This window comes from Corythoichthys intestinalis, unplaced genomic scaffold (genome assembly GCF_030265065.1).
Source record: "Corythoichthys intestinalis isolate RoL2023-P3 unplaced genomic scaffold, ASM3026506v1 HiC_scaffold_23, whole genome shotgun sequence".
Lineage (NCBI taxonomy): Eukaryota > Metazoa > Chordata > Actinopteri > Syngnathiformes > Syngnathidae > Corythoichthys > Corythoichthys intestinalis.
The window spans coordinates 11,104,894-11,218,479 of record NW_026651592.1 but is presented as its reverse complement, the minus strand read 5'-3'; the positions used below and the strand labels follow the sequence as shown (position 1 = coordinate 11,218,479).

The window sequence follows — 113,586 nt, the reverse complement described above, 5'->3', positions numbered from 1 at the left end:
TTAAAAAATCTTAAAATCTTAAATAGCATTATTATTGGAATTAAAATCATATTTTGAGACGACTCGACTATATACAACAATTTGGCAAAGCGCAGATGATTTCATTATAGCGCTCTGGCGCACTGGAGTAGAAATTTCAGCAGATTTAGAATTGAGCCCAATTGAGGAGGAAGTTTCAGAACGAGAAAAAGGCGACGGAGAGCAGACTGCAAAATGTCATCATATATGTTATCCCTCTACTCCATTATTTTTATTGGATATTCTTTGTATCTATGTATTTTTTCCCCAATTGCTAAATATATTGTATGGTCATGGCAAATAACAGTCTTGTGCTAAATTGAATATAAAATATTAAAAATGCAACTATTCAGTACGACAGGTCTAAATTACTGCATTATGGTCAAAACTGCTGACTTCTTAAACCTCCTGAACGGTATTTTATGCCACCGGACTTAGTTCGGCTCTTGTGCGGGAATTCGGAGACTAAGAGCTAGGCTACATGCTAACCCGAACCAAGCGGCTCTTCCAAGTCTCTTCCTCGCCTTTTCAACACGAAAAATAACACACAACTACCCAAACTCATGTTACACACGGCAGCGGGGGCGATTGCCTTCACCGATCGGCCAGCCCCCGGCGGCGAACAAGTTTTGGCTCGTAGTTCCCCTACTGTGGCCCCGGCAGGAATGCTCATTGCCGGGATGCAGCAGGCGAATAAACGCCGAAAATGGCGCATTCTCTGTGGACAAACTGGCCGACGTCGAAGCGCATAGCTGCCCGACCCCAAGCCGAGGATAGCGCTCTCTCGGTCGGCACGCGAAGAGGGCCAAGGGGGGTGGAAGTGTCGACACAATCGGGAACTGTAAGCGAAAGTGTCGGCCGAGGGAGGCGGCCACTCCCGCCTTCTCGGTGGACAGGGAGCACTGTCACCCACAAAATGCAAGCCGCCTCCTTAGTAAAATGGGTGCTATGATCCCAGTATTTCACATAATTTCCCATTCTTTGCGGTGAACAGGATCTTTTTTAAACCCAAAAAGGCTCACAGGCCTCTCTGTGGTGCAGCAACAAAAGCCTGAAGCACATTGGGCTGGTGTGATGCGAAAAATTAACAAATTAATCCTCAAAATCGGCTAAATCCACAGTACTTCTGCAAAGATAAGGACGTCACATTCAACTTCTTTCTCAGTCCAGACTTTGGCCGGAAGTCACTCATTTTCATGGTTGGGGTACATACATATTTTTAATGTTTATATGTGATCATTTTTACTGTACATGTAGTATATAGTTGCGACTAGAATAAATATTTTATTTCAATCCTGTACATTTTTGTTTCTATTATTTATTTTCTCACTAAAGTGACTCATTCCAGCAGATCAACTAGATTGATTTCCTTCATTTCACTAGCTTAGCACATATTTTAAATTATTTCCATTTCAAAAATATCTCTGAATTGTTTACTATTTCAAATACTAATATTTCTGTATATTTTTTACATTTTCTACATCACTCGCTCAATTATTTTAATCCAAATCCTTTTGAATGTCCCTGTTTTAAACCTAGTGTAGTGTAAGGGTTAAATTAGTGCGAGTTAAAGTTACAGTGGATAATTTTGGTCAATGATTGACATCTTGCGAAGAAAACATCCTTCCGTTTGTGTCTTTTTTGCTGTCACTCATTCTTTGGCGACTTGCAGCTCTTGAAATGTTGGCCCGCTGCGTCACGCTGGCAGCGTTCTTGGCTGCGACAACCTCTCCCAGGATTGCGGGTCGCCCAGACGTCCCAGTGTTGGACGCTGACCCACAGACAGAGGTGATTATCAGGTGCGCTGATGGACTTCTTCCACCAGGAGGCGAGGCGATGTCCTGGCACACTCCCTTCGGACCCCTAACCTCAACCGGTATCGAGACGCAACTGGCTCCAGTCCACATGGAATATGATGGCAATCTGGTGCTCCACAATGTGAGCGACCTCCACCTGGGTTTGTACTACTGCCTCCTGCGGCGCCATGGCGGGGGGTCCACCATGTTCCCCTATCATCTAAGCATGCGCGCAGAACATGGTGAACGTGACGGTCCGAGAGAGTTGGACAAACAGGAAGCTATTTCAAACCAGCTCTTCACAGGAGCCGTCACGGCAGCAGTGCTGCTCACTTTCGTGTTCGGGTTCGGTGCTGGAGCTCTGAGCAGCCCCAAAATTCTCAGGTGATAAACCTATTGGAAGCTGCATATCACATTCTTATCATTAGCATTAAATCTTTGTCCCCATAGATGTTTGAGGGCAATCACTGAGAGGCTATCGTCAGCAAGGCGAAGCCAACCTGACATCACCATGACGACGCTGACTGACTGGCCTTCATCATCATCCTTGTGTCCGCCAGCCAAACCGCAGAGAAGTTTCCGGGAAAAACTCAGTGTGAATCAAGAGGAGGAAAATAATATGTCCACCGCCTACCTGGAGGCCTGTGACCATGTGGACAAGGGGACAAGAAGTAAGAATGAGGAGGAAGTGCAGGAAGATGAAGATGGGAAGATACAGGAAGATGAAAGAGGAGAAGTGGATGACAGAAAGAACAGAAATGACGATAAAGGTGCAATTAGTCCGTCTTCCCGATCAGGTGATGAAGACAAAAACCAGGTAGCACAATCGCCAGCTTCATCCCGTCCACGTCGCATCATCCGCATCTACCAGTACGACCAAGATGGCCGCCTTTACGACCACATCACCGAGCCAGGCCCCGCCTCAGCGCATAACCAGCGTGCCGCCTCCATTAGCCACCTCAACGCCATTATGGCCGCTGCCTCAGTGGGACCCATGGACGCTGCCCCACAAAAAGACTCTCTCTGATATAACGCTTTGATGCCTGCCACACTGCTCACTTTACTAGAACAGCTAGCGCTGACTTGTGATTGTCTGACAATCCGTATGTATTGCATTCTCTACTTTTTAGATTTTCGTTAATCACTAGTAATTTCTGATCCACATTCATCACGCATTTGGTCCACTGATGATTCAGTTGTAATCCACTTGTGATTTGCCTATGCTCCACATATGTAGCACTTATTGTTATAGTATGTTCCGCTAATGATCCATTTGGAGTACCCATTTGTTATTCATTTGTATTCTACTTGTGACTTACTTATTATCTGAAAATATTAGGGCTGTCAAAATTAGCACGTTAATGGGCGGTAATTATTTTTTTAAATTAATCACGTTAAAATATTTGACGCAATTAACGCACATGCCCCGCTCAGACAGATTTAAATGACAGTACAGAGAAATGCCCACATGTTAATTGTGTTTTATGGAGTTTTGCCACCTTCTGCTGGCGCTTGGGTGCAACTGATTTTATAGGCCTCAGCACCAATGAGCATTGTGTAAGTAATTATTGACATCAACAATGGCGGGCTACTAGTTCATTTTTTGAGTGAAATTTTTACAAATTTTATCAAAACGAAAACATTAAGAGGGGTTTTAATATAAAATTTCTATAACTTGTACTAACATTTATCTTTTAAGAACTACAAGTCTTTCTATCCATGGATCGCTTTAACAGAATGTTAATAATCTTAATACAATCTTGTTGATTTATTGTTATAATAAACAAATACGGTCCCTATGTACTGTATGTTGAATGTATATATCCATCTTGTGTCTTATCTTTCCATTCCAACAATAATTTACAGAAAAATATGGCATATTTTATAGATGGTTTGAATTGCGATTAATTACGATTAATTAATTTTTAAGCTGTAATTAACTCGATTAAAAATTTTAATCGTTTGACAGCCCTAGAAAATATTCCACTTCTTCTCCACTAATGATCTTTTTAAAGTCCACTTGTTTTCATTTGTAGTCCACTTATGATCTAATTTTGATTCATCTTTTCTCCACGTGTATTCTGAAATTTTGCTCTTCACCTCTACACACTTACAATCCATTTGTCATCTCCTTGTGAAACACAAATGATGCACATCTATGACTTTTAGCTCACTTATTACCTGCATTTATTCCACTTTCAGTCCACTTTGGATGTATCTCTATTCCACTTGTGATTCCCTACTTTTCCACATTATTATTCAATGACCGATTGTGGAATTGTAGCCTTCTTGAATGATTTTTTAATATACCACATGAAATCCCTTAATTTGTGCCCACTTTAGTCAACTTGTTTTCTACTTTTTGTCCTCGTATATTCCATTTGAGACTGTGCTTATAAAAGTCCTAAATGATATTTGTCGGAATACCGATGCAGGCAAATCATCCGTTCTGCTACTATTCGATCTCAGCGCAGCATTCAACACGGTTAATCACAACATACTACTCAGCAGATTGGAACAGTGGGTAGGGCTTACTGACACTGTTCTTCAGTGGTTCACATCTTTTTTACATGATAGGGATTTCTTTGTGTCAAATGGAAACCATCAGTTAGAACGAATCAAATTCACGTGTGGAGTCCCTCAAGGGTCAATTCTTGGACCACTCTTATTTAACATCTATGTGCTTCCCCTAGCTCAGATTGTGGAACAGAATGACATCTCCTATCACACCTATGCTGATGACACACAACTCTACATTTCTGTGTCCCCACATGATTATAATACCTTAGTCTCCCTGAGTAGATGCATTCATCAAATCAATGAATGCATGCGCCAGAATTTTCTCCAGCTAAATGTAAAGAAGACAGAAGTGATCATTTTTGGTAGATACAGTAGATAAGCAGGCAGAAATCTTGGCGTAATTATTGACTCAGACCTAAAATAGCCATCTCAAGTCCCTCACCAAATCTGCATGTTACCACCTAAAAAATATAGCCACAATTAAGGGGCTTCTGACTAAACAAGACATGGAAAAACTTATGTATGCATTCATTTTCAGCAGATTGGACTATTGCAACAGGATATTTACAGATCTTGATAAAAAATAAGTCAGGAAGCTGCAGCTAGTACAGAATGCTGCAGCCAGAGTCCTCTCAAATTCAAGGAAACTGGACCACATTACACTGGTTTTGAAATCGTTACACTGGCTTGAAGCGAGTCCAAGGATAGACTATAAATACCACTGCTCGTCTACAAAACACTTAATGGCCATGGCCTAAAATACATGCTTGATTTGTTAGATTCCTATGAAACATATAGACCCCTAAGGTCGTAAGGAACCGGTCTCCTGTATGTTCCAAGAACAAGAACCAAGCAAGGTGAGGCAGCATTTAGTTATTATGCTCCTCACCTCTGAAACAAGTTACATGAAGGTCTGAAGTATGCTCAAACTGTTCAAACTCCTTTAAATCAGGGCTAAAAATGCTTTTATTAACACAACATATCCATAACTGCCTATATATTTAAAGCTATTTGCTTTCTATTCTTCTTGTGCTTTATCCCCATTGCTGATCTCAATTATTAATATTATTATTAGTAGTAATATTTTAAAAAATTTTTTTTTTCTATTCGTGATTAAATGCGATTGTTACGTATAATTTTATTTCCTGTTTTGATTGTCTTTGTTTTTACGTTCTATTGATCGAATGTGATTTTTATGTTCTCAATGTGATGTGAAGCACTTTGAATTGCCTTGTGTTGAATTGTGCTATATAAATAAATTTGCCTTGCTTTGCCTTGCCTTGCGGTGTACTTGAAGACTATCTGTAGGTGTACATTCCACTTGTGCTCAACATCTATTCATAACTTAATTTATCCCGCTTGCAGCTTATTGCCATTTTCTGATTCTTTTTGTAGACCACATGTATAGTCAACTTTCAGTGCATTTACTGTATATTCCACTTAGGACAACTGATTTTAGACCTTTAAAGCAATACTTGATAACTTTTCAGTTTTGGTCGATTTTAGCGACGCCGCTGGACAAAAGCGGTAGGGTTTTGCCTTAAGGAAGACTGCGTTTCCCATGAGGACCAGCGCACGCCCGCACAATGTCGTAAAATCATCAGCAAATCTAAAATCAATCTCCCGGTCGCCAGCAGATGGATTAAACAACATTTCTGTTTCCAGCGGCTGTGTGAAGGATGAATATTAATAAGGTGATTAATCCAGTTGTAGCTAAAAAATAGCATATGACAGTTAACAACTGGGTGGCTAACCCCACACAAACCTGTCAGCGCTGACGAGTTCGGTTGAGGAGGGGAGTAATGCCAGCGAGAGAAAGCCAGGCCAGTGTTTATTCTGTATGTCCTGGGAGCCTCCCTTTATTTCCCCCTTGCAAAAGCTTTTGCATCGACTTCCATCTTTACCGTGGTATGCAAAAACCTTTTGGAATTTCTCACATTTCTGCATAAAATTACCATCAAATGTGATCTGATCTTTGTCAAAATCAAACAGATATAAAAACACTGTCTGCTTTAACTAAAACCACCCAAACATTCATAGATTTTCATATTTTAATGAGGATAGCATCCAAACAATGACAGAAGGGGGAGGAATAATAAGTGAACCCTCTGCCTAAGGAAGACTTAAAGAGTAATTGAAAACAATTTTTACCAAACAATTTAAGTCAGGTGTGCGCCCAATCCCTGACGAGTGGTTTAAAGCTGCCCTGCAAACTATAAAACACACACTTGGCAAGAATTGTCTTGATGAGAAGCATTATCTGATGTGGATCGTGGCTCGGTCAAAAGAGGAAACAAGGATTGTTGATTTGTATAAAGCTGAAAAAGGATACAAAACCATCTCTAAAAGTCTGGATGTTCATTAATCGACAATCAGAGAAGTTGTCTACAAATGGAGAGAGTTTAGCACTTTTGCTTCTCTCCGAAAGAGTGGCTGTCCACCCTAGATGACGCCAAGAGTTGAGCGCAGAATACTCAGAGAGGTGAAAAAAAAACCTAGAGTGTCTGCTAAAGACTTACAGAAATCACTGACACAGTCCAATATCTCTGTGCACACATCAACTATATGTAAAACTATGGCAAAGAATGGTGTTCATGGGATGAAGCCACTGCTGTCTAAAAAAAATGTTGATAGTTTAATGTTTGCAAAAAGGCACTTGGACACACCACAGAAGTTTTGGCAAAATATTTTGCGGACTGATGAAACCAAAGTTGAAGTGTTTGGGAGCAACTCAGAACGTCATGTGTGGAGAAAAAATGGAACAGCTCACAAACATCAACACCTCATCCCCACCGTTTGGGGCTATTTTGCTTCCTCAGGGCCTGGACAACTTGCAATCATTAACGGAAGAATGAATTCAAATGTTTATCAGGATGTTTTCCAGGAAAACCTGAGGCCATCTGTCGGACAGTTAAAGCTAAAAAGAGGATGGCTGCTGCAACAAGACAATAATCCAAAACACAGAATAAATTAACTTCAGAATGGTATCAGAAGAACAAAATACGCGTTCTGGAGTGGCCAAATCAAAGTCCAGACTTGAACCCCATTGAGATGCTGTGGCATGACCTAAAGACAAAGATTCATGATAGACATGCCAGGAATCTGTGATAGTTCTCTTACTTATTTTTCCCCCTTCCGTCATTGTTTGCATACTATCCTCACTAAAATATGAAAACCAATAAATGTTTTGTTGGTTTTAGTTACTGTTTTTTCATCTGTGTGATTTTGACAAAGATCACATTTGATGGGGATTTTATGCAGAAATGTGAGAAAGTCCCAAAGGTTCAAATACTTTTTCATAACACTGTATAATGAATGAAGAAAGGGGGAAGTGACGTATGCCGTAAAACAGTCAGCACATTTGTAGTTTTTTTGTGTGTGGCAGGGTTCTCGCCATCCTCCTCATCGTTAATTAATGTCGGTGATACAGAACCCCTCAAGATATAAAAGAGGTGTCATTCAACTAGTTGTCATTCGACATATTATCACGAATTTAATGAAAATATTTTAGAAAGGTTGAAAAGTTACCTAGTGTTGCTTTAATCCACTTGCGATCCAGTCATTGTTAATCACGGTTAACATGCTGTAAAATGAAATGTTCTGCATTCTTAAAAAAAATACAACAACAAAAAAAAACAATATGTAAGTGTAGAACCAGAGAAATGTGGAATAAACCAAACTGGAATTAGACTCTTCTTTGCTTTGATGTCACTTTGATGAAAAAACAAAACAAAAACAACCTTTTCCATTTAAAATCTTACATCATACTACAAATATTTAACATTTTATTACTGTTGTGAAAGAGTAAATGAGTTTAAAAGCAACAGACAATTTAAATACAACAACAATAGTTAAACCAGCTTGTGTGTGTTTGTGTATAATCCACATGTGTGTGTCTGATTACACCCCCTGTAATGTTGCAGTGTTCCAGTAACATGGGTCAGTGGCAGTGAATGAGTTGCTCACATGACGCCTTTATAGCGAGGAGGAAGAATTCAGACGCTCTTTAAACTCATACACGCACACATAATTGACAATTGACATGATGCCTTTTCAGGCAGCAGGAGAACAAGGACCGGCTGGAGATCAGGTAGTCACTGAGAAATCCTCATCTGAAGATGAAGAATAGAAGAATTTATCCTTCCTGTGTTGGATTTAAACATTTTTTTGTCATCGTTTGATTAACGCATCATGCACGGTGAGAAGATCTCAAAATTTAATACATGCATGCTGTGGCTACAATTTTACTAACTCTTTCATTAATTATTTCAAACATAAATTTGTAAAGCATAATTTGTCTGTCGCCATCAGTGGTACTAACAGTAATTTGTGATCATAACAAACTGGGGTGCGTGTGTGTGTGGAGGGGTTCATGTGACGTAATCCGAAATGGTCAACATGTTGACTTTGAAAAAGTCCTTCACCGACCCACAAAGTTCCCATCATGCATTGGAGCCACCGATGATGGAGATACCCTCAGGCCACCCGGTGACTGGATAGGGTTAGTTCTGGTGTGTAGACAGGAAGTCAGTGCGACAGGAAAGTGGGTCAGATGGTGACCTGGCTCATGTTATAAACTCAAAATGAACAGGTTTTCTTCCAGTAATAATCCACATGTGATCAGTTTGTATTGCATTTTAAGTCACTTTGCTGAAAAATACAAGAGAAAAGCTTAAAATACTAAAATTCAGATAAAAACTGACACATTCCACTTGTTTTCTTTAGGTTCACTTTTAGTCCACTTACAATCCACTTGTGGAAAACGTCAAGTCAACTTCTAAATTCTTATCCACTTTAAATTTACTTTTTGTCATGCCAAAAAATGCAATAGAAAAGTTTTCGAGACTAAAAAACAAAAAACTAAATTAGCACTAAGAATGTCTGCTTTTTGATCTACTTTTGGTCATCTTTGACTATTAGTCTGATTATTAAACTTTTAATCACTAATCTGATAAATACAATAGAAATGACTGAAAAACTCAAATTAAAGATACCAATATGTAATTTGTGCTTAAATCCTTCTTCCTTTCTCATGTCTACTCCACTTATGAACAACTTGTGTTCCACTTGTGATCTGCTCACAATCCATTTGTATTCCGCATTTTTAGAGAACAAAATAAAGCTAAAATGACGCTCACTTTTATAGTCCAAATGCTGTCACTTCTAGTCTGGTTGTAGTCCACTTCTGATCCATTTGGGAGTCACTTGTCGTGATGAATGAAAATTGACAATGTAAATCCTCTTCTTCAGTCCTTAACTTGTGATCCACATGCACTCATCTAGTATTACATTTAAAATCCAACTTTAGTCCACTTGTAATCCAGTTCTATTCCACTTCAGTCATTATGAAATAAAAGTTTACAGGAAGACATTCTCGTTGTTCCTTTTTGTTTAATTGTGATCCACTTTTGACTCCACTTAAAATCAACTTGCGGCAAATTATAGTCCACTTCAATTTTATTCCACTTAACATCCACTTCTATTCCAGTTGTCTTCCATTTTAAAGTATCAAAGTGACAGCTCATAACTGCAGCATGAATTATACACACATGGGTGTAACAGTAAGCGTGTCCTAGCTGAATAATACATGTAGAATACACACCACAATACAAAGCGCAAATAGACATACAGTAATTATCTTCATTAGGTGGAAGCTCCTCTTACAGTTATGAGTTATTCCAGGATTAAAGGACATTTTTGTTAGAAAATTCTCGGCTAACAAACCTTTACTTTTTTTGTTTTCTTCTACATATTCATGAAAATGGGTGGTAACTGACAAAGGCTCATCTTGCAGCTCAATGGTCAAAATTTTAGACCACCCAATGGGAGGGCGCAAGGTCTCACTTGCTTTGTTCTTCTTTTTGTTGAGGACATGAACTAAAATGGCTACTCCTCCGTTACTTGTGAACGCATCAGAATAAAATTTGATAGGTACAGTGGGGCAAATAAGTATTTAGTCAACCACTAATTGTGCAAGTTCTCCCACTTGAAAATATTAGAGGCCTGTAATTGTCAACATGGGTAAACCTCAACCACGAGAGACAGAATGTGGAAAAAACAGCCAGAAAATCACATTGTTTGATTTTTAAAGAATTTATTTGCAAATCATAGTGGAAAATAAGTATTTAGTCAATACCAAAAGTTCATCTCAATACTTTGTTAAGTACCCTTTGTTGGCAATAACGGAGGCCAAATGTTTTCTGTAACTCTTCACAAGCTTTTCACACACTGTTGCTGGTATTTTGGCCCATTCGTCCATGCAGATCTCCTCTGAAGCAATGATGTTTTGGGGCTGTCGTTGGGCAACACAGACTTTCAACTCCCTCCACAGATTTTCTATGAGGTTGAGATCTGGAGACTGGCTAGGCCACTCCAGGACCTTGAAATGCTTCTTACGAAGCCACTCCTTTGTTGCCCTGGCTGTGTGTTAGGGATCATTGTCATGCTGAAAGACCCAGCCACATCTCATCTTCAATGCCCTTGCTGATGGAAGGAGATTTTCACTCAAAATCTCTTGATACATGGCCCCATTCATTCTTTCCTTTACACAGATCAGTCGTCCTGGTCCCTTTGCAGAAATACAGCCCCAAAGCTTGATGTTTCCACCCCGATGCTTCACAGTGGGTATGGTGTTCTTCGGATGCAATTCAATATTCTTTCTCCTCCAAACACGAGAACCTGTGTTTCTACCAAAAAGTTCTATTTTGGTTTCATCTGACCATAACACATTCTCCCAGTCCTCTTCTGAATCATCCAAATGCTCTCTAGCGAACCGCAGACGGACCTGGATGTGTACTGGCTTCAGCAGGGGGACACGTCTGGCAGTGCAGGATTTGAGTCTCCGGCGGCGCATTGTGTTACTGATAGTAGCGTTTGTTACTGTGGTCCCAGCTCTCTGTAGGTCATTCGCAAGGTACCCCCGTGTGGTTCTGGAATTATTGCTCACTGTTCTTGTTATCATTTTGACACCACGGGGTGAGATATTGCATGGAGCCCCGGATCGAGGGAGATTATCAGTGGTCTTGTATGTCTTCCATTTTCTAATAATTGCTGGCACAGTTGATTTCTTTACACCAAGTGCTTTACCTATTTCAGATTCAGCCTTCCCATCCTGGTGCAGGTCGACAATTTTGTTTCTGGTTTTCCTTCGACAGCTCTTAGGTTTTGGCCACAGTGGAGTTTGGAGTGTGACTGACTGAGGTTGTGGACAGGTGTCTTTTATACCGATAATGAGTTAAAACAGGTGCCATAAATACAGCTAACGAGTGGAGCCTTGTTTGACCTTGTTAGATGAAGTTAGACCTCTTTGACAGCCAGAAATCTTGCTTGTTTGTAGGTGACCAAATACTTATTTTCCACTCTAATTTGGAAATAAATTCTTTAAAAATCAAACAATGTGATTTTCTGTTTTTTTCCACATTCTGTCTCTCATGGTTGAGGTTTACCCATGATGACAATTACAGGCCTCTGTAATCTTTTCAATTAGGAGAACTTGCACAATTGGTGGTTGACTAAATACTTATTTGCCCCACTGTATATTATTGGGATGTACAGTATATGCATCAATCCTTGGAGGGGATTTTTAAACCATTGGTTACCACTGACGGAGATAGACCTCCAATGCATTTAGAATGGAAGGCTGGCAATGACTAAACGGTCGGTGGGATGTAAAATGTCCTTCATTTCTGGAACGACCTTTATCCAAAATGTAAAGATTTGACTGCCTGTTACATCCTACCATGTATGTTTCATTAGGACCTGAACTGCACTGCTGATGTCCCTGGATAACAAGAACCAGAAGAAGAATCATGGTCATCTTGCAGCAGGTTAACACACACGCACAGACTTGTTTTTAAGTCGTTGGTTGCCATTGACGGCAATAGAGGTCCAATTCATTTGATCTGGGGGAGGCTGGCAGCGATCGTTCGTTCGATAGATTGGACGTCTAATGCTGTCAACGGCACTGAAATATGATTACCGGCCCTCATTAGTGAACAAACATTCATTAGGGCTGCACTGTATCCTCTTTGTGTTTCCTTCTTCAATTCCAACTATGTTCGTGTGTGTTGCATGCCTCTCTTCAAGAGTCAGTGAATGCGTTAATGAACTCATCAGTCTTTCTGACAGCCTAATTTGCTGGGACAGCGGCCCCCTTTGATTGGGTGGGCGCTTAAGTAGGGCGAGCCTATAAAATCAGGCAACACACACGCACTCAACGCACACGGATCAACTGATAACGGAGCGGGACTGCAAGTGTTTAGTTGCTTGGCGCTAATGCCATAACCATGGCGACCAAAAGAAGGGGATCCAATTGGCCCCTGGAGGGCTGGGACCCCAACGTGAGGCGTTTGAGCTACAAGTTTGCGGCCGTCATCAAGGTAAACGCACGGTTATCCGTCAAGCCATGACCCGTGTCCGACGTGTCTATCTATATGCAAATGAGCAATTGGGTCACGTGACCAAATGAGGTCTGCGCGCGTCACTGAACAATTTCACATGTAGGGGGCGCTAGAATGCTTTATGTTGGTGTGCGTAGTATGTTAACTTCATGTTTTTGTGTGGAATGTGAACTTTCTTGGCAAATTTTTGTGCTTTTTACTTATAGATGAAATGAAAAATAAGAAAATGTGGACTCAAAATACTTAAATTTGAATATACTCTATCAGAAATATATATATATTTTTTAAATTCTAGAATGTTGTGTATTGTAAATTTACCAAACACTTAAAGCAACACAAGGTAACTTTTCAACCTTTATAAAATATTTTCATAACATTTGTGATGTTGACTGACATCTAGTGGACTGACACCTTTAGAAGCCTAAATAATGTTTAGTCAATTATTCAGGTTAATTGTGAATCATTTATTCTTGGTTGTATAAACAATGTGTTATTTGTTTGTTTGGTTTCGTGGAACGGGCTTGTGACATCATGTCATAGGATATAAGTGCGCAGCGAGAGCTGTTTGGGGAGTGAGTTGGCGTGAAGGCAGAAGTACGCATAAGTCATAGATAAGAGCCAAAACAGCTTTTGACGTCCCCGTTTCGCTATCTCTTTATCTATCTCTCAGTTGCTCCTTTGTTATATTTTGGATCAAAAGCGTTTAGATTATTTTTGGGGGGATTAAAGTAACGAAATCAAGAGAGTGGCGTGAGAGTTTTTCTTGGCCGTTGGCCAGTGGAGCGAGGAGAACGTCGGGCTGAGGGCTTTTTTGCGTTGTGGATCCTACAACACCTCTTTTATATCTTGAGGGGGTCTGTATTACTTTCACTAGCACTAATTAACTTCGAGGAGGGTGGCAGGTACCCTGCCACAGAAAAAAAACTACAAATGTGCTGACTGCTTTATGGCATAAGTCACTTCCCCCTTTGCTCACTCATTATAAAGAAAGAAGTCGATGTGAACACTTACGGGCAAATTCAGCAAAGATGGCAGAGTAACAAAAGAGACAAAAAGTTTTGTCTGAGGAGGGAAAAAAAGGGAGGTTACCAGGATATACAGAATAAACTTTGGCCCAGCTTTCACTCGCTGGCGTGGACCCCCTCCCCCCCAACCGACGGGTGGCGTGGGGGTGGGAGGGTGAGCCACACAGTTGCTAATTGTCATATGCTATTGTTTAGCCACAACTGGATTAATTACCTTTATTACTATTCATCCTTCACACAGCCGCTGGAAACAGAAATGCTGTTTAATCCATCTGCAGGCGGCCGGGAGATTGATTTTTGATTGATTGATGATTATACAACACTGTGCGGGTGTGCGCAGGTCCTGATATGGAACGCAGTGCTGGTCGTCACGGGAAACGCAGTCTTCAGGCTAAACATGACCGCTTTTGTACACCGGCATCGTTAAAGTTGACTAAAACTCAAAAGTTACCAAGTGTTGCGTTAAAAAAAAAAAAAAAGCATAAAATAATACTGTATATAAATGTTTTACCATTCATTATATTATTCATGATTAATTTGAGTATTATGGAATCATTTAACAAAATAAAATTTGCTAAATTGTTTTAATTGTATTTTGATTTTTAACAATTTTTAAAACTGTTTTTTTCTACTTTAATCCCAATTTTTCTCAAAAAAAAAAAAAAAAAAAAATTACATACAAGTAGTTACTTGTCTTATTGGTAGCTAATGCAAATTGGGTAAGCAGTTTATACATTATTCTATTTTTGTAATATTTTTGTATTTTTGGAATATTTAATTTCTTTAATAAATTTAATTGTAATTCAATAGTGCAACAAACATACTTTTACGTTTTACGTTTATTCTATTTTTTAAATACTCTAATACATTTGATCCACCCTGACGTATTACTAGTAAACGAACACCGGCTTGAATAATTAATTAGTTGAAATTGATGCGCGAAAAACAGTAAGTGTAAATTTGTCATGTAATAAACAAGGTTAGATAAAAAAGGTAAAGGTAAAAAAAAATGGTTCATTTTTTATTTTTGGATGTTGGATACCATGTACACAGTGTGTGTCGTCATGGAGACGAGAAGACGCAACAAGTAGAGCCACTTTAATAATGAATGCAGAGCACCCGATCGCCAATGTAAACAAACACGTGTTGATCTTTGACAATGCACATGTACACATTTTGAACTTTTAGAGGCGAGATTAACTCTTTCAGCGTCAGTGTTCACACTAGCGGACGTCTATTCAAAAGTTATCATTAGCTTAACTCATTCACTGGTGGCCCAGGTCACAGATTATGTGTTGTTCAAGTTGGTAACAGAGGGAAATTGACATTAAAAACATTCAATTTTGGAGTTTGAATATTCATTTCTAACATGAATTTTCAGCATCGAAAATCAGGTGTAAAAATTTTTTTTTTTTTTTTTTTTTAAACCTGTCCTGTTCAGCTGTTTGACACGGAGAATGGAAGTCTAAGTGTCGGGTTGGTCTGAACAGTTTTAATGTTTCATATTGAGACCATGACATACTCCCATTGTGACAATTTAAAATACCTCGTTTATCATGACAAAGCAGCGAACAGGAAGGGGTTATGGGGGAACAGAACAAAAGAAAAGAAACACATGAAAAGAAAGAAAAGAAACACAAACAACAAAAAGAAATACATTGAACGCCTACACTAACTATTAATATGTTGGTGCTATCGTCAGCTAAATGTATTTCTGGTTGACACATTGTGGGGGGCCTGTTGACCAGGGAAAGAAGGGGAGGGGGCGGGGGAGTCTATAAGATACAGTGGGGCAAATAAGTATTTAGTCAACCACCAATTGTGCAAGTTCTCCCACTTGAAAGGATTAGAGAGGCCTGTAATTGTCAACATGGGTAAACCTCAACAATGAAAGACAGATTGTGGAAAAAAAAACAGAAAATCACATTGTTTGATTTTTAAAGAATTTATTTCCAAATTAGAATGATATATAAGTATTTGGTCTTCTTCTCACTTCTTCTCACGAGGTCTAACGAGGCTCCATTCGTTACCTGTATTATTGGCACTTGTTTTAACTCATAACCGGTATAAAAGACACCTGTCCACAAACTCAGTCAGTCACACTCCAAACTTCCCTATGGCCAAGACAAAACAGCTGTCAAACGACACCAGAGACAAAATTGTAGACCTGCACCAGGCTGGGAAGACTGAGTCTGCAATAGGTAAAACGCTTGGTGTAAAGAAATCAACTGTGGGAGCAATTATTGGAAAATGGAAGACATACAAGACCAGTGATAATCTCCCTCGATCTGGGGCTCCATGCAAGATCTCACCCCGTGGCATCAAAATGATAACAAGAACGGTGAGCAAAAATCCCAGAACCACACAAGGGGACCTAGTGAATGACCTACAGAGAGCTGGGACCACCGTAACAAAGGCCGCTATCAGTAACACAATGCGCCGCCAGGGACTCAAATCCTGCACTGCCACTCGTGTCCCCCTGCTGTAGAAAGTACACGTTCAGGCCCGTCTGCGGTTCGCTAGAGATCATTTGGATAATCCAGAAGAGGACTGGGAGAATGTGTTATGGTCAGATGAAACCAAAATAGAACTTTTTGGTAGAAACACAGGTTCTCGTGTTTGGAGGAGAAAGAATACTGAATTGCATCCGAAGAAGACCATACCCACTGTGAAGCATGGGGGTGGAAACATCATGCTCTGGGGCTGTTTTTCTGCAAAGGAACCAGGACGACTGATCTGTATAAAGGAAAGAATGAAGGGGGCCATGTATCAAGAGATTTTGAGTGAAAATCTCCTTCCATCAGCAAGGGCATTGAAAATGACACGTGGCTGGGTCTCTCAGCATGACAATCATCCTAAACACACAGCCAGGGCAACAAAGGAGTGGCTTCATAAGAAGCATTTCAAGGTCCTGGTGTGGCCTAGCCAGTCTCCAGATCTCAACCCCATAGAAAATCTGTGGACGGAGTTGAAAGTCCGTGTTGCCCATTGACAGCCCCAAAACATCACTACTCTAGAGGAGATCTGCATGGAGGAATGGGCCAAAATACCAGCAACGTTGTGTGAAAATCTTGTGAAGAGTTACAGAAAACCTTTGGCCTCCGTTATTGCCAACAAAGGGTACATAACAAAGTATTGAGATGAACTTTTGGTGTTGACCAAATACTTATTTTCCACGATGATTTGCAAATAAATTCTTTAAAAATCAAACAATGTGATTTTCTTTTTTTTTCCCACATTCTGTCTCTCATGGTTGAGGTTTACCAATTTTGACAATTACAGTCCTCTCTAATATGTTCAAGTGGGAGAACTTGCACAATTAGTGGATGACTAAATACTTATTTGCCCAACTGTAAGTGATTGGGAGGGGTGGAGTGTACAAAAATCAGCTCTGTGATCCAGAAACCAGTAATTGTGCGAATCCCTTGTAAGTGTAAACCCGTCGGCAACCGACCCTACGCTGCCCCATCGCCATCCCAGGGCCATGGCCCCCACCCAGTCAGCCCAGAAAATGAGCCATCATCACCCCCCCAGGATCCAGGGTGGTCCCCCGGGCCACCTGCACCGCCATCAACCGGCCTCCAGGGATGGGAAGAGGGGACGTACCACCAACCCCATGCCCACCTCCACCCCCGTCCGCCCACCCGGCCCACAAGCCACAAGCCCAAACGGCATGGTACGGCACGTGACCCCAACGGCCCACCAAGCCCAGAGCAGGGCAGGGTCCCCCGCACCGGCGTCCAGCCAGCGACCCGCCACAGATCGCAGGGCGGATACCCAGGCAGAGAAGAGAGGCGAAGACAGAAGCAGGAGAAGGCCAAGGAGTCGCCGCGAAATTCAGGTGTAAAAATTCAGTTGCAAAACTTCAGTCGTAAAAGATTTTTGCAAAAATTTACAACCGCTGGGCGATGACTGAAAGTTTTTTGGCAACTGAATTTTGTTTTTTGCAACTGAATATTTATGACAGAATCTTTGGTGACTGAATTTCTACAACTGATTTTTTTTGCAACTGAATTGTGATCCTGAAAAAATTGTGATGCTGAAAAAGTTTTAGGCATTCATATTCAAATTCCTTTAGTACCAACTTTAATAGGTTTAAAATTTGACATGATATGTGGCTTTTGAGTTAGGTTTAGAGTTGGGTCAAAGATTGAAAGTTTTAAATCGGGTTTACGCTTGATGCCTGCAAGAAGATGTTCACAAAGAGTTAACAGATGGTCACTCAGTATGCAGTGGTGTAATGTTCACAGAGCTCTATTTGCTTGCCAGATGGAGCGTTTGCTTCATTAAAACATCCATTACAATGAAAAGGCACGTTATACATGAGACTTTATATAATGGTTAGCTCTTTAATGAGTATGAAAGTCAATTATCTAAAAAAAAAAAAAAAAAAGTTGTCATAGTAGTTTCATTATTGTGTTATATTCAATTTTTAATCCTTGCTTTTTATTGGGAATTTAATGGGAAATGCAAAAAGTGGCACATTAATTGCACAATAATTCAACTTCTATGTTCTGGAAATAGTTAAACTGGTGTAATCATGAGTCATAGCATCCTACCAGGATGAGCCTTCAGTGTCTTTTATCCAGAAATCCAACACCTGCTTGACACACCTAAAAGGAGGAAGCGGCTTCTTGTTGCCGTGGACGACTGAGGCGAACTTGTCGGAGTCAGACTAAACATTCACAAACGGACGAATATATTGATGGAAGTGAGCACGAGGCGGGACTTTTGCAGCAGGTTTCCTCTAAACTTTATCAAGACAGGAGAGAAAACCAGGATGGGTCCTCAGATTAAGACTTTTTAATGGGAATAAATCCGGATTGGATTAGATGCACCCTTTTTTTGTTTAAATCACTGAGCGAGATCCTGTGAGATTATGTACAAACGTCGGGACCATGTGGATCTTTACGAGAAGGATCAGGCTAAATGGGCTTTACTCCGAAACGTCAACACTGTTGTGAAACAAAGCACGTTGCTACCGGTACGATGCAGCCATGGTACTCAGTCATTGTAAAGTGCATATGAACCATGTTTATATGGATTAAATATCATTTCAGGTTATTTTGTCACTACACGTTGAAATTTTGTTGTTTAAAAAAACTGCCATTTCCAGGGCGACTACGTGTGGTTGGACCTGAAGAGCGGTAGAGAGTTTGAAGTTCCGATCGGCGCAGTGGTCAAACTTTGTGACTCGGGACAGATCCAGGTGGTGGATGATGAAGGAAATGTGAGTTATGACTTATATCACCTTTCAAAAGAAAACTGGTTCCGAGGCTAGCTAATCATGAAATTAATGTCAATTTGTTGGTGGAACAAATGGTTCTAGATAAGGGTTTAGTGTCCTGTGTTATAAAGGATGTTGAAGGTCAAAGAGTTTCTCTAGAACCATAAAGAAAATGAGACTCTAAGGGTCGGATGTTCCTGGGTTCATCCATAAATACTACTCCTGTTCAGGATCATATTTCAGGCACAAAACGATTCCTAGGTAGTACCTCTTGTTGACCCTGAGAACCTAAGGGACCAAGGTTCATGGATCTTCTGCTTATTGTACCAACAAAAAGGTCTCAAACCAAATTTGTGAAGTACCTACCATATTCTGTAAAGCTTTCTAGAGCTGAATCATATCGCCTTTCAAAAGAAAATTATTTCATAGGCTGCCCAAAATTAATGTCAAATTGTGTCAGGATTAAATGTAACTTTTAAACATTTTTTCCTGGACGAAAAGCTTCTATTCGTGGGTTAAGTTTCCTGTGTTTTAAATGATAATAAAGATCAGACATTTTCTTTTTAACTATAAAGAAAACGAAACCCAAAAAGAGAAGTGTTCCTGGAAACCCAAAAAGAGAAATGTTCCTGGGCTTAATACATAAGTACTACTCCTGTGTAGGGTCTACTTTAGGCCCAAAACGATTCCCTGGTACTTACGTTCTCATGGTCCTTAGGATAATTTGAGAACCTAAGGGACAAAGGATAATCGATCTACTGCTTAAGTACCACCACACTAGCAGTAACTAAAACAATTCTCGGAAACTACATTTTGGTACCAACCTGTTGGAGGCAGTCTTTCAGGTCCTCCGCGTGTTCGTTTTCAATTCAGGTGAGACGGCTAGACTGGTCTGCAAAGTAAAAGACTGGAGGCAAGGGATCATTACTGCGCAGTTTTAATTTCAGAAATTTCTGGGTGCATTCAATGACAGAACAAAGCTGTGTAGAGAAATGCACACCGAACAGTGAACTCGGCGTTGCTTATACGCTGTACTTAAAAAGGAGGTGTGTCTGTTTGGTTATTAATTGATCATGCAAAATAGGTCATGAGCCTTGCTGGTTGGCAGTTAAAAGTCCATGATTATTGTTAGCAGTTAAAGTCCATGATTACCTGAGGCAAAACTAACTATCAGCAGTTTCAGTGAAAAACAACTGGTCATGCTTGCAAGCATATCAGAAGATTGCATTAGGCGAGATGTATACAGACTTCAAACCATATAAATATTTCTAGATCTGGAGTAAAGTTGCTTGAGTTTACCCTAAACTGTCCTAACCCTCCATGTGCAGGAGCACTGGATCTCCCCTCAGAACGCCACTAACATCAAGCCCATGCATCCCACCTCCATCCATGGCGTGGAGGACATGATCCGCCTGGGAGACCTGAACGAGGCCGGAATCCTACGCAATTTGCTCATCAGATACAGCGAGAAGCTAATTTATGTGAGTTACGCACTACTTTCCTGGCCTGGTTCTGGTAGTCTAATCAATCTACTCATACCTGACAGCCTATCTAGACTTCTAATTTATCATACAACTTTCTCATGCATTTCCAGCTCTTCACCTTTTGATTCTTTTCTATCTTCCTTTTCCTGTTTCCTCCAAAGACAAACTGTGGTGGGAGGGTAAGTTTGCACTTGTATGAGGCTTCACATACTGTTTGTGGCATGTTTAAGATGTTGACTGAAAGTGAGGTGGATAAATGGTAGCTTGATAAACGAACCTCTCAGTTAAACAAGTGCCTAGCGGTAAGCGGCTCGGGTATGCGTGCACAGACGTTTTCCAACATGGCCAGCTCGTCTTTCGTGGCTGACACGCGTCCACCTGAGACGCTGGACGCATGTTACATCATCCGCTGATATGCCCCTCTTTGAACACAGCTTGGTAGGATTGCCATCCAAAATAAGAGTCCCTGCTTGGCTGCATGAATCTCCTACTGATAGCTTTGGGAATATTCCAGAAAACCAGCTATCTCATTCTAGGTATGCAGTGGGCAAATAAGTATTTAGTCAACCACTAATTGTGCAAGTTCTCCCACTTGAAAATATTACAGAGGCCTGTAATTGTCAAGATGGGTAAACCTCAACCATGAGAAACAGAATGTGGAAAAAAAAAAAAAACTGAAAATCACATTGTTTGATTTTTATAGAATTTATTTGCAAATCATGGTGGAAAAAAAGTATTTGGTCAATACCAAAAGTTCATCTCAATACTTTGTTATGTACCCTTTGTTGGCAATAACGGAGGCCAAACGTTTTCTGTAACCCTTCACAAGCTTTTCACACACTGTTGCTGGTATTTTGGCCCATTCCTCCATGCAGATCTCCTCTAAAGCAGTGATGTTTTGGGGCTGTTGTTGGGCAACACGGACTTTCAACTCCCTCCATACATTTTCTATGGGATTGAGGATCTGGAGACTGGCTAGGCCACTCCAGGACCTTGAAATGCTTCTTATGAAGCCACTCCTTTGTTGCCCTGGCTGCTGTTTGGGATCATTGTCATGATGAAAGACCCAGCCACGTCTCATCTTCAATGCCCTTGCTAGATCAGCGTCCTGGTCCCTTTGCAGAAAAACAGCCCCAAAGCATGATGTTTCCACCCCCATGCTTCACAGTGGGTATGGTGTTCTTTGGATGCAATTCAATATTCTTTCTCCTCCAAACACGAGAACCTGTGTTTCTACCAAAAAGTTCTATTATGGTTTCATCTGACGATAACACATTCTCCCAGTTCTCTTCTGTATCATCCAAATGCTCTCTAGCGAACCGCAGACGGGCCTGGAGGTGTACTTTCTTCAGCAGGGGGACACGTCTGGCAGTGCAGCATTTGAGTCCCTGGCGGCGCATTGTGTTCCTGATAGTGGCCTTTGTTACTGTGGTCCGAGCTCTCTGTAGGTCATTCACTAGGTCCCCCCGTGTGGTTCTGGGATTTTTGCTCACCGTTCTTGTTATCATTTTGACGCCACGGGGTGAGATCTTGCATAGAGCCCCAGATCAAGGGAGATTATAAGTTGTCTTGTATGTCTTCCATTTTCTAACAATTGCTCCCACAGTTGATTTCTTTACACCAAGCATTTTACCTATTGAAGATTCAGTCTTCCCAGCCTGGTGCTGGTCTACAATTTTGTCTCTGGTGTCCTTCGACAGCTCTTTGGTCTTGGCCATTGTGGAGTGTGGAGTGTGACTGACTGAGATTGTGGACAGGTGTCCTTTATACCGATAATGAGTTAAAACAGGTGCCTTTGATACAGGTAACGAGTGGAGCCTCGTTAGATCTTGTTAGAAGAAGTTAGACCTCTTTGACAGCGAGAAATCTTGCTTGTTTGTAGGTGACCAAATACTTATTTACCTCTCTAATTTGGAAATAAATTCTTTAAAAATCAAAGGTTGAGGTTTACCCGTGTTGACAATTACAGGCCTCACTAATCTTTTCAAGCAGGAGAACTTGCACAATTGGTGGTTGACTAAATACTTATTTGCCCCACTGTACATAGTGTCTTGGCTTTTCCAGGTCAGCTTTGAGACATTGTCTCTCAGGGTTATCTTCTGGCTAGCTGGACATGCAGATATCTCTGGCCAAGTTGAGTTATGCAAAGGGGTCTCCAATGTCCACAAATCTTGATATTTGCATCTCTGTACGCCACAGGTGTCAAACCGATTCCAGAAAGGGCCTAGTGGGTGCAGGTTTGCTTTCCAACCAATGAAGAGGACACCTTTTCACCAATTATATCTTTTACATGCGTAATCAGTTAAACTTTGTCAGGTGCTGCTTGTTTGAGCAGGAAGTTCATTGGTTAAACTCTGCGCATTATCGGTTGGAACAAAATCCAGCATCAACTAGGACCTTTCTGGAATCGGTTTGACACCTGTGCTCTATGCCTTTTCAATCACTACCCTTGGCTTGTTACTAAAACACAAGGTAGAAAATCCCAGCAGCTAAAATGAATTTCCTCTGCAAGAGACTCGATGTGTTATAGCATGCCTGGGAACATCTGTGAAAAAGAAGTTTGTGTTTCCTTACAAAGAATGTGATGAATGAATGAACCTTTAGTGGCAGACAAGACAAAAGTGTGGATGGAAGGGACTGGAATAAGTAGTTTTGTCTTGAGGGTGCAGTCAGCAAGTAGCACTCAACCCAGGCTAAGGCCTTCTTAGTTTGCATGTTCTCCCCTGTATTAGAGCCAGTTTTTACTCTGGCTTCCATTTAAATGTCCAAAGAAAAGCAAACACCCAGATGAATGAATGAGTCACCCGTCGTGGCTAATTATAGCCTTCCCTTCGGCCTTTTCCTTTCAGACATACACAGGATCGATCCTGGTAGCAATCAACCCATATCAGCTGCTTCCTATCTATACGCCAGACCAGATCCGCCTGTATACCAACAAGAAAATTGGCGAGATGCCTCCTCACATCTTTGCCATTGCAGACAACTGTTACTTCAACATGCAGAGAAACAATCGCGACCAGTGTTGCATCATCAGGTATGTACCAAGACTTGCGTTAGTTATCCGTGACTTTGAAGCTCTCCTCTGTATCCCGACCCAATTAGTGGAGAGTCTGGAGCGGGAAAGACCGAAAGCACCAAACTGATCTTGCAGTTCCTGGCAGCGATCAGCGGTCAACACTCATGGATTGAGCAGCAGGTTCTGGAGGCCAACCCCATTCTGGAAGGTCAGTCTGTAGGGAGTGAGAACTGAGTAATACGTCAATCTAGCTTACTTGTTTTCCCCGCAGCCTTTGGAAATGCAAAGACCATCCGCAACGACAACTCGTCCCGCTTCGGCAAATACATCGACATCCACTTCAACAAGAGAGGAGCCATCGAGGGGGCTAAGATTGAACAATACCTGCTGGAGAAGTCGCGAGTCTGTCGACAGGTACGTAACTCAAACACTGACACATAAATCTAGATATGATCATTCAAATTGTGTTTTTGTGTGCAGGCTCAGGATGAGAGGAACTACCACATTTTTTACTGTATGTTAAAGGGCATGACGGCAGAAGACAAGAAGAAGCTGGGCCTCAGCAAGGCAACAGACTACACATACCTCACCATCGTCAGTCCATCTGTTATATCAGCCTCATTATGATTTGATTTGATTGATATTACACTGATCAGTACAAATGCGTGTACAGGGAAAGTGTACCGTTTGTGACGGGCGTGACGACATGAAGGAATACTCCAACATACGCTCCGCCATGAAGGTAACATAGGATTACACCTGACTCCCCTTCCGTTTCCCTTACAATCTAACTTCTTTTTTGCCAATGTTTCTTCAGGTTCTGATGTTCACTGATAAAGAGAACTGGGAGATTTCCAAACTGTTGGCATCCATTTTACACATGGGCAATCTGCGCTATGAAGGTCTTTACAGGCTCTGTTCTATCAAAGCATATTTGAACACTTTTTAAAAAAGTTTTTTCTCTTCATATGGAAAATTTATGGACCTGCAGCACGAACATATGACAACTTGGATGCCTGTGAGGTCGTACGCAGCCCGCATCTTTCTACCACGTCAACGCTGCTAGAGGTCAGAACTAGGGGTGTGACAAAATATGGAAATGGTGATATATCGTGAGACTTTGTATTAGGGTTGTCCAGGTTTTTGTACTTCCGATCCGATACCGATATTGTTTTGCACTTCCGATCCGATACCGATACTGGCCGATACCAGCCTATCTGAGCATGTGTTAAAGTTATTTAGCCTCCTTACTTAGTTGTCAGACTCATGTTGAAAAGAGTTTTAGAACTCTTAATAACAACTAGCCAGCTGAATTAGGTGAGTTTGAATAACACACAACGGTTGGTAACAAGAAACTGACCTGTTTATTCAGTGACAAACACAAAACATTATAAATAACAAACAGAAATGGCATAGTCAGTCAGTAAAACGTGCAAATAATATTGTAAACTGTCTTTAAAAAGCAAAACACACAAACAACCTCAGTGGAAAATCCACCCCCCCAAGCTATTAGATGATTTTAATGTTTCGTGCATTAGTTACAATAACTGTATAAAAAGCCTCTCAGGTTTAAATAAACGACTATTTCAGTATCAAGTTAACATTTTAAAACGGTAAATAAAATACTCAAGTCCCCATTCTGTATCAGCAGCTTTAAACTACATTCAATTAATTTAATTTTGCGAATCAACTGTTAAAGTTGTTAAAATTGCTCCCGTTATTCCATAAATTCCCCTCTGTCTACTTTTAACATGTGAAAGTTTTAAAACTGCTTTGAAGATAGATTCAAGTCAAGATTTTGCCGATTTAGGAGTATTTTAGATAAAAAGCTAATTAGGTTCGCTTGGAAGGTTCACAACAGCCTACTAGGAAAGTCTCCTGCTTTAAGATGGCGGCCGTTTACTAACGCATGTAGTTTTCCATACTTCAATGTTGCCAACGCCGTCGAGTCTATCATTTTGCATCTAGTTCTATATACATATGATATCTATTATCTACAGTAAAACGATGTTGACGTAGTTTATAGCGGCTATCAGCAGCAGTCAGGTATTCTTGTGTTTTTTATCCAGCGGCATGAGTTGAGCTAAAGCCGTGAGTTGAGCATTGGCATTACCCGGGTCTATGACAAGCATGATGTTTACTCTCGGGACACAATGCGGTCCGTTTCTCATTGCGTCCCGAAGACCGCGCTGTGTATTAGTTCCGCTTTACTCCACATATTTCAATAATCGGAATTTGGATGTTTGTGAATAATTCTCGAATCTTCTACGGCCGAATCGCTCAAGGATGTAATGACGGCTGGGCATGGTGTACCGTGGTTCTAAGTGTTGGATGGTGCGTCTTTACTCACAAGAGATAATGGCTCGTCATCCAGAATGAATTCTTCGGCAATGACTCTTGTTATTCCCTGGGCTTTGGGACTGTCGAGTGCCAGTTTGTCACGCATAGCAAAAGATTCTGCTAGTGTTAGTTGCGGAGGACCTTTCTTTTTGTCTTCGGTTTTCTTAACATACGCCTTACATTGTTTGTGGTGGTATTTCGCTAAATGCTTGATTAAGTTGGTTGTATTAAAACTTCTTACAGCTTTACCACCACGCTTGACTTTATTGTGGCATATGTTGCACTCTGCCTCTTTGTCTTTGTCGTCCTTTAAGGTGAAATGATCCCACACAGCTGACATTTTTACCGATAAAGTCTCTCGGTAAATTGGGAGACGATAATGTAATGTGTTGAAGGTGTGCCGTAAAATACGGACCGGATTTTAGGGAAACCGAAGCAAAAACTGGAATGGATTATGTAAATACCGGACTTTTAAAAAAACTGGATCGGAAGTCTGGATCGGAATTTTTCCGTGTCGGCAGATCCGATACGCATTTTTTTGCCCATATTGGCGTCCGATCCGATCCAAATATCGGATCGGGACATTTCTACTTTGTATCCCAAAAGGTTATCGATAGGCCCCTGTCAAGAATCGAGATATCGTTTTAAAAAGGTGTCAAATAAAAAACAAAAACAAAAAAAAAGGCTGCCATTGACAGTACTCAACGCCCAATCCATTTAGACTGGGAACGTTCGTTTATTCAAAACCAGAGCATTCACAGTCATTCGGTTCGATTTTCGGGGCATTTACAGGTCCTGTTGAGTTTGAGTCATTGCCTATTCCAGGGGTTCCCAACCTATTCCACTAAGGCACACTGTGGGTGCAGGATTTCATTCTTACCAAACAAGATGACAACACTTTTTCCCCAATCTGGTGTTTTACAAGTGCAATCAGTTGATTGCAGTCAGGTGTGGCTTGTTTTAGCAGAAGCCTCATTGGTTCAACTGTCTCTGCTGGATCGGCTGGAACAAAAACCAGGACCCACAGTGTGCCTTGAGGACTGGGTTGAAAACCCCTGGCCTATTCATTTGGGTGAATTCCCAGGTCACTTCCTGCTTTGTAACGCAAAATAAACAGCAAGTGACTCATAAAATACCCCAAAATCAACAGGAAGTAACTGAAAATCAACAGGTAAATGACCTTAAATGGCCCAAAATTACTCTTTGCCTGGCATTGGCTGCCACTGACGGCCATAGACGTTCAATCCGTTTGAACTGGGAGGGATGTTCAAATGGATTGGACGTCTACTAGTGATAAATTCATTCCAATTCACAGCAGAAGCTTGTTTTCGGTTTATTAGTTTTTTTGTGGAATATCCTGGAATGATTTCCTGACCAATGTATCGAAAATCGTTGTATCGCAAAATCGTCAGATCATTGTTATCGTGAGCTTTGTATCGCAAATCGTATCGTATCGTATCGTGAGGTACCAAGAGGTTCCCACTCCTAGTCAGAACATAGTCAGTCACCTTAATCCAGCGGTGTCCGAACTTTTTTCTTTGAGGGCCGCTTGGGGAAAAAAATCAGATTATTTTCATTAGTTTTTAAGGTATTAACATTCTTAAAGGGATCCATGGATAGAAAGACTTGTGTTCTTAAAAGATAAATGTTATTATGAGTTACAATAAATTGATATGGAAACATCTCATGATGTTTTCGTTTTTATACAATTTGTAAAGTTTGCTTAACTAATAGGTCACCAATGTTGTTGACGTCGTAGGGCGGTGACATCACATGGATACGCTGCTAGGCTTCCACAGTATGACTCTAGCATAGACTTCATGATGTATTGACGGGACACGGGGCGCGGGGCCGATAAACAGGGGGCCTGCATTGTTGGCGAGGCCGTCAAAGCTGACCAAGTGGAATCACAGACAAAGAGCTTTTTTCGTTGAAAGTTCTTGTGAATAAATTCTTAAATTCCTGAATTCTTTACAGATATGGACATAGGCGGAGTTTGACTTTTGGGGCAGGGGGGGCACAACATGTTGATGACCTTGAAACGTGGTGTCAGCAATAAAATTAACTAACAAGAATATTTATAATAATAAGTTGACAATGAGCGATTTTTTCCATCATTCTTCAGGGGAATTCTAAATCAGGCTGCTTAGGCAATACTTTTCGCCTAGATCGTCATCCATTGAATATGGTACGCCCGCCGGTGTCGTGCCAATTTAGTTACCCCAGTCAAAAATTGTATCCCCTGGGCGGAGCCATATGGAGGTAGATTTGTGTCTTTATTATTCAATCAAAAAAAAAAAGTTGCTTAAAAAAAAAATAAAAAAGTTGCTTCAATCAAAATATATATTTTCAACCAAAAAAATGTCGCCTCAATTTAAAAAAAAAAGTGTTTGAATGCAGAAATAAATTTGAAACTATAAAAAAATGCATGTGAAAGCTTTTTTTTATTTTTTTATCTATTGATTGATTTATTATTATTATTATTTTTAATTGAAGCAACTTTTTTGATTGAAGTAATGTTGATTCGTTTTTGGGCCACATTTTGGCTAGGGCATTTTTGTCTTTATTAGTCAATCAAAAAATAAATAAAAATATAGATTTTATATTTCCAAAAAACAAAATCAAAAAAAGAAAAATTTCAATCATAGAAAAAGTTTTTGAATGCGAAAAAATATTTGAGATTGAAAAATTTGCATTTGAACACTTAATTTTTCATTGAAAAAGTTTTTTTTGATTGAAGCAATCCTTTTTGTGTTTGGGCCATGTTATGATTAGGACATTTATGTCTAAATCTTTCAATCACTAAAAAAAGTTGCTTCAATCAAAAAAAAAAATTTCGATCAAAGAAAAAAAAATCATTTTTTAAAATATTTTTTTTCCAACTTTTTTTTTGTTGAAAATTATATGCATAGCAAATGACCGTCTAGGGCAGGGGTTTTCAACCCAGTCCTCAAGGCACACTGTGGGTCCTGGTTTTTGTTCCAGCCGATCCAGCAGAGACAGTTGAACCAATGAGGCTTCTGCTAAAACAAGCCACACCTGACTGCAATCAACTGATTGCACTTGTAAAACACCAGATTGGGGAAAAAGTGTTGTCATCTTGTTTGGTAAGAATGAAATCCTGCACCCACAGTGTGCCTTAGTGGAATAGGTTGGGGACCCCTGGTCTAGGGTGCTCGAAAAATAATTTTGAACCATTATAAGAATTTTTTTTTTTGTTCATGTCATTCATTTTTGTTGCAGTTTTATTGCTTTTCAACTTTTATGTATATCTATCGGAAAGTCAATCACATGCTATGAAACTTTTCGGACACATAAAATCCGCTTATGGATATGGACGTAAAACAGTCTCGATTCTTGGTTAAAAGCAAAAAAAAAAAACGTGCAGTTAGCATTTATTTTACGTAAATATATCGAAGTACAATGCTAGTCTGTTAGTAAATGCAGTTAGCGTCGTCTTACGTAAACAGAGCTTTTCCGGTGAAAATTCTTGTGAATAAATGCTTAAATCCCCAAATTCTTTATAGATATTGACTTAAAACCGATTGTTGATTCAAATTCAAATTAAATTAAATTAAAATTAATTTAAAATAAATTAATTTAATTTAATGATAAAATTAATTAAATTAAAATTAATTAAAATTAAGATTGTTGGTTAAAAGCAAAAAAAAACCAAAAAAAAAACCGTTCAGTTAGCATTTATTGTACGTAAATGTTGCGAACTATGATGCCAATGCAGTAGCGGCGAATTTTTCACAACGTTGGCAGGTCATGGCTTAATGGTTTTTTGCACAACGTTTCAAAATGTATACATGGTACAAAAAATATAATAATTACCTTGAATCCTCGAACAAATCACTTCTGAGACAATCCTTCCTGTTTGTATGCGGTACAGCTGTCGTACTTTTTCAGCAGAAATCTGGCGTTAGATTGCTGTGTGCATGTGTTTGTCAACAGCTCTTCTTGATGTGGGCGGCCCCCTATTTGAATGCAAGGCGCAGTGCATGACCGATCTGTCCCAATCAATACCATTATGAAGTCTATTTCTCTACTGACATAAACATGACGTCTGTTCAATCCTGTCAATGTGAACCTTAGAGGAACATTATGAGCAGCTAGAGCAAAACGAACAGGAAAGACGGGATGAAAAGAGACGAGAGTAGGGGGAAAAAAACGGTGTCCGGCTAAAATGTACGACACCTTCAAAATGTACTACAAGTGGCGATTTTGACACCCAAGAAGTTTTGATTTTCTGTCTTGATTGATTAATCAATTGGAGACTTGTTAGACATAACGTTGCACGGATCACAAAATGTTAGCTTTTAGTTGGCAAGTAATAATTTGTGTTTACGCGTGTGCGCGCAGGTGGACGGCAAAGACTTGATGAACTGTCTAACGAGCAGAACGTTGATCACAAGAGGAGAAACCGTTTCCACGCCACTCAGCATGGAACAAGCGCTTGACGTCCGCGACGCCTTCGTCAAGGTTGAACGCCGCACCAAAGCACAAGCCTTCCATACTTAAGTGACTGAAGCTTTTTGTGTGCGTGCGTAGGGTATTTACGGCCGTCTGTTCGTTTGGATCGTCGAGAAGATCAATGCTGCCATCTACAAGCCTACATCCTCACACAGCAAAGTTGTCAGACGCTCAATAGGACTGCTGGACATCTTTGGCTTTGAGAACTTCACAGTCAACAGGTAAAACACACAAACAATACAGCCACGCATGTGACGGCATTAAGTGCCCTTGTTTGTGCCGGCAGTTTTGAGCAATTGTGCATCAATTTCGCAAACGAGAACCTGCAGCAGTTCTTTGTGCGTCACGTGTTCAAACTTGAGCAAGAGGAGTACAACCTAGAGAACATCAACTGGCAGCACATTGAGTTCACCGACAACCAAGACGCCCTCGATATGATTGCCATCAAGCCCATGAACATCATCTCGCTCATCGACGAGGAGAGTCGATTCCCCAAGGTACGCGATGACACCCAACTTCGCCTGACCAATGTGTTAATGTGACAAGGAAAACCATTAGGGGACATTAACCCTTTCAGGGACAGCCCAGGTGACAGCCTGAGTGGTGGTAGTCAGTAGAGAAGGAAATTGATATTGAAAACACTGACTGACGGCAATGAACGTCGATTTCAACTTGGAGGGGCTAGAAGCATTCATTTGATTGCTTCCAACCCCTTCCAGTTAAAATGGATTGGACGATTATTGCCATCAATGGCAGCCAAAGAGTTAAGGTATGTGAGTTCATTTAAAAAAAAAAAAAATATATATATATATATATACATATACATATGGCGGAAAACACTCAGGTGACTTGAAGTTCCGCTCTGAGAGCCCCAATTTGGCCAAATTTCAAAATTGTCCGATATGCATGTGTGATACATCATTGGAAAGCTTAAAATCTCAATTTTCTGGGGGAAGAAAAATTTTGAGCAGGAGGGGATTTTTTTAAAAAAAATTTTTTTTAAACAACAAAACCCTATCTGGAAGGTGAGAGCACGTGAGAGCAGAATTACAGACGCCATGACTTCACGAGATATTATCCCGGACTTATCTTGTTTCGATCCAAAAACTCCATGTCGCATGTATCACCGAGTGTCAAGACACAGCTGTAAATGGCCACAGCTGGATTTTTGGGGGGATTTTATGGGTGAAACATGGTCATATAACAAGGGTCGTGATGCAGAAATCACAGACATCAAGGAGTGGTCGAGATGTTCTTTTTTATACTATATTCAGAACTGGCTTTAGCTACTATTCTCCTCTTAAATGGAACGAATTGCAAACTACTCTTAAACTGCAGTACAGTCATTCATTCATCTTGGTGATTTTAAATCTCTTTTGTCTGATGTTTTTACTGATTATTGTAACATTTTCCGTTAGTGTATTTTGTGTTGTTTGATATTTGTGAATGTTTCTCTGTGCACAGGCCTCTCTTGTAAAAGAGATATTAATCTCAATGAGACTGCCTGATAAAATAAAGATAAAATTAAATTTAAAAAAAGTTACAGACACTATTTTCTTCATCGTGACGTAATTTGTTTAAAAGTTTAAAATATGAGAGTGAATAATTTTTTAAAGTCGTTTTTTTTTTTTTTTTTTTTAACTAACTGTTCTGCCCAAATGCATGATGGGAAGTGAGGAAACCATGACTGTGTGTAGTGGCTGCAAATACTATATCGTCTCTGTGTTGTGTACAATGCAGGGTATTAAGAATAAGATTAACTCCTGTCGTGCTTCCCCACGTTGCTTGCCTCAATAGTTATAATTGTTGTGGAAGACATATCAAAGCTTTAGGCAATAAAAGCACGGTCCAAATGAATGCCTGTATCCACTCCACTCACTTGTCACTGCCTCTTAGCTCTGTATATGCGTAGAACGGCGCCATTTTAGTCTGTTTGCAGCAATGTGTGAGTGGGTCGTTCCGTGCATGCGTTAAATATTTAAACATGATTATTAAAAATAAATGATTACCACCCGTTAACGCGATAAATTTGACAGCCCTAGTTGTGCCTTATGTTGGCTCAACATGTGTGCTTTGTGTTAAAAGAACACAATTGCTAAATACTGAAGGAAAGCAATTTAATTAGGTGCAAATTATGTATTTCTTTAATGTCGGTTCAACATGTATTTTGGGGTGAACATGAGTGCCTTATGTTGGCTCAACAAGACTGTGTTATGTTCGCGCAACATGAGTGGCTAATGTTGGCTAGACATGTGTGCTTTATGTTAAAAGGACACATTTGCTAAATGCTGAAGGAAAGCAATATTATCAGGTGCAAATTCTTTCCATAATTTTTTTATGTCAGTTCAACACCCCATTTTTTGAGTGCAGCTCTTTAAAATACTGCAATTTATTTATTTAATTTGTAATTGAAAAAAATCAGTGATGGACTGAGGGCGCGAAGTTTGAAGCGCAAAGTACCAAGGCATCACTGTATTACAATTGGATCTCAAATAAGCTAAGCTGCTAAGCTGCAGTCATTCTAGTCGTTCTTCACAAAGGATCAAGAGTATACCCTTTGAATATTGCTGGATTGCCTGCATTCCATTGTTAGTCTTTAAATATCTACTTCTTGAAATGTTATCAAACTGCCACTCCAATGCAATTCAAAACCCCACCAGTAGGGTTTTCCTAAATCAAAGCTACGTATGTTCCAGGGCACAGACAGCACCATGCTGAACAAACTCAACTTCCAACACAAAGTGAACAGCAACTACATTCCGCCCAAGAACAACCACGAGACTCAGTTCGGCATCCAACACTTTGCCGGGGTAGTCTACTATGAAACAAGAGGTAGCAACCCACTACGCACACACTACAACATACAGTACAACATAACTCTGTAATTACATGGAGGTGTCTCCCAGGCTTCCTGGAGAAGAATCGGGACACGTTATATGGCGACATCATCCAGCTGGTTCACTCCTCCAAGAACAAGTTTGTCAAGCAGATTTTCCAGGCTGATGTTGCTATGGTAACACATAAAATAAGTGATTAGGCTAATAAGAAAACGTGAATCTTATGTAACTTTCACCTCTCCTGCATGTGTACCTGTGTGTGTGCATGATGTTTTTGGGGTTTCCTTACAGTTTCTGTGTGGTTTTGCTCCTATTCTACATCTTCCATCCAGTCCTCTCCCAAAGGTAAAAAGTTCAAAACATGAGCTCCGACTGCATGTAACAGTTCTTCAACTAAATCTACACATAAACAATCAGTTTTTCATAACCAACAAAATCACCCTGACTCTTCCTATTCCTGGACTTATCTGACTGGACAACTTTTTTTTTTTTTTTTTTTTTTTTTAAACTTTGCCACAAAGAGGAAGAAGCGCAGGAAGGACAAAAACGACTAACTTTGTGTGTGTATGTGTATGTGTTTGTAGGGGGCAGAGACCAGGAAGCGTTCTCCCACTCTCAGCAGTCAGTTCAAAAAATCTCTGGAGTTGCTCATGAGAACGTTGAGCGTCTGTCAACCTTTTTTTGTACGCTGCATCAAACCCAATGAGTACAAGAAACCCATGGTGAGTCCCTAGTCTCCTTATGTGATTTTTGTTCTTTTTAAACAACGTATGTTCTACTAGCTAGCTACAGTGGTATGAAAAAGTATCTGAACCTTTTGGAATTTCTCACATTTCTGCATAAAATGACCATCAAATGTGATCTGATCTTTGTCAAAATCACACAGATGCAAAAACAGTGTCTGCTTTAACCCTTTAACACCGAACGTGTCGGCAGCAACTCGTTTACGCATATCGTCTTTGAAGCTTTGTCACGCTGTAATTACGTCACCCACGTCCCGCTGGTTGGGCTCGTTTGAAAGTGCGGAAGTTGATGTCCACACCGGTTTTTATTTGAAGTCAATCGGCCAAGAAAAACGGGTGATAAAGTCATTTGAGTTTTATTGCACTCATAAATATGCATTCAAACGCTGCACGGACCATGTATCCATCTCCATATTTCCATAATTTCTTGTCCTTTTTAAAATCCGAAAGCAGCACAAAAGACTACATATCCCAAGAGCCATTGTAATGTCAAGAAGGACTAACCGAATGTGATCATTTTTAATAAATTTCCGAGCGAGGCGCCAACTATTGAAAGGCAGGTATACAAAGCAAGCAACGGCCGGTTGATTTGAGCGAGCGACTTTGAAACGTGCAGAATGAATCTAAAACTACATTTAGCGCAAGCTAATGCATTATTTCATTAACTCAAGGAAGAAGATGAGCCGTATTTGTCGTTGTTTTCTTGGGATGAGTCGGCGTCTCGGCGAGTAGAAGTGACAGCAGCGCGCAAACGGCGAAAGAGTAGGCTGTGTGACGTTGTGTGAGACGCAGCTCAGTGACCTGTTCAAGAAGAAGCTTTATTGAGTGCGCAAAAAAACCTTATTCAGTCGCATGCCTGAAAAATTTGAATTGAACTGAAGTACTTGTCAATATTTTTTAAAATACTTTTTTTCAATGTTATATATATTTTTTCTTCACTATAATCGTTTCAATTTTATTTAGATGTGTGTTCAAGAAGCTTGATTGCATGTACGTATATACTTTTGATAAGGTGATGGGTACAACAGCTAATTTAAAAAAAAAACAACTTCCAAACCCTTTGTGTGTTAGATGATATATTTAATCTTTTTCTCACTATTTTGCACTGTATATAACCTGTTTTGACCATTGTATGTGTAAAGGCCAAAAACGCCTATGACCATACCTGCTGTTTCTGTTGTATTGTCAAATATAAAACTATTCAATCTTATTTTTTTATTGAATGTTTATCCTAACAAGTTGAATAAATATTATCAAGCTTCAAAACGGTTGGTCAAGCATGTTTGGTTGTCAATGGGACATCAACATTACAAATTTTGAAAAAAAAAATATTTTGGGATTTTTTTTGTCTCTTTGGGTCCAAAATGTGGATTATAATTAGTCAGTGAAGAAAACAACAGTTTAGACATGAAGTTCAAGGTGTCCTGAAAAAAGGGACCCAACTTGGCCATTGTAAACATTTTTTTCTTTGAAATATAAAGGCAACATCAAATGCATGCAAATTCGGCCAAAATAGGCTTAGGTGTTAAAAGGTTAACTAAAACCACCCAAATATTCATAGGTTTTCATATTTTAATATAGCATGCAAACAGTGACAGAAGTGGGGGAAAAAAGTAAGTGAAACCTCTGCCTAAGGAGACTTAAACAGCAATTGAAACCAATTTCTGCGTGCCCAATCACGGATGAGTGGTTTAAAGCTGCTCTGCCCACTATAAACAACACACCTGGTCAGATCCGTATTGATGAAAAGCATTGTCTGATGTGCATCATGGCTCGGTCAAAAGAGCTGTCTGAAGACCTGCGATATAGGATTGTCAATTTGTATAAAGCTGGGAAAGGATACAAAACCATCTCTAAAACTCTGAATGGAAGTCTGGATCGACAGTCAAAGAATTTGTTTACAATTGGAGAGAGTTTGGCACTGTTGCTTCTCTACCAAGAAGTGGCCGTCCACCAAAGATGACGCTAAGAGTTCAGCGCAGAATAATCAGAAAGGTAAAAAAAGAACCCTTGAGTGTCTGCTAAAGACTTACAGAAATAACTGGCACAGTCCAATATCTATGTGCACATATCAACTATATGTAAAACTATAGCCAAGAATGGTGTTCATGGGAGGACTCCACGGAGGAAGCCACTGCTGTCTAAAAAAAACCATTGTTGGTCGTTGGATGTTCGCAAAAAGGCACTTGGACATTGCAGGGAGGTTTTGGCAAAATATTTTGTGGACTGATGAAACCAAAGTTGAATTGTGGGAGTAACACACGAGGTCATGTGTGGAGGAAAAATGGAACAGCTCACCAACATCAACACCTCATCCCCACCGTGAAGCATGTTGGAGGGAGCATCATGATTTGGGGCTGTTTTGCTGCCTCAGAGCCTGGACAACTTGCAATAATTAATGGAAGAAGGAATTCTAAAGTTTATCAGGATGTTTTGCAGGAAAACCTTAGGCCGTCTGTCAGACAGTTGAAGCTAAAAAGAGGATGGATGCTGGAACAAGACAATGCAATCCAAAACACAGATGTAAATCAACTTCAGCATTGTTTCAGAAGAACAAAATACACGTTGTGGAGTGGCCAAGTCAAAGTCCAGACTTGAACCCCATTGAGATTTTTTCATTTGTGTGATTTTGACAAAGATCAGATCACCTTTGATGGTGATTTAATGCAGAAATGTGACTAATTTCAAAAGGTTCAGATACTTTTTCATTCCACTGTAGCTGTAATCTCTGATTATTCACGTAGCAACTAACTTGTTCATGTAAGAAGTAACAGTTACAAGTAATTAATATACAGTATGTTGCCCTCGTGTCATTCTTTTTTGGATGACATGATATTTGTGTTTGATGTAGCTGTTTGACCGGGATCTGTGCGTGCGCCAGCTGAGGTACTCTGGAATGATGGAGACCATTCGCATCCGTCGCGCAGGCTATCCTATCCGTTACACCTTTGTGGAGTTTGTGGACCGCTACCGTGTGCTCATGCCTGGAGTCAAACCCGCCTACAAGCAGGTAGCATACTGAGAAGTGACGGAGAAATTGTCAGTTCATATGGATCGGATGCAAGATACAGTAGAGCAACTGCACGAGAAACAGCAGATAAGCAAAAAAGTCGCTGGAGAAAATTCATTTTCACTGATACTGATCAATTGATCTACTGATACCTGAAACTGAAAAAAATACTTAGTTACTTGTCACTAAAGCCCTTTTCACAGACATCCCGGTAAATTCCCTTGTAAAGTGATGCAGGATTTACTCGCATCGTTGCTTTCACGCATGTAGATGTAACCGGTTTGAAACGCGCCGCGCCCTGACGCGATCCGCTCCCAACTCTCTGACCAGGCTGGGACGCACTGCGCCATAAAGGGTCGAGCCATATGTCATTTTTGGTCGGCATTGACTGTCATAATGTTTGTCAAATCGTGTTTTGTTACAGAGCTGGTTGTGAGAGCATTCCCGACGTCGTACCTGCAGCCAATTCAAGGTCATCAAAACTGTATTTAAACCCAGGCAATCCAAGAGAAGGGTGCCGAGATATTAACTTGCTGGGCGCCATTTCACACCTCGTACTCTCGAATTACGTGCATTTGCTAGCTTGTTCATCTGCCGGCCTTGTTTTAAAATCCCCTACGTTGTGCTGGTAGTTGAGTGTATTTGTTTTGTTATCTAATCAGCTCTCTGCCTACCTTAGGTTAGTACTAGTATTATTGATCCCCGTCAACCTACTGTTTAATAAACCATTGAATAGATCCCTCCGTTGTTTTCTGCTTTGAGGTACAACCTTGTTTCCGCAATTGCAGACCCTAACATCAGCAACAAAATAAACCGCACATTTACAAAGATGGACGATGGGCTGTCTTCCTCAGCTCTACGATCCAGTAGCAATTTGATTTCATTATGTTTTCGGTTTAATTTAGCTACTTCCAGGTTGCTATGTTGATATGTGTGATGTTTGTTTACCGCTTTTCGTCTTACTACGAAGAAATAGGAAGTGACGATCGCCGCGCCGTGATATTTCTGTCATCAGCCATCGTGCTGTGACCCGGGAATTTAACGCTTGATTTCACATACGCCTTGTCCCGGGAAAGTCCCGGACATTACACTAAAACGCGACCCGTGAAATGTCCGTGTAATCTCCGTGTCAGTCGACCTGGGATATTGCTTTCACATACAAGGGCTGCTCGTTTAATTCCTGGGACGTATACAGTGTTTAGGCGTATGCATAGGCGGATCTACTATTCAAGAGAAGTAGACGATCGCCTAGGCGTATGCATAGGCGGATCTACTATTCAGGCGAAGTAGACGATCGCCTTAGGCCCCCAACCAATAGAGGGCCCCCAACCAGCTGCCCTTGCCCCAGCGAGCAACGGCTTCGGCCACCGGAGCCAGCACCACCCCCAACTATTCGTCATGTATAATTATGTCAGCATACCAAACAAACAACTAACAAAACAAAAAAAATACAGCCATTTGAATGCTGCATTTATATTATCTCTCCCCCCACACACGCACTACAATGGACTGTTCCACGACAAAGGACTGAGTATCAGTCGCTTAGCTTCATTTAGCGCGGTTTAGCATTGCTTAGCTGTTCGTTAGCTTCACTTAGCCCCTCCGCTGTTTTCACACCAGTAAGCTCGCTATTTTTACAGCTCACTTGCTACTTTGCATGTCGGCTATCGTTTATTTCGAACACATGAGCGAACGTGCTTTCCATGAGAGCCAAAGAGCAGTGAGGGAGAAGTTGAGAACAGGCCTCTAATGCCTCTTTTAACTTTCTTCTTCTTCACACCGAACATAAAATACATGACAGCACACCGTGTGGCGAAACAATGTAGTACAGTTCCAATCAGTCATACAATAACACTCAACAGCTGGTTAACAGCAAAAGCATGTCATGTTCTTCATATAGATAATGATTTCTGGAGTTAATCCCACATACTTCAGAATTAATATTATAATATGTTTAATAAATACTACATAATACAGATTCTACACTAAGAATAGCTTTCAAATGACACTCTTCATGACAAATATGATTGGCAATGAATAATTATTATAATTATTATACTACTATTATATATAGTAGTATACTATAATAATATTGCTAGAAATGTTTTTAAGAATTGTTTTGAATAATGTTGGAAAGACAAAGTCAGTGTTCTGAATCTGTTTACTTTCCATTCTTTTGCACTAGTAAATGCTATCAGCATTTAACCTCATTGTTTATTTGTGATTAATTATTGTTATTTACATGATTGTTTGTACTTTAATAAAGAATTTAAGTGTTCCAAAATAGTTTTGTGAATTAATAAGCGTCAACAAAAATTTATAAAATTAGTGAAAAAAAGAAAATGATTAGATTAGTCGATTAATCGTAAAACTAGTCGGCTGACCAATCAGGAGAAAATTTGTAGTTTAGGACAGCCCTAGTGTACCACAACACATTACCTCCACACCCTTCTCACCTTTTTAACCCCTGACCCATGAAGAGGGCCCCTGGATATGTTCGCCTTAGGCCCCAATATTGCCAAGTCCGCCACTGGGCGTATGTGAAAGGGGCTTTTGATATGTGGAGATCATTCTCGCATATTTGTGTACACGTGTTCCAGGAGGATCTCAGAGGAACCTGTCAGAGAATCGCTGAAGCCGTGCTGGGCCGAGACGACGACTGGCAGATGGGAAAAACCAAAATTTTCCTCAAGGTAACGTGGAACGATCACGCATTCTAACATTAACAATCTTCATTTCAACCATTGCGAGGACTATCGGATAAAACCAATCACTGAAGTTTTTAAATAAGCTATCTGGACAAAATTATCAGGTTGCCTGTGTAATGACTAGTAACTGTGTAATGAGAATTACCCAGCTCGACTGAAATTTCCAGTCATTTGTTTCTGACAGGAAGTAGTGTGCGCTGGTGTTCCTCATATTTGTGTGTTTGGGGTTCATATTTTTGTATTTTGATGTGTTTTATCAGATGAGCACAGAGTTATGACACTTTGCTGATAGTTTCCATTTAGGTCAACATCTGACAGATTTAGTAAAAGTTACTTTTGGTTTTTCTACACAAGTCCGTGGACCGTTGTAGCTTTCAAGCTGTCGTTCAGGAAGCCTGACAGGAAGTAGAAAGTGCAGGAAGGAGCATCGCGCACTCTTTCCTGACAGGAAGGCAGCAGAAGAAAAGAAAAAAAAAACGCAGTAAGAGGGACCAAGAAGAATAGATAAGAGAATCAGTAACTTCAAAAGTGGTCTCAGACTGCCTGTCAAGCATTTATGAAGAATGTTGAGGGACCAAGAAGAGTAGATAAGAGAATCAGTAACTTCAAAAGTGGTCTCAGACTGCCTGTCAAGCATTTATGAAGAATCTTGAAATCATACATGGCATTGATCTGGAAAGTGGAAAATATCAGTCTGAAAGTCCACACTTTATATACCAAACTTTATCAATGGGATATGTTTGGACTAAGGTTGTTGATGAAGGTCTCAAATATTGTTGAAAGAGCTACTAATTAAAGATGTGATCAGGTCCGATCACGTCATTTTCAAACTATCGGAATCGGCAAAAAAATATCGGACATGCCTTTTTTTAACATATATATTTCTTTAATTTAAATCATTTTCTAACTGTATTTAATGTCACAGACAAAATGTCTTCCACTCATCCAGAGTAGTTTTGGCTTAAAGTAGGGCTATCAAATTTATTGCGTTAACGGCGGTAATTAATTGTTTTTAATTAATCATGTTAAATAAATAACGCATGCGCTGCACAACCCACTTATGTATTGTCGCGTTCAATCTATTAAGGCACCGTTTTACCTATATATAGAGCTAAAAGGCAGCGTATAATGAGTAAAGAGAATTTTGACAGCCTTTGGAGCCTTTTTTTATTTGGCTATAGCCTTACAATCCCTCTCTCAGCAATTAAATATATCGTGGGAGGCAATGTGGGGAGGAAAGATAGTAATTGATCATTTTCTTAACACCCTAAGTTCTTTCCCAACGCAGAGAAGATATATCAATTGGTGCCCCTACGCACAGTCATGGTTGCACTTCCCATCATGCATTTGGGCAGAACAGTTAAATGGCTGCAGTATCATTTACTGAAAGCTCAACAAATACACTAGATGGCAATATTTAGTCACAATATACAATGTCACATTTATCCTTTAAGAATTACAAGTCTTTCTATCCGTGGATCCCTCTCACATAACGGATGTTAATAATATAAATGCCATCTTGAGGATTTATTGTCATAACAAACAAATACAGTACCTATGTACTGTATATTGAATGTATATATTCGTCCGAGTTTTATTAATGTTTTTTCTTAATGCATTGCCAAAATGTATATGAACGGGAAAAATTATCGTGAATGATTGGAATTGAATCGGGAGCAAAAAAAAAAAAAAGCAATCGGATCGGGAAATATCGGGATCGGCAGATACTCAAACTAAAACGATCGGGATCGGATCGGGAGCAAAAAAACATGATAGGAACAACCCTACAACTAAGGATGTATTGGTTTGTCAGGATCATCACGACATGCTGCTGGAGATTGAGAGGGACAAAGCCATCACGGACAAGGTCATCCTTATCCAGAAAGTAGTGCGAGGTTTCAAGGACAGGTGGGTAGTCAAATTGGATTTCCATGATTTCTGTGACACAAGAATAAAAAGTCTTTCAACCCATCCATTTTTAGCCTGTGAAAAGCTGGATGCAGGCTGTTCCAGCTGATTTCGGAATAGATAATGATGATTGTGTTTAAAACTGATGATCTCCAAATCGATACAATTGCCATTTCAAAGCATGCCTCTGCCAGTAATTGAACCCGTTTGAAATAAATCAACTAATCCATTTACAGATCAACCTTCCTGAGGATGAGGAAGTCGGCCATGCTGATTCAGAAGACATGGCGAGGATATCAATGCAGGAAGAACTATGGCGCTGTGAGGATCATCACCCACATTGCAACAAGAAATATTGCGATCTAGTCCCGATGTCACCCTGAAATTCTGGTTCTTGTTTCAGATGCGGGCGGGCTTCTCTCGCCTCCAGGCTATAGTGCGCTCCAGGAAGTTGTGCGCGTCCTACCACGTGGCTCGGCAGCGCATAAGCGGTTTCCAGGGTCGGTGCCGAGGCTTCCTAGTGCGCCGCGCCTTCAGACATCGACTGTGGGCCTTGATCACTATCCAGGCGTACACCAGGGGAATGATTGCTCGCAGGCTTTACCGCAGGCTCAGAGGCGAGGTAGACATTGCTCAGTGTTTAGAAACAACATGTGGGGGTACTCCACACATCAAAAATCTACTGTAGTCTCTCAGTACTCTGAGCTGAAATTGAATTTACTTGGGCTATTATCTGACTCGTATTAGTACCGAAGGAGACTGGAGGCTGAGAAAATGCGTCTGGCCGAGGAAACCAAGCTGAGGAACCAAATGTCGGCCAAAAGAGCCAAGGCTGAAGCGGAACGCAAACATCAAGTGAGCTATTCCATGGTGTCTTCACACTTACATGAAACATGTCCAAAATATTCCTTCGACATCTTATGATGCCTCATTGCTGTTATTCTTGTCCTCCGCAGGAACGTCTGGTGCAGTTGGCCAAAGAAGATGCTGAACGTGAAAAAAAGGAAAAGGAGGAAGCGAGAAGGAAGAAAGAGCTGGTAGAGCAAACGGAGAGGGCTCGTTTGGAGCCCGTCAACGACTCAGATATGGTGGACAAGATGTTCGGCTTTCTGGGGACCACCAGCTCTTTTCCTGGCCAGGAGGGGCAAGCCCCAGCCGGCTTTGAGGTAAGTGTACTACTCTTTAAATGTTAAATTGTTCATGCTCATTTTTATTTAGTTGGTCGCTCCTCATCTGCAGGATTTGGAGCGGACCCACCGTGAGCTTGAGGAGGAAGACCTGGACGAGGCTCTTCCTCTGCCAGAGGATGACGAGGAGGAGGATCTATCGGAGTACAAGTTTGCCAAATTTGCCGCCACCTACTTCCAGGGAACAACAACGCACACATACGTGCGCCGACCACTCAAGCAGCCACTGCTTTTCCATGAGGATGAAGGAGACCAGCTGGTGGGCCGAAGACCTCATATCCAATCATCATATCAGGCCTTGACATGATGATAACATGTTCCCGGTCCCCATTTTAGGCGGCTCTGGCTGTGTGGATTACTGTGTTGCGGTTCATGGGAGATCTACCTGAACCAAAGTACCACACGGCCATCAGCGATGGGAGTGAGAAGATTCCGGTCATGACCAAAATCTATGAGACACTTGGGAAGAAGACATACAAGCGGGAGCTTCAAGCCCTCCAGGGGGAGGCAGAGGTTAAGTGGGGGAGGATCATAATGGGGACAATGTGCTTTTGATAAAACTTATTATAAAACAACTAATATACGGATATTTCAATGAATGTACCTGGTCTAGAAACCATCAAAGACCGACCATCTGTTGGAGCAACTGAGCATTCTTGTTTGTTATCCGTGTTTTGGTTGCTTCTCCAGACTCCTCAACCTGAGAGTAATCGCAAGAACAGCATTCGACACAAGCTGGTGTCTCTCACCCTGAAGAAGAAATCCAAGATCACAGAAGAGGTAATTTATTTCCTAGGGCGCCTTCTTGCATAGTTTCTGAACGAGGGACAACTTTCAGGTCACAAAGCGTCTTAACGATGGTGAACACGGTCTCCATGGCAACAGCATGTTGGAAGACCGGCCAACATCAAACTTGGAAAAACTTCACTTTATCATTGGTAATGGCATCCTGAGGCCAGCGCTGAGGTGACAAAAACAAAACCGTGCTCAACAACTACTTTCCACTTATCTGACCTGGGCTTAATGATTTTGGTAGGTTGCAACAATTCCCTGTTTTTTTATCTTAGGGATGAGATCTACTGTCAAATCTGCAAACAGCTGAGTCAGAACCCATCCAAGAGCTCACACGCTCGAGGTTGGATCCTCATCAGTTTGTGTGTGGGCTGCTTTGCGCCGTCAGACAAGTTCCTAAAGGTTAGAACTGTTTTAAAGGGGAAATTCTTAGCTTTCTCCAAATCACATAATTTTGTTTTTTCTAGTGTTATTTAGTGTATGTAAGAATAACCTGTCACCCTCCATTAAATATCTTGCACACTTGTTAAAGAGAAGCTGATTTGACTTGCCCTTGCGGCAGGAGTTCCCAAGACAATCAGTCAATTCGTCAGCGTGGCCAAACTTTATTTACTAGCTGGTGTGACATCATCAAAGGGAGACAGTGTATACACACATACACCAACACATACAACACTTTGGAGAGCCATTCGGCGGACAACTCGTTGTTCTTCAGCGATTCAGACATTGAATCAAATGTAAATGTTTTTGCTTTCGCCGAGGATGGTTTTGAGCACGATATATATGACTAAAATATATTATTGGTCAGCACATGTATGAGCCGGAGGCAAAACCTCTAGCAGATAACTAGATACGTGGGGAGAACAAGTATTTGATACACTGCCGATTTTGCTGGTTTTCCCACTTGCAAAGCATGTAGAGGTCTGTAATTTGTATCATAAGTTCTCTTCAACTGCGCGGAACGGAATCTAATACAAAAAAAACAGAAAATCACGGTGTATGATTGTTAAATAATAAATTTGCACTTAATTGCATGAAATAAGTATTTGATACATCACAAAAATCAAACTTAATATTTGGTAGAGAAACCTTAGTTTGCTATTACTGATACTAAACGTTTCCTGTAGTCCTTGACAAAGTTTGCACACACTGCAGCAGGGATTTTGGCCCACTACTCTATGCAGATCTTCTCCAGAGCCTTCAGGTTTCGGGGCTGCTGCCGGGCGACACGGACTTTCAGCTCCCTCCATAGATTTTCTATCAGGTTCAGATCTGGTGACTGGCCAGGCCACTCCAGGGCCTTAAGATGCTTCTTACGGAGCCACTCTTTAGTTGCCTTGGCTGTGTGCTTTGGGTCGTGGTCATGCTGGAAGACCCAGCCACGACCCATCTTCGGGGCTCTCACTGAAGGAAGGAGGTTGTCAGCCAAGATCTGGCGATACATAGCCCCATCCATCCATAGCCCCAAAAAATGATGTTTCCTCCTCCATATTTCACAGTTGGGATGGTGTTCTTGGGGTTGTACTCATCCTTCTTTTTCCTCCAAACACGACGAGCCGAGTTTAGACCAAAAAGTTCAATTTTGGTCTCATCCGACCACATGACCTTCTCCCATTGCTCCTCTGGATCATCCGGATGGTCAGTGGCAAACTTCAGACATGTCTGGACATGCACTGGCTTCAGCAGCGGGACCTTGCGTGCGCTGTAGGATTTTAATCCATGACGGCGTATTGTGTTTCCGATGGTTTTCTTCGAGACTGTGGTTCCAGCTCTCTTCAGGTCATTGACCAGGTCCTGCCGTGTAGTTCTGGGATGATCGCTCACCTTCCTCATGATCAGTGATGCCCCACGAGGTGAGATCTTGCATGGAGCCCCAGAACGAGGCAGATTGACCGTCAACTTGAACTTCTTCCATTTTCTAATAATCGCTCCAACAGTTACCTTCTCACCAAGCTGCTTGCTTATTTTACTGTAGCCCATCCCAGCCTTGTGCAGGTCTATTATTTTATCCCTGATGTCCTTACACAGCTCTTTGGTCTTGGCCATTGTGGAGAGGTTGGAGTTTGTTTGTTTGAGCATGTGAACAGGTGTCTTTTATAAAGGTAACAAGTTCAAACAGGTGCAGTTACTTCCGGTAATGAGTGGAGAACAGGAGAGGTTCTTAAAAAAGAACTAAGAGCCGAAATATTTACTAGTTGGTAATGTATCAAATACTTCTTCATGCAGTTAAATACAAATTTATTATTTAAAAATTATACAATGTGATTTTCTGGATTTTTGTATTAGATTCCGTCCCTCACAGTTGAAGAGAACTTATGATACAAATTACAGCCACTACATGGCTTGCAAGTGGGAAAACCAGCAAAATTGGCAGTGTATCAAATACTTGTTCTCCCCACTGTAGCCACCGGTGATGAGAAGTTGATTCCTTCAACATCAACATTCTTGAAAATTGGTCAGTTTTGCCTAAAAATTCTTAATTTTCAAGCAATATTCAAGATATGGTCAAGGATGAGAGAAATTCTTTGTCCCCTTGCCTGCCTCCTGGCCTAGCATCACCATAGCCCATTTGGGGCCAAACTAGACCTGCTATTCAACAATGGAAGCAGAGAAACCAACGTACCTATTACAGAATTCTGTGTCCTGTCTACTTCCTAGGATAGCAGCGCAAGGGATTTCAAAGCACACATCTTTGAAATGTCACAAACACACGACAGTCCTCAGTCCAGGTCCACGAAAATCACACCGGGACTGCTGCACAAATCTCACCCATGCTCGTCTAAGTGCATCTTTTTTTGGAAATCCATATGTTGAAATTAGGGCTGTCAAAATTCGTTTTTTAAATTAATCACATTAAAATATTTGACGCAATTAACGCACATGCCCCACTCAAACATTAAAATGACAGCACAGTGAAATGTGTACTTGTTTTTTTTTTTCCGGACCCTAACCCTAACCCTAACCCATGAACATTGTGTAAGTAATTATTGGCATCAACAATGGCGGGCTACTACTTTATTTTTTGATTGAAAATTTTACACATTTTATTAAAACGAAAACATTAAGACGGGTTTTAATATAAAATTTCTATAACTTGTACTAACATTTATCTTTTAAGAACTACAAGTCTTTCTATCCATGGATCGCTTTAACAGAATGTTAATAATGGTAATGCCATCTTGTTGATTTATTGTTATAATAAACAAATACAGTACTTATGTACGGTATGTTGAATGTATGTATCCATTTTGTGTCTCATCTTTCCATTCCAACAATAATTTACAGAAAAATATGGCATATGTTATAAATGGTTTGAATTGCGATTAATTGCGATTAATTACGATTAATCAATTTTCAAGCTGTAATTAACTCGATTAAAAATTTTAATCGTTTGACACCCCTAGTTGAAATAAAATGTTTGTTTCCAAAACTCTTCTATAGTTAAATAGTTAAATAGTTCGGCATTCGGTGGTGGACAGTTCACACAGTGATGCACATACTAAATGGCAGGCTTTCGACATTCGTCTCCCTTGAATGACGTCAACACCAAAAGTGACCAAGATTCGCCAATTGATTTTTCATTTGTCGCTGACGACCTGAAAGACTAATTTAAAACATGCCTATAAAAAGCTGCTTCTGTATCATTTCAAAACAGGTTTGGATGATGGAAGATTTTATTGTATACATTTCATATCCGGGTGTCGTTTTGCTATAAAATTTCTCTTTTAAGAACAGTTAGTATGGAGGGTAACCAGACAGAATGGTGTTGTGCATTCACCCGCAGTACCTAAGGAACTTTATTAGCAGTGGGCCACCAGGTTACGCGCCATACTGCGAAGAACGACTCCGAAGAACATTCGTTAATGGCACTAGAACACAACCTCCATCGTGGCTGGAGCTCCAGGTATGTGGACTTTTACAGACCCAACTTGCAGTCATCTTCTAATTAAGTTCAGCTGCAAAAACCTGAAATTCCACCCTTAAGCTTAATAGCCTCCATTTTGTGTTCACAAAACTAATACAAATCCAGTCAAATAACACCTGTTAAATGCAAATTCAGGCAACCAAATCCAAGAAACCCATCATGCTGCCTGTGACATTTATGGATGGGACCACTAAAACATTGCTGACAGACTCGGCGACCACCGCCAAGGAGCTCTGCAACACACTGGCCGACAAGATCAGCCTACAAGACCGATTCGGGTTCTCGCTCTACATCGCACTCTTTGACAAGGTTGTCTGAGACACTGCATTAACACTATTTTATGTTCAAATTTTCTTCCTAATAGAGTTCTTCATTGTTATGATCTGAACTGATGATGTTGCACAGGTGTCATCTTTGGGCAGCGGAAACGACCACGTGATGGATGCTGTGTCACAGTGCGAGCAGTACGCCAAGGAGCAGGGAGCCCAGGAAAGGAACGCACCCTGGCGACTGTTTTTCAGGAAGGAAATCTTCACTCCATGGCACTGCGCTACGGATGACACAGTCGCCACCAACCTTATCTACCAGCAAACTGTCCGGGGCGTCAAGTTTGGAGAGTACCGATGTGAGCGGGTGAGTGTTTCTATGTTGAATACTTTCTTTTCTACTCATGATCTTTCCTTCGGTAGATATGCACTTTCTATTCTTAACTCTTAACTCTGACTCACAATATTTTCTTATCCTTTTGACCTAGGATGACCTAGCAGAACTAGCATCTCAGCAATACTACGTAGACTATGGAGCAGAAGTCCTGCTGGAACGCCTGCTGAGCCTCATCCCATCCTACATCCCTGACAGAGAGATCAACTCCTCCAGGACGGTGGAGAAGTGGGCTCATTTCATCATGGCTGCCCACAAAAAGGTATTCCTCAAAAGAGGATCTAGTTATTTCATGAATAGAGGATCGGAACTTTGGTGTCTCTTTCTTGTTCAGGGCATCTATGCCCAGAAGAGGTTTGACCCCCAGAAGGTTAAAGAGGAAGTGGTAGACTTTGCTCGCCACAAGTGGCCTTTGCTCTTCTCTCGATTCTATGAAGCCTTCAAGCTGTCCGGTGAGAATCACTTACTAGTTTCACAAAGTATTGAGCTTACATTTCCTGGTGATTTGGTTTCTCTGCTTGTAAGGTCCAAGTCTGCCTAAAAATGACCTCATTGTCGCCGTCAACTGGACCGGCGTTTACTTTGTGGACGAGCAGGAGCAGGTCCTGCTAGAACTCTCCTTCCCAGAAATCACTGCAGTTTCCAGCAGCAGGTAGGCATTGCGAGAGCTACAATTCCTCTTGTACTTTAACAAACAAAGCCTCTTTCATAGGGGAAGTAACCAGGTTTTACCTGAAAAGTAATCAGACCAAAATACTGTACAATTGCTAACCTTCCTGACTATGAGAAACAAAACCTACAAATTTATACAGTAGTTCACCCCTATTCAAAATTGCAGTTAGTCCAGGTCTACATTAAAAGGTGGTGGACCCCTATGTCGCTCCATAGGGGCGGAAAGCTACAGAGTCAGAGCTTCACACTGGCGACCATCAAAGGAGACGAGTACACTTTCACCTCCAATAATGCTGAGGATATCCGAGACCTAGTGGTGACCTTCCTGGAAGGACTGAGGAACAGGTCCAAGTTTGTTGTGGCACTGCAGGACAGTCCCAACCAGAGTATGTTTTCACTCTACCAGACTTTGACTAGACTGTGACTAGACACTAGACTTCCTACGACTGTACAAGGAAGTCACAAGTTGTCTGTTTGGCAGATGGTGAACCGTCAACATTCCTGAGCTTCCAGAAGGGAGACCTGATCCTGTTGGACCAGGACACAGGCGAGCAAGTTCTGAACTCAGGTTGGGCGCACGGTGTTAATGAGAGGACCAATCAGAGAGGAGACTTCCCGGCAGACTCTGTCTATGTCCTTCCTAGCATGACGCGACCGCAGCAGGAGATTGTGGTGAGATCAGATAACCTCTAACAGTTTTAATCAGGCAAAAGAAGACGTAATGATGGTGATGTGATCTAACCAATCAGGCGCTGGTTACCATGACTCCAGATCAAAGGCAGCAGTCAGTGAGGGTGTCACAGCTGGTCCTGCCCGACAGTGAAGACTCTGTCAAACCTTACACGCTGGAGGACTTCTCCTATGACTACTTTAGGTACACACACACACAGACACACAAAGGCTTGAAATCCTAACTCTGGCTGAAGACCAGTGGCGGACTTGGCAATTTTGGGGCCTAAGGTGAACATATCCAGGGGCCCTCTTCATGGGACAGGGGTTAAAAAGGTGAGAAGGGTGTGGAGGAAATATGTTCCGGTACACTAGGGTTGTCCTAAACAACAAATTTTCTCCTGATCAGTCAGCCGACTAGTTTTACGATTAGTCGACTAATCTAATAATTTTCTTTTTTTTTTTTTTTTTCTTTTTTAACTAATTTAGCAATGAAATTTTTGTTGACGCTTATTAATTCAAAAAAACATTTCGGAAAACTTACATTTTTTATTAAAGTACAAATAATCATGTAAATAACAATAATTAATCACAGATAAACAATGAGGTTAAATGCTGATAGCATTTACTAGTGCAAAAGAATGGAAAGTAAACAGATTCAGAACACCGACTTTGCCTTTCCCACATTATTCAAAACAATTCTAGCATTATTATTATTATTATTATTATTATAGTATACTACTATATATAATAGTAGTATAATAATTATAACAATTTTTCATTGCCAATCATATTTGTCATAAAGAGTGTCATTTGAAAGCTATTCTTAGTGCAGAATCTGTATTCTGTAGTATTTACTCTACATATTATAATATTAATTCTGAGGTATGTGGGATTCCAGAAATCGTTATTTATATGACGAACATGACATGCTTTTATTTTGAAATGTTCACCGGAGGTACGTTCGCTAAACCACTAACCAAAAGCTTTACACTTCGTAAAAAAAAACATTCTTCGTCATTGCTTGTGGTGTCACTAATAGTTTTTGTTTTTTTGTTTTTGTTAGCAAATGCTGTTAACCAGCTGTTGAGTGTTATTGCATGACTGATTGGAACTGTACTGCATTGTTTCGCCACAGGGTGTGCTGTTGTGTATTTTATGTTCGATGTGAAGACGAAAGTCAAAAGAGGCATTAGCGGCCTGTTCTCGACTTCTCCTTCGGTCACTGCACTTTGGCTCTCATGGAGGGCACGTTCGCTCATGTGTTCGAAATAAACGATAGCCGACGTGAAAAGTTGCAAGTATGCTGTAAAAATAGCGAACTTAGTGCCGTGAAAAAAGCGGGAGAGCTAAGTGAGGCTAACGAACAGCTAAGCGGAGCTAAGCGATGCTAAACGGAGCTGAGCGAAGCTAAACAGCGCTAAATGAAACTAAGCGACTGATACTCAGTCCGTCGTCGTGGAACAGTCCATTGTAGTGCGTGTGTGTCTGTGGGGGGGTGGGGACATACAGTGCCTTGCAAAAGTATTCGGCCCCCTTGAATTTTGCAACCTTTCGCCACATTTCAGGCTTCAAACATAAAGATATGAAATTTAATTTTTTTGTCAAGAATCAACAACAAGTGGGACACAATCGTGAAGTGGAACAACATTTATTGGATAATCTAAACTTTTTTAACAAATAAAAAACTGAAAAGTGGGGCATGCAATATTATTTGGCCCCTTTACTTTCAGTGCAGCAAACTCACTCCAGAAGTTCAGTGAGGATCTCTGAATGATCCAATGTTGTCCTAAATGACCGATGATGATAAATAGAATCCACCTGTGTGTAATCAAGTCTCCGTATAAATGCACCTGCTCTGTGATAGTCTCAGGGTTCTGTTTAAAGTGCAGAGAGCATTATGAAAACCAAGCAACACACCAGGCAGGCCCGAGGTACTGTTGTGGAGAAGTTTAAAGCCGGATTTGGATACAAAAAGATTGCCCAAGCTTTAAACATCTCAAGGAGCACTGTGCAAGCCATCATATTGAAATGGAAGATGCATCAGACCACTGCAAATCTACCAAGACCCGACCGTCCTTCCAAACTTTCTTCTCAGACAAGGAGAAAACTGATCAGAGATGCAGCCAAGAGGCCCATGATCACTCTGGATGAACTGCAGAGATCTACAGCTGAGGTGGGAGAGTCTGTCCATAGGACAACAATCAGTCGTACACTGCACAAATCTGGCCTTTATGGAAGAGTGGCAAGAAGAAAGCCATTTCTCAAAGATATCCATAAAAAGTCTCGTTTAAAGTTTGCCACAAGCCACCTGGGAGACACACCAAACATGTGGAAGAAGGTGCTCTGGTCAGATGAAACCAAAATGGAACTTTTTGGCCACAATGCAAAACGATACGTTTGGCGTAAAAGCAACACAGCTCATCACCCTGAACACACCATCCCCACTGTCAAACATGGCGGTGGCAGCATCATGGTTTGGGCCTGCTTTTCTTCAGCAGGGACAGGGAAGATGGTTAAAATTGACGGGAAGATGGATGCAACCAAATACAGGAACATTCTGGAAGAAAACCTGTTGGTATCTGCACAAGACCTGAGACTGGGACGGAGATTTATCTTCCAACAGGACAATGATCCAAAACATAAAGCCAAATCTACAATGGAATGGTTGAAAAATAAACGTATCCAGGTGTTAGAATGGCCAAGTCAAAGTCCAGACCTGAATCCAATCGAGAATCTGTGGAAAGAGCTGAAGACTGCTGTTCACAAACATTCTCCATCAAACCTCACTGAGCTCGAGCTGTTTTGCAAGGAAGAATGGGCAAGAATGTCAGTCTCTCGATTTGCAAAACTGATAGAAACATACCCCAAGCGACTTGCAGCTGTAATTGGAGCAAAAGGTGGCGCTACAAAGTATTAACGCAAGGGGGCCGAATAATATTGCACGCCCCACTTTTCAGTTTTTTATTTGTTAAAAAAGTTTAAATTATCCAATAAATTTTGTTCCACTTCACGATTGTGTCCCATTTGTTGTTGATTCTTGGCAAAAAATTAAAATTTTATATCTTTATGTTTGAAGCCTGAAATGTGGCGAAAGGTTGCAAGGTTCAAGGGGGCCGAATACTTTTGCAAGGCACTGTAAATGCAGCATTCAAATGGATTTCTTTTTTGTTTTTTTATTTGTTTGTTTGGTATGCTGACATAATTATACATGACGAATAGTTGGGGGTGCTGCTGGCTCCAGTGGCCCAAGCCCTTGCTCCTTGGGGCAAGGGCAGCTAGTTGGGGGCCCTCTACTGGTTGGGGGCCTAAGGCGATCGGCTACTTCGCCTAAATAGTAGATCCGCCTATGCTTACGACCAAACTAAAGAGTTGTCACTTTTCTTGGTGCAGGCCACCCCCCAAACATACTCTGAGCAGGGTGATGGTCACCAAGAATCGAGGAAAGGACAAACTATGGAGCTGCACCAGGGAGCCTCTCAAACAGCCTTTGCTCAAGAAGGTGGTTCAACATGAAGAGCTCGCTCAGGAGGCCTGCATGGCCTTTATTGATATCCTTAACATATTATCTACTGTCATTACCGTCTTTAGCATTATACTCATGTTATTAAAATAATAAAATATCTTACATTTCTACCAAGTTTTTATATAATATGTTGTTGATAGAATGTTGTTCCCATGATATTACATCATTACCAGATTGTTATCACAGTTTTGTTACAATGTTATTAGCATGTTTTGTACCCAGAATCAATTATGAGGTCCGACTCATTTTAATATTATACATATTACTGTATCATGTTGGCACAAAGTTCCCATGTCATTACATCATCACCAGATTGTTATTACCAAGTTGTTACAATGTTATTGCCAGGTTTTTGTAGCCAGAGCCAATGAAAAAATACAACATTCTTTAGCGTAAGTCTTACCTGTGATGAAGTACATGGGTGACTACCCATCCAAGCGCATTCGTTCAGTCAACGAATTAACAGACCAGATCTTTGAGGGTGCACTGAAGGCCGAACCCCTAAAGGATGAGGTCTTCTGCCAAATCATCAAGCAGCTCACAGACAACCACGTCAAGTGCGTACTACCTTTGACGTACAGTGGGGCAAATAAGTATTTAGTCATGCACTAATTGTGCTAGTTCTCCCTCTTGAAAATATTAGAGAGGCCTGTAATTGTCAACATGGTTAAACCTCAACCATGAGAGACAGAATGTGGAAAAAAAAACAGAAAATCACATTGTTTGATTTTTAAAGAAATGTATTTGCAAATCATGGTGGAAAATAAGTATTTGGTCAATACCAAAACTTCATCTCAATACTTTGTTATGTACCCTTTGTTGGCAATAACGGAGGCCAAACGTTTTCTGTAAGTCTTCACAAGCTTTTCACACCCTGTTGCGGGTATTTTGGCTCATTCCTCCATGTAGATCTCCTCTAGAGCAGTGATGTTTTGGGGCTGTCGTTAGGCAACACGGACTTTCAACTCCCTCCGCAGATTTTCTATGGGGTTGAGACCTGGAGACTGGCTCGGCCACTCCAGGACCTTGAAATGCTTCTTACGAAGCCACTCCTTTGTTGCCCTAGCTGTGTGTTTGGGATCATTGTCATGCTGAAAGACCCAACCACGTCTCATCTTCAATGCCCTTGCTGATGGAAGGAGATTTTCACTCAAAATCTCTCGATACATGGCCCCATTCATTCTTTACTTTACACAGGTCAGTCGTCCTGGTCCCTTTGCAGAAAACAGTTCCAAAACATGATGTTTCCACCCCCATGCTTTACAATGGGTATGGTGCAATTCAGTATTCTTTTTCCTCCAAACAAGAGAACCTGTGTTTCTTCCAAAAAGTTCTATTTTGGTTTCATCTGACCATAACACATTTTTCCAGTCCTCTTCTGGATCATCCAAATGCTCTCTAGCGAACCGCAGACGGGCCTGGACGTGTACTTTCTTCAGCAGGGGGACACGTCTGGCAGTGCAGGATTTGAGTCCCTGGCGGCGCATTGTGTTTCTGATAGTAGCCTTTGTTACTGTGGTCCCAGCTCTCTGTAGGTCATTCACAAGGTCCCCCAGTGTCGTTCTGGGATTTTTGCTCCCCGTTCTTGTTATCATTTTGACGCCACGGGATGAGGAGGGAGTTGAAAGTCCATGTTGCCCAACGACAGCCCCAAAACATCACATCTCTAGAGGATATCTGCATGGAGGAATGGGCCAAAATACCAGCAACAGTGTGTGAAAAGCTTGTGAAGAGTTACAGAAAACGTTTGGCCTCCGTTATTGCCAACAAAGGGTACATAATAAAGTATTGAGATGAACTTTTGGTATTGGCCAAATACAGTACTTATTTTCCACCATGATTTGCAAATAAATTCTTTAAAAATCAAACAATGCGATTTTCTGGTTTTTTTTCCCCCCACATTCTCTCTCTCGTGGTTGAGGTTTACCCGTGTTGACAATTACAGGCCTCTCTAATATTTTCTATTTGCACAATTAGTGGTTGACTAAATACTTATTTGCCCCACTGCAGATGTGGCGGAAGTAGAAGTTGAACTTCTTCAATGGTTTTCTGCAGGTTTGCCTCTGGGCTGCTAAGTATGCTGCTAAAGCGAAGTGTGCATGTGCTGACAGGTACAGTGAGGAGAAAGGCTGGGAGCTTCTGTGGTTGTGCACGGGTCTCTTTCCTCCCAGCAACGTGCTGCTGCCGCATGTCCAACGCTTCCTGCAGTCCAAAAGGCAACACCCGCTCTCGGTTGACTGCGTACACAGGCTGCACAAAGCATTACGGTGAGCTCACTTCATGGAGAACTGAGAGTGACAAACAACAGTTAAGTCTTTAGATGTGACTTGAAAACAAAGTCTTCCATGTGGACCAACTGTAACAGAAACGGGTCCAGGAAATACCCTCCCCATCTGGTGGAAGTGGAGGCCATCCAGCACAAGACCACGCAGATCTTCCACAAGGTTTACTTCCCTGACGATACGGACGAGGTACAATGCACACAGACGATTTTGTGTATTTCTAATGTTAATATTTTAAATGGCAATTTTTGGAATTTGGCAGGCATTTGAGGTAGAGTCCAGCACCAAAGCTAGGGACTTCTGTCAGAACATCTCCAGTAGACTGCTTCTCAAATCCTCAGAAGGCTTCAGTCTCTTTGTTAAAATCTCTGACAAGGTGATTTTTAATTATCCATCCGAACAAAATCCCTCTAACTTTGTGACAGGAATTTATCTAGATGTTTGTGTGTCAGGTGATCAGTGTTCCAGAAGGAGACTTTTTCTTTGACTTTGTCCGACATTTGACAGACTGGATCAAGAAGTCACGGCCAGTCAAAGATGGTATATATGTACAGGTTTTCAAAGCCAGTTTGGCTAGAATGTCATTTAGAACACAAGAGAAATTAAATGTTCCATTTACTTTGCAGGAGTGGTTCCATCTTTGACCTACCAGGTGTTCTTCATGAAGAAGTTGTGGACCAGCACCGTTCCAGGAAAGGATTCTTTCGCCGACTCCATCTTCCATTACTACCAAGTGAGTCCTGCTTCACAGAGAACATCTAATGAAGAGATAGAAAATGTTTTCATTTGTGACGACACCTCTGACCAGGAGCTGCCCAAATATCTGCGTGGCTACCACAAGTGTTCGCGGGATGAAGTCTTCCAGCTGGCGGCTCTCATCTATCGAGTCAAGTTCGAGGATGACAAGTCCCACTTTCCCACTATTCCCAAGATGTTGCGAGAGCTGGTCCCTCAGGATCTCATTCGCCAGATGTCGCCAGATGACTGGAAGAGGGTAAACCTAACAAACATCTTGTGTATTTAAACTGTTTTTTAGCTCATGGATATCTTAAAATTCTGATCCAAGGAACTGTTTGACTGACTAACATGAAGTTTGGTAGGCATGTCTATCGTTTGTAGACAAGCGGGAAAAAAAAGGCTCAAGAGCCCTACCTGAAAAGATACAGAAATTGTACAATTTTGATCCAAAGTAGATATCTTACTGTGAACATAGGCAAATTCCCTTGACTCTTTCAAAAATTCAGCCTGCAACAATTGTTTTACTTAACAACATGAAATTTGGTCGTCATGTTTATCATGAACAGACACGCAAAAAAGTCAAGAGGCCCTACCTGAAAAGATACAGAAACTTCTGTTCTGATTTGAAGCAGGTATTTTATGACAATTACATTGCTGGCCAAAAGTATTGGCACTACTGCAATTCTGTCAGATAATGCTCAATTTCTCCCAGAAAATGATTGCAATTACAAATGCTTTGATAGTGATATCTTCATTTATTTTTAATTGCAATGAAAAAAACACAAAAGAGAATGAAAAAAACATACAGTGGGGCAAATAAGTATTTCGTCAACCACTAATTGTGCAAGTTCTCCCACTTGAAAATGTTAGAGAGGTCTGTAATTGTCAACATGGGTAAACCTGAACCATGAGTGACAGAATGTGGGAAAAAAAAACAGGAAATGACAATGTTCGATTTTTTTAAAAAGAATTTATTTGCAAATCATGGTGCAAAATAAGTACAGTGGTACCTCGACATACGATCGCTTCGACACACGATCTTTTCGACATCCGACGTAAAATTTGACTTGCCATTTGTTTCTACATCCGACGAAAAACTCGAAATACGACGACATGGCAGCACCGCAGACGAATGCACGGCGGATTTTCTTGTGTGACAAATCGACACAGGTTTCAAAAAAAGGTTGCTACAGGTGGTGAAACAAGGAAAAAGTTGACGCTTACCTTCTAAATGAAAATGCAAATTATAGAAAAATATGAGCGTGGGCTGGGCATCCGTGAAATGGCTAAACAATAAATCTCCACAGTCCTCCTCCGACCATCGTTTGCCAGTCTTTATAAATTAAGCTGACAATTCTTATTGTTGTAACATCTCCATATAAATTGCCAGATTCGCCACGTTTTTATCATTTATTTCACAACTTATTCAAGACAAAACACCTACTGTGTGCTGCAATTGATGGTGTTCTCAAGAAAACATTAAAAGTGAAAGTGAAACTCTCAAGCTCACCGCTCTCTGTCTCTGGCACGTCAGCCCCGCGGTGCGTTCAGGTAGCACATAAAACGTCCGCCACATTATAACCCGATTCATTACATTAATACGGGAATTATTTTTATTATTTTTATTATATTATTCCGATTTTTATTTATAATTTATTTGTTTTGCTATGTGTAATTGCAATTTGTAATAGTAACAGCAGTATTTATTAGGGATTTAGGGGGTTTTTGAGCTGTGGAACGAATTAATGGAATTATGATGTATTCCTATTGGAAAATCCTGCTCGACATACGACCATTTCGACTTACAAACAAGGTCCTGGAACGGATTAACTTCGTATGTAGAGGTACCACTGTATTTGGTCAATACCAAAAGTTCATCTCAATATTTTGTTCTGTACCCTTTGTTGGCAATAACAGAGGCCAAACGTTTTTTTGTAACTCTTCACAAGCTTTTCACACACCGTTGCTGGTATTTTGGCCCATTCCTCCATGCAGATCTCCTCTAGAGCAGGGGTTCCCAACCTATTCCACTAAGGCACACTGTGGGTGCAGGATTTCATTCTTACCAAACAAGATGACAACACTTTTTCCCCAATCTGGTGTTTTACAAGTGCAATCAGTTGATTGCAGTCAGGTGTGGCTTGTTTTAGCAGAAGCCTCATTGGTTCAACTGTCTCTGCTGGATCGGCTGGAACAAAAACCAGGACCCACAGTGTGCCTTGAGGACTGGGTTGAAAACCCCTGCTCTAGAGCAGTGATGATTTGGGGCTGTCGTTGGGCAACACGGACTTTCAATTCCCTCCACAGATTTTCTATGTTGCAGGGACGCGGGCAGGCAGGCAGGTTGTGTGGACCCAATTGCAGGGAAACAAAAGCGGCAAGGCAGGTGAACTCAAAAAACGTTTAATGATATCTAACAAAAACACAAAGTACAACTGAAAGCACTGAGGATCAAAAGGGCAAGATTCAAACAAAACTTACTTAAATCGGAGGGACTGGTACACGAGGGTTTGGACCGGACTTGAAATTGACATAGACATAGACATAGACAATGACGCAACAAGGAGTGAACAGAAAATGGGAGCTTATATACACACACGCAAACAAGGGTTAACGAGACAACAAGGAACAGGTGAGCACAGGAGGATAGGCTAGGAGAAGGCACATCAGGTGAAATCAATGGGCAATCACAGGGACAAGTTACACTAGGAGAAAACAAATACAAAACCTAACACTATGGGGTTGAGATCTGGAGACTGGCCAGGCCACTCCAGGACCTTGAAATGCTTCTTACAAGCCACTCCTTTGTTGCCCTGGCTGTGTGTTTGGGATCATTGTCATGCTGAAAGACCCAGCCACGTCTCATCTTCAATGCCCTTGCTGATGGAAGGAGATTTTCACTCAAAATCTCTCGATACATGGCCCCATTCATTCTTTCCTTTACAAAGATCAGTCGTCATGATCCCTTTGCAGAAAAACAGCCCCAAAGCATGATGTTTCCACCCCCGTGCTTCACAGTGGGTATGGTGTTCTTCAGATGCAATTCATTTCTCCTCCAAACACGAGAACCTGTGTTTCTACCAAAAAGTTCTATTTTGGTTTCATCTGACCATAACACATTCTCCCAGTCCTCTTCTGGATCTTCCGAATGCTCTCTAGCGAACCACAGACGGGGCTGGACGTGTACTGGCTTCAGCAAGGGAACACGTCTGGCAGTGCAGGATTTGAGTCCCTGGTGGCGCATTGTGTTACCGATAGTAGCCTTTGTTACTGTGGTCCTAGCTCTCTGTAGGTCATTCACTAGGTCCCCCTGTGTGGTTCTGGGATTTTGGCTCCCCGTTCTTGTTATCATTTTGACGCCACGGGGTGAGATCTTGCATGGAGCCCCAGATTGAGGGAGATTATCAGTGGTCTTGTATGTCTTCCATTTTCTAATAATTGCTCTCACAGTTGATTTCACCAAACGTTTTACCTATTGCAGATTCAGTCTTCCCAGCCCATGTTGACAATTACAGGCCTCTCTAATATTTTCAAGTGGGAGAACTTGCACAATTAGTGGTTGACTAAATACTTATTTTCCCCACTGTAAATCAATATCATTTTATACAAAACTCCAAAAATGGGCCGGACAAAAGCATTGGCACCCTCAGCCTAGTACTTTGTAGCACAACCTTCAGACAAAATAACTGCGAACAACCGCTTCCAATATCCATTAATGAGTTTCTTACAATGCTCTGCTGGAATGTTAGACCATTATTCTTTGGCCAACTGCTCCAGGTGTCTGAGATTTGAAGGGTGCCTTCTCCAAACTGTCATTTTCAGATCTCTCCACAGGTGTTCCATAGGATTCAGGTCTGGACTCATTGCTGGCCACTTTAGAAGTCTCCAGTGCTTTCTCTCAAACCATTTTCTAGTGCTTTTTGAAGTGTGTGTTTGGGTCATTGTCCTGCTGGAAGAACCATGACCTCTGAGGGAGACCCAGCTTTCTCACACTGGGCCTTACATTATGCTGCAAGTTTTTTGGTAGTCTTCAGACTTCATAATGCCATGCACACGGACAAATAGTCCAGTGCCAGAGGAAGCAAAGCAACCCTAAAACATCAGGGAACCTCTGCAATGTTTGACTTTTTTTTTTTTCCTGTAAACTCTATGTTGATGCCTTTTCCCAAAAAGCTTTACTTTTGTCTCATCTGACCAGAGAACATTCTTTCAAAACTAATGGGTTTTCTAAGATAACCTCAGGTTAATTGTCTCTGAGTCAGAAGTGGGTTGTTCCTAGGTATCCTACCAGAGAGTCCCTTTTCATTCAGACGCCAATGGATAGTACGGGTTGACACTGTTGTGTCCTCGGACTGCAGGACAGCTTCAACTTGTTTGGATGTTAGTCGAGGTTCTTTATCCACCATCCGCACAATCTTTCGTTGAGATCTGTCATCAATTTTCTTTTCCATCCACATCTAGGGAGGTTAGCCACAGTGCCATGGGCTTTACACTTATTGATGACACTGCGCACGGTAGACACAGGAACATTCAGGTCTTTGGAGATGGACTTGTCGCCTTGACATTGCCCATGCTTCCTCACAATTTTGCTTCTGAAGTACTCAGACAGTTCTTTGGTCTTCGTTTTCTCCATGCTCAATGTGGTACACACAAGGACACAGGACAGAGGTTGAGTCAGATTTAATCCATTTTACCTGGCTGCAAGTGTGATTTAGTAACGCATTAGTTAGTAACGCATTACTGTAATCTGATTACTTTCTTTCAGTAACGAGTAATCAAACGCGTTCATTTTTCTACACCAGTAATCTGATTAAAGTTTGTTTCCTTTGTGTTTCTGCGTTACTATTTTTTCATTGCCTCATAATGTATGTCGAATGAAGACTATATTAGTCATGTACGAAGAGCGTTTTGAATAGAAAATGCTAAAATAAAAGGTTCCCATTACGTGTTTCCATGACAACCTCTCAGCTACTTCCTGGTTTGGTCTCGCATCACGTGTTGTGGGACTGAGAAAGGCATGGGCCAGGCGGGTGGACATTCGAGCCGAGTGTTGTTACGTTGTGAGGGAATGTTGATCTGTGGATATCCATGAAAGAAGGGTGAGTGTTTTTCCTTCATTCTGGAGGGTATCAGCAAAAGGTTGGACCCACGACGTGCGCGGTCGTTTCGTAGCTTTGCCGTAGCAACGACGGGTAGTCATCGCTCCAAGTTGGCAAGCTTTATTTACATCATATGCGTATTGCACATTATTGCCATGAAGTGATGTGTTCGGTTAGCATCTGTGGGATGTGTTTTAAATCCGATTGATTGTAAAGTGCTTAGTTGCCGCCACGTTTTGTGGCCAAATTGACCGCGTGTGTTGAGAGGAGTACTTCCGGGTTGCGCACGCGATCGCGTCCGCCGCCACCTTTGTGTTTATTGCACGGTACAATCCACTTGTGTGTTGTTGATGATTGTACAGTCAGTTTGCATTGTTTTATATTAGTACTGATATGCTGTTAACCATAACCCGAAATTCAGAAGTTTTGACATTAGGCTTAATCTTAGAGTTAGCGGGGTTTAATTGGTTGTTGGAGCTGATTTCAACAAATTGCAAGGAGTTTGTCAGATATTTGTTAGTATCAGGGCTCCTGAAACTGGCCAAGCTAGCACGAGTCAACGGGGCTTATGTGAAAAATGCTGATATTCCCCTTTAAGTTCAATCATCGGAAAGTCAGTTACATGTGATGACATTTTTCTGTTGTCATTCTTGTGTTGAGGCAGCAAAGGGAGAAAAATGGGTAAAAAGTAACTGATAGATTACTTTTAAAGTAACTTAGTTACTTTGATAATGAAGTAATTTATAAAGTAACTACATTACTTTTTTTGAGGCATAATCAGTAATTAAATTACTTTTTCAAGTAATCTGTGACACTGGTTATTGCCACCAGCTGTTATGTGCCACAGGTGAGTAACAGGTGCTGTTAATTACACAAATTAGAGAAGCATCACATGATTTTTCAAAGGGTGCCAATACTTTTGTGAGTTTTATGTAAAATAATAATGATTTATTTTATTCCCATTCTTTGTGTTTTTTCATTGCAAGCAAACTCAATGAAGATTAGTACCAAAGCAATTTGTAATTGCAATCATTTTCTGGGAGAAATTGAGCATTATGTGACAGAATTGCAGGTGTGCCAATACTTTTTGGCCAGCACTGTATATGTATTGCCACTGTTCACTCAAATCTTTTGACAATTAAGCCCCAACATCAGTTTGACTTAGAAACATAAAAATTTGTTGACATGTCACTTGTCCGTCATGAGTAGACACACAAAAATGCTTGGGCTTAAAAAAAAAAAAAAAATGTCAGGAATACGCAGGCAGGCAGGTGGACCCAAATGCAAGGTAAAGGGAAGCGAGGCAGATGAATGGTGCAAAAATGATTTAGTTAAATCCAACAAAAAACAAAGTACAAAACAAAGGCTGAGGAGATCCCAAGAAAGCACAGAGGCAAACAAAATTGTCACTAAAAAAAAGACTGGTTTTCAAAAAAACTTACTTGGAACACGAGGGCTTGGATAGACATAGACTTTGAGACTGACATAGAAATTGACGATGACTCAACAAGGAGTGAAAAGAAAATGGGAGCTTATATACACACACACACGCAGACAAGGGGTAACGAGACAACGAGGAACAGGTGAGCACAGGAGGATGCAGATTGGCGGATACACTAGGGGCCGGTGCAACAGGTGAAATCAATGGGCAATCACAAGGACAAGTCACGCAATTGGGAAAACAAACACAAAACCTAACAAAAAAAAACCACCACCAACAACAACAACAAAGGAAGCTAGCCAGTTTGGTTCAAAGAGGCTATTTTAGAACCAATTTTTTTTTTTTTTGCATTCAAAGCGTGCTTCAAAATAGTAATGCAGATTAAAGTTGTTCGGAAACCGTGTGTGTCACAGTCCGTGGTGGCGTTCTTCAACAAGCAAGCCGGTAAATCCAGAGAAGAAGCCAAGCTGATGTTTCTCAAAATCATCTACAAATGGCCGACATTTGGCTCCGCCTTCTTTGAAGTCAAGGTATACACTGAAGCACCTGCTAATGCTCTTTCCTTTTGAAGCTAATTGCTGCCCAGTTTGAACATGTTATTTTTTTTCCTTAGCAAACCACAGAGCCCAACTATCCAGAGATCCTGTTAATTGCCATCAACAAACACGGAGTCAGTCTTATTGACCCCAAAATAAAGGTTTGGTTTTGTGTACATACAAACAAAAAATAAACACTGGGGCTGACTGTTGGTGTCATTTTTGTGTGTTGAGCAGGATGTTCTGATTACCCATCCCTTTACCAAGATCTCAAATTGGAGCAGTGGGAACACATATTTCCACATCACCATCGGAAACCTTGTCAGGGGAAGTAAACTCCTCTGTGAGACCTCCCTGGTGGGTCACCAAATTTTCATAACACGCAACTCTCAAGAAATGTGGTCAGTCAGACTATTTATTTGATTTATGGATACAAACATTGCCTAGCAACAAGCAGAAAACAGGAAAATAAATTTTTTCAACTTGCAATATCTGATCTTCTAGGCACAATTGTTTTTGTTTAATTGCTCATTAACAACTTCTGCCCTTGCAACAGGGAGAAACTAATTTCAATTTAAGAATTTTTTTACCGTGATCATAGGGACAATTTCTTTCTAGCGATAGTCACACAGACTTGGGGGAAAGATAACTCGATTCGTTCTTAAATTTTCACTTCCTTTCTGAAACAGGCACCTCGCTTGTTTCTGGCTCCATTGGTTAAACTTGAGTTGTCCGAGAACAACTTACTTGATTCAATGCAATGTTATATGTAGTGAGTTCATAATTCATCGTTTTTCTATCATTTAGTGTTCCTTTAATTTTTGAACCATGAATGCAAATGTTCTGCTCAGTTGGCATGTGCCGGTACAGTGGTATGAAAAAGTATCGGAACCTTTGGGAAATTCTCACATTTCTGCATAAAATCACCATCAAATGTGATCTGATATTTGTCAAAATTACACAGATGAAAAACCAGTGTCTGCTTTAACTAAAACCACCCAAACATTTATAGGTTTTCACATTTTAATAAGGATCGTATGCAAACAATGACAGAAGGGGGGAAAATAAGTGAACCATCACATTTAATATTTTGTGGCTCCCCCTTTGGCAGCACTAACTTCAACCAGACGCTTCCTGTAGCTGCAGATCAATCTGGCACAGCAATCAGGACTAATATTGGCCCATTCTTCTCTACAAAATTGCTGTAGTTCAGTCAGATTCCTGGAATGTCTGGCATGAATCTCTGTCTTTAAGCCATGCCACAGCATCTCAATGGGTTTCAAGTCTAGACTTGTACTTGGCCATTTCAGAACGGGTATTTTGTTCTTCTGAAACTATTCTGAAGTTGATTTACTTTTGTGTTCTGGATCATTGTCTTGTTGCAGCATCCATCCTCTTTTCAGCTTCAACTGTCTGACAGACGGCCTCAGGTTTTCCTGCAAAACATCCTGATAAACCTTTGAGTTCATTCTTCCATTAATGATTGCAAGTATCCAGGCCCTGAGGTAGCTAAACAGCCCCAAATCATGATGCTCCCTCCACCATGGTTCACAGCGGGAATGAGATGTTGATGTTGGTGAGCTGTTCAATTTTTCCTCCACACATGACGTTGTGTGTTACTCCCAAACAATGCAACTTTGGTTTCATCAGTCCACAAAATATTTAGCCAAAACGTCTGTGGAGTGGCCAAGTACCTTTTTGCAAACATTAAATTAGCAACATCTTTTTTAGATGACAGTGGCTTTCTCCTTGGAGTCCTCCCTATGAACGCCATTCTTGACCATAGTTTTACATACAGTTTATGTGTACAAATAGATCCATCGGCAGAGGTTTCAATTATTTTTTTCCCGTTCTGTCATTGTTTGCATGCTATCCTCATTAAAATATGAAAACTAGGGCCGTCAAACGATTAAAATTTTTAATCGAGTTAATCACAGCTTAAAAATTAATTAATCGTAATTAGGGCTGTCAAACGATTAAAATTTTTAATCGAGTTAATTACAGCTTAAAAATTAATTAATCATAATTAATCGCAATTAATCGCAATTCAAACCATCTATAAAATATGCCATATTTTTCTGTAAATTATATATATATTCTGTAAAATAATTTGTTGGAATGGAAAGATAAGACACAAGATGGATATATACATTCAACATACGGTACATAAGGACTGTAGTGGGCATTTCACTCTACTGTCATTTAAATCTGTCTATGCTGTCCTCACTCCGAAGCGTCTACTTTTTCCAAAGCTAGACAGCTAGTGAACGACGCCTTAATAATCAGACTTCTTCCTTTTTCATCTGATTTATTAATAAAATGGCCTCAAACCACTGTCCTCTTTAGACCGTAGTGAAACTACAAAAAAAAGTACACAAGCATTGCATTAGCAACAACGTTAGGTTAGCACGCTATACAGGTTCACTAAACATAAAGAAAAAGCGTCTCATACAAAAAATATAACATTTCCTTTACTAACATAATATGTACATTCTTTACAACAACCATACATACGGACAAATCTTGTCCAAGGATCATATAAGCACAACATTACAACGTAGGCGTCAGCCCGAGACGTCGTGCAGCCATATTGAACTGGCAAGAAAGCAATAAACCATGTCGCAAAGCGACCACAAGAGTTCGCTGTTAGACAGCACAAAAAATCTTGCTGTAAAACTTACCAAAAGGCAGAATACCGTCTGAGCAGGACATGTGCGTTAATTGCGTCAAATATTTTAACGTGATTAATTTAAAAAATTAATTACCGCGCGTTAACGCGATAATTTTGACAGCCCTAATCGTAATTAATCGCAATTAATCGCAATTCAAACCATCTCTAAAATATGCCATATTTTTCTGTAAATTATTGTTGGAATGGAAAGATAAGACGTGACGGATATATACATTTAACATACTGTACATAAGTACCTTATTTGTTTATTATAACAGTAAATCCACAAGACGGCATTGACATTAACATTCTTTCTGTGAAAGGGATTCACAGATAGAAAGACTTGTAATTCCTAAAAGATAAACGTGAGTACAAGTTATAGTAATTCTGATAGTTTATATATTGTGACTAAATATTGCCATCTAGTGTATTTGTTGAGCTAAACTTAATGTTTGAATAGAAAATAGCTATTTTGATTGGGAATGCCAGATCTCTTTGCATTGAGCGCTTTTCTTTTTGTGAACATTATTTTATTTTTGAGAGATCAGAATATTATTTTTGTTGTGCTTTCACTAAATGATACTGTAGCGACTTAAATGTTCTTAACTGCCCAATGCATGATGGGAATTCGAGCAACCATGAGTCACAGCGGTTGCTGCAAATGGTATATCTTCTCTCCGTTGAGTACAACACATGGTGTTAAGAAAAAGATCATCTCCAGTTGTTCTTCCCCATGTCGCTTGACACAATAGTTATAACAGTTGTGGGAGAGATGCCACCACTTATTCCATTAAATAGCGCGGCTCCAATAAATGCCTGCTTTAAAAAGTCGCCCTTCTTGGTAACTGGCGGTGCTATGGACCGGCGATTCATGTTGGCTCGTTGTCGTCGGTTAGCTCGGTTCATCCGATTTCCTCCTGAGGAGTACGGCGGCATACATATAAACATTGAGAGGCGGTGGATGACTTTTTGTGGGTACTTTTATTAACAAAACAAAAGCATGTGGGGGACGCAGCACTTGAGCCTGCGCTGACTGCGCACTTTCTCTACTCTCTCGCTCGACCACTTTCTTCCTCACTGCTCAATCTGACAATGCCGGTCACATTGAAAATAACAGCGGCCCCCTTGGCGGGTGCCGGTAACACCTGCGTCCACTCCACTTGCTTGTCTCTGTCCTTAGCTCTCAATATACTTCAAACGGCGCCATTGTAGTCTGTTCGCGGCAATGCTTGAGTGAGTCGTTCCGCGCATGCGTTAAATATTTTAACGTGATTAATTTCAAAAATTAATTACCGCCCGTTAGCGCGTTAATTTTGACATAAATGTTTGGGTGGTTGTAGTTGAAGCAGACACTATATTTACGTACATCTGTGAGAATTTGACAAAGATCAGATCACATTTGATGCTAATTTAATGCAGAAATGTAAGCAATTCCAAAAGGTTGAGATACTTTTTCATACCACTGTATGAGGTTCTGACGCTATTATAACCTTAAGCTAAAATATGACGGTTTCATGGTATTGCAATTACAGCTCTTAAATATGTTACCTTCAGATATCTGGGTAAAAAAAAAATTCCACTGAACCGGATTTTTATTCTTCAAACTATATTAGAAAATTCGAACATACGTATAATGTTAAGTTAAAATAATTAAAAATAACAAAATATTATTTCGGTGAGCCTAAACCCACAGCCACAGCTCAACATTATTACTGTCAGAACAAAAATCTAACAAAAAAGCAAGTGTGTATGACTCGTATCATGTTTACAGTATACACACACTTTCTTTTTCAACACAGACTGTTGCCAGAGAAAAAAGCACGTTTTACCACCACTAGACACACTAAACATGCTGGTGTTAACTCTCGTAGCTGGTGGGAAACTTTCTTGATAGTGTTTACTAACCTTTAGTTGTGTGTAAATGCGTAATCATATTGGAGGTATTGCCTTTGCGGCAGCCACCCTCCGCCAACATATTTTAACATGTCTGTTTGCCCTCCCCCTCTAAGCCGCGGCCGTCTGTAAATTTTCTGTAGCCAAAGTATTCCCATACCAGCAATTTCATTTTCTTCGATGGGGGAAAAAGTTCAGGAGTTTAACCTCCTCCAGCAATCGTGTAGCACAGCTAACAACCGGTGGGGGAGGGTTGAGCCTTGCAGCTGAAAGCGAGGGATTTCTCCATGCATTTTGGGACATAAAAAATAGCTGATACCTTAGGGATGGTATGACGGTTTTGGGAAACCTTGACGTTTTCCTACCACAGTATACCTTGAAACCGGCAATCGGCACATGTCTACTGATCACAGAACAAATCCCAAGCATGGGCGACATCTATAAGCATAAGCCCTGTGTTAAGCTGTGACCAGCCCTTGTACAAAGGAAGAAGGCTTCTACATTCACCTTGAGGCAACATTCATATCGGCCCAAAACCGACAATGAATTCAGATGTCGATATTATCCAATATCCGTAGACTTCATAATATATTGACGGGACACGGGGCCGATTCATCGGGGGCCTATCTCCGTCAAAGCTGACCGAGGGGAAACACAGACAAAGAGCTTTTTATGTTGAAAATTTTTGTGAATAAAGGCTTGAATCCCTGAATTGTTTTTATAGATATGAATGTAAAACAGTCTTGATTCTTGGTTAAAAGCAAAAAAAAAAAAAAAAAAAAAAAAACGGGCAGTTAGCATTTATTTTACGTAAATATGTCGAATGTGATGCCAGTCTTTTAGCCAATGTGGCGCCGCCTTATCACAACAAAGAGCTTTTTACAATGAAAATTCTTGAAATGAAATGAAAATGCTTAAAGCCCTGAATTCGATATAGATTAGGGTTGGGAATCTCTGGTATGAAGCCGATTCGATATGTATCTAGAAACACAGGTTACGATTCGATTCAAAAATGATACATTTTTAAGGCAGAGCGATTCGATACGATTCGATACAGTTTAAGAACGATACGGTTCGATACAGTGTGAAAACGATACGATAGTGAACGTTTGGTGTTTGTTCTTACAGTATTTTAAACGGATAAAAAAGACCAAATTTCTACAAGTAAAATTAAACAACAAAAGTTCATACCAATGTATGTTTATTTTTGAGACGAGAAAAAAAAAATAAGGCCAACTAGATGACCATCATTTTGTTGGTTGGGATTGATAATAAAATAAAACTCCAGTGACAGACAACAATAAAGTGCAGTAATTCAATCTCTGTATTTCCTGGTGTTTTAAACACAAGAGGTAGGTAATTAAGCACAACCTTTCAACGTAAACATCTTACAAACTAAAATTATATGCAGGAGCTATAGAAGAAAAGAATTATAGCCATTGTAGTAGGTTTATTTTTCAGGGTTAAAAACTCACGATCTCTGTCCCATGCAAATCTGGCTGCCGTCTTCACTTCAAAGTCCGACGTGCGTTGAAAATCAATCGCTGTCATTCGTAACTTCCGCATGTCAAGCTGGCGTCAGCGCTCGTGTTGTTTGTCCATTATTTTAGCATGTGCGTCTGTGGTTTCGTTTGCTCTGGCGTAGTTATGACACACAAGTCACGATTGAAATGCATGGTGGGAAGTCACGATTGAAATGCATGGTGGGAGGTTGAGGCAACCACGATTGTGAGTAGTGGCTGTTCATGTTATGTGATGTGTAATGTCTCACTTAAAGTACGGCGATCCTTGGGGTCGAGCAGTGGGGAAGGCACTGCGCAGCATTATTGAAGTGCAAGCTAATTATGAGTCATTCATATACGCATAGCTTTGTACATACAACTAGCAAAGCAACGGTATGAACGCTGAAACCCAGTTTTTGTGCTCGCGCTAGCAGAGTCCAAATTGTACTATCATACATCTATGATTTACTGGCAATTTACTGTGGAATAATTAGTTTGCTATCGATACAGCTGAATTGCTCGCCTGTAAAACCGGATATCCGGTCGTATTGGTTTATCGTTCTCAAGCTTAGTATAGATATGAACGTAAAACAGTCTCAAATCAAACGGGCAATTAGCATTTATTTTACGTAAATATTGCGAAGTAGGACACCAATGCCGTAGCGGCTAATTTTCTCCCACTGATTTTTTTCACGTTTCAAAATGCATGCATGGTACGAAAAATAATTACTTTGAATCCTCGAACAAATCACTCCTGAGACAATCCTTCCTGTTTGTATGCGGTAAAGCTTTCGTAGTTTTTCCACCTAAATCCGGCATTAGATCGTTGCGTGCGTGTTTGAGAATAACTCCTCTTGATATTAGGTGTAGGCAGGCCCCCTACCCGAAGGTGTGGCACAGTGTCAGCGCCCCATGTCCTGTCAATATATTACAAAGTCTATGCCAATATCATTTTAAAGTGCTTTCATTGGCCAATAATATCGGCTACCCGATAATATCGGAGAGCTCTAGTAAAAACAAATGGCTAATTCGTGCTCTAATTCCAACTTTGTGCTGCGCATTTCTCTCAGGGATACAAGATGGACGACCTGCTGACGTCGTACATCAGCCAGATGCTGACCGCCATGAACAGGCAGAGGTCCGAGCGCGCTCACACCAAGTGAACGTCTTACTGGCAGGAGGCCGCCGAGCTCGCCCGCCTGCTGCGTCCCATTGGCCAGCGCTGTACTTGGGGGCGGACCTTCAGCCACCAGCTGTGGTGGATGAGTCGTCGACCTTCTGTCAGCTCGGACCTCTGGAGCCTCCCCGAGGAGAGTTCGATCGGAAGCCAAAGCGACGACGACGACCCCGGCGAAGGTCCGAGCAACCACGGCATCGTGCGTTATCGTGACGATGAGGACTCAAAGTCCAGTGAGGATGATTACCTTTGAAAAGAACAATAACTGGGCTTTCAGGCACAAATTCTGCTTCGTGACAAGCACGTCATGACCGGGAAATATATTTTTTGTATTTATTTCAAATCCTAAGGCTTATTCTGCCTAGTAACAAAGCGTAAGCATGTCACATGACCAAGACATGCTTTGTTTTTTGGTAAATATTTTTGCACCTTAGTTTTTAAACACTAATGTTAGCATATTTTGTTTGTTCATGTTTAAAATTCTAATGACTCAATTTTATTTACCTCTCGAACAAAAAAAACTCACCGTGCCAAACTCTCCTTGATTAACTTTTTTGTGTTTGTTGTTTCTGTGTGAAATGTAACTTTAATATAACTTGACGTGTACAATACCAATGGCTGCCAGTGATGGCGATACACGTCCAAAATATTTGCACTGGACATTTTTTGCCGTAAATGGCAGCCAACAAGTTACAGTAGGGCTACCACGATTACTTCGATAGTCTGTTAATCGCGTTATCTCATTTCGATTCATTACTGAGAAGCCATTTGCAGCCACAGAGGAAGACAGAAATCATAGACTATTTACTGTTAAAAAAAAAAAAGAGTAAAATATAAAAATTCATGAAAATTAAAACATTTTTGGTATTTTTATTTTCCTTTTTAGATTAAAAAAAAAAAAGGTATTAACATATAAGAAAATTTTGGACAGCTAAGAAGCTTAAGAGAATTTGGACAATTTTGAGGTCAACAACATCTACAAACGATTAATCGTCCATCAAAATAGCCATTGATTACTGTATTTTTCAGACTATAAGTCACAGTTGTTGTTTTTTTTGTTTGTCTGGGAGTGTGACTTACGTGTGAAAATATTAACATGTTATTGCATCATTTCACATGTTATTTTCACAGTAAACCACAAGAGGGCACTCAAAGGCCTGGGATTCAACATTGACGGTAACTTAAATAAAAACAACTGAGACGGGCTGAACAAAATGGCACTGAAAAGAAAATCATATTCTGCAGATTACAAGCTGCAATTAGTGAAATATGTACTGTATGTCATGTTTGCATACCGTACACTTATTAAGCGTGTTGTTTTCTATATCTATTTTAAATTGCCTTTCAAGATGATGTGTCTGTTATTGGTGCTGGATTTTATCAAATAAATTTTCCCCAAAAATGTGACTTATACTCTACTGCAATTTATAGTCTGAAAAATACAGTTATAAAAAAAATAGAGTTATATGAACGGTAAGTTGTGATTTAGTCTAATAATCGTGACAGCGCAAGTGTAAAGTAGGTCATTTATATTTATGAGTTACATTGGTGAGTTTTATACTAGTTCAATAATTACATTGCAGTGTTTTTCTCCAGTAAACAATGTCAGTCAAATAAACAAACCTCAAACTCAACTTCACATTGCTTGTATTTTTACTAATCAATAGAAAGTGACATTGTGAGAACATTTTAACTTAACGCATAGACTCCATAATGTATTGACGGGACACGTGGCGCGGGGCCGATAAATAGGGGGCTTGTATTGAGTGGAATCAGAGACAAAGAGCTTTTTTCGTTCTTGTGAATAAATGCTTAAATCCTCGAATTCTTTATAGATATGGACCTAAATTCTTGGTTAAAAGCAAAAAAACAAAACAAAAAACGTGCAGTTAGCATTGTTATTACGTAAATTTGTAGAAGTACAAAGCTCGAAGTACAATGTTAGTCTATTAGTGAATGTAGCTAGCGGCCGCCTGATGTTAACAGAGCCTTTCCGGTGAAAGTTCATGTGAATAAATGCTTAAATCCCCCAATTCTTTATCGATATGGACGTAAAACAATCTCGATTCTTGGTTAAAAAAAAAAATAAAAAACGTGCAATTAGCATTTATACTACATAAATATGTCGGAATACAGTGCTAGTCTGTTAATGTATGTAGCAAGCTGCCGCCTGATGTAAACAAAGCTTTTCCAGTGAAAATTATTTTGAATAAATGCTTAAATCCGCGAATTCTTTATAGATATGGACGTAAAACAATCTAGATTATTTGTTGAAAACAAAAACAAAAAACGTAGAGTTAGCATTTATTTTACGTAAATATGTTGAAGTTAGTGAATGTAGCTAGCGGCCGCCTGATGTTAACAGAGCCTTTCCGGTGAAAGTTCTTTTGAATAAATGCTTAAATCCCCCAATTCTTTATCAATATGGACGTAAAACATTCTCGATTCTTGGTTAAAAACAAAAAAACGTGCAATTAGCATTTATACTACATAAATATGTCGAAGTACAATGCTAGTCTGTTAATGAATGTAGCTAGCTGCCGCCTGACGTAAACAAAGCTTTTCTGGTGAAAATTCTTGTGAATAAATTCATAAATCCGCGAATTCTTTATAGATATGGACGTAAAACAATCTAGAGTATTATTTGAAAGCAAAAAAAAAAAAAAAAAAACGTACAGTTAAAATTCTTGTGAATAAATGCATAAATCCCCAAATTCTTTATAGATATGGACGTAAAGCAGTCTCAATTCTTGGGTAAAAGCACGAAAAAAATTTGCAGTTAACTTTTATTTTATGTAAATATTGCGAACTATGGCGACATTTTTTTTTCACGTTTCAAAATGCATGCGTGGTACAAAAAAATACAATAATTACCTTGAATCCTCGAACAAATCACTCCTGAGACAATCCTTTCTTTTTGTATGCAGTACAGCTTTCGTAATTTTTCAACAAAAATCCGGCGCTAGATCGCTGCATGCATGTTTGTGAATAGCTCCTCTTGATGTGGGTGGCCCCCTACTTGCATGCGAGGCGCAGAGCATGACCGATCTGACCCGTCAATACATTATGAAGTCTATGCTTAACGATCCACTTTTAGACCACAGAAATTAAAGTGCACACAGCCCCCCCCCCCCCCCCCAAAAAAGCTTATAACTCAATCTTTAAAATGATTTAAACACAATCATTTCCCTATTTTGCGACGTTCAACATGCAGAGTAGCACACATGGAGAAATATATAAAAAAAGAGAAAATCACAAAATATATTCTGAGAAACTCAGTAAAGCAGAAAAGGACTTTGGCTAAACTAATTTGGCACAAAAATCATCAACATCTCCTATGTGACAAATACATTCATTTTGCAGAGCAATAGAATCTAATAGCAAGCAACCTTGTAGAGCCTCTTGCCGTACATTCACTCTGTCAGTCCAGCTAGCAGCCGCAATTTAATCACACACTAAAAGAATACATTTTCTTATGCAGCTGCTTGCTGTACACATAACAAAAAAATATTTTCCAAGATGAAGAAAAGTCTACTTTTAAAAAAATATTCAATTGAGAGTCCATCAGGTCCAGTCACTTATTTATAAAAAAAATATTCAATTGTGAGTCCATCAGGTCCAGTAACTTTTTGGAAAATTGTAATTCTGCTTTTCCACGATAAAGTTCGCTTAAAATTTCAAGTTTCTCTAACTTACATACTGTATACTATATATTTACAGTGTACAGTGTATCACAAAAGTGAGTACACCCCTCACATTTCTGCAGATATTTAAGTATATCTTTTCATGGGACACACTGACAAAATGACACTTTGACACAATGAAAAGTAGTCTGTGTGCAGCTTATATAATAGAGTTAATTTATTTTCCCCTCAAAATAACTCAAAATATAGCCATTAATATCTAAACCCCTGGCAAGAAAAGTGAGTACACCCCTTTGAAAAAAAACGTACATTCCTGAATGTCCAAATTGAGTACTGCTTGTCATTTTCCCTCCAGAATGCCATGTGACTCGTTACATGAGTGCTGTCAGCATTGCTGCAGAGATTGAAGAGGTGGGGGGGTCAGCCGGTTAGTGCTCAGACCATATACCGCACTCTACATCAAATTGGTGCGCATGGCTGTCAGAAGAGGCTTCCTCCTGGGGTGTACTCACTTTTGTTGCCAGGGGTTTAGATATTAACTCATTCACTCCCAGCCATTTTCACCAGAGCAAGGCCCTTGGCTCCCGGCCGTTTTTCTGGATTTTGACTGATTTTGCAAGGCCCACAGAAAATTCCGTTCTATTGCTATATAAACATGGAACCCACCAAAAGAAAGATTAGAGTCTCTTCTTTCAGCAGAAAAAAGTAAGTACAGTGGTACCTTTACATACGAAGTTAATCCGTTCCAGGACCTTGTTTGTAAGTCGAAATGGTCGTATGTCGAGCAGGATTTTCCCATAGGAATACATTATAATTCCATTAATTCGTTCCACAGCCCAAAAACCTTCACTAAATCCTTAAAAAATACTGCTGGTACTATTACAAATGGCAATTACACATAGCAAAACAAATAAATTATAAATCAAAATCGGAATAATAATAATTCCTGTATTAATGTAACGAATCGGGTTCTAATGTGGCGGACGTTTTTTGCTGACCCTGAACGCACCGCGGGGCTGACGTGCCAGAGACAGACCGGTGAGCTTGAGTTTCACTTTCACTTTGAATGTTTTCTTGAGAACACCGTCAATTGCGGCAGACAGAAGGTGTTTTTGTTTTGAATAAGTTGTGAAATAAATGATAAAAACGTGGCGAAGTTGGCGATTTCTCTGGAGATGTTACTACAATAAGAATTGTCAGCTTAACTTATAAAGACTGGCGAACGATGGTCGGAGGAGGACCGTGGAGATGTATTGTTGACCCATTTCACGGATGCCCACCCTACGCTCATATTTTTCTGTCATTTGCATCTTCATTTAGAAGGTAAGCGTCAACTTTTCCTTGTTTCACCACCTGTACCAACCTTTTCTGAAACCAGTGTTGATTTGTCACACAAGAAAATCCGCCGTGCATTCGTCTGCGGTGCTGCCATTGTCGTCGTATTTCGAGCATGTCGTCGGATGTAGAAACAAATGGCGAGTCAAATTTTACGTCGGATGTCGAAAAGTTCGTGTGTCGAAGCGATCGTATGTAGAGGTACCACTGTATATATCTTTTTCCATTCTTTAGAAATCAGCATTAGGAAATAGCTTAGTTTGAGCAATTTTCCAATTTCTGATGAAAAAACGGAGAAGATGAACTTTTTGTAAACGCATACATTTCAAACATAACTTTGACTTTATCCAAGCTATTTTTTGCATTAGTTACATCCCAAACATCTGAATAATGTTTCCTTTTACAAAATACTATGAACAACCAGACAAATACAGTTGTTGATAGCAAAGTAACAATTTATTCACACATGACTACTGAGAGATGACGGTTTGTCGCCGAGATGACGCCATTGTCGCCATGTCAGCCGTGTAAACTTTTCCCTCATCGTTGTCTGGCCCCCAAGTATTTTTGCGTTTCTGCGGGATTTGTTCGGCGAGCCGCTGCACTGGGGGTCCCACTTGTTTTGCTTGGTCGTCCAGCGCCTGGCCTCCCAGGAGTCCACTCGGTTGTTTTGTTCAGTCGGAGCGCCGCCTGGCATCATGCTGCCAGCGCTCTGACCGTGCTGCTCATTGCTGTTGAATCGGGTTGCCTGGTCTTACAAAATGTGCTACCGCCCTCCAGTGGCCAGTTTTATTGCTTTAAAATGGGTTTGGAGCTTTGTTCTTTGTTTCTCAGATAGAGCGGAAAAACAAAACAACTCTTGTGTTTGATAGAACAATATGTCTATATGCTACCATAGCAGATTCATGGCGCATTAGGCCCCTGAACTATTTTTAATTTGCCCGTTTTACCCTGAAAACCCCCGTTTACAGACGTCGCACAACCGCTTTTGTTTCAACACAGCCATAAAACGAAGGTAATTAAATATATTTATTATTCAAAATGTCTGTTATTTTAGTGTAGATTCATTAATTGATGTCTAATATTTCGTTTAAAAAAAAATGACTTAAAAAAATTATTCACTCGCATATTTTAAACTTTTAAACAAATTACGTCACAATGAAAAAAATGGCGTCTGTAAAAAAAGTCACGGATATTTACCTGATAACTATCACTTAATTGTATTTTTTTTTTGTTTCTGTCGCATTTTTTCCCGATATGTTCGATGATAAATAATTGATCCAAACATTTAAAAAAATTGGAAAACAAAAACGTTTAAAAGGGTATGAAAAAGAACCTCTCGACCTCTCTTTGACGTCTGCGATTTCTGCATCGCGACCCTTGTTATATTACCATGTTTCACCCAAAAAATTCCCCCAAAATTCAGCTGTGGCAATTCACAGCTCTGTCTTGACACTCAGTGATACATGCTACATGGAGTTTTTGGATCGAAACAAGGTCAGTACGCGATAATATCTTGTTAAACTCATGGCGTCTGTAATTCTGCTCTCGCATGCTCTCATCTCCAGATAGGATTTTGCTGTTTAAACTTTTTTTTTTTTTAAATGCCCTCCTGTTCAAAATTTTTCTTCCCCCAGAAAATTGAGATTTTAAGCTTTCCAATGATGTATCACACGTGCATATCGGACAATTTTGAAAGTTGGCTAGATTGGGGGTCTCAGAGCGGAACTTCAAGACACCTGAGTGTTTTCCGCCATATGCTTCTTATAAAAAAAAAAAATTTTTAAACGCAAAAGACGTATAAATACATTTTTGGGACAATGAAGCATTTAAAAACAACGTATTTATACGTTTCTGGGAGCAAATGAGTTAATGGCTATATTTTGAGGGAAAATAAATGAACTCTATTATATAAGCTGCACACAGACTACTTCATTGTGTCAAAGTGTCATTTTGTCAGTGTTGTCCCATGAAATTATATACTTAAATATCTGCAGATATGCGAGGGGTGCACTCACTTTTGTGATACACTGTATAAACAGGAAGGATTATTCGCACAAAATTCTAACCTGTTTGACGACTAAAAATTTACATTTTTGTGAAATATATCACCCATCGCTACGGCTGCAACATAAAACATGTAGAAAGTAAAGACAGTCTAACTTTCCAAACCGAGCATATTTCGGCTAACGTTGTTGTCATCACTCCTCGATGATGGTGGGCAAATGAGGGTGCGTGGGTGACGTTGGGGCGCTACGCTGGTCCACAGGTGCGTTGACGCTGGAGATGGACCAGACGTCACCCAGCTCTGAAAAAGTACACGAAGGTTAGAAAATGATGCAAAAAAAAAAATGATGCAAAAAAAAAAATGATGCCTTCATCATGAAAACGGTTCATACATGCGGGGTATCATGAGGGGTGTGATATGTGGAAGACCAATGGAAGGGAGATGAGTGATCCATTGGATGGACTCCAGCGAATGCAGGCCTCGTCGGAGGAGTCTGATTCACAACACATACGTGACTACTACTACTTTAAATTGGCAGACATTTTCTTAGTGGAAGTAGTTCCACCATACCTGTTCGAAACTTGCTGTACGGTCCGTTCTTGTGAGTCCGGCGACTGCCGGACAGGAAGGGGAGACCTCTCTCTCGCCACCTATAGATTTGAGGGATTTTGACTCATTGGCTCCCATAGACGGTGGTAGACGTCCGATCCATTTTGCCAGTCAAGATGGATCGACGTCTATCATGGAATACGAAGCATTTGCAATACAAACACAAACGTGTGTTCTCACCAATGGAAAATGAAAATGGAGATGATGAGGATTGCGGAGACGACGTCAGTCAGAATCCACATTAAGTTGTATTCCTCGGGGGTCTGGGAAAGAAGACAATTTTGATTCAAGAAAGGAAGGTTTATGAGAAACAAACTTGACGTTTTAGGACTTTTTTCTGGGCAATATTTTTGTATAGGCTTGCACTTTTTCCATTTTTTTTCTTATAATTATGTATTTTTTCTTGTGTTGCACCAACATTTTTTGCCTCCCAATTCTGACAACCGGCGGTGAAGTATCGGCTGACACGATACCATTTTTTTTTTCTTTTAATAGTACATTATTGCATATTTACTTGAGTGTAAAGTAATTGCTATCATGGCTTGAGGCTCTTTCAGACTTTCAGGCTACGTCTACATATAAATTTAAATAAATTTCTCCAGGGTATTTTGCAGACTATTTTTATGCATGTCCACACTTACATTTAAGGTGCGTTTAAGGCCCCACCGCTTCTGCAAGCTTAGAAAGGAGCATCCTCATATGTTACGTCATTGCCCATATGGTTTACCTCTGAACATAGAACTCATTACTCGCCGGTATCAAATTTCAAAATGACTACACCTTCTAGACTGTTGTTATTTTGTGATCACTGTTTTTTTCATGAACGCAATTGAACGCAATTAGTCAAAGTAATTAATGACTTGTTACTAGCCGCTGACGTTGGATTAGTCTCGATCCTGGTTCTGTTGGACCTGAGTGCAGCCTTTGAGACAATCGATCATAATATCTTATTGCAGAGACTAGAATGCGACATAGGTGTTAGAGGAGCAGCCCCCTGCTGGTTTAAATCATATTTATCTAATAGGTTCCAGTTTGTCAATGTAAACCAGCAATCATCACCGTACTCTAGAGTTAGTTATGGTGTGCCGCAAGAATCGGTCCTCGGGCCCATCTTGTTTACGCTGTATATGCTTCCTCTAGGTAATATCATCACAAAACATGGCATTAACTTTCATTGTTATGCTGACGACACACAACTGTATTTATCAATTAAACCTGAGCAGATCGGGCAAGTGGACAAACTAAGCACCTGCGTCCGAGATATAAATACCTGGATGAGCACGAACTATCTTCTACTTAACCCTGAAAAGACAGAAGTCCTTAATAATAGGCCCGTAAAGTGTGAGAGACTCTTTAGCTGCCCAGAAAGTCACTCTGGACAATGTAAGTGTAGCCTCCAGCACCACATTTAAAAACCTAGGAGTTTTAGTCGACCCTGACTTATCGTTTAAAGGTCACATTAAACAAACCTGCAGAACGGCCTTCTTTCACCTGCGCAACATAGCCAAAATTAGAATTATTTTATCTATAAACGATGCAGAAAAATTCATTCACGTGTTCGTTACATCGAGATTAAATTTAAAATCCTCCTTCTTATATCTAAGACCATTAATGGGTTGGGGCCATCTTATCTCACCGATGCTCTGGTTCCATACCGCCCCAACAGAACACTCCGCTCTCAGAATGCAGGTCTACTGGTAGTTTCCAGGGTTTCTAAAAGTACTGTCGGAGCTAGAGCCTTTAGCCACCAAGCCCGTTTTATGGAATCAGCTTCCAGCTAATATTAAAGAGACCGAGACAGTCTGCACATTTAAGATTAGATTAAAAACGTTCCTATTCGACAAAGCTTATGGTCAGGCTAGTTGAAGTCTGAGTAGACTCACAGTTTAGTCTGAGCTGCACTAGAAGCTATAATGCTGGGGGAAGTACAGCCATTGAGTTCTATCTCCTTTTTCTCACTCTACCTACCACTTGTCTTACTTTATTTCTATTTTCCAATGTTAATACCTAGTTGTCTTGTCTCTTCATCACTAGTCACCCGGTGTCCCCCCCCCCCCCCCCCTCTGGGGAGGGGCTATTTTTCAGCTGCAGCCTCCTGACTGTCCGGACCCCTGGCTGGATGGACGTCCTCGTTGCTACCCCTGTTTCATCTGGCTAGATGGACCTCTTCTTGCTCCTTTACTCCACTGCATTTTTACGGACTGCAACTTCGCCTGCTAATTCCCATTAGCAGTCCTGATGCTACCTGTCAATCCGTCCTGGGAGTGGATCTCTCCTGACTGTGGTACTCCCCAAGGTTTCTCATTTTCTCCCAAAGACTCTGGAGTTTTTGGAGTTTTTCCTTGCCGACATGGAGGGTCTAAGGATGGGGGATGCCCAGGACTTGAACTTTATTTATTCATCTTTGTTGCTTCATTTGCTGTTTCTGATTGTGTATCATATTGCCTCTGCAAAACCCTTTGAGACAACCTTGTTGTGATTTAGGGCTATACAAATAAAATTGAATTGAACGCATCACACAGGAGAAAGAGTGAAGGGAGAGCATGCTCGGCATGTACAAGCAGTCGCCGAGTTGTGATTGAAATAAATCTTTAGAAAACAACGATAGCCTGACATCGTTACTTGGGATTTTACAATCGATGATCAGTTGCGCTCTCACCACTTGGAAAATAAGAAATAGAAGCATATGGTGTGGTGCTGCGTATATTTTCTGGAAGCTGCAACCAGGAGTGCTTGTGCATAACAGTGGCGACAGTTTTGACAGGCAGAAATGTCATGGAAAAAAATCACGCGTGTCTTTGACTGGGGGTACCACACAGGTCACTTTTCAGGGTTTAATTTTCCTCTACGCATTTTTATATACTCACGTTCAGCATTGAGTTGGGAGGCACCAGCTGGCTGGTCGGAGACAACGCGGGAGACGAGCTTTGTAAAAAAACGCTCATCTCCGCGTCATCCGCGACCACAAATGGGCACTGAATTGACCCATATTATTGCGACGTAGTTTGAAGGTTTAAGAAAAATGTGTGGAGAAGATGAGCAGGAATGTCGTGATCGTCCCCGTACCATACCTGTCAACCGGAGGCCATTGGAAATCTTACAAATAGTGAAGTATGCCCTTACAAATTGGTGACTAATCTTACAAGGTTTTATACAGCCCGCAATATGAAAAAAAAAATAAAACTCATTTTTTTGTAAAATAATATGAATATATTGGTAATATTGTCACATATAACCTGGTGTAATCAAAGAACAATCAATATTTTTAGCTTCATCATGATTACTAAAATTTAACAGTGACTTTTTTCATAATTGTACAGTATGTAGCACTTTTGGCAATTTCTATCATGCCTTTTGATATCTGCACTTCATGGCACTTCAGCTCGCAATTCAGTTTGACTTGAAGGCAGTTTGTTAGTGTGTCCAATTATAAATTAAAAAGGTCAATTGATAAAATGAAGTTACCGATGCAATCTTTGAGTCAGAAAACATTTCTTTTGCTAATTCTGAGAAGTGATCAGCAATAGTTGCAAGCAAATTGTGTTCGGCAACAAATTGGCAGAATAAAATTAGCCTGGTACACCAGACTCACCGCTGTTCCAGCTATAACTATTCTCACAGTGTTTGGAAAAATACAAGGGAGAAAAGTCTGGCTGTGCCTGGCAAGAATAAAATCTCCGCTGTCGTCACTTTTCATTCTGCAGACTGCATCTTTATGACCAGTGTTGTTAATCTTACTTTTAAAAAATGTTATTGTTATTGAATATGGCTTTCTCGTTATATGATGTAAAATTACATTAAATGACAATATTTTTCTCATATTACGTCAAATTTAATAAATACTTGTAATGTTACAACTTGAGTTGTCCGATAATGACTTTTTAACTGCATTTGTACAACTCAAACCGATACCGATATATACAGTTGAGTACTTAACATATTATGCCTAATTGTATTGTGATGTCCCACTAGATGCTTTAGTGATAAATGTAATAACTTCAAGGCTTTTTTAAAATTAACATTCTGTGAAAAAAAAGAACAATTTCAACTGAAGTTATGGGAAAAAGTGTTAACATTTCACATTTTTTTCACCACTATATTTATTGTTCAACTCAAAATAGTGCAATAGTATTTGTTTCTAATATTGTGAAGTTTTTGTATCATATATTTTGAATGGCTTTAAAATGTGATGCAAGTGACGTAATCACCATGAGAAAAAGGGGCATGCGGACTTTGGCCAGGACGTGCACGGCGTTGGTGGTGACCGAGTCGGCCCCGGCGCACCATGCCAGCGCGTAGAGCCACGGTTGACTGATCACAAACAGGTTGGTGCTGATATTCGCTGAGGCGTATTTGCTGCGAACATGCACAAAGAGACGTCATACACTTTGGCGACTGGAGATCCGGCACGGACAGTGTTTCAACTACCTGATCTGATGTTGCGACATGCTGCTGTAGTGCAGATTGAGGGTTGTGATGTGCTCGTCTGTCAGCTCCGTGATGGACAGGCGTTCTCCCGACGTCTGCCGCAGCTCGGCGTCGGTGGCATGAACCACATCCCTGTCTTCAGACGGTAGCCAGAGAACCTGCCATAACAGCAAATTTTTCCAGAAGTGGTTCTCAATCTGTTAGACAAGTATTAACACTGATAACGTTGGCTCTATCTAGTGATACTTCAAAGAGACTGAATTAAATGTTCGGACAGCAAGTACAATTCAGTTGTCGTCTCCCGCTTATCCGAGTCACGGGGGCGGCAGCCTCAGCAAAGCGGCCCAGACAGCCCTCTCCTCAGCCACTTCCACCAGCTTGTCTTGGAGAATGCCAAGGCATTCCCAGGCCAGCCAGAGATATAATCTCTCTAGTGTGTCCAACTTCTCCCAGTTGGCCATGCCTGAAGCACCTCCCAAGGGAGGTGTCCAGGGGGCATCCTAACCAGATGTCCAAACCACCTCAACAGGCTCCTCTAGATATGGAGAAGCGGCTCTACTCAGAGTCACTCTCAGATGACTGAGCTCCTCACCCTATCTCTAAAGCTGAGCCCCCCCCCCCTTTGCAAACGGAACTTATTTAACCACTTGTATCCGCGATCTTGTTCTTTCGGTCATTACCCAAAGTTCATGGCCATAGGTGAGGGTAGGAACGTAGAATGACCGTTAAATTGAGAGCTTCGCTTTCCAGCTCAGCTCCCTCTTCACCGCAACACTGTGGACACCGCCCCAATCCGCCTGTTGATCTCACACTCCAACCTACCCTCCCTCGTGAACAAGATCCCGAGATACTTGAACTCCTCCACTTGGGGCAGGCCCTCACCCCTGACCTGGAGCTAGCAATCCAGACTTGGAGGTGCCGATTCTAGTCCCACATCATCTGCAAAAAGCAGAGATGAGATCCCACCACCGAACTCGGCCCCCTCCACAACCCAGCTGCACCTAGAAATTCTGTCCATGAAAGTCACAAACAGAACCGGTGACAAAAGGCGGCGCTGGCAGGGTCCAACCCTCACTGAGAACACGTCCGACTTGTTACAGGCCACACGAACCAGACTCATACTCCTGTTGCACAGGGACTGGATGACCCTGAACAAAGTGCTATCCACCCCGAGTACCCCCCACAGGGTACACCTGGGAACACGGTCATAAGCCTTCTCCAAATCCACAAAACACATGTGGACTGAATTTGCAAACTCCCATGTTCCATCGAGCACGCTAGCGAGGGTAAAGAGCTGGTCTGTGGTTCCACGGCCAGGACGAAAACCACATTGTTCCTCCACAATCTGAGGTTCAACTATCGATTGGACCCTCCTTTCCAGTACCCAGACGTAGACTATCCCGGGGAGAATGAGGATTGTGATCCCCCTATAGTTGGAACATACCCTCTGGTCACCTTTCTTAAAGATAGGGACCACCACGCTGGTTTGCCATTCCAAAGGAACTGCCCCCGATGACCACGCAATGTTAATCAGGAGGATCAACCAAGAAAGCCCTGCTACATCTAAAGCCTTGAGATACCCAGGGTGGACTTCATTAATCCCCGGAGCTCCACTGCCGCGGAGTAATTTCACTACCTGGGCGACTCCTGCCCCAATGATTTGACCCATCCAACCCCAGGCCCCTCAGCTCTGTTTCCTCCATGGACTGCGTGTTGGTGGTAAAAAGTAGGGTTGGGAATCTCTGGCATGAAGCCGATTCGATATGTATCTAGATACACAGGTTATGATTCGATTCAAAAACGATAAATTTTTATGGCCGAGTGATTCAATACGATTCGATACAGTTTAAGAACGATACGGTTCGATACAGAGTGAAAACGATACGATAGTAAACATTTGTTGTGTGTGTTCGTACAGTATTTTAAACATATAAAAAAGACCACATTTCTAATAGCAAAATTAAACAACAAAATTTCATACTAATGTTTTGTTTTATTTTTTTTATGAAAAAAAATTTAGGCTTACTATTTTGTTGGATGGGATTGATAATAAAACTCCAGTGACAGACAACAATAAAGTGCAGCAATTCAATTACTGTATTTCCTTGTGTTTTGAACACACGAGGTAAGTAATTTAAGTACAAACTTTCAACGTAAACATCTTACAAACAAAAAATATTAATTATATGCAGCAGCTCTAGAAAAAAAGAATTAAACCTGCAATGTTATTATCAATAAATAATAAATTATGCTTTACCACTGGTATAATTGGGGGAATAAAAATATGGCATTTTAGACGGACAGGTCAATAATCATTACTTTAACTTTATACACACCAAAGTCTTTCACTTATGCCTGTGTGTCCAAATTTTTTACTCCTCATCACTGTCCATATCTTTTTTGAAGGGCAGATTTTTTTCTTGAGGAAGATCAAGTAATCCACATGTTCATGTTTAAGAAGACTGCGTTTCGTGGAAAAAAAAATCTCCAGAGGGTCATGCTGCCCTTTCCACCATTGTAGTGGGTTATTTTTCAGGGTTAAAAACTCACGATCTCTGTACCGCTCCAGACTTCACACTAGCTCTATCCCATGAGAACAGATCTGGCTGCCTTCCTCACTACTAGGGATGGGAATTGATACGATTTTTACGATTCCGATTCCATTCTCGATATTGCTTAATGATTCGATTCTTTATCGATTCTCTTATCGATTCTAATTCCGGGAAAAAGAAGAACAAACATTTTGATTGGCATCAAGTTTGTTTAATCAGAAGTCACAACCTTACAAACTCACAACGAGGTCAAAAGAGGCCCAAAGCCTCAATGTTAACTGTGGCAATAAGTGGCAAATGCACAAGAATGTGTAACATTTTACTGAAACATTTTTCTAATAGAAATAAAAAATATTGGTATATTTTGGCATATAGGCCGTTGTTCTGCCTTTGGCAATGTCCCCAAACTTTTTCCTGTGAGGGCCAAATAACTTTTCCCTTCTCTGATGAGAGGCCGGGGTCAGTTTGTAACAGAAAAAGTGTGACGATTGCAGGAGTGCGAAATGTAAAAAAAATATTGTTTTTCAGAAAGCCACAATCAAATAACCCTCTGTGGATTCTTCACGGAACAAAAGTAAATAAAATAAAAATAATAATATAATATAATAATAATAAATAATAATAGCACTATTAATTAAATAGATAATAAACAAATAAGCCTCTCTGAGTTATTCACTGAAAAAGGCCAGGAAATAAATAACACTACTGAGGGAGAAAAAAAACAAAACAATTCAAAATGCTCTCTGGAATTGTTCAGGGGGCTGGACCAAATATGGAGCCGCGGGCCGTAGTTTGGGGACCCCTGTTTTTATTTACCAGTATATTGAAATGCATGCTTTTTAGTTTTTATGGCGCTTTCACGCTCAAGTGGTGGCGCCCTTGCGCTTCCTCACGCGAAGAAGAGCGCGAAGAAGAAGAAATGCCGCATCCAAGCCAGTGAGCGAGTTAGTGAGAAAGGGAAACACTGCCACGAGCCTACGTTATTTGTTAATGTTTGTAAAATATCCAGAGCCAACGCCTGTATGTATCATCTTCTGTGTTGTTGTTGTGTGTTTCCACTCGCGATCGGACACTTAAATCCAGTTGTAGTGGTTTAAACGATGTGCTAATGCTAGTGAACGCATGCTAACTGTTTGTTTTGACTGTGTTAGCAGCTAATCATCGCTGATTTGCGTTGATGCGAACCTGTTTGTTATTGGGGACGAAATTGATTTGTTTCATTTCTACTTTTAGTTTCAAGTGATGGTTGAATAAAGTCAGCAAATTATACCAACGTCTTCTGCATCGTCATTTGGGAGTTTAGCTAGCTGTATAGCCAGGACTGAGCCTTAGCGTCTCGGTGAGGACAGTGCAGTCTATTCCCTCCCGATGCAGTTATTTCCATCTCGCAATGACTGCAAGTCGCTTTGTTGTAATTTTTCCTCGTGAAGTGAAGACACACTTTCGAGCGTTCGAACCTACGTCATTGTTATGTTTACGGCGGCAACGCTCGTGCTAAACTATCGTAACCTTTCATTTTCACCCTTTTTCCTGGTGAAGTGTTGCCAGACTTTGGAGCGAGTGGTTCTTGGCGCCATGCTAGTTTGATGCGTCTGGACTACAAGACATGTCACGACGCAATATGCGTCTTTAGGGATCGTTAAGGCTTTTTCATTGTGATGTCGAGGCCTCGAAACACTCGGAACCGGTTCTGAATTGGAATCGGATTTCGATTCCCATCCCTACTCACTACAAAGTCCCACTTTTGTTTTCCTGGGTGCGTTGAAAATCAATCGCTGGACGTCGCTGGCGTGGGTACTCAAACTGTCCATTGTTTTAGCATGTTGCTTCGTTTCCACTACTAGTTTCGTTTTGGGCTGTGAAGAAAACGCTACATGTAGAAAGTAAAGACACGCCCGTGACGATCGGGTAATGACTGGGACTAGTAGCGGTTCTGCCGAAATGCATGGGAAGTTGAGGCAACCACGACCGTGTGTTGTGCTTGTCCATATTATATCATGCGTGCAGTCTCAATCTAAGTGCACTGTGTGGTGAATGACAAAAGCGCAGCATGTAAGTGAAAGCTAAATTATTATCCCATTAAGCAATGCATTGAACGAGGCATTAGAAGTCTATCTCTACTATCGGTTCATTGAATATTTAATGGCTAATTACTGTCGAATGGTAACTTTACTATCGATACAGATGTATCTCTCACCTGTAAAACCGGATATCCGGTCCAGGGGTGGCGTTAACCGAATATTTTCCGTCGTTGACCGGTTTTTTAAAAAGGTGACGGAAAAAACAGAAGTCTGTACGTCATTTTGACAGGTTGCAATTCACACCCCAGACCACAGGGTGGCGAGCGAGCATATTAATTAGCTATTGTCTCTTTTAATGCATGACGTCGTTGGCTATTCTGTCAGAATATTGTAGCGTCACCGGGGTCTGGCGGCAGCACCGTGATTGACACATCAACACGAGGTTCTTATTGGTGCACCCGGTGTGGCAGCGCGTCATCCAATTGGTGGACTAGATTGCCGCCTGTGTATAGACAAGTTTCCGATGTACTTCCGGTTTACTTCTTTATGTCTTCCTTCCCCTTCCGTTTCCGCCTGTTTACCATTGAAGTCAATGGCGGTGGAATCGAAGTTGGAAGGTCTTTATACAAGATCCCGGGAATGTTATTTTGATGTAGGCGGGTGGAGAACCAAGCCAAGGCCTCCATGCTTCGTACCATGTCGATTTCCAAACCATGGGTGCTCGTACTCGTCATACAGGAGGTGAGGGAAGGAGATGTACAAAACTGACAGCTCCTGCAGTCATGCCCCCGCTGTTATGGAAGGTAATGTGCTCTAAAAATACGAAACCTAAAATCTGGCGCATGAAACGACTTGTTGCCTTTGCTATTGATATTACGATGATGATTGTAATTACGAAGTTTAATCATTTTTACAACAACTAGCTTCTGCTACTGCTGCTAGCCGCCTGTTGCTAATCGTGTTTGAATGCACCGCATAAATCCAAGTGTTGCAAGTTTTTATTCGTTTGTTTCCAGCTGGGAAACGCTTTTATAAAAGGGAAGACAACTTGGCTTGTACGTTGATGGTCATATCGAACATATATCGTTTGTGTTTCACAATGATGATGACAGCTCGACTCCCGGGAGAGGCCGAGAGAGAGGCAGGAATTGTGACAGACGGTGGTTCGCCGATATCGCCGTGATCCAACTACGAACTTGTGAACGTAAATATATGCTATTGGAGCTGGAATTACCGAGGACGGGAAAAAAGCACATCTAAATGCCGCCGAGGGCCTCCGTGATGTCGCTATTTGTTCACAAGGCTCCGGAGCTCTGCGGTCTGATATCACATTCTCGTATGCTATTTTTGCAATACTTTTATAAATGTGATTTATTGACCTGTTTTGGAGTGCACCAATCGTTTTAAATAAAACAAGAAATGGAATTATGTCTAAATGTTTTATTGCGATCAATGCCTGCAATAAAAAAAAGAATGACATACTATTTGTGTTTACATCATATGTACATAACCTTGTAGCATTTCCTTGTAACAAAACAATCCATGTCAGCCCTTCTGCAGTCGGCAAATGTAATATAACTTGTAATTTCACCACATTTTGGTCACTAATGGCCGTAGTATCAATCCATTCCTCACGTTAACACAGGCTTTTGAAGATTCCATGGGTTGCTCTGGCTTGATTTCGTAGTTTTATCGTCGTCAATACACTGCTAATACACTGCTACTCAACCGGGCCGGAAGTGCGAAGCCCATATTTCGCTCAGGAAACTTGTCTATAGACCCCAATCACATGACGTCACAACTCCGCCCCCTGACTGGAGCAGCCATATTGTCCGTCAGCTCGTCGTGTTTACACATTACCGCTACGTACATGCCTCCTATTACGGCGTGTTTTTCTGCTCGTTAACATTAATAATCAAAATGGCGAAGGCGTGTGTGGCGGTTGGTTGCAGTAACAGAGAAGATAGACGGAGAGACTTGAAGTTCTACCGTATTCTGAGAGACCCGAAGAGGAGAGCGAGATGGACTGCTGTAATTCGACAAGAAATCTGGGCACCAAACGATCACCACAGACTATGTAGTAGTCATTTTATATCTGGTAAGATGCATTTAATATATATTTAGAAGATTTTGGGCTAACAACCACAATTAAGATCATTGTGTGACGTTGGTGATTGGGGTCTATATAGTTGCCTCTTTTTCTTTGGGAGTGGAGTTGTTTTGTTGGTGTTGTTGGCGGTAAGCAGAGTAAAAAGAGGGAGAAAAATACAACTTCCGTGTCTAATTTTTCGCCGCCAAGCAAGCGTTACAATATTAATTAAAAATGAATGAAAACTAAATACTATTGAATATGTCATCATTATCATTTTAAAAATTTAAGTGACTGGTAAAAATAGATTATGACCGGATTTTTATGACCCTGTCAGTCAAAATGACAGACAACGAAAATGTTTAGCGCAACCTCTGATCCGGTCGTATCTGTTTATCGTTCTCAAGCTTAGTAAAAAGGAGCTCCTCAAAGTATTCCTTCCACCATCCGACAAGATCCCAAGTTTGAAGTCAGTAGCTCCCCGCCCCGACTGTAAACAGAGTGAGGGAGATGCCGCCTTTCTCCCCTGAGGTGCCGGACGGTTTGCCAGAACCTTTTTGGAGCCGATCGATACTCTTCCTCCATAGCCTCACCGAACTCCTCCCACGTCCGAGTTTTTGCCTCAGGGACCGCCACAGCTGCACTCCGCTTGGCCCACTGGTACCAGTGAGCTGTCTCAGGAGACCCACCGGCCAACTATGCCCACTAGGCCTCTTCTTCAGCCTAATGGGCCCCCTCACCTCCGGTGTCCACCATCTGGTTCGGGGGTTTCCGCCATGACTGGCACCAGCTACCTTGCGGCCACAGCTCTCAGCAGCCGCCTCGACAATGGTAGAGCGAAACAAGTCCATTCAGACTCAATGTCTCCCACTGACCCCGAAACACGATCGACGCTCTGTGAGTTGAAAATCAGTCTGACAGGTTCATCCGCCAGGCGTTCCAGCACTCTTTCTCAACACAGACAGTTGCCAGAGAGAAAAAAAAACACGTTTCACCACCGCTAGACACACTAAACATGCTGGAGTTAACTCTCGTAGCTGGTGGGAAACGTTCATTACAGTCTTTACCAACCTTTAATTTTGTATAAATGCGAAATCATATTGGAGGTATTGCCTCTTCGGCAGCCACCCTCTGCAAACATGTTTTACATGTAGGTTGGACCTCCTCCTCTAAGCCGCGGCCAACATTAACGTTTCTGTAGCCAAGAATTCCCATACCACCGATTTCGTTTTCTTCGATGGGGGAAAAAGTTCAGGAGTTTCACCTCCTCTAGCCATCGTGTAGCACAGCTGACTCACTGACACTGAGCAACAACCAGTGGGGTAGGTTTGAGGGAGGATTCCTCCTTGCATTTTTTGGACATAAAAAATAGTTAATACCGTAGGGACGGTATGACGGATTTTTTTTTTGCCGTTTTGAAATGTACCTTGAAACTGGTAATTGGCGCATGTCTAATTGGGAATAAAGTGAATAAGTGACGAGCATCAACTAATGAGGTAGTAGTAATGTAACAGTGCGCATATGACAATTTAAAGTAAAAGTAGCACCCCCCACCCCACAATTTTTTTTTATTGTTTTTTTTTTTTTTTGGGTGTGTGTGTGTATGTTCAATGTATTTATTCAGATTTAGCACTGGAATGATCTATATACAAGACATGCTTTTTTTTTCCACTTTTTCCCCCGAAGTATAATTTTAAAAAATATAAATATATATATATTTATATATATATATATATATTAGGGCTGTCAAAACGATCGCGTTAACGGGCGGTAATTAATTTTTTAAATTAATCACGTTAAAATATTTGACGCAATTAACGCACATGTCCCGCTCAGACAGATTTAAATGTCAGTAGAGTGAAATGCCCCACTTGTTAATTGTGTTTCATGGAGTTTTGCCGCCCTCTGCTGGCGCTTGGGTGCGACTGATTTTATGGGCTTCAGCACCCATGAGCATTGTGTAAGTAATTATTGACATCAACAATGGCGGGCTACTAGTTTAATTTTTGATTGAAAATTTTACAAATTTTCTTAAAACGAAAACATTAAGAGGGGTTTTAATATAAAATTTCTATAACTTGTACTAACATTTATCTTTTAAGAACTACAAGTCTTTCTATCCATGGATCGCTTTAACAGAATGTTAATATTGTTAATGCCATCTTGTTGATTTATTGTTATAATAAACAAATACATTCCTTATGTACCGTATGTTGAATGTATATATCCATCTTTTGTCTTATCTTTCCATTCCAACAATCTATTTTACAGAATATATGTATAATTTACAGAAAAATTATAAAATTTTATAGATGGTTTGAATTGCGATTAATTGCGATTAATTACGATTAATTAATTTTTAAGCTGTAATTAACTCGAATAAAAATTTTAATCGTTTGACAGATAGTATGATTTAAAAAATATTTATTCATATATATATTTTTTTTTTTTTTTTTTAATGATTGGTTTTTGAGCACCTTAAATGTAATAATTAATTATGATAAATGTCAAACATGTTACTGTCCCACAGAATTATATTTAAACAAGAGTAAAGTAGAAAAAAGTCTTTATTAAATGCTTCATTGAGTGAGTCCACTCAAATCTGCTCACTTTCACACAATGAGTTGCCACAGCAACTATTTAACAAGTTAAATGATGATTGACGCATACGGTGCTTTGAAGTTTCAACTTCCAAGCGTCTCTGGCAAGATCGAACCTTAACGTCTGTCAATCATCACTAACATTAATTAGCAACTCCAGTGCACTGCCTGACCAAGAAAAGCCGTAGGAGCGAGAGTGAGAGACTACCGTATTTTTCGGACTAAAAGTCGCAGTTTTTTTCATAGTTTGGCTGGGGGTGCGACTTATACTCAGGAGCGACTTATGTGTGAAATTATTAACACATTGTTATATCATGTCACATGTTATTTTGGTGTTTTGGAGTGACACTGATGGTTTGGTAAACATGTTAGCATGTTCTTTAGGCCATAGTTATCTGAATAACTCTTAATAGCTATGTTACGTTAACATACCGGCCACGTTCGCATTTTGTTGTTCATGCTTGATGTAACATTATCTTACTGTACACTTATTCAGCATGTTGTTCTATATTGTATTTTTAATTTAAATTGACTTTCAAGATGAAATATCTGTTCTATGTGGTCTATTTTATCAAGTAAATTTCCCCCAAAAATGCGACTTATACTCTGGTGCGACTTATATATGTTTTTTTCCTCTTCATTGGGCATTTTATGGCTGGTGCGACTTATACTCAGGTATGACTTATAGTCCGAAAAATACCGTCCTTGATCGGATCAGCACAGCTCCATAAAATACTGCATTTAATTTTTTTTTTTTTTTTTTAATTTGAAAAAAAAATCCGCGATGGACTGAGGGCGCGAAGTCTGAAGTGTGAAGTTTGAAGGGCGAAGTAGCGAGGGATAGTACTACAACTGGTTGTCAAATGGGGACCGTAAAATATCGTCTCGTGGGACGCAATTGGCACATGGGCTGCAAATTTGAGACCACTCTCCCATATTAATGGAATTAAAACATAGTAGTGAGGGATCACTGTAATGCAACAGCGCAAATATTGCATATACAGAACCCTGATTCAGACTGTGCTTTATGTATATTTTTTAAAATACTAATACTTATTACTAATATGGCCTATTTTGATCTTTTTCATTTATCAACAAAAACTCCGAATATGGCCTCAAGAACATATTTTAAAAAGATTCAAATACGACTGAAAAGATTCCTACCTGTGAAGAGTTGATGTGGGTCAGAACCACTTCCAGAGTGACGTTGACGTACGAGGCATTGTAAGGATGCCCCGGAGGCGGCTGACGCAGGTCAAAGATAACGCGTCGGCCGCTTCGCGACGCCACCTGCAGGAAGTCGGCCAACGAGGGAACAGATTGGTTCCTGGCCCGCTGGCGGTCCACCTCGCTCAGGGAAGACGCACTTCCGAACGGATCCCTCTGAAAATGAGATAAGCACTTCACATGAGCTCCCGTCGACGGTGATAGACGTTCGGTTTATTTGAACCGCAAAGGCTCTTACAGATAAGAACCACTCGCCGGCGTTTAGCCGTTGTATTTCGGCCCAAGTGAACATGCAGGCGTTTTGGTGCGTTCTGTTGGGGAAAACGTCAGCGACGTTGGTGGTTCTTCGCAGGGTGTCGTCGTGCATCAGGAAGGGAACGCCGTCATAACTGCCAAGTAGAAAAGTCTTTAACTTTTTATAAAGGAACTCACTGAATGCATTGGCTGCTAGTGATCATTTACAGTATTTAAAATACCACCCCCCCCCCCGACAAAAACCAATAGGAATGGTCCAAAATCAACAGGAAGTGAGCAAAAAACAGAAAAATGTGACCGTAACTGCCCCAAAAATCGACAGCAAGTGACGTTAAATGTCCAAAAATCAACAGGAAATGACCCCAAAACAACAAGAATTGACTCATAAGAACCTCAAAATCAACTGGAAGTGAGCAAAAATCAAAAGGATGTGACCCTGCTAATGCCCCAAAATTAACTGCAATTTGAACCAAAATCATTAGAAAGTGATAAATTGTAAGTATTTGAAAGTATTCACCAGGCAAACACATTATTGCTCAAATATACAGTGGGGCAAATAAGTATTTAGTCAACCACTAATTGACACCACTTGAAAATATTAGAGAGGCCTGTAATTGTCAACATGGGTAAACCTCAACCATGAGAGACAGAATGTGGAAAAAAAAGAAACCAGAAAATCACATTGCTTGATTTTTAAATAATTTATTTGCAAATCATGGTGGAAAATAAGTATTTGGTCAATACCAAAAGTTCATCTTAATACTTTGTTAATACTTTGTTTGTTTGTTTGTTTGTTTGTTTGTTTGTTTGTTTTTTGTTGCCCTTTGTTGGCAATAACAGAGGCCAAACGTTTTCTGTAACTCTTCACAAGCTTTTCACACACTGTTGCTGGTTTTTTGGCCCATTCCTCCATGCAGATCTCCTCTAGAGCAGTGATGTTTTGGGGCTGTCATTGGACAACACGGACTTTCAACTCCCTCCACATATTTTCTATGGGGTTGAGATCTGGAGACTGGCTAGGCCACTCCAGGACCTTACAATGCTTCTTACGAAGCCGCGCCTTTGTTGCCCTGGCTGTGTGTATGGGATCATTGTCATACTGAAAGACCCAGCCACGTCCCATCTTCAATTCCCTTGCTGATGGAAGGAGATTTTCACTCAAAATCTCTCGATCCGTGGCCCCATTCATTCTTTCCTTTACATCACAGGTGTCAAACTGATTCCAGAAAGGGCCAAGTGGGTGCAGGTTTGCTTTCCAACCGATGAAGAGGATACCTTTATACCAATTAGATCTTTTACATGTGTAATCAGTTAATCATTGTCAGGTGCTGCTTGTTTCAGCAGAAAGTTCATTGGTTCAGCTCTCTGCGCGGTATCGGTTGGAACAAAATCCAGCACCCACTTGGCCCTTTCTGGAATCGGTTTGACACCTGTGCTTTACATAGATCAGTCGTCCTGGTCCCGTTGCAGAAAAACAGCCCTAAAGCATGATGTTTCCACCCCCATGCTTCACAGTGGGTATGGTGCAATTCAGTATTCTTTTTCCTCCAAACACGAGAACCTGTGTTTCTACCAAAAAGTTCTATTTTGGTTTCATCTGACCATAACACATTCTCCCAGTCCTCTTCTGGATCATCCAAATGCTCTCTAGCGAAGCGCTGACGGGCCTGGACGTGTACTTTGTTCAGCAGGGGGACACGTCTGGCAGTGCAGGATTTGAGTCCCTGGCGGCGCATTGTGTTACTGATAGTAGCCTTTGTTACTGTGGTCCCAGCTCTCGGTAGGTCCTCCCGTGTGGTTCTGGGATTTTTGCTCACCGTTCTTGTTATCATTTTGACGCCACAGGGTGAGATCTTGCATGGAGCCTCAGATCGAGGCAGATTATCAGTGGTCTTGTATGTCTTCCATTTTCCAATTATTGCTCCCACTGTTGATTTCTTTACACCAAGCATTTTACCTATTGCAGATTCAGTCTTCCCAGCCTGGTGCAGGTCTACAATTTTGTCTCTGGTGTCCTGCAACAGCTCTTTGGTCTTGGCCATAGTGGAGTTTGGAGTGTGACTGACAGATTGTGGACAGGTGTCTTTTATACCGATAATGAGTGAAAACAGGTGCCATCAATACAGGTAACGAGTGGCGCCTCGTTAGACCTCGTTAGAAGAAGTTAGAAGAAGTTAACCTCTTTGACAGCCAGAAATCTTGCTTGTTTGTAGGTGACCAAATACTTATTTTCCACTCTAATTTGGAAATAAATTCTTTAAAAATCAAACAATGTGATTTTCTGTTTTTTTTCCCCCACATTCTGTCTCTCATGGTTGAGGTTTACCCATGTTGAAAATAACAGGCCTCTCTAATCTTTTCAAGTAGGAGAACTTGCACAATTAGTGCTTGACTAAATACTTATTTGCCCCACTGTAAATGCAGTTCTCATACAGTACGACTATGCTTATTGAAATTCTTTTTGGATATTTTCTGTACACTTTTTTTTTCTAACAGTTGATGTCACCATAGTTTTGCTAAACCCATTTGGCGCGTGGGTGTATTCAAGGCTAACTGGATTAGTGGCATGCTAATTGCATTTCGGCACGCAACTGCCACTTAAACATCACCGGCAAGGTTAAGTCATTCCCTGAAATTTGTGATGATAGATGTCCAATCCATTTTGCCAGCTCTTCCTCCTCCCCAGTCTCCCGCCATTAATAGCAGCCAATAGAACAAAATCAACCTCACCTGATGGAGACGTCAGTCTCCAATCCGTCTCCTCCGGCCTCCACAGCCTTCTCAAAGGACATAATTGTGTTCTCTGGAGCCAACTGACCCCCCAAAGAAAACCCCACAAGAAATACTGTCAGCTTTAGGAAGGGTCACTCTTTTGCCAACCGTTAGGGACATCTTACCGTGGGCGCCCCCCGGTGTCCGATGAGCATCGGCGGTGCCCCCAGCGTCCCTGCGTCTTTAATGCATGGCGAATACATCCCCAGAGGAACCAAGTAGAGGGAGAACAACCCGGACAAGTAGAGAGCCAGAATAGACACTTGACGCACTGATGACAAAAAAAAAATATAGACAGTATATAAATTATTTATTCCCTCAAATAGATTAACGCAATGCATGGAAGAAATGCGTGTGATGTAAAAATGCTTTTTGGTCCAAACTGCTACATGTTTAAAGTTTTTAATTGAATTCAATTGGCTTTACTATGGCCTTTACTATGGTCTTTACTATTGACCAAAGCACACGGACCGTGCAGATGAGACCTTGGTCGGATGAAACAAAGATAGAGCTTTTTGGCAACAAACACTAAGTGGGTCTGGCGTGCCACGAAAGATGCGCATGCTGAAAAGCACCTCATACCCACTGTGAAGTATGGGGGTGGGTCAGTGATGCTGTGGGGCTGTTTCGCTTCCAAAGGCCCTGGGAACCTTGTTAGGGTGCATGGCATCATGAATGCTTTGAAATACCAGGACATTTGAAATCAAAATCTGTTGCCCTCTGCCCGAAAGCTAAAGATGGGTCGTCACTGGGTCTTTCAGCAAGACAATAGCCACGTTTACATGCTGACTTTTATTCATACCGATTCAAATCATTCCGAATGGAAATTTCACATCAGCTGTTTACATGTCACGTCATCTATTCCGATCCAGCGTTTACATGTGTCTGACATGCGCAGATTAATCAAAACAAAGCGTCACGTTGCAAAACATGGAGATCGATCGTCAGATCAGCTGCTGTTTTAACTTTTCGAGTGGAAACAAAACTTCAGAATGACACGCCGTTCATTTAAAAAGTTGTGTGGGTGCGCTGTGCGTGTGCTTGGAAGCCATGTTGCAAGTGACGTTACTTACATCACCAAGTGACGTCACCACGTCAGTACGGAGCATGCGCAGAAAGAATGCAACCAGACACCATTCCGCTTCCCTGTTTACATGATATAATTTTACTTCTAATCGGTTTGGGAAAAGGAATATTCCACCCCTGTGAATCGGAATGAAATTCCATTCGGTTTGGGCCTGTTCATTCCGAATGAGGTGTTTATATGGAACACATTTATTCGGTTTGAACAAATATTCCGATTGTAATTGGAATATTTGGCTCCATGTAAACGTGGTAATTGACCCTAAACATATGGCCAAATCTACACAGAAATGGTTCACCAGACACAAAATCAAGCTTGTGAAACATTATAGGAGAAGATTAGGTGCTGTTTTGTTGGCAAAAGGGGGTTGTACAAAGTATTAACACCAGGGGTGCTAATAATTGTGACACACATTATTTGATGTCAAATAATTATTTCTTTATGTGGGATTTTTTCCGCAATGAATAAATGCACTTGTATTGAAGGGTGGATTTTTCCTCTTTTTTCCATTAAGGTCCCATATTGTTTGAATAAAAAAAATATTAGAAGCTAAAAAACACATCTTAACCAGGGGTGCCAATAATTATGGAGGGCACGGTATTTGGTTAAAAAATTGGCAATTTTATGTCATAAATGTAAAAATACATGAAATGCTTTAATGAATGTGTTCAAATACAAATATGTGAATGGAATGTCACATGAATAGCAATTGTGAATGTGTGGTGTTATCGGTCAAAATAGTTCAGGTTTGGTAAAAAAAATAAAAATAAATAAATAAATGGAATGTTTTGAGAGTATGATCAAATGCTAATGTGTGAATCAAATTTAACATGAATAGCAATTATGTGAATATGTCAGAATTTTATGGTAATTTTTCGGGTTAAAAAATGGTCAATTTTTGGTCAAAAATGTGAAAATATGCAAAATGTTTTTTGAATATGTTGAAATGCAAATGTGTGAATGAAATGTGAAACGAATAAGAAGTGATATGAATCCATGAGGTTGAATATTTGACTAGATTATTTTGTTAAAAATAGTCCATTTTTGATTTAAAAAAAAAAAATTTTTTTTAAAAGCTAAAATATGCTATATGTTTTTTGAGTATGATCAGATGCAAATTTATGTTTAAATCAAATGTAACATGAATAGGAATGATGTAAATGTGTGATCTTGAATGTGCCAATGGGATTTAATATAAGTTTTTGGATGACAACTTGTCTTTTTTTTTGGGGGGGGGGTCAAAAGTGAAAATATACGAAATGTTTAGTAAATGCCTTTAAATGAAAATGTGTGATGAAAATGGAACATGAATAGGAATGATTTGAAAGTGCGATGTTGTATGGGTCAATAGGAATCTTTCGGTCAAAAAATGGGCCATTTTTGTTAAAAAAGTTAAAATTGGTGAATGTTTAAGGGACAATGAGTTGATCAAATATAACATCAATTGGGATGGTACAAATGTACCAATATTTAATCGGGATATTTGAATGCAACATGAATTGGAACGATGTTTAATGCGTCTTACCTCTCTTGTTCATGCGAAAAAAGTGTAAAGCGACTGGCCAGGAGATGACGACCATGAGAAAAACGGCAGCCATGTGGAGCACCGGCGCCGTCACCTGAAGACGCACAGGAAACTCGCAATCAGATGCACACTGCGTACCCAACTTTTCCCAAATATTCGAGAGGAATATTCTGCTCAACCTGAAGCGAAAGCAGTAGCGTGGTCCATTCTTTGCTCCACAGGTCGGACAAGACGGCCATGGCAACCACGCAGAAAACCAGAGTCACTGCGATGCCAATCTGAAGCAATTAATAACATTGGCATTAATAACTCTGAATTAATTAAAGAAATACATTTTCAACAACCTTGTGACTCCAGTGAAGGTACAAACGTTGACCCTCGGAGAGAAGACACACAGCCAGCACCTAGGAGCATTAGCATTAGCCAATTAGCATAAGAGTCCATTGGTACGCAATTTTAATCTTTATAAATACAGTGGGGCAAATAAGTATTTAGTCAACCACTAATTGTGCAAGTTCTCCCACTTGAAAATATTAGAGAGGCCTGTAATTGTCAACATGGGTAAACCTCAACCATGAGAGACAGAATGTGGGAAAAAAAAAACAGATAATCACATTGTTTGATTTTTAAAGAATTTATTTGCAAATCATGGTGGAAAATAAGTATTTGGTCAATACCAAAAGTTCATCTCAATACTTTGTTCTGTACCCTTTGTTGGCAATAACGGAGGCCAACGTTTTCTGTAACTCTTCACAAGCTTTTCACACACTGTTGCTGGTATTTTGGCCAATTACTCCATGCAGATCTCCTCTAGAGCAGTGATGTTTTGGGGCTGTCGTTTGGCAACACGGACTTTCAACTCCCTCCTCACCCCGTGGCGTCAAAATGATAACAAGAACGGTGAGCAAAAATCCCAGAACCGCACGGGGGGACCTAGTGAATGACCTACAGAGAGCTGGGACCACAGTAACAAAGGCTACTATCAGTAACACAATGCGCCGCCAGGGACTCAAATCCTGCACTGCCAGACGTGTCCCACTGCTGAAGAAAGTACACGTCCAGGCCCATCTGCGGTTCGCTAGAGAGCATTTGGATGATCCTGAAGAGGACTGGGAGAATGTGTTATGGTCAGATGAAACCAAAATAGAAGTTTTTGGTAGAAACACAGGTTCTCGTGTTTGGAGGAAAAAGAATACTGAATTGCACCATACCCACTGTGAAGCATGGGGGTGGAAACATCATGCTTTGGGGCTGTTTTTCTGCAAAGGGACCAGGACGACTGATCTGTGTAAAGGAAAGAATGAATGGGGCCATGTATCGAGAGATTTTGAGTGAAAATCTCCTTCCATCAGCAAGAGCATTGAAAATGAGACGTGGCTGGGTCTTTCAGCATGACAATGATCCCAAACACACAACCAGGGCTTCGTAAGAAGCATTTTAAGTTCCTGGAGTGGCCTAGCCAGTCTCCAGATCTCAACCCCAGAGAAAATCTGTGGAAGGAGTTGAAAGTCCGTGTTGCCCAACGACAGCCCCAAAACATCACTGCTCTAGAGGAGAGCTGCATGGAGGAATGGGCAAAAATACCAGCAACAGTGTGTGAAAAGCTTGTGAAGAGTTACAGAAAACGTTTGGCCTCCGTTATTGCCAACAAAGGGTACATAACAAAGTATTGAGATGAACTGTTGGTATTGACCACATACTTATTTTCCACCATGATTTGTAAATAAATTCTTTAAAAATCAAACAAAGTGATTTTCTGGGGGGTTTTTCCACATTCTGCCTCTCATGGTTGAGGTTTACCCATGTTGACAATTACAGGCCTCTCTAATATTTTCAAGTGGGAGAACTTGCACAATTAGTGGTTGACTAAATACTTATTTGCCCCACTGTATGAGACAAACGTAATATGGTAGGAAAAAAATTGTATAAGTAGTCCCAGGGTTATGAAAGAGTTCTGTTCCTACACTGGCGACGAAATCCGAATGTCTGTGTAAGTAGGAATTAACTCTTCAAGTACCCAAAAGATAACTATCCAAAATGTCCAAAAGTATTGTACAATGGTACCTCGACATATGATCGCTTTAACACACGATTTTTTTCGACATTTGGCGTAAAATTTGACTCGCCATTTGTTTCTACATCCAACGACATGCTTGAAATACGACTATTCAGGGGGCCCGGCATATTCAGCAAGTTATACAGTGCTGGCCAAAAGTATTGGCACCGCTGCAATTCTGTCAGATAATGCTCAATTGCTCCCAGAAAATGATTGCAATTACAAATGCTTTGGTAGTAATGTCTTCATTTATTTTGCTTGCAATGAAAAAACACAAAAGAGAAAGGGAAAAAAAATAAAATCATTATCATTTTACACAAAACTCCAAAAATAGGCCGAACAAAAGTATTGACACTCTCAGCCTAATACTTGGAAGCACCACCTTTAGACAAAATAACTGCGAGCAACCGCTTCTTGTATCCATCAATGAGTTTCTTACAATGCTCTGCTGGAATTTTAGACTGTTCTTCTTTGGCCAACTGCTCCAGGTCCCTGAGATTTGAAGGGTGCCTTCTCCAAACGGCCATTTTCAGATCTCTCCACAGGTGTTCTATGTGATTCAGGTCTGGACTCATTGCTGGACACTTTAGAAGTCTCCAGTGCTTTCTCTCAAACCATTTCCTAGTGCTTTTTGAAGTGTGTTTTGGGTCATTGTCCTGCTGGAAGACCCATAACCTCTGAGGGAACGCCAGCTTTCTCACACTGGCCCTACATTATGTTCCAAAATTTGTTGGTAGTCTTCAGATTTCATAATGCCATGCACACGGTCAAGCAGTCCAGTGCCAGAGGATGCAAAGCAACCCCAAAACATCAGGGAACCTCCGCCATGTTTGACTGTGGGGACCGTGTTCTTTTCTTTGAAGGCCTGTTTTTTTTCCCTGTATACTCTACTATGTTGATGCCTTTTCCCTAAAAGCTCTACTTTTGTCTCGTCTGACCAAAGAACATTCTTCCAAAAATTTTTTGGCTTTCTCAGGTAAGTTTTGGCAAACTCCAGTCCGCCTTTTTTATGTCTCTGCGTCAGAAGTGGGGTCTTCCTGGGTATCCTACCATAAAGTCCCTTTGCATTCAGATGCCAACAGATAGTATGGGTTGACGCTGTTGTACCCTCAGACTGCAGGACAGCTTGAACTTGTTTTGATGTTAGTCGAGGTTCTTTATCCACCATCCGCACAATCTTTCGTTGAACTCTCTCGTCAATTTTTCTTTTCCGTCCACATCTAGGGAGGTTAGCCACAGTGTCATGGGCATTACACTTATTGATGACACTGCGCACGGTAGACACAAGAACATTCAGTTCTTTGGAGATGGACTTGTTGCCTTGAGATTGCCCATGCTTTCTCGCAATTTTGCTTCTGAAGCCCTCAGATAATTCTTTGGTCTTCTTTCTTTTCTCCATGCTCAACGTGGTACACACAAGGACACAGGACATAGGTTGAGTCAACTTTAATCCATTTTAACTGGCTGCAAGTGTGATTTAGTTATCACCACCACCTGTTATGTACCACAGGTAAGTAACAGGTGCTGTTAATAACACAAATTAGAGAAGCATCAAATGATTTTTCAAAGGTGCCAATACTTTTGTCCGGCCCATTTTTGGAGTTTTGGTTTAAAGTGCTAATGATTTAATGTTTTTTTTCCATTATCTTATGTGTTTTTTCATTGCAAGCAAAATAAATGAAGATATTACTACCAAAGCATTTGTAATTGCAATCATTTTCTCGGAGAAATTGAGGATTATCTGACAGAATTGTAGGGGTGCCAATAATTTTGGCCAGCATTGTAAAGGGTAAATGTAAGTCTGAACATAAGGAAAATAATTCACTTAATAATGTTAGGGTCATTTCGATTCTGACAACATATGGGACGACAACCTAAATTACCAATGTAACTGATTTCATTATATAATGCAAATAAGGTTGCTTAAAAGTTGGTGGGGACAATTTGAGCATCCTGAAAAGTTGCTAGTGTTATGTCCCTACCGTCCCTATGCAAACATACGCCCTTGGTACAACAGGATTTAAAGCTTCAAACAATGGATTTGAGGTCAGCGAATGAACATTCATTCACTGCCACCCTCCGTCTCAATATGGATTGGCCATCTAACAGTGATTAACAGCAGACGGATGATTGAACACCACATGATTGGACATCTATCGTTTACGTATGTTACATTTATCCGAGTCCACTTGGGCCTACTGTACTTGAACGTTGATCATTATAGCGAAATTACCTTTTCAGTACTTTGTGTCAAAACTTTGAAACAGAGTACTGCAATGTGTTTTGCCTACCAGTAGCAGCGCGATGTACGTAAAGATTGCCGCGGCCACCCCCAGCAAAACCAGCGACCAGGGGAACCAGAACCCCAAAGTGCCAAAGTTGAACCTAAAAATATAAGAACGGAAGGGCAAATTACATGTTTGTGAATGTCGTGAATTGATGACTCACCATTCAAAGTCGTCGTAGTCATTTTGAGCCTCAATCCAGAAATACAGGAAAACTAAACTGAGGAAGAAGGTGAGGATCAGGAGGCCGAAACTGACCATCTCCACCTGCAAAATGCCATGTTAAGATATTTGTTCGGGGAAAAAGGACTGCTTCGGAGTGTGCCTGAACTTACCTTGTTGCAGCAGCACTCTCCGGGCTGCGCTCGAGCTCTTTGATATCGTCTCCATTGGCAACCGTAGAGGCCGGCCAGGCAGGAGACGAAGGGTTGGTGTTCGTACCTCTGCAGCAGCTGCCGCCGCACCACCTTGAACTTCCCCAGTTTCGGACGGGTCGCGGACCGACCTCAACCGCAGGCCGGCATCAGAGCATGACGACGGAACGGAAGCTTGTCCAACGCACGATTTTCACCTGAAATGTTGACAATGGCATTCATTGGAATTTGCCCAAAACGTATGGAAGTAAATCTGTGTCGCTGGAGTTTTTATTTGAATTTTTTTTTTTCCAGCATCAGAATTCTGACACTGAATTTTTTTCAGCATTAAAATTAATGCATGTCATGCAAAAGCTACCATCTATAAAAAAAATTTTTATTATTTATTTTTTATTTTTTTATTCAATGACGGTTCTTCAGCGCGCTGCCCAGTCAAAACAGTTTGACCGAGCAGCACCGTTCTAATATCAAAATGACCAGAATTCTCGTACGATGCAGGGAATTTTACGAGTGACCACCAAAAAAAAAAGTGTTTTTTTTAAACAATTTTCCCCCCCAATATTCATCTAGTCCGACAATTTTTATCATATTCACATAAATCATACATCAAAAACTTCAGGAAGGTAAGGGGCATAAAAGTTACGATTCCCCCAAAATTCGCCATAAACTTTCCCGTTCATTTCTAAAAGGGTGCCATTAACGGCCATGTACACTGCTGGCCAAAAGTATTGGCACCCCTTCAATTCTGTCAGATAATGCTGAACCTCTCTCAGAAAATCCTTACAATTGCAAATGCTTTGGTTGAAAAATCTTCATTTATTTTGCTTACAATGAAAAAACACAAAAGAGAATGGAGAAAAAAATTAAATATTATTTTACACAAAACTCCAAAAATGGGTCGGATAAAAGTTTTGGAACCCTTTATAAAAATCATGTCATGCTTCTCTAATTTGTGTAATTAACAGCACCTGTTATAGAGCTGGGAATCTTTGGGCACCTAACGATTCGATTACGATTACGATTCAGAGGCTCCGATTCGATTATAAAACGATTATTGATGCACCCCCCTCCTTTTTTTTTTTTTTTTTTTTTAAATAAAGTTTTGTACATTAGTTCCAAAATTGTTCAAAAATACTCTCAGGCTAAACCAAACTACTATTTCAGTATCAAGTTAACATATAGCAGTAAACAAATATACAAAAATAACATTAAATAAAAAAACTCCAGTCCCCATTCTGTATCAGCAGCTTTAAGCTACATTCAATTAATTTAATGTTGTGAATCAACCGTTAAAGTTGTTAAAATTGCTCCCGTTATTCCATAATTTCCCTTTTGACTACTTTTGACATGTGAAAGTTTTAAAACTATTTTAAAGATAGATTCAAGTCAATATTTTACCGATTTAGGAGTATTTTAGATAAAAAGTTAATTAGGTTTGCTTGGAAGGTTCGCTACAACAGCATTGCAGGGAAGTTTACTGCTTTAAGATGGCGGCCGTTTACTAACGCCCGCATCTAGCTTTTTGCAGATGTGCTGCTACCGCTACAGAGTCTATAATCCATCTAGTCCTATATAAATGATATCTACCGTAACATTATGTAGCTTAGCTGTACTTGTAGCAGCTTTTCGGCAGCAGTCAGGTATGTTGTTGTGTTTTTTTATCTCGTGGCATGAGTTGAGCTAGAGCCGTGAGTTGAGCGTTGGCATTACCCGAGGGGCCGGTTAATGAGAAGCATAATGTTTAGCTACTCCCGCTCCGTTCCGTCCCGAAGACCGCGCGGCGTGCTGAGTGTGTTGTACTTCCGCTTTACTTGGCATATTTCAATAATCGGAATTTGAATGTTTGTCAATCGTTCTCGAATCTTCCACGGCCGAATCGCGAATAATCTAAGAATCGGAAATTTTGCACACCTCTAACCTGTTACTTTCCTGTGGCACATAACAGGTGGTGGCAATAACTAAATGACACTTACAGCCAGTCAAAATGGATGAAAAATGACTCAAACTCTGTCCTATGTACTTGTGTACCACATTGAGCATGGAAAAAAGAAAGACCAAAGAACTGTCTGAGGACTTGAGAGGAAAAATTGTGAGGAAGCATGGGCAATCTCAAGGCTACAAGTCCCTCTCCAAACACCAGAATGTTTCTGTGTCTACCGTGCGCAGTGTCATCAATAAATGTGAATCCCATGTCACTGTGGCTAACTTCCCTAGATGTGGACGGAAAAGAGAAATTGACGAGAGATCTCAACGAAAGATTGTGCGGATGGTGGATAGAGAACCACGGCTAACATCCAAACAAGTTCAAGCTGTCCCGCAGTCTGAGGGTACAACAGCGTCAACCTGTACTGTCCGTCGGCGTCTGAATGAAAAGGGACTCTATGGTAGGATACCCAGGAACATCCCACTACTGACCCAGAGACATAAAAAAGCCAGGCTGGAGTTTGCCAAAACTTACCTGAGAAAGCCAAAAACGTTTTGGAAACATGTTCTCTCGTCAGATGAGATTAAAGTAGAGCTTTTTGGGAAAAGGCATCAACATAGAGTTGACAGGAGAAAAAAACGACGCCTTCAAAGAAAAGAACACGGTCCCCACAGTCAAACATGGCGGAGGTTCCCTGATGTTTTGGGGTTGCTTTGCTGCCTCTGGCACTGGACTGCTTGACCGTGTGCACGGCATTATGAAATCTGGAGACAACTAGCAAATTTTGCAGCATAATGTAGGTCCCAGTGTGACAAAGCTGGGTCTCCTTCAGAGGTCTTCCAGCAGGACAATAACTTAAAAAAGCACTAGAAAATGGTTTGAGCGAAAGCACTGGAGACTTCTAAAGTGTCCAGCAATGAGGTCCAGACCTGAATCACATAGATCACCTGTGGAGAGATCTGAAAATGGCAGTTTGGAGAAGGCACCCTTCAAATCTCAGACACCTGAAGCAGTTGGCCAAAAAAGAATGGTCTAGCAGAGCATTGTAAGAAACTCAATGACGGATACCGAAAGCAGTTATTTTGTCAAAAGGTTGTGCAACCAAATATTAGGCTAAGGGTGCCAATACGGCCCATTTTTGGAGTTTTGTGTAAAATGATGATGATTTAATTTCTTTCCTTCTCTTTTGTGTTTTTTGATTGCAAGCAAACTAAATGAAGATGTTACTATCAAAGCATATGTAATTGCAATCATTTTCTGGGAGAAATTGAGGATAATCTGACAGAATTGAAGAGGTGCCAATACTTTTGGCCAGCAGTGTACATCCTTACAGTGTATTACAAAAGTGAGTACACCACTTGGATTTCTGCAAATATTTAAGTATGTCTTTTCATGGGACAACACTAACAAAATGACACTTTGACACAATGAAAAGTAGTCTGTGTGAAGCTTGTATAATAGAGTTAATTTATTTTCCCCTAAAAATAACTCAAAATATAGCCATTAATATCGAACCCCCTGGCAACAAAAGTGAGTACACCCCTTTGAAAAAACTTAAATCCCTAAATGTCCCAATTGAGTACTGCTTGTCATTTCCCCCCCAAAATGTCATGTGACTCATTACGGGAGTGCTGTCAGCATTGCTGCAGAGATTGAAGAAGTGGGGGAGTCAGCCTGTTAGTGCTCAGACCATACGCCGCACTTTACATCAAATTGGTGTGCATGGCTGTCACCCCAGGAGGAAGCCTCTTCTGAAGACGTTACACAAGAACGCCCGCAGTTTGCTGAAGACATATCAACAAAGCACATGGATTAATGGAACCATGTCCTGTGGTCTGATGAGACGGGCGGGCTTCCTTGTGTACAGTCTTCAGAAGAGAGCATTTTAAAATTATATTGGATATCATCGACATTGTTTTTTTTTTCAAATGTAGAAATGGGTTAGATCAGGGGTCTCCAACCCAGTCCTCAAGGCCCACTGTGGGTCCTGGTTTTTGTTCCAGCCGATCCAGCAGAGACAGTTGAACCAATGAGGCTCCTGCTAAAACAAGCCACACCTGACTGCAGTCAACTGATGCACTTGTAGAACACCAGATTGGGGAAAAAGTGTTGTCATCTTGGTTTGTAGGAATGAAATCCTGCACCCACAGTGGGCCTTCGTGGAATAGGTTGGGGACCCCTGGGTTAGATAGTGTGAACACAAGCAGGAGACGGCGCGCATTAAACAGTGCTCTTCTTTGTCTGTTTTTCTCAATGTGTGTCTGTCGAAGAGTGATATTGCACCACAGAGGGGTTTAACTCTTTATAGGGCACTTGTTTAACTCATTGTCTTCCACTGACAGCGGTGAACAAACATTCATGCCTATCACCATCAATGGCACTGAAACATGAGCATAGAACAAAATCTGCCTATCCCTTAAATACCTGCAACATAAAGCAATTATCAGAGAATCCCAAAATTTGAAAAATGAGGTCCTAATGAAACCTTTTTTTCAAATTTGTAAAAAGAAAAGTCAGAACGGATGCATGTGTTGACTTGTATCCATTTTTTTTTTTTTTTTCCCCAAAAAGAAATGTCAAAATTCTGAATTAGTCTCAAAATCATGAAATTTTAGGTGCATCAAATGTGATACATTTGGCAATAAAGGGCTATTACCACAAACAAAAACAGCTAGAATGAAGGGTGTTTTGTCCAAACAAGACATGGGAAAAACCTACAGTGGGGCAAATAAGTATTTAGTCAACCTCTAATTGTGTAAGTTCTCCCACTTGAAAATATTAGCGAGGCCTGTAATTGTCAACATGGGTAAACCTCAACCACGAGAGACAAAATGTAGAAAAAAAAAACAACAGAAAATCACATTGTTTGATTTTTAAAGAATTTATTTGCAAATCATGGTGGAAAAATAATTATCTGGCCAATACCAAAAGTTCATCGCAATACTTTGTTATGTACCCTTTGTTGGCAATAATGGAGGCCAAACGTTTTCTGTAACTCTTCACAAGCTTTTCACACACTGTTGCTGGTATTTGGGCCCATTTTTCCATGCAGATCTCCTCTAGAGCAGTGATGTTTTGGGGCTGTCGTTGGGCAACACGGACTTTCAACTCCCTCCACAGATTTTCTATGGGGTTGAGATCTGGAGACTGGCTAAGCCACAGCAGGACCTTGAAATTCTTCTTACGAAGCCACTCCTTTGTTGCTCTGGCTGTGTGTTTGGGATCATTGTCATGCTGAAAGAGCCAGCCACGTCTCATCTTCAATGCCCTTGCTGATGGAAGGAGATTTTTACTCAAAATCTCTTGATAAATGGCCCCATTCATTCTTTCCTTTACACAGATCAGTCGTCCTGGTCCCTTTGCAGAAAAACAGCCCCAAAGCATGATGTTTCCACCCCCATGCTTCACAGTGGGTATGGTGTTCTTCGGATGCAATTCAGTTTTCTTTCTCCTCCAAACACGAGAACCTGTGTTTCTACCAAAAAGTTTTATTTTGGTTTCATCTGACCATAACACATTCTCCCAGTCCTCTTCTGGATCATCCAAATGCTCTCTAGCGAACTGCAGACGGGCCTGGACGTGTACTGGCTTCAGCAGAGGGGCATGTCTGGCAGTGCAGGATTTGAGTCCCTGGCGGCGCATTGTGTTACTGATACTAGCCATTGTTACTGTGGTCCCAGCTCTCTGTAGGTCATTCATTAGGTTCCCCCGTGTGGTTCTGGTATTTTTGCTCACCGTTCTTGTTATCATTTTGACGCCACGGGGTGAGATCTTGCATGGAGCCCCAGATCGAGGGAGATTATCAGTGGTCTTGTATGTCTTCCATTTTCTAATACTTGCTCCCTCAATTGATTTCTTTACACCAAGCGTTTTACCTATTGCAGACTCAGTCTTCCCAGCCTGGTGAAGATCTACAATTTTGTCTCTGGTGTCTTTCAACAGCTCTTTGGTCTTGGCCAGAGTGGACTTTGGAGTGTGACTGACTGAGAGGTTGTGGACAGGTGTCTTTTATACCGATAATGAGTTAAAAAAGGGTGCCATTAATACAGGTAACGAGTGGAGCCTCCTTAGAAGAAGTCAGACCTCTTTGACAGCCAGAAATCTTGCTTGTTTGTAGGTGACCAAATACTTATTTCCAAGGCAACAAAGGAGTGGCTTCGTAAGGAGCATTTCAAGGTCCTGGAGTGGCCTAGCCAGTCTCCAGATCTCAACCCCATAGAAAATCTGTGGAGGGAGTTGAAAGCTCGTGTTGCCCAACGACAGCCCCAAAATATCACTGCTCTAGAGGAGATCTGCATGGAGAAATGGGCCAAAATACCAGCAACAGTGTGTGAAAAGCTTGTGAAGAGTTACAGAAAACGTTTGGCCTCCATTATTGCCAACAAAAGGTACATAACAAAGTATTGAGATGAACCTTTGGTATTGACCAAATACTTATTTTCCACTCTAATTTGGAAATAAATTCTTTAAAAATCAAACAATGTGATTTTCTGGGGGGTTTTTCACATTCTGTCTCTCATGGTTGAGGTTTACCCATGTTGACAATTACAGGCCCTCTCTAATCTTTTCAAGTAGGAGAACTTGCACAATTGGTGGTTGACTAAATGCTATTTGCCCCACTGTATACACGCAATATTTTTTTTGTAGACAGACTTATTGCAAAAACATATTTACAGTTTTTAACCCCCCAAAAAATCAATCAAGAAGCTAGAGCTAAACCAGAATGCTGCTGTCAGTCCATATAAATACAATGGACCCTGGTCGAACAATGGTTCGGTTCGGCTAGCTGTCATGCCTCCTGGTTTGTTTACGCTAGCCGAAGCCCGGGGCAGGGAAATAACAAAAGCCGGACTAACTCCGGTGGTATAAAATATCGTAGCACAAGACTGTTATTTGTCATGACTGTACCATTTATTTAGCAATTGGGGAAAAATACTTTGCTAAAAAGAATATCCTATAAAAATATTGGAGTAGACAGATTGAAACAATGACATTTTGCGACTATTTGTAGCATTTTCCTCGTTCTGAATAATTCACCCTCAACGGGCCAAATTCTAAATCAGATGAAACCATGAGCCTGCCGACGTCATCCTCGAGCTGGGGACGCTAGAGCGCTATAATGACAGGCAGGGGCTAAACGGAAGATTAAAAAACTAATTTCTCGTCATCAGAGCTTTGCCAAATTGTTGTATACAGTTGAATAGTCTCAAAATATGATTCTAAGTCACATAGTAATGCTATTTGACTTTTTTTATCCTGTCATAGGCACTTTAAATTCAATCATCGGAGAGTCAATTACATGCGATGACATTTTTCTGTTGTCATTCTTATGTTGAGGCAGGAAAGGGAGAAAAATTGGTAAAAAGTAGGGCTGTGAAACGATTAAAATTTTTAATCGAGTTAATTACAGCTTAAAAATTAATTAATCGTAATTAATCGCAATTAATCGCAATTCAAACCATCTATAAAATATGCCATATTTTTCTGTAAATTATATATACATTCTGTAAAATAAATTGTTGGAATGGAAAGATAAGACACAAGATGGATATATACATTCAACATACGGTACATAAGGACTGTATTTGTTTATTATAACAATAAATCAACAAGATGGCATTAACATTATTAACATTCTGTTAAAGCGATCCATGGATAGATTGTAGTTCTTAAAAGATAAATGTTAGTACAAGTTATAGAAATTTTATATTAAAACCCCTCTTAATGTTTTCGTTTTAATAAAATTTGTAAAATTTTCAATCAAAAAATAAACTAGTAGCCCGCCATTGTTGATGTCAATAATTACTTACACAATGCTCATGGGTGCTGAAGCCTATAAAATCAGTCGCACCCAAGCGCCAGCAGAGGGCGGCAAAACTCCATAAAACACAATTAACAAGTGGGCATTTCACTCTACTGACATTTAAATCTGTCTGAGCGGGACATGTGCGTTAATTGCGTCAAATATTTTAACGTGATTAATTTTAAAAAATTAATTACCGCCCGTTAACGCGAAAATTTTGACAGCCCGAGTAAAAAGTAATTGATTAATTACTTTTAAAGTATCTTAGTTACTTTGATAATAGAGTAATCAGTAAAGTAGTGCTGCAACGATTAATCGATTAACTCGAGTATTCGATTACAAAAAAAAAAAAAAATTCAAATTAAACTTTGCTGCCTCGAGTATTCGTTTAATTAAAGTGGCGTTGTAATGATTTGTTTTGAAAGTGTTTGCATTTAGTTTTATTGATTTGGGTGGAAACACTGCCCCCTAGTCTGCCTCATTTCACATGGCTGAATTCAGTTGCTCCCTGTTAAGACCAACAAAAGCTAAGTTTTTGTTTGAGATCATATTTTTTTAATGCATTCGTAATTTAGTTTAAAGTACGGCTGTCAAAATTATCGCGTTAACGAGCGGTAATTAATTTTAAAAATTAATCACGTTAAAATATTTGACGCAATTAACGCACATGCCCCGCTCAAAAAGATTAAAATGACAGCACAGTGCAATGCCCACTTGTTACTTGTGTTTTTTGGAGTTTTGTCGCTGTCTGCTGGCGCTTGGGTGCGACTGATTTTATGGGTGAGCATTGTGTAATTATTGACATAAACAATGGCGAGCTTCTAGTTTATTTTTTGATTAAAAATTTTACAAATTTTATTAAAACGAAAACATTAAGAGGGGTTTTAATATAAAATTTGTATAACTTGTACTAACATTTATATTTTAAGAACTACAAGTGTTTCTATCCATGGATCGCTTTAACAGAATGTTAATAATGTTAATGCCATCTTGTTGATTTATTGTTATAATAAACAAATACAGTACTTATGTACCGTATGTTGAATGTATATACCCGTCTTGTGTCTTATCTTTCCATTCCAACAATAATTTACGGAAAAATATGGCATATTTTATAGATGGTTTGAATTGCGACTAATTACGATTAATTAATTTTTAAGCTGTAATTAACTCGATTAAAAAATTTAATCGTTTGACAGCCCTAGTTTAATAGGTATATTTAGCCGTTTTTTGTGGAAATATGTGTTTGAACTATTTGTTAAGAGCGTTGTAAAAAAAAAAAACGTTGGGATTTTATAGCATTTAAACTAGCGGACTTTTGCTATGTAAGTTAGCTAATTGTTCTTTTGTTGTACATATATCCTCATTTATTTTTTTTATACCGTTTGAGGCTCAGGTCCGTTTTTTTTTTTTTTTTTTAAATCAGATTGCTTGATTATTCGAACTAACTTGTTCATCAATTAATCGACTACTAAAATAATCGATAGCTGCAGGCCTACAGTAAACTAACAATTACTTTTTTGAGGCGTAATCAGTAATTACATTACTTTTTTCAGGTAATATGTGAAAACACTGGATATAGGTATCAGATTTTTGGAGTTGGACAATATCGGGAAATCCGATAAAGTTATTATCGGACAACTCTACTCATCACCTCTGGAACAAAGTACCTGGAGTGGTACCAGCCAGGTGTGTTCAAGCATAGTTATATAATGCCTAGTCCTAGTAGCCAGAACTGGACCAGGACTCAATGATTGGATACCTGTACTGCATAACAAATGCTAGCCAATTTTTACATTAGGATGCTCCTCTGTGTGAGGATATCAAGTCACTGTAAATAAGAATGAATCCGGTAACTGACTTAAAGCAGGATTTTCATAAGCTACTTACAACAACAATAGAGAGACGAAGGGGAAACCCGGAATGACTTCTTCCAAAAGCTGTGCCATCAGACAGGCTATGGCGTATTTACATGTTTCAACAACAAAAAATCAATCAGGAAGCTGCAGCAAATCTTCAACTTCTCTAACAGAAATATCTGTACTTAAAATCCATGACGTTTACGTCGTCATTTCTGGAGAGGAGTTGAAAAGATGACAAACTCAAGCAGAAGTGGGAGCTTTTTTAGCATTAAGAGTTTAACACCGTAAAATGAGTAAAAATGTGTCTATTTAAAGTCAGAACACGAGCACATTTTAGCGGGAAAAAGGCCTCGCTTACCTGAAAACATGCTTTGACGAGCTTCAACAGAACGCCGCAGTGGCGTCGTGCTTTTGCGCTGCATTCCTTGTGCGGAAGAGAGAGAGAGAGAGCTAGAGAAAGAGAGGAGACCGGGACGCTGTTGGTGACGTCACCTCACGGTTTTTGATCCACCTTCCAGGCTGTTTGGGATTTGTCACGTGGTCAAAATCAAAGAAAGCAAAGTACTGCGTGGTGACGTCACACGCACTCAGGGGTTCTGCTTACATAACAGCGAAGCATGAGCAATGTTGCCATGGTAACCGCAGTGCCCGGTAGATGGCTTGATAGTCGCGGTGAATGATTATGTTTGTCATTCTCGGCGACAGACTATGAATAATAGACGTCCAATCCAGTTTGACTAGGGAATTGGCAGTGATCGAACCAGTCAAATTAGGTTGGACGTCTATCGTTGTCAATGGCTAATTAGCAGATTACAAAGATTATCTGCTATCATTGAGGGCCACAAGTTGTCCTTTT

The 113,586-nt window shown here is 40.6% G+C and overlaps 2 protein-coding genes across 7 annotated transcripts; one reads left to right on the top strand and one right to left on the bottom strand.

Annotated features, from left to right (window-relative positions):
• The first annotated feature begins 8,290 nt into the window (after positions 1 to 8,290).
• Positions 8,291 to 77,248, top strand: LOC130911152 (unconventional myosin-VIIa-like). 5 transcript variants are annotated; one of them, XM_057828917.1, is made up of 51 exons: positions 8,291 to 8,532; positions 12,090 to 12,160; positions 18,875 to 18,988; positions 20,314 to 20,466; positions 23,319 to 23,503; positions 23,572 to 23,693; positions 23,757 to 23,899; positions 23,966 to 24,079; positions 24,159 to 24,227; positions 24,303 to 24,387; positions 24,477 to 24,553; positions 30,191 to 30,310; positions 30,380 to 30,522; positions 30,588 to 30,798; positions 32,998 to 33,133; positions 33,208 to 33,314; positions 33,430 to 33,483; positions 33,723 to 33,860; positions 36,733 to 36,891; positions 39,492 to 39,584; positions 41,413 to 41,507; positions 41,744 to 41,828; positions 41,911 to 42,129; positions 42,255 to 42,362; positions 42,464 to 42,673; positions 42,747 to 42,953; positions 43,031 to 43,207; positions 43,385 to 43,474; positions 43,533 to 43,660; positions 43,762 to 43,888; positions 47,271 to 47,390; positions 47,547 to 47,720; positions 47,817 to 48,044; positions 48,166 to 48,333; positions 48,406 to 48,523; positions 48,597 to 48,723; positions 48,960 to 49,129; positions 49,225 to 49,415; positions 49,493 to 49,617; positions 52,806 to 52,963; positions 53,342 to 53,495; positions 55,050 to 55,205; positions 55,304 to 55,409; positions 55,483 to 55,596; positions 55,673 to 55,760; positions 55,847 to 55,953; positions 56,029 to 56,214; positions 62,912 to 63,028; positions 63,112 to 63,195; positions 63,272 to 63,391; positions 70,171 to 77,247. In XM_057828917.1, the coding sequence occupies exons 2-51, from the start codon at positions 12,143 to 12,145 to the stop codon at positions 70,261 to 70,263; spliced, it is 6,591 nt and encodes a 2,196-aa protein (XP_057684900.1). In that variant the 5' UTR covers positions 8,291 to 8,532; positions 12,090 to 12,142; the 3' UTR covers positions 70,264 to 77,247. The 5 variants fall into 5 exon arrangements, with proteins under 5 accessions (XP_057684900.1, XP_057684901.1, XP_057684897.1 ...); XM_057828918.1 differs by lacking the exon at positions 33,430 to 33,483; XM_057828914.1 differs by lacking the exons at positions 8,291 to 8,532; positions 12,090 to 12,160 and adding an exon at positions 12,565 to 12,712.
• Positions 73,406 to 113,168, bottom strand: LOC130911153 (glycerophosphodiester phosphodiesterase domain-containing protein 5-like). Of its 2 annotated transcripts, XM_057828921.1 has the most exons (17): positions 113,089 to 113,168; positions 103,103 to 103,338; positions 102,931 to 103,034; positions 102,774 to 102,867; positions 98,771 to 98,830; positions 98,606 to 98,704; positions 98,427 to 98,520; positions 95,943 to 96,088; positions 95,776 to 95,858; positions 93,029 to 93,179; positions 92,728 to 92,946; positions 82,302 to 82,459; positions 82,082 to 82,229; positions 78,054 to 78,136; positions 77,835 to 77,914; positions 77,656 to 77,757; positions 77,436 to 77,564 (listed from the first exon to the last, which is right to left on the bottom strand). In XM_057828921.1, the coding sequence occupies exons 3-16, from the start codon at positions 103,026 to 103,028 to the stop codon at positions 77,666 to 77,668; spliced, it is 1,605 nt and encodes a 534-aa protein (XP_057684904.1). In that variant the 5' UTR covers positions 103,029 to 103,034; positions 103,103 to 103,338; positions 113,089 to 113,168; the 3' UTR covers positions 77,436 to 77,564; positions 77,656 to 77,665. The 2 variants fall into 2 exon arrangements, with proteins under 2 accessions (XP_057684903.1, XP_057684904.1); XM_057828920.1 differs by lacking the exon at positions 77,656 to 77,757 and having other exon boundaries at positions 73,406 to 77,564.
• Positions 113,169 to 113,586: the final 418 nt, after the last annotated feature.

Bases quoted from the DNA above. Each gene is read 5' to 3' on its own strand.
- LOC130911153 (XM_057828920.1), bottom strand. From the start codon at position 103,028: ATGGTCAGTTTCGGCCTCCTGATCCTCACCTTCTTCCTCAGTTTAGTT. The intron at 93,180-95,775 runs GTGAGGTTGATT...TCTACTTGGCAG, and splicing joins GAGACTGACGTCTCCATCAG to TTATGACGGCGTTCCCTTCC. The intron at 92,947-93,028 runs GTAAGAGCCTTT...TCTCATTTTCAG, and splicing joins CCGGCGAGTGGTTCTTATCT to AGGGATCCGTTCGGAAGTGC.
- LOC130911152 (XM_057828914.1), top strand. From the start codon at position 12,620: ATGGCGACCAAAAGAAGGGGATCCAATTGGCCCCTGGAGGGCTGGGAC. The intron at 30,799-32,997 runs GTACGCGATGAC...CGTATGTTCCAG, and splicing joins AGGAGAGTCGATTCCCCAAG to GGCACAGACAGCACCATGCT. The intron at 55,761-55,846 runs GTATATATGTAC...TTTACTTTGCAG, and splicing joins GTCACGGCCAGTCAAAGATG to GAGTGGTTCCATCTTTGACC.